The sequence below is a fragment of the Aquarana catesbeiana genome, linkage group LG02 (assembly GCF_042186555.1).
Source record: "Aquarana catesbeiana isolate 2022-GZ linkage group LG02, ASM4218655v1, whole genome shotgun sequence".
NCBI classification, from domain to species: domain Eukaryota; kingdom Metazoa; phylum Chordata; class Amphibia; order Anura; family Ranidae; genus Aquarana; species Aquarana catesbeiana.
Genome location: NC_133325.1, coordinates 531666410 through 531810588, shown reverse-complemented (window position 1 = coordinate 531810588; position 144179 = coordinate 531666410).

Below are 144179 nucleotides of genomic sequence, written 5' to 3'. Positions count from 1 at the left end.
TGATATGAATATGCATAAATTTATTTTTCTACATGGGGATTATGGGTGGAATATTGTTTATAAATATACATAGGATGCTATTTAACCCATTTCTGATACGAATATGCATATAATTATTTTTCTACATAGGGATTATTGGTGGAATACTGTTTTTAAATATACATAGTAACCTATTTAACCCAGTTCTCATAAGAATATGCATATAACTATTTTTTTACATGGGGATTATGAATGGGATATTGTAGTTAAACATACATAGGAATATATTTAACCAATTTCTGATAAGAATATGCATATAAGTATTTTTCTACGTACGGATGATGGTTGAAATATTGTTTATAAATATACATAGGGCCCTTTTTAGCCCATTTCTGATAAGAATATGCATATCATTATTTTTCTACATGGGGATTATGGGTTCAATATTATTTATAAATATACATAGGACCTATTTAACCAATTTTCTATTAAGAATATGCATATAATTATTTTTCTACATGGGGATTATAGTTAGAATATTGTTTATAAATATATATAGGAACCTATTTATGCCATTGCTTACAAAAATACGCATATCATTATTTTTCTACATATGGATTATGGGTGGAATATTGTTTATCAATATACATTGTAACCTATTTAACCCATTTCAGTTAACAAAATGCATATAATTATTTTTTTACATGGGGATTATGGATGGAATATTGTTAATAAATTTACATAGCAACATATTAAACCTATTTCTGATATTAATGTGCATATAATTATACTGGTATATGGGGATTATGGTTTGAATATTGTTTATAAATATACATAGGAACGTATTTAAGCCATTTCTGATAAGAATATGCATATAATTATTTTTCTACATGGGGATTATGGGTGGAATATTGTTTATACATTTACATAGGAACATATTAAACCATTTCTGATATGAATATGCATAACATTATTTTTCTACATGGGGATTATGGGTGGAATATTGTTTATAAATATACATAGTAACCTATTTAACCCATTTCTGATAAGTATATGCATGTCATTATTATTCAGTATGGGGATTATAGGTGGAATATTGTTCATAAATATACATAGGAACCGATTTAACCTGATAAGAATATGCACATAATTATTTCTCTACATGGGGATTATGGGTGGAATAATGTTTGTAAATATACATAGTAACCTATTTAACCCATTTCTCATAAGAATATGCATATAATTATTTTTCTACATGGGGATTATGGATGGAATATTGTTTTTAAACATACATAGGAATATATTTATCCAATTTCTTATAAAAATACGCATATAATTATTTTTCTACATATGGATTATGGGTGGAATATTGTTTATAAATATACATAGGAACGTATTTAAGCCATTTCTGATAAGATTATGCATATAATTTTTTTTCTATATGGGGTTATGGGTGGAATATTGTTTATAAATATACATAGGAAACTAATTAAAGCATTTCTGATAAGAATATGCATATAATTTGTTTTCTACATGGGGATTATTGGTGGAATATTGTTTATATACATACATAGGACCCTATTTAAGCAATTTCTGATAAGAATATGCATATAAGTATGTTTCTACACAGGGATTATGGGTGAAATATTGTTTATAAATATACATAGGAACCTAATTAAAGCATTTCTGATAAAATATGCATATAATATTTTTTCTGCATGGGGATTATAGTGGGAAATTGTTAAAAAAATATACATAGGAACCTATTTAACCCATTTCTGATAAGAATATGCATATAATTATTTTTCTACATAGGGATTATGAATGGAATATTCATTCTAGTTAAACATAGGGATTATGAATGGAATATTCATTCTAGTTAAACATACAAAGGAATATTTTTAACCCATTTCTGATAAGAATACGAATATAATTATTTTTCTACATGGGGATTATGGGTGGAATATTGTTTATAAATATACATAGGCACATAGTTAACCCAATTTCTGATAAGAATATGTATATAAGTATTTTTCTATGGATTATGGGTGAAATAGTGTTTATTAATTTACATAGGAACATATTAAACATATTTCTGATATGAATATGCATAAAATTATTTTTCTACATTGGGATTATGGGTGGAATATTGTTTATAAATTTACATAGCAACATATTAAACCTATTTCTGATATGAATGTGCATATAATTATATCGGTATATGGGGATTATGGGTTGAATATTGTTTATAAATATACATAGGAACGTATTTAAGCCATTTCTGATAAGAATATGCATATAATTATTTTTCTACATGGGGATTATGGGTGGAATATTGTTTATACATTTACATAGGAACATATTAAACCTATTTCTGATATGAATATGCATAACATTATTTTTCTACATGGGGATTATGGGTGGAATATTGTTTATAAATATACATAGTAACCTATTTAACCCATTTCTGATAAGTATATGCATGTCATTATTATTCAGTATGGGGATTATAGGTGGAATATTGTTTATGAATATACATAGGAACTGATTTAACCTGATAAGAATATGCACATAATTATTTCTCTACATGGGGATTATGGGTGGAATAATGTTTGTAAATATACATAGTAACCTATTTAACCCATTTCTCATAAGAATATGCATATAATTATTTTTCTACATGGGGATTATGGATGGAATATTGTTTTTAAACATACATAGGAATAATATATTTATCCAATTTCTTATAAAAATACGCATATAATTATTTTTCTACATATGGATTAAGGGTGGAATATTGTTTATAAATATACATAGGAACGTATTTAAGCCATTTCTGATAAGATTATGCATATAATTTTTTTTCTATATGGGGTTATGGGTGGAATATTGTTTATAAATATACATAGGAACCTAATTAAAGCATTTCTGATAAGAATATGCATATAATTTTTTTTCTACATGGGGATTATTGGTGGAATATTGTTTATATACATACATAGGACCCTATTTAAGCAATTTCTGATAAGAATATGCATATAAGTATTTTTCTACACAGGGATTATGGGTGAAATATTGTTTATAAATATACATAGGAACCTAATTAAAGCATTTCTGATAAGAATATGCATATAATATTTTTTCTGCATGGGGATTATAGTGGGAAATTGTTTAAAAAATATACATAGGAACCTATTTAACCCATTTCTGATAAGAATATGCATATAATTATTCTTCTACATAGGGATTATGAATGGAATATTCATTCTAGTTAAACATAGGGATTATGAATGGAATATTCATTCTAGTTAAACATACAAAGGAATATATTTAACCCATTTCTGATAAGAATACGAATATCATTATTTTTCTACATGAGGATGATGGGTGGAATATTGTTTATAAATATAAATAGGCACATAGTTAACCCAATTTCTGATAAGAATATGTATATAAGTATTTTTCTAGGGATTATGGGTGAAATAGTGTTTATTAATTTACATAGGAACATATTAAACCTATTTCTGATATGAATATGCATAAAATTATTTTTCTACATGGGGATTATGGGTGGAATATTGTTTATAAATTTACATAGCAACATATTAAACCTATTTCTGATATGAATGTGCATATAATTATATTGGTATAAGGGGATTATGGGTTGAATATTGTTTATAAATATACATAGGAACGTATTTAATTCATTTCTGATAAGAATATGCATATAATTATTTTTCTACATGGGGATTATGGATGGAATATTGTTTATACATTTACATAGGAACATATTAAACCTATTTCTGATATGAATATGCATAACATTATTTTTCTACATGGGGATTATGGGTGGAATATTGTTTATAAATATACATAGTAACCTATTTAACCCATTTCTGATAAGTATATGCATTTCATTATTATTCAGTATGGGGATTATAGGTGGAATATTGTTTATAAATATACATAGGAACTGATTTAACCTGATAAGAATATGCACATAATTATTTCTCTACAGGGGGATTATGGGTGGAATAATGTTTGTAAATATACATATTAACCTATTTAACCCATTTCTCATAAGAATATGCATATAATTATTTTTCTACATGGGGATTATGGATGGAATATTGTTTTTAAACATACATAGGAATATATTTATCCAATTTCTTATAAAAATACGCATATAATTATTTTTCTACATATGGATTATGGGTGGAATATTGTTTATAAATATACATAGGAACGTATTTAAGCCATTTCTGATTAGATTATGCATATCATTTTTTTTTCTATATGGGGTTATGGGTGGAATATTGTTTATAAATATACATAGGAACCTAATTAAAGCATTTCTGATAAGAATATGCATATATTTTTTTTTCTACATGGGGATTATTGGTGGAATATTGTTTATATACATACATAGGACCCTATTTAACCAATTTCTGATAAGAATATGCATATAAGTATTTTTCTACACAGGGATTATGGGTGAAATATTGTTTATAAATATACATAGGAACCTAATTAAAGCATTTCTGATAAGAATATGCATATAATATTTTTTCTGCATGGGGATTATAGTGGGAAATTGTTTAAAAAATATACATAGGAACCTATTTAACCCATTTCTGATAAGAATATGCATATAATTATTTTTCTACATAGGGATTATGAATGGAATATTCATTCTAGTTAAACATAGGGATTATGAATGGAATATTCATTCTAGTTAAACATACAAAGGAATATATTTAACCCATTTCTGATAAGAATACGAGTATAATTATTTTTCTACATGGGGATTATGGGTGGAATATTGTTTATAAATATACATAGGCACATAGTTAACCCAATTTCTGATAAGAATATGTATATAAGTATTTTTCTAGGGATTATGGGTGAAATAGTGTTTATTAATTTACATAGGAACATATTAAACATATTTCTGTTATGAATATGCATAAAATTATTTTTCTACATGGGGATTATGGGTGGAATATTGTTTATAAATATACATAGGACGCTATTTAACCCATTTTTGATACAAATATGCATATAATTATTTTTCTACATAGGGATTATTGGTGGAATACTGTTTTTAAATATACATAGTAACCTATTAAACCCATTTCTCATAAGAATATGCATATAACTATTTTTTTACATGGGGATTATGAATGGAATATTGTAGTTAAACATACATAGGAATATATTTAACCAATTTCTGATAAGAATATGCATATAAGTATTTTTCTACGTAGGGATGATGGGTGAAATATTGTTTATAAATATACATAGGGACCTATTTAGCCCATTTCTGATAAGAATATGCATATCATTATTTTTCTACATGGGGATTATGGGTTCAATATTATTTATAAATATACATAGGACCTATTTAACCAATTTTCTATTAAGAATATGCATATAATTATTTTTCTACTTGGGGATTATAGTTAGAATATTGTTTATAAATATATATAGGAACCTATTTATGCCATTGCTTACAAAAATACGCATATCATTATTTTTCTACATATGGATTATGGGTGGAATATTGTTTATCAATATACATTGTAACCTATTTAACCCATTTCTGTTAACAATATGCATATAATTATTTTTATACATGGGGATTATGGATGGAATATTGTTTATAAATTTACATAGCAACATATTAAACCTATTTCTGATATGAATGTGCATCTAATCATATTGCTATATGTGGATTATGGGTTGAATATTGTTTATAAATATACATAGGAACGCGTTTAAGCCATTTCTGATAAGAATATGCATATAATTATTTTTCTACATGGGGATTATGGGTGGAATATTTTTGATACATTTACATAGGAACATATTAAACCTATTTCTGATATGAATATGCATAACATTATTTTTCTACATGGGGATTATGGGTGGAATATTGTTTATAAATATACATAGTAACCTATTTAACCCATTTCTCATAAGAATATGCATATAATTATTTTTCTACATGGGGATTATGGATGGAATATTGTTGTTAAACATACATAGGAATATATTTATCCCATTTATCCCATTTCTTATAAAAATACACATATAATTATTTTTCTACATTTGGATTATGGGTGGAATATTGTTTATAAATATACATAGGAACCTAATTAAAGAATTTCTGATAAGAATATGCATATAATTTATTTCTACATGGGGATTATTGGTGGAATATTGTTTATATACATACATAGGACCCTATTTAACCAATTTGTGATAAGAATATGCATATAAGTATTTTTCTACATAGGGATTATGGGTGAAATATTGTTTATAAATATACATAGGAACCTAATTAGGAATATATTAAACCCATTTCTGATAAGAATATGAATATAATTATTTTTCTACATGTGGATTGTTTGTGGAATATTGTTTATAAATATACATAGGAACGTATTTAAGCCATTTCTGATAAGAATATGCATATAATTATATTTCTACATGGGGATTATGGGTGGAATATTGTTTATACATTTACATAGGAACATATTAAACCTATTTCTGATATGAATATGCATAACATTATTTTTCTACATGGGGATTATGGGTGGAATATTGTTTATAAATATACATAGTAACCTATTTAACCCATTTCTGATAAGTATATGCATATAATTATTTTTCAGTATGGGGATTATAGGTGGAATATTGTTTATAAATATACATAGGAACTGATTTAACCCATTTCTGGTAAGAACATGCATATAATTATTTTCTACATAGGGATTAATGGCGGAATACTGTTTTTAAATATACATAGTAACTTTTTAACCCATTTCTCACAAGAATATACATATAATTATTTTTCTACATGGGGATTATGGATGGAATATTGTTTCTTAAACATACATAGGAATATATTTATCCAATTTCTTATAAAAATACACATATAATTATTTTGCTACATATGGATTATGGGTGGAATATTGTTTATAAATATACATAGGAACGTATTTAAGACATTTCTGATAAGAATATGCATATAATTATTTTTCTACATGGGGATTATGGGTGGAATATTGTTTATACATTTACATAGGAACATATTAAACCTATTTCTGATATGAATATGCATAACATTATTTTTCTACATGGGGATTATGGGTGTAATATTGTTTATAAATATACATAGGAACCTAATTAAAGCATTTCTGATAAGAGTATGCATATAATTTTTTTTCTACATGGGGATTATTGGTGGAATATTGTTTATATACTTACATAGGACCCTATTTAAGCAATTTCTGATAAGAATATGCATATAAGTATTTTTCTACACAGGGATTATGGGTGAAATATTGTTTATAAATATACATAGGAACCTAATTAAAGCATTTCTGATAAGAATATGCATATAATATTTTTTCTGCATGGGGATTATAGTGGGAAATTGTTTAAAAAATATACATAGGAACCTATTTAACCCATTTCTGATAAGAATATGCATATAATTATTCTTCTACATAGGGATTATGAATGGAATATTCATTCTAGTTAAACATAGGGATTATGAATGGAATATTCATTCTAGTTAAACATACAAAGGAATATATTTAACCCATTTCTGATAAGAATACGAATATAATTATTTTTCTACATGAGGATTATGGGTGGAATATTGTTTATAAATATAAATAGGCACATAGTTAACCCAATTTCTGATAAGAATATGTATATAAGTATTTTTCTAGGGATTATGGGTGAAATAGTGTTTATTAATTTACATAGGAACATATTAAACCTATTTCTGATATGAATATGCATAAAATTATTTTTCTACATGGGGATTATGGGTGGAATATTGTTTATAAATTTACATAGCAACATATTAAACCTATTTCTGATATGAATGTGCATATAATTATATTGGTATATGGGGATTATGGGTTGAATATTGTTTATAAATATACATAGGAACGTATTTAAGCCATTTCTGATAAGAATATGCATATAATTATTTTTCTACATGGGGATTATAGATGGAATATTGTTTATACATTTACATAGGAACATATTAAACCTATTTCTGATATGAATATGCATAACATTATTTTTCTACATGGGGATTATGGGTGGAATATTGTTTATAAATATACATAGTAACCTATTTAAACCATTTCTGATAAGTATATGCATGTCATTATTATTCAGTATGGGGATTATAGGTGGAATATTGTTTATAAATATACATAGGAACTGATTTAACCTGATAAGAATATGCACATAGTTATTTCTCTACATGGGGATTATGGGTGGAATAATGTTTGTAAATATACATAGTAACCTATTTAACCCATTTCTCATAAGAATATGCATATAATTATTTTTCTACATGGGGATTATGGATGGAATATTGTTTTTAAACATACATAGGAATATATTTATCCAATTTCTTATAAAAATACGCATATAATTATTTTTCTACATATGGATTATGGGTGGAATATTGTTTATAAATATACATAGGAACGTATTTAAGCCATTTCTGATAAGATTATGCATATCATTTTTTTTCTATATGGGGTAATGGGTGGAATATTGTTTATAAATATACATAGGAACCTAATTAAAGCATTTCTGATAAGAGTATGCATATAATTTTTTTTCTACATGGGGATTATTGGTGGAATATTGTTTATATACATACATAGGACCCTATTTAAGCAATTTCTGATAAGAATATGCATATAAGTATTTTTCTACACAGGGATTATGGGTGAAATATTGTTTATAAATATACATAGGAACCTAATTAAAGCATTTCTGATAAGAATATGCATATAATATTTTTTCTGCATGGGGATTATAGTGGGAAATTGTTTAAAAAATATACATAGGAACCTATTTAACCCATTTCTGATAAGAATATGCATATAATTATTTTTCTACATAGGGATTATGAATGGAATATTCATTCTAGTTAAACATAGGGATTATGAATGGAATATTCATTCTAGTTAAACATACAAAGGAATATATTTAACCCATTTCTGATAAGAATACAAGTATAATTATTTTTCTACATGGGGATTATGGGTGGAATATTGTTTATAAATATACATAGGCACATAGTTAACCCAATTTCTGATAAGAATATGTATATAAGTATTTTTCTAGGGATTATGGGTGAAATAGTGTTTATTAATTTACATAGGAACATATTAAACATATTTCTGTTATGAATATGCATAAAATTATTTTTCTACATGGGGATTATGGGTGGAATATTGTTTATAAATATACATAGGAACGTATTTAAGCCATTTCTGATAAGATTATGCATATCATTTTTTTTCTATATGGGGTAATGGGTGGAATATTGTTTATAAATATACATAGGAACCTAATTAAAGCATTTCTGATAAGAGTATGCATATAATTTTTTTTCTACATGGGGATTATTGGTGGAATATTGTTTATATACATACATAGGACCCTATTTAAGCAATTTCTGATAAGAATATGCATATAAGTATTTTTCTACACAGGGATTATGGGTGAAATATTGTTTATAAATATACATAGGAACCTAATTAAAGCATTTCTGATAAGAATATGCATATAATATTTTTTCTGCATGGGGATTATAGTGGGAAATTGTTTAAAAAATATACATAGGAACCTATTTAACCCATTTCTGATAAGAATATGCATATAATTATTCTTCTACATAGGGATTATGAATGGAATATTCATTCTAGTTAAACATAGGGATTATGAATGGAATATTCATTCTAGTTAAACATACAAAGGAATATATTTAACCCATTTCTGATAAGAATACGAATATAATTATTTTTCTACATGAGGATTATGGGTGGAATATTGTTTATAAATATAAATAGGCACATAGTTAACCCAATTTCTGATAAGAATATGTATATAAGTATTTTTCTAGGGATTATGGGTGAAATAGTGTTTATTAATTTACATAGGAACATATTAAACCTATTTCTGATATGAATATGCATAAAATTATTTTTCTACATGGGGATTATGGGTGGAATATTGTTTATAAATTTACATAGCAACATATTAAACCTATTTCTGATATGAATGTGCATATAATTATATTGGTATATGGGGATTATGGGTTGAATATTGTTTATAAATATACATAGGAACGTATTTAAGCCATTTCTGATAAGAATATGCATATAATTATTTTTCTACATGGGGATTATGGATGGAATATTGTTTATACATTTACATAGGAACATATTAAACCTATTTCTGATATGAATATGCATAACATTATTTTTCTACATGGGGATTATGGGTGGAATATTGTTTATAAATATACATAGTAACCTATTTAACCCATTTCTGATAAGTATATGCATGTCATTATTATTCAGTATGGGGATTATAGGTGGAATATTGTTTATAAATATACATAGGAACTGATTTAACCTGATAAGAATATGCACATAATTATTTCTCTACATGGGGATTATGGGTGGAATAATGTTTGTAAATATACATAGTAACCTATTTAACCCATTTCTCATAAGAATATGCATATAATTATTTTTCTACATGGGGATTATGGATGGAATATTGTTTTTAAACATACATAGGAATATATTTATCCAATTTCTTATAAAAATACGCATATAATTATTTTTCTACATATGGATTATGGGTGGAATATTGTTTATAAATATACATAGGAACGTATTTAAGCCATTTCTGATTAGATTATGCATATCATTTTTTTTTCTATATGGGGTTATGGGTGGAATATTGTTTATAAATATACATAGGAACCTAATTAAAGCATTTCTGATAAGAATATGCATATAATTTTTTTTCTACATGGGGATTATTGGTGGAATATTGTTTATATACATACATAGGACCCTATTTAACCAATTTCTGATAAGAATATGCATATAAGTATTTTTCTACACAGGGATTATGGGTGAAATATTGTTTATAAATATACATAGGAACCTAATTAAAGCATTTCTGATAAGAATATGCATATAATATTTTTTCTGCATGGGGATTATAGTGGGAAATTGTTTAAAAAATATACATAGGAACCTATTTAACCCATTTCTGATAAGAATATGCATATAATTATTTTTCTACATAGGGATTATGAATGGAATATTCATTCTAGTTAAACATAGGGATTATGAATGGAATATTCATTCTAGTTAAACATACAAAGGAATATATTTAACCCATTTCTGATAAGAATACGAGTATAATTATTTTTCTACATGGGGATTATGGGTGGAATATTGTTTATAAATATACATAGGCACATAGTTAACCCAATTTCTGATAAGAATATGTATATAAGTATTTTTCTAGGGATTATGGGTGAAATAGTGTTTATTAATTTACATAGGAACATATTAAACATATTTCTGTTATGAATATGCATAAAATTATTTTTCTACATGGGGATTATGGGTGGAATATTGTTTATAAATATACATAGGACGCTATTTAACCCATTTTTGATACAAATATGCATATAATTATTTTTCTACATAGGGATTATTGGTGGAATACTGTTTTTAAATATACATAGTAACCTATTAAACCCATTTCTCATAAGAATATGCATATAACTATTTTTTTACATGGGGATTATGAATGGAATATTGTAGTTAAACATACATAGGAATATATTTAACCAATTTCTGATAAGAATATGCATATAAGTATTTTTCTACGTAGGGATGATGGGTGAAATATTGTTTATAAATATACATAGGGACCTATTTAGCCCATTTCTGATAAGAATATGCATATCATTATTTTTCTACATGGGGATTATGGGTTCAATATTATTTATAAATATACATAGGACCTATTTAACCAATTTTCTATTAAGAATATGCATATAATTATTTTTCTACATGGGGATTATAGTTAGAATATTGTTTATAAATATATATAGGAACCTATTTATGCCATTGCTTACAAAAATACGCATATCATTATTTTTCTACATATGGATTATGGGTGGAATATTGTTTATCAATATACATTGTAACCTATTTAACCCATTTCTGTTAACAATATGCATATAATTATTTTTATACATGGGGATTATGGATGGAATATTGTTTATAAATTTACATAGCAACATATTAAACCTATTTCTGATATGAATGTGCATCTAATCATATTGCTATATGTGGATTATGGGTTGAATATTGTTTATAAATATACATAGGAACGCGTTTAAGCCATTTCTGATAAGAATATGCATATAATTATTTTTCTACATGGGGATTATGGGTGGAATATTTTTGATACATTTACATAGGAACATATTAAACCTATTTCTGATATGAATATGCATAACATTATTTTTCTACATGGGGATTATGGGTGGAATATTGTTTATAAATATACATAGTAACCTATTTAACCCATTTCTCATAAGAATATGCATATAATTATTTTTCTACATGGGGATTATGGATGGAATATTGTTGTTAAACATACATAGGAATATATTTATCCCATTTATCCCATTTCTTATAAAAATACACATATAATTATTTTTCTACATTTGGATTATGGGTGGAATATTGTTTATAAATATACATAGGAACCTAATTAAAGAATTTCTGATAAGAATATGCATATAATTTATTTCTACATGGGGATTATTGGTTGAATATTGTTTATATACATACATAGGACCCTATTTAACCAATTTGTGATAAGAATATGCATATAAGTATTTTTCTACATAGGGATTATGGGTGAAATATTGTTTATAAATATACATAGGAACCTAATTAGGAATATATTAAACCCATTTCTGATAAGAATATGAATATAATTATTTTTCTACATGTGGATTGTTTGTGGAATATTGTTTATAAATATACATAGGAACGTATTTAAGCCATTTCTGATAAGAATATGCATATAATTATATTTCTACATGGGGATTATGGGTGGAATATTGTTTATACATTTACATAGAAACATATTAAACCTATTTCTGATATGAATATGCATAACATTATTTTTCTACATGGGGATTATGGGTGGAATATTGTTTATAAATATACATAGTAACCTATTTAACCCATTTCTGATAAGTATATGCATATAATTATTTTTCAGTATGGGGAATATAGGTGGAATATTGTTATAAATATACATAGGAACTGATTTAACCCATTTCTGGTAAGAACATGCATATAATTATTTTCTACATAGGGATTAATGGCGGAATACTGTTTTTAAATATACATAGTAACTTTTTAACCCATTTCTCACAAGAATATACATATAATTATTTTTCTACATGGGGATTATGGATGGAATATTGTTTCTTAAACATACATAGGAATATATTTATCCAATTTCTTATAAAAATACACATATAATTATTTTGCTACATATGGATTATGGGTGGAATATTGTTTATAAATATACATAGGAACGTATTTAAGCCATTTCTGATAAGAATATGCATATAATTATTTTTCTACATGGGGATTATGGGTGGAATATTGTTTATACATTTACATAGGAACATATTAAACCTATTTCTGATATGAATATGCATAACATTATTTTTCTACATGGGGATTATGGGTGGAATATTGTTTATAAATATACATAGTAACCTAATTAACCCATTTCTGATAAGAATATGCACACAATTATTTCTCTACATGGGGATTATGGGTGGAATAATGTTTGTAAATATACACAGTAACCTATTTAACCCATTTCTCATAAGAATATGCATATAATTATTTTTCTACATGGGGATTATGGATGGAATATTGTTTTTAAACATACATAGGAATATATTTATCCAATTTCTTATAAAAATACGCATATAATTATTTTTCTACATATGGATTATGGGTGGAATATTGTTTATAAATATACATAGGAACGTATTTAAGCCATTTCTGATAAGATTATGCATATCATTTTTTTTCTATATGGGGTAATGGGTGGAATATTGTTTATAAATATACCTAGGAACCTAATTAAAGCATTTCTGATAAGAGTATGCATATAATTTTTTTTCTACATGGGGATTATTGGTGGAATATTGTTTATATACATACATAGGACCCTATTTAAGCAATTTCTGATAAGAATATGCATATAAGTATTTTTCTACACAGGGATTATGGGTGAAATATTGTTTATAAATATACATAGGAACCTAATTAAAGCATTTCTGATAAGAATATGCATATAATATTTTTTCTGCATGGGGATTATAGTGGGAAATTGTTTAAAAAATATACATAGGAACCTATTTAACCCATTTCTGATAAGAATATGCATATAATTATTCTTCTACATAGGGATTATGAATGGAATATTCAGTCTAGTTAAACATAGGGATTATGAATGGAATATTTATTCTAGTTAAACATACAAAGGAATATATTTAACCCATTTCTGATAAGTATACGAATATAATTATTTTTCTACATGAGGATTATGGGTGGAATATTGTTTATAAATATAAATAGGCACATAGTTAACCCAATTTCTGATAAGAATATGTATATAAGTATTTTTCTAGGGATTATGGGTGAAATAGTGTTTATTAATTTACATAGGAACATATTAAACCTATTTCTGATATGAATATGCATAAAATTATTTTTCTACATGGGGATTATGGGTGGAATATTGTTTATAAATTTACATAGCAACATATTAAACCTATTTCTGATATGAATGTGCATAGAATTATATTGGTATATGGGGATTATGGGTTGAATATTGTTTATAAATATACATAGGAACGTATTTAAGCCATTTCTGATAAGAATATGCATATAATTATTTTTCTACATGGGGATTATGGATGGAATATTGTTTATACATTTACATAGGAACATATTAAACCTATTTCTGATATGAATATGCATAACATTATTTTTCTACATGGGGATTATGGGTGGAATATTGTTTATAAATATACATAGTAACCTATTTAAACCATTTCTGATAAGTATATGCATGTCATTATTATTCAGTATGGGGATTATAGGTGGAATATTGTTTATAAATATACATAGGAACTGATTTAACCTGATAAGAATATGCACATAGTTATTTCTCTACATGGGGATTATGGGTGGAATAATGTTTGTAAATATACATTGTAACCTATTTAACCCATTTCTCATAAGAATATGCATATAATTATTTTTCTACATGGGGATTATGGATGGAATATTGTTTTTAAACATACATAGGAATATATTTATCCAATTTCTTATAAAAATACGCATATAATTATTTTTCTACATATGGATTATGGGTGGAATATTGTTTATAAATATACATAGGAACGTATTTAAGCCATTTCTGATTAGATTATGCATATCATTTTTTTTCTATATGGGGTTTATGGGTGGAATATTGTTTATAAATATACATAGGAACCTAATTAAAGCATTTCTGATAAGAATATGCATATAATTTTTTTTCTACATGGGGATTATTGGTGGAATATTGTTTATATACATACATAGGACCCTATTTAACCAATTTCTAATAAATGCATATAAGTATTTTTCTACACAGGGATTATGGGTGAAATATTGTTTATAAATATACATAGGAACCTAATTAAAGCATTTCTGATAAGAATATGCATATAATATTTTTTCTGCATGGGGATTATAGTGGGAAATTGTTTAAAAAATATACATAGGAACCTATTTAACCCATTTCTGATAAGAATATGCATATAATTATTTTTCTACATAGGGATTATGAATGGAATATTCATTCTAGTTAAACATAGGGATTATGAATGGAATATTCATTCTAGTTAAACATACAAAGGAATATATTTAACCCATTTCTGATAAGAATACGAGTATAATTATTTTTCTACATGGGGATTATGGGTGGAATATTGTTTATAAATATACATAGGCACATAGTTAACCCAATTTCTGATAAGAATATGTATATAAGTATTTTTCTATGGATTATGGGTGAAATAGTGTTTATTAATTTACATAGGAACATATTAAACATATTTCTGTTATGAATATGCATACAATTATTTTTCTACATGGGGATTATGGGTGTAATATTGTTTATAAATATACATAGGACGCTATTTAACCCATTTTTGATACAAATATGCATATAATTATTTTTCTACATAGGGATTATTGGTGGAATACTGTTTTTAAATATACATAGTAACCTATTAAACCCATTTCTCATAAGAATATGCATATAACTATTTTTTTACATGGGGATTATGAATGGAATATTGTAGTTAAACATACATAGGAATATATTTAACCAATTTCTGATAAGAATATGCATATAAGTATTTTTCTACGTAGGGATGATGGGTGAAATATTGTTTATAAATATACATAGGGACCTATTTAGCCCATTTCTGATAAGAATATGCATATCATTATTTTTCTACATGGGGATTATGGGTTCAATATTATTTATAAATATACATAGGACCTATTTAACCAATTTTCTATTAAGAATATGCATATAATTATTTTTCTACATGGGGATTATAGTTAGAATATTGTTTATAAATATATATAGGAACCTATTTATGCCATTGCTTACAAAAATACGCATATCATTATTTTTCTACATATGGATTATGGGTGGAATATTGTTTATCAATATACATTGTAACCTATTTAACCCATTTCTGTTAACAATATGCATATAATTATTTTTATACATGGGGATTATGGATGGAATATTGTTTATAAATTTACATAGCAACATATTAAACCTATTTCTGATATGAATGTGCATCTAATCATATTGCTATATGTGGATTATGGGTTGAATATTGTTTATAAATATACATAGGAACGCGTTTAAGCCATTTCTGATAAGAATATGCATATAATTATTTTTCTACATGGGGATTATGGGTGGAATATTTTTGATACATTTACATAGGAACATATTAAACCTATTTCTGATATGAATATGCATAACATTATTTTTCTACATGGGGATTATGGGTGGAATATTGTTTATAAATATACATAGTAACCTATTTAACCCATTTCTCATAAGAATATGCATATAATTATTTTTCTACATGGGGATTATGGATGGAATATTGTTGTTAAACATACATAGGAATATATTTATCCCATTTATCCCATTTCTTATAAAAATACACATATAATTATTTTTCTACATTTGGATTATGGGTGGAATATTGTTTATAAATATACATAGGAACCTAATTAAAGAATTTCTGATAAGAATATGCATATAATTTATTTCTACATGGGGATTATTGGTGGAATATTGTTTATATACATACATAGGACCCTATTTAACCAATTTGTGATAAGAATATGCATATAAGTATTTTTCTACATAGGGATTATGGGTGAAATATTGTTTATAAATACACATAGGAACCTAATTAGGAATATATTAAACCCATTTCTGATAAGAATATGAATATAATTATTTTTCTACATGTGGATTGTTTGTGGAATATTGTTTATAAATATACATAGGAACGTATTTAAGCCATTTCTGATAAGAATATGCATATAATTATATTTCTACATGGGGATTATGGGTGGAATATTGTTTATACATTTACATAGGAACATATTAAACCTATTTCTGATATGAATATGCATAACATTATTTTTCTACATGGGGATTATGGGTGGAATATTGTTTATAAATATACATAGTAACCTATTTAACCCATTTCTGATAAGTATATGCATATAATTATTTTTCAGTATGGGGATTATAGGTGGAATATTGTTTATAAATATACATAGGAACTGATTTAACCCATTTCTGGTAAGAACATGCATATAATTATTTTCTACATAGGGATTAATGGCGGAATACTGTTTTTAAATATACATAGTAACTTTTTAACCCATTTCTCACAAGAATATACATATAATTATTTTTCTACATGGGGATTATGGATGGAATATTGTTTCTTAAACATACATAGGAATATATTTATCCAATTTCTTATAAAAATACACATATAATTATTTTGCTACATATGGATTATGGGTGGAATATTGTTTATAAATATACATAGGAACGTATTTAAGCCATTTCTGATAAGAATATGCATATAATTATTTTTCGACATGGGGATTATGGGTGGAATATTGTTTATACATTTACATAGGAACATATTAAACCTATTTCTGATATGAATATGCATAACATTATTTTTCTACATGGGGATTATGGGTGGAATATTGTTTATAAATATACATAGTAACCTAATTAACCCATTTCTGATAAGAATATGCACACAATTATTTCTCTACATGGGGATTATGGGTGGAATAATGTTTGTAAATATACACAGTAACCTATTTAACCCATTTCTCATAAGAATATGCATATAATTATTTTTCTACATGGGGATTATGGATGGAATATTGTTTTTAAACATACATAGGAATATATTTATCCAATTTCTTATAAAAATACGCATATAATTATTTTTCTACATATGGATTATGGGTGGAATATTGTTTATAAATATACATAGGAACGTATTTAAGCCATTTCTGATAAGATTATGCATATCATTTTTTTTCTATATGGGGTAATGGGTGGAATATTGTTTATAAATATACCTAGGAACCTAATTAAAGCATTTCTGATAAGAGTATGCATATAATTTTTTTTCTACATGGGGATTATTGGTGGAATATTGTTTATATACATACATAGGACCCTATTTAAGCAATTTCTGATAAGAATATGCATATAAGTATTTTTCTACACAGGGATTATGGGTGAAATATTGTTTATAAATATACATAGGAACCTAATTAAAGCATTTCTGATAAGAATATGCATATAATATTTTTTCTGCATGGGGATTATAGTGGGAAATTGTTTAAAAAATATACATAGGAACCTATTTAACCCATTTCTGATAAGAATATGCATATAATTATTCTTCTACATAGGGATTATGAATGGAATATTCAGTCTAGTTAAACATAGGGATTATGAATGGAATATTTATTCTAGTTAAACATACAAAGGAATATATTTAACCCATTTCTGATAAGTATACGAATATAATTATTTTTCTACATGAGGATTATGGGTGGAATATTGTTTATAAATATAAATAGGCACATAGTTAACCCAATTTCTGATAAGAATATGTATATAAGTATTTTTCTAGGGATTATGGGTGAAATAGTGTTTATTAATTTACATAGGAACATATTAAACCTATTTCTGATATGAATATGCATAAAATTATTTTTCTACATGGGGATTATGGGTGGAATATTGTTTATAAATTTACATAGCAACATATTAAACCTATTTCTGATATGAATGTGCATAGAATTATATTGGTATATGGGGATTATGGGTTGAATATTGTTTATAAATATACATAGGAACGTATTTAAGCCATTTCTGATAAGAATATGCATATAATTATTTTTCTACATGGGGATTATGGATGGAATATTGTTTATACATTTACATAGGAACATATTAAACCTATTTCTGATATGAATATGCATAACATTATTTTTCTACATGGGGATTATGGGTGGAATATTGTTTATAAATATACATAGTAACCTATTTAAACCATTTCTGATAAGTATATGCATGTCATTATTATTCAGTATGGGGATTATAGGTGGAATATTGTTTATAAATATACATAGGAACTGATTTAACCTGATAAGAATATGCACATAGTTATTTCTCTACATGGGGATTATGGGTGGAATAATGTTTGTAAATATACATTGTAACCTATTTAACCCATTTCTCATAAGAATATGCATATAATTATTTTTCTACATGGGGATTATGGATGGAATATTGTTTTTAAACATACATAGGAATATATTTATCCAATTTCTTATAAAAATACGCATATAATTATTTTTCTACATATGGATTATGGGTGGAATATTGTTTATAAATATACATAGGAACGTATTTAAGCCATTTCTGATTAGATTATGCATATCATTTTTTTTCTATATGGGGTTTATGGGTGGAATATTGTTTATAAATATACATAGGAACCTAATTAAAGCATTTCTGATAAGAATATGCATATAATTTTTTTTCTACATGGGGATTATTGGTGGAATATTGTTTATATACATACATAGGACCCTATTTAACCAATTTCTAATAAATGCATATAAGTATTTTTCTACACAGGGATTATGGGTGAAATATTGTTTATAAATATACATAGGAACCTAATTAAAGCATTTCTGATAAGAATATGCATATAATATTTTTTCTGCATGGGGATTATAGTGGGAAATTGTTTAAAAAATATACATAGGAACCTATTTAACCCATTTCTGATAAGAATATGCATATAATTATTTTTCTACATAGGGATTATGAATGGAATATTCATTCTAGTTAAACATAGGGATTATGAATGGAATATTCATTCTAGTTAAACATACAAAGGAATATATTTAACCCATTTCTGATAAGAATACGAGTATAATTATTTTTCTACATGGGGATTATGGGTGGAATATTGTTTATAAATATACATAGGCACATAGTTAACCCAATTTCTGATAAGAATATGTATATAAGTATTTTTCTATGGATTATGGGTGAAATAGTGTTTATTAATTTACATAGGAACATATTAAACATATTTCTGTTATGAATATGCATACAATTATTTTTCTACATGGGGATTATGGGTGTAATATTGTTTATAAATATACATAGGACGCTATTTAACCCATTTTTGATACAAATATGCATATAATTATTTTTCTACATAGGGATTATTGGTGGAATACTGTTTTTAAATATACATAGTAACCTATTAAACCCATTTCTCATAAGAATATGCATATAACTATTTTTTTACATGGGGATTATGAATGGAATATTGTAGTTAAACATACATAGGAATATATTTAACCAATTTCTGATAAGAATATGCATATAAGTATTTTTCTACGTAGGGATGATGGGTGAAATATTGTTTATAAATATACATAGGGACCTATTTAGCCCATTTCTGATAAGAATATGCATATCATTATTTTTCTACATGGGGATTATGGGTTCAATATTATTTATAAATATACATAGGACCTATTTAACCAATTTTCTATTAAGAATATGCATATAATTATTTTTCTACATGGGGATTATAGTTAGAATATTGTTTATAAATATATATAGGAACCTATTTATGCCATTGCTTACAAAAATACGCATATCATTATTTTTCTACATATGGATTATGGGTGGAATATTGTTTATCAATATACATTGTAACCTATTTAACCCATTTCTGTTAACAATATGCATATAATTATTTTTATACATGGGGATTATGGATGGAATATTGTTTATAAATTTACATAGCAACATATTAAACCTATTTCTGATATGAATGTGCATCTAATCATATTGCTATATGTGGATTATGGGTTGAATATTGTTTATAAATATACATAGGAACGCGTTTAAGCCATTTCTGATAAGAATATGCATATAATTATTTTTCTACATGGGGATTATGGGTGGAATATTTTTGATACATTTACATAGGAACATATTAAACCTATTTCTGATATGAATATGCATAACATTATTTTTCTACATGGGGATTATGGGTGGAATATTGTTTATAAATATACATAGTAACCTATTTAACCCATTTCTCATAAGAATATGCATATAATTATTTTTCTACATGGGGATTATGGATGGAATATTGTTGTTAAACATACATAGGAATATATTTATCCCATTTATCCCATTTCTTATAAAAATACACATATAATTATTTTTCTACATTTGGATTATGGGTGGAATATTGTTTATAAATATACATAGGAACCTAATTAAAGAATTTCTGATAAGAATATGCATATAATTTATTTCTACATGGGGATTATTGGTGGAATATTGTTTATATACATACATAGGACCCTATTTAACCAATTTGTGATAAGAATATGCATATAAGTATTTTTCTACATAGGGATTATGGGTGAAATATTGTTTATAAATACACATAGGAACCTAATTAGGAATATATTAAACCCATTTCTGATAAGAATATGAATATAATTATTTTTCTACATGTGGATTGTTTGTGGAATATTGTTTATAAATATACATAGGAACGTATTTAAGCCATTTCTGATAAGAATATGCATATAATTATATTTCTACATGGGGATTATGGGTGGAATATTGTTTATACATTTACATAGGAACATATTAAACCTATTTCTGATATGAATATGCATAACATTATTTTTCTACATGGGGATTATGGGTGGAATATTGTTTATAAATATACATAGTAACCTATTTAACCCATTTCTGATAAGTATATGCATATAATTATTTTTCAGTATGGGGATTATAGGTGGAATATTGTTTATAAATATACATAGGAACTGATTTAACCCATTTCTGGTAAGAACATGCATATAATTATTTTCTACATAGGGATTAATGGCGGAATACTGTTTTTAAATATACATAGTAACTTTTTAACCCATTTCTCACAAGAATATACATATAATTATTTTTCTACATGGGGATTATGGATGGAATATTGTTTCTTAAACATACATAGGAATATATTTATCCAATTTCTTATAAAAATACACATATAATTATTTTGCTACATATGGATTATGGGTGGAATATTGTTTATAAATATACATAGGAACGTATTTAAGCCATTTCTGATAAGAATATGCATATAATTATTTTTCGACATGGGGATTATGGGTGGAATATTGTTTATACATTTACATAGGAACATATTAAACCTATTTCTGATATGAATATGCATAACATTATTTTTCTACATGGGGATTATGGGTGGAATATTGTTTATAAATATACATAGTAACCTAATTAACCCATTTCTGATAAGAATATGCACACAATTATTTCTCTACATGGGGATTATGGGTGGAATAATGTTTGTAAATATACACAGTAACCTATTTAACCCATTTCTCATAAGAATATGCATATAATTATTTTTCTACATGGGGATTATGGATGGAATATTGTTTTTAAACATACATAGGAATATATTTATCCAATTTCTTATAAAAATACGCATATAATTATTTTTCTACATATGGATTATGGGTGGAATATTGTTTATAAATATACATAGGAACGTATTTAAGCCATTTCTGATAAGATTATGCATATCATTTTTTTTCTATATGGGGTAATGGGTGGAATATTGTTTATAAATATACATAGGAACCTAATTAAAGCATTTCTGATAAGAGTATGCATATAATTTTTTTTCTACATGGGGATTATTGGTGGAATATTGTTTATATACATACATAGGACCCTATTTAAGCAATTTCTGATAAGAATATGCATATAAGTATTTTTCTACACAGGGATTATGGGTGAAATATTGTTTATAAATATACATAGGAACCTAATTAAAGCATTTCTGATAAGAATATGCATATAATATTTTTTCTGCATGGGGATTATAGTGGGAAATTGTTTAAAAAATATACATAGTAACCTATTTAACCCATTTCTCATAAGAATATGCATATAATTATTTTTCTACATGGGGATTATGGATGGAATATTGTTTTTAAACATACATAGGAATATATTTATCCAATTTCTTATAAAAATACGCATATAATTATTTTTCTACATATGGATTATGGGTGGAATATTGTTTATAAATATACATAGGAACGTATTTAAGCCATTTCTGATTAGATTATGCATATAATTTTTTTTCTATATGGGGTTATGGGTGGAATATTGTTTATAAATATACATAGGAACCTAATTAAAGCATTTCTGATAAGAATATGCATATAATTTTTTTTCTACATGGGGATTATTGGTGGAATATTGTTTATATACATACATAGGACCCTATTTAACCAATTTCTGATAAGAATATGCATATAAGTATTTTTCTACACAGGGATTATGGGTGAAATATTGTTTATAAATATACATAGGAACCTAATTAAAGCATTTCTGATAAGAATATGCATATAATATTTTTTCTGCATGGGGATTATAGTGGGAAATTGTTTAAAAAATACACATAGGAACCTATTTAACCCATTTCTGATAAGAATATGCATATAATTATTTTTCTACATAGGGATTATGAATGGAATATTCATTCTAGCTAAACATAGGGATTATGAATGGAATATTCATTCTAGTTAAACATACAAAGGAATATATTTAACCCATTTCTGATAAGAATACGAATATAATTATTTTTCTACATGGGGATTATGGGTGGAATATTGTTTATAAATATACATAGGCACATAGTTAACCCAATTTCTGATAAGAATATGTATATAAGTATTTTTCTAGGGATTATGGGTGAAATAGTGTTTATTAATTTACATAGGAACATATTAAACATATTTCTGTTATGAATATGCATAAAATTATTTTTCTACATGGGGATTATGGGTGGAATATTGTTTATAAATATACATAGGACGCTATTTAACCCATTTTTGATACAAATATGCATATAATTATTTTTCTACATAGGGATTATTGGTGGAATACTGTTTTTAAATATACATAGTAACCTATTAAATCCCTTTCTCATAAGAATATGCATATAACTATTTTTTTACATGGGGATTATGAATGGAATATTGTAGTTAAACATACATAGGAATATATTTAACCAATTTCTGATAAGAATATGCATATAAGTATTTTTCTACGTAGGGATGATGGGTGAAATATTGTTTATAAATATACATAGGGACCTATTTAGCCCATTTCTGATAAGACTATGCATATCATTATTTTTCTACATGGGGATTATGGGTTCAATATTGTTTATAAATATACATAGGACCTATTTAACCAATTTTCTATTAAGAATATGCATATAATTATTTTTCTACATGGGGATTATAGTTAGAATATTGTTTATAAATATATATAGGAACCTATTTATGCCATTGCTTACAAAAATACGCATATCATTATTTTTCTACATATGGATTATGGGTGGAATATTGTTTATCATTATACATTGTAACCTATTTAACCCATTTCTGTTAACAATATGCATATAATTATTTTTTTTACATGGGGATTATGGATGGAATATTGTTTATAAATTTACATAGCAACATATTAAACCTATTTCTGATATGAATGTGCATCTAATCATATTGCTATATGTGGATTATGGGTGGAATATTGTTTATAAATATACATAGTAACCTATTTAACCCATTTCTCATAAGAATATGCATATAATTATTTTTCTACATGGGGATTATGGATGGAATATTGTTGTTAAACATACATAGGAATATATTTATCCCATTTATCACATTTCTTATAAAAATAAACATATAATTATTTTTCTACATTTGGATTATGGGTGGAATATTGTTTATAAATATACATAGGAACCTAATTAAAGAATTTCTGATAAGAATATGCATATAATTTATTTCTACATGGGGATTATTGGTGGAATATTGTTTATATACATACATAGGACCCTATTTAACCAATTTGTGATAAGAATATGCATATAAGTATTTTTCTACATAGGGATTATGGGTGAAATATTGTTTATAAATATACATAGGAACCTAATTAGGAATATATTAAACCCATTTCTGATAAGAATATGAATATAATTATTTTTCTACATGTGGATTGTTTGTGGAATATTGTTTATAAATATACATAGGAACGTATTTAAGCCATTTCTGATAAGAATATGCATATGATTATTTTTCTACATGGGGATTATGGATGGAATATTGTTTATACATTTACATAGGAACATATTAAACCTATTTCTGATATGAATATGCATAACATTATTTTTCTACATGGGGATTATGGGTGGAATATTGTTTATAAATATACATAGTAACCTATTTAACCCATTTCTGATAAGTATATGCATGTCATTATTATTCAGTATGGGGATTATAGGTGGAATATTGTTTATAAATATACATAGGAACTGATTTAACCTGATAAGAATACGCACATAGTTATTTCTCTACATGGGGATTTATGGGTGGAATAATGTTTGTAAATATACATAGTAACCTATTTAACCCATTTCTCATAAGAATATGCACATAATTATTTTTCTACATGGGGATTATGGATGGAATATTGTTTTTAAACATACATAGGAATATATTTATCCAATTTCTTATAAAAATACGCATATAATTATTTTTCTACATATGGATTATGGGTGGAATATTGTTTATAAATATACATAGGAACGTATTTAAGCCATTTCTGATAAGATTATGCATATCATTTTTTTTCTATATGGGGTTATGGGTAGAATATTGTTTATAAATATACATAGGAACCTAATTAAAGCATTTCTGATAAGAATATGCATATAATTTTTTTTCTACATGGGGATTATTGGTGGAATATTGTTTATATACATACATAGGACCCTATTTAACCAATTTCTGATAAGAATATGCATATAAGTATTTTTCTACACAGGGATTATGGGTGAAATATTGTTTATAAATATACATAGGAACCTAATTAAAGCATTTCTGATAAGAATATGCATATAATATTTTTTCTGCATGGGGATTATAGTGGGAAATTGTTTAAAAAATATACATAGGAACCTATTTAACCCATTTCTGATAAGAATATGCATATAATTATTTTTCTACATAGGGATTATGAATGGAATATTCATTCTAGTTAAACATAGGGATTATGAATGGAATATTCATTCTAGTTAAACATACAAAGGAATATATTTAACCCATTTCTGATAAGAATACGAATATAATTATTTTTCTACATGGGGATTATGGGTGGAATATTGTTTATAAATATACATAGGCACATAGTTAACCCAATTTCTGATAAGAATATGTATATAAGTATTTTTCTAGGGATTATGGGTGAAATAGTGTTTATTAATTTACATAGGAACATATTAAACATATTTCTGTTATGAATATGCATAAAATTATTTTTCTACATGGGGATTATGGGTGGAATATTGTTTATAAATATACATAGGACGCTATTTAACCCATTTTTGATACAAATATGCATATAATTATTTTTCTACATAGGGATTATTGGTGGAATACTGTTTTTAAATATACATAGTAACCTATTAAATCCCTTTCTCATAAGAATATGCATATAACTATTTTTTTACATGGGGATTATGAATGGAATATTGTAGTTAAACATACATAGGAATATATTTAACCAATTTCTGATAAGAATATGCATATAAGTATTTTTCTACGTAGGGATGATGGGTGAAATATTGTTTATAAATATACATAGGGACCTATTTAGCCCATTTCTGATAAGACTATGCATATCATTATTTTTCTACATGGGGATTATGGGTTCAATATTGTTTATAAATATACATAGGACCTATTTAACCAATTTTCTATTAAGAATATGCATATAATTATTTTTCTACATGGGGATTATAGTTAGAATATTGTTTATAAATATATATAGGAACCTATTTATGCCATTGCTTACAAAAATACGCATATCATTATTTTTCTACATATGGATTATGGGTGGAATATTGTTTATCATTATACATTGTAACCTATTTAACCCATTTCTGTTAACAATATGCATATAATTATTTTTTTTACATGGGGATTATGGATGGAATATTGTTTATAAATTTACATAGCAACATATTAAACCTATTTCTGATATGAATGTGCATCTAATCATATTGCTATATGTGGATTATGGGTGGAATATTGTTTATAAATATACATAGTAACCTATTTAACCCATTTCTCATAAGAATATGCATATAATTATTTTTCTACATGGGGATTATGGATGGAATATTGTTGTTAAACATACATAGGAATATATTTATCCCATTTATCACATTTCTTATAAAAATAAACATATAATTATTTTTCTACATTTGGATTATGGGTGGAATATTGTTTATAAATATACATAGGAACCTAATTAAAGAATTTCTGATAAGAATATGCATATAATTTATTTCTACATGGGGATTATTGGTGGAATATTGTTTATATACATACATAGGACCCTATTTAACCAATTTGTGATAAGAATATGCATATAAGTATTTTTCTACATAGGGATTATGGGTGAAATATTGTTTATAAATATACATAGGAACCTAATTAGGAATATATTAAACCCATTTCTGATAAGAATATGAATATAATTATTTTTCTACATGTGGATTGTTTGTGGAATATTGTTTATAAATATACATAGGAACGTATTTAAGCCATTTCTGATAAGAATATGCATATGATTATTTTTCTACATGGGGATTATGGATGGAATATTGTTTATACATTTACATAGGAACATATTAAACCTATTTCTGATATGAATATGCATAACATTATTTTTCTACATGGGGATTATGGGTGGAATATTGTTTATAAATATACATAGTAACCTATTTAACCCATTTCTGATAAGTATATGCATGTCATTATTATTCAGTATGGGGATTATAGGTGGAATATTGTTTATAAATATACATAGGAACTGATTTAACCTGATAAGAATACGCACATAGTTATTTCTCTACATGGGGATTTATGGGTGGAATAATGTTTGTAAATATACATAGTAACCTATTTAACCCATTTCTCATAAGAATATGCACATAATTATTTTTCTACATGGGGATTATGGATGGAATATTGTTTTTAAACATACATAGGAATATATTTATCCAATTTCTTATAAAAATACGCATATAATTATTTTTCTACATATGGATTATGGGTGGAATATTGTTTATAAATATACATAGGAACGTATTTAAGCCATTTCTGATAAGATTATGCATATCATTTTTTTTCTATATGGGGTTATGGGTAGAATATTGTTTATAAATATACATAGGAACCTAATTAAAGCATTTCTGATAAGAATATGCATATAATTTTTTTTCTACATGGGGATTATTGGTGGAATATTGTTTATATACATACATAGGACCCTATTTAACCAATTTCTGATAAGAATATGCATATAAGTATTTTTCTACACAGGGATTATGGGTGAAATATTGTTTATAAATATACATAGGAACCTAATTAAAGCATTTCTGATAAGAATATGCATATAATATTTTTTCTGCATGGGGATTATAGTGGGAAATTGTTTAAAAAATATACATAGGAACCTATTTAACCCATTTCTGATAAGAATATGCATATAATTATTTTTCTACATAGGGATTATGAATGGAATATTCATTCTAGTTAAACATAGGGATTATGAATGGAATATTCATTCTAGTTAAACATACAAAGGAATATATTTAACCCATTTCTGATAAGAATACGAATATAATTATTTTTCTACATGGGGATTACGGGTGGAATATTGTTTATAAATATACATAGGCACATAGTTAACCCAATTTCTGATAAGAATATGTATATAAGTATTTTTCTAGGGATTATGGGTGAAATAGTGTTTATTAATTTACATAGGAACATATTAAACATATTTCTGTTATGAATATGCATAAAATTATTTTTCTACATGGGGATTATGGGTGGAATATTGTTTATAAATATACATAGGACGCTATTTAACCCATTTTTGATACAAATATGCATATAATTATTTTTCTACATAGGGATTATTGGTGGAATACTGTTTTTAAATATACATAGTAACCTATTAAACCCATTTCTCATAAGAATATGCATATAACTATTTTTTTACATGGGGATTATGAATGGAATATTGTAGTTAAATATACATAGGAATATATTTAACCAATTTCTGATAAGAATATGCATATAAGTATTTTTCTACGTAGGGATGATGGGTGAAATATTGTTTATAAATATACATAGGGACCTATTTAGCCCATTTCTGATAAGAATATGCATATCATTATTTTTCTACATCTGGATTATGGGTTCAATATTGTTTATAAATATACATAGGACCTATTTAACCAATTTTCTATTAAGAATATGCATATAATTATTTTTCTACATGGGGATTATAGTTAGAATATTGTTTATAAATATATATATAGGAACCTATTTATGCCATTGCTTACAAAAATACGCATATCATTATTTTTCTACATATGGATTATGGGTGGAATATTGTTTATCAATATACATTGTAACCTATTTAACCCATTTCTGTTAACAATATGCATATAATTATTTTTTTACATGGGGATTATGGATGGAATATTGTTTATAAATTTACATAGCAACATATTAAACCTATTTCTGATATGAATGTGCATCTAATCATATTGCTATATGTGGATTATGGGTTGAATATTGTTTATAAATATACATAGGAATGTGTTTAAGCCATTTCTGATAAGAATATGCATATAATTATTTTTCTACATGGGGATTATGGGTGGAATATTTTTGATACATTTACATAGGAACATATTAAACTTATTTCTGATATGAATATGCATAACATTATTTTTCTACATGGGGATTATGGGTGGAATATTGTTTATAAATATACATAGTAACCTATTTAACCCATTTCTCATAAGAATATGCATATAATTATTTTTCTACATGGGGATTATGGATGGAATATTGTTGTTAAACATACATAGGAATATATTTATCCCATTTATCCCATTTCTTATAAAAATACACATATAATTATTTTTCTACATTTGGATTATGGGTGGAATATTGTTTATAAATATACATAGGAACCTAATTAAAGAATTTCTGATAAGAATATGCATATAATTTATTTCTACATGGGGATTATTGGTGGAATATTGTTTATATACATACATAGGACCCTATTTAACCAATTTGTGATAAGAATATGCATATAAGTATTTTTCTACATAGGGATTATGGGTGAAATATTGTTTATAAATATACATAGGAACCTAATTAGGAATATATTAAACCCATTTCTGTTAAGAATATGAATATAATTATTTTTCTACATGTGGATTGTTTGTGGAATATTGTTTATAAATATACATAGGAACGTATTTAAGCCATTTCTGATAAGAATATGCATATAATTATATTTCTACATGGGGATTATGGGTGGAATATTGTTTATACATTTACATAGGAACATATTAAACCTATTTCTGATATGAATATGCATAACATTATTTTTCTACATGGGGATTATGGGTGGAATATTGTTTATAAATATACTTAGTAACCTATTTATCCCATTTCTGATAAGTATATGCATATAATTATTTTTCAGTATGGGGATTATAGGTGGAATATTGTTTATAAATATACATAGGAACTGATTTAACCCATTTCTGGTAAGAACATGCATATAATTATTTTCTACATAGGGATTAATGGCGGAATACTGTTTTTAAATATACATAGTAACTTTTTAACCCATTTCTCACAAGAATATACATATAATTATTTTTCTACATGGGGATTATGGATGGAATATTGTTTCTTAAACATACATAGGAATATATTTATCCAATTTCTTATAAAAATACACATATAATTATTTTGCTACATATGGATTATGGGTGGAATATTGTTTATAAATATACATAGGAACGTATTTAAGCCATTTCTGATAAGAATATGCATATAATTATTTTTCTACATGGGGATTATGGGTGGAATATTGTTTATACATTTACATAGGAACATAATAAACCTATTTCTGATATGAATATGCATAACATTATTTTTCTACATGGGGATTATGGGTGGAATATTGTTTATAAATATACATAGTAACCTAATTAACCCATTTCTGATAAGAATATGCACACAATTATTTCTCTACATGGGGATTATGGGTGGAATAATGTTTGTAAATATACACAGTAACCTATTTAACCCATTTCTCATAAGAATATGCATATAATTATTTTTCTACATCGGGATTATGGATGGAATATTGTTTTTAAACATACATAGGAATATATTTATCCAATTTCTTATAAAAATATGCATATAATTATTTTTCTACATATGGATTATGGGTGGAATATTGTTTATAAATATACATAGGAACGTATTTAAGCCATTTCTGATAAGATTATGCATATCATTTTTTTTCTATATGAGGTAATGGGTGGAATATTGTTTATAAATATACATAGGAACCTAATTAAAGCATTTCTGATAAGAGTATGCATATAATTTTTTTTCTACATGGGGATTATTGGTGGAATATTGTTTATATACATACATAGGACCCTATTTAAGCAATTTCTGATAAGAATATGCATATAAGTATTTTTCTACACAGGGATTATGGGTGAAATATTGTTTATAAATATACATAGGAACCTAATTAAAGCATTTCTGATAAGAATATGCATATAATATTTTTTCTGCATGGGGATTATAGTGGGAAATTGTTTAAAAAATATACATAGGAACCTATTTAACCCATTTCTGATAAGAATATGCATATAATTATTTTTCTACATAGGGATTATGAATGGAATATTCATTCTAGTTAAACATAGGGATTATGAATGGAATATTCATTCTAGTTAAACATACAAAGGAATATATTTAACCCATTTCTGATAAGAATACGAGTATAATTATTTTTCTACATGGGGATTATGGGTGGAATATTGTTTATAAATATACATAGGCACATAGTTAACCCAATTTCTGATAAGAATATGTATATAAGTATTTTTCTAGGGATTATGGGTGAAATAGTGTTTATTAATTTACATAGGAACATATTAAACCTATTTCTGATATGAATATGCATAAAATTATTTTTCTACATGGGGATTATGGGTGGAATATTGTTTATAAATTTACATAGCAACATATTAAACCTATTTCTGATATGAATGTGCATATAATTATATTGGTATATGGGGATTATGGGTTGAATATTGTTTATAAATATACATAGGAACGTATTTAAGCCATTTCTGATAAGAATATGCATATAATTATTTTTCTACATGGGGATTATGGATGGAATATTGTTTATACATTTACATAGGAACATATTAAACCTATTTCTGATATGAATATGCATAACATTATTTTTCTACATGGGGATTATGGGTGGAATATTGTTTATAAATATACATAGTAACCTATTTAACCCATTTCTGATAAGTATATGCATGTCATTATTATTCAGTATGGGGATTATAGGTGGAATATTGTTTATAAATATACATAGGAACTGATTTAACCTGATAAGAATATGCACATAATTATTTCTCTACAGGGGGATTATGGGTGGAATAATGTTTGTAAATATACATAGTAACCTATTTAACCCATTTCTCATAAGAATATGCATATAATTATTTTTCTACATGGGGATTATGGATGGAATATTGTTGTTAAACATACATAGGAATATATTTATCCCATTTATCCCATTTCTTATAAAAATACACATATAATTATTTTTCTACATTTGGATTATGGGTGGAATATTGTTTATAAATATACATAGGAACCTAATTAAAGAATTTCTGATAAGAATATGCATATAATTTATTTCTACATGGGGATTATTGGTGGAATATTGTTTATATACATACATAGGACCCTATTTAACCAATTTGTGATAAGAATATGCATATAAGTATTTTTCTACATAGGGATTATGGGTGAAATATTGTTTATAAATATACATAGGAACCTAATTAACCCATTTCTGATAAGAATATGCATATAATATTTTTTCTGCATGGGGATTATAGTGGGAAATTGTTTAAAAAATATACATAGGAACCTATTTAACCCATTTCTGATAAGAATATGCATATAATTATTTTTCTACATAGGGATTATGAATGGAATATTCATTCTAGTTAAACATAGGGATTATGAATGGAATATTCATTCTAGTTAAACATACAAAGGAATATATTTAACCCATTTCTGATAAGAATACGAGTATAATTATTTTTCTACATGGGGATTATGGGTGGAATATTGTTTATAAATATACATAGGCACATAGTTAACCCAATTTCTGATAAGAATATGTATATAAGTATTTTTCTAGGGATTATGGGTGAAATAGTGTTTATTAATTTACATAGGAACATATTAAACCTATTTCTGATATGAATATGCATAAAATTATTTTTCTACATGGGGATTATGGGTGGAATATTGTTTATAAATTTACATAGCAACATATTAAACCTATTTCTGATATGAATGTGCATATAATTATATTGGTATATGGGGATTATGGGTTGAATATTGTTTATAAATATACATAGGAACGTATTTAAGCCATTTCTGATAAGAATATGCATATAATTATTTTTCTACATGGGGATTATGGATGGAATATTGTTTATACATTTACATAGGAACATATTAAACCTATTTCTGATATGAATATGCATAACATTATTTTTCTACATGGGGATTATGGGTGGAATATTGTTTATAAATATACATAGTAACCTATTTAACCCATTTCTGATAAGTATATGCATGTCATTATTATTCAGTATGGGGATTATAGGTGGAATATTGTTTATAAATATACATAGGAACTGATTTAACCTGATAAGAATATGCACATAATTATTTCTCTACAGGGGGATTATGGGTGGAATAATGTTTGTAAATATACATAGTAACCTATTTAACCCATTTCTCATAAGAATATGCATATAATTATTTTTCTACATGGGGATTATGGATGGAATATTGTTGTTAAACATACATAGGAATATATTTATCCCATTTATCCCATTTCTTATAAAAATACACATATAATTATTTTTCTACATTTGGATTATGGGTGGAATATTGTTTATAAATATACATAGGAACCTAATTAAAGAATTTCTGATAAGAATATGCATATAATTTATTTCTACATGGGGATTATTGGTGGAATATTGTTTATATACATACATAGGACCCTATTTAACCAATTTGTGATAAGAATATGCATATAAGTATTTTTCTACATAGGGATTATGGGTGAAATATTGTTTATAAATATACATAGGAACCTAATTAACCCATTTCTGATAAGAATATGCATATAATATTTTTTCTGCATGGGGATTATAGTGGGAAATTGTTTAAAAAATATACATAGGAACCTATTTAACCCATTTCTGATAAGAATATGCATATAATTATTTTTCTACATAGGGATTATGAATGGAATATTCATTCTAGTTAAACATAGGGATTATGAATGGAATATTCATTCTAGTTAAACATACAAAGGAATATATTTAACCCATTTCTGATAAGAATACGAGTATAATTATTTTTCTACATGGGGATTATGGGTGGAATATTGTTTATAAATATACATAGGCACATAGTTAACCCAATTTCTGATAAGAATATGTATATAAGTATTTTTCTAGGGATTATGGGTGAAATAGTGTTTATTAATTTACATAGGAACATATTAAACCTATTTCTGATATGAATATGCATAAAATTATTTTTCTACATGGGGATTATGGGTGGAATATTGTTTATAAATTTACATAGCAACATATTAAACCTATTTCTGATATGAATGTGCATATAATTATATTGGTATATGGGGATTATGGGTTGAATATTGTTTATAAATATACATAGGAACGTATTTAAGCCATTTCTGATAAGAATATGCATATAATTATTTTTCTACATGGGGATTATGGATGGAATATTGTTTATACATTTACATAGGAACATATTAAACCTATTTCTGATATGAATATGCATAACATTATTTTTCTACATGGGGATTATGGGTGGAATATTGTTTATAAATATACATAGTAACCTATTTAACCCATTTCTGATAAGTATATGCATGTCATTATTATTCAGTATGGGGATTATAGGTGGAATATTGTTTATAAATATACATAGGAACTGATTTAACCTGATAAGAATATGCACATAATTATTTCTCTACAGGGGGATTATGGGTGGAATAATGTTTGTAAATATACATAGTAACCTATTTAACCCATTTCTCATAAGAATATGCATATAATTATTTTTCTACATGGGGATTATGGATGGAATATTGTTGTTAAACATACATAGGAATATATTTATCCCATTTATCCCATTTCTTATAAAAATACACATATAATTATTTTTCTACATTTGGATTATGGGTGGAATATTGTTTATAAATATACATAGGAACCTAATTAAAGAATTTCTGATAAGAATATGCATATAATTTATTTCTACATGGGGATTATTGGTGGAATATTGTTTATATACATACATAGGACCCTATTTAACCAATTTGTGATAAGAATATGCATATAAGTATTTTTCTACATAGGGATTATGGGTGAAATATTGTTTATAAATATACATAGGAACCTAATTAGGAATATATTAAACCCATTTCTGATAAGAATATGAATATAATTATTTTTCTACATGTGGATTGTTTGTGGAATATTGTTTATAAATATACATAGGAACGTATTTAAGCCATTTCTGATAAGAATATGGATATAATTATATTTCTACATGGGGATTATGGGTGGAATATTGTTTATACATTTACATAGGAACATATTAAACCTATTTCAGATATGAATATGCATAACATTATTTTTCTACATGGGGATTATGGGTGGAATATTGTTTATAAATATACATAGTAACCTATTTAACCCATTTCTGATAAGTATATGCATATAATTATTTTTCAGTATGGGGATTATAGGTGGAATATTGTTTATAAATATACATAGGAACTGATTTAACCCATTTCTGGTAAGAACATGCATATAATTATTTTCTACATAGGGATTAATGGCGGAATACTGTTTTTAAATATACATAGTAACTTTTTAACCCATTTCTCACAAGAATATACATATAATTATTTTTCTACATGGGGATTATGGATGGAATATTGTTTCTTAAACATACATAGGAATATATTTATCCAATTTCTTATAAAAATACACATATAATTATTTTGCTACATATGGATTATGGGTGGAATATTGTTTATAAATATACATAGGAACGTATTTAAGCCATTTCTGATAAGAATATGCATATAATTATTTTTCTACATGGGGATTATGGGTGGAATATTGTTTATACATTTACATAGGAACATATTAAACCTATTTCTGATATGAATATGCATAACATTATTTTTCTACATGGGGATTATGGGTGGAATATTGTTTATAAATATACATAGTAACCTAATTAACCCATTTCAGATAAGAATATGCACACAATTATTTCTCTACATGGAGATTATGGGTGGAATAATGTTTGTAAATATACACAGTAACCTATTTAACCCATTTCTCATAAGAATATCCATATAATTATTTTTCTACATGGGGATTATGGATGGAATATTGTTTTTAAACATACATAGGAATATATTTATCCAATTTCTTATAAAAATACGCATATAATTATTTTTCTACATATGGATTATGGGTGGAATATTGTTTATAAATATACATAGGAACGTATTTAAGCCATTTCTGATAAGATTATGCATATCATTTTTTTTCTATATGGGGTAATGGGTGGAATATTGTTTATAAATATACATAGGAACCTAATTAAAGCATTTCTGATAAGAGTATGCATATAATTTTTTTTCTACATGGGGATTATTGGTGGAATATTGTTTATATACATACATAGGACCCTATTTAAGCAATTTCTGATAAGAATATGCATATAAGTATTTTTCTACACAGGGATTATGGGTGAAATATTGTTTATAAATATACATAGGAACCTAATTAAAGCATTTCTGATAAGAATATGCATATAATATTTTTTCTGCATGGGGATTATAGTGGGAAATTGTTTAAAAAATATACATAGGAACCTATTTAACCCATTTCTGATAAGAATATGCATATAATTATTCTTCTACATAGGGATTATGAATGGAATATTCATTCTAGTTAAACATAGGGATTATGAATGGAATATTCATTCTAGTTAAACATACAAAGGAATATATTTAACCCATTTCTGATAAGAATACGAATATAATTATTTTTCTACATGAGGATTATGGGTGGAATATTGTTTATAAATATAAATAGGCACATAGTTAACCCAATTTCTGATAAGAATATGTATATAAGTATTTTTCTAGGGATTATGGGTGAAATAGTGTTTATTAATTTACATAGGAACATATTAAACCTATTTCTGATATGAATATGCATAAAATTATTTTTCTACATGGGGATTATGGGTGGAATATTGTTTATAAATTTACATAGCAACATATTAAACCTATTTCTGATATGAATGTGCATATAATTATATTGGTATATGGGGATTATGGGTTGAATATTGTTTATAAATATACATAGAAACGTATTTAAGCCATTTCTGATAAGAATATGCATATAATTATTTTTCTACATGGGGATTATGGATGGAATATTGTTTATACATTTACATAGGAACATATTAAACCTATTTCTGATATGAATATGCATAACATTATTTTTCTACATGGGGATTATGGGTGGAATATTGTTTATAAATATACATAGTAACCTATTTAACCCATTTCTGATAAGTATATGCATGTCATTATTATTCAGTATGGGGATTATAGGTGGAATATTGTTTATAAATATACATAGGAACTGATTTAACCTGATAAGAATATGCACATAATTATTTCTCTACAGGGGGATTATGGGTGGAATAATGTTTGTAAATATACATAGTAACCTATTTAACCCATTTCTCATAAGAATATGCATATAATTATTTTTCTACATGGGGATTATGGATGGAATATTGTTTTTAAACATACATAGGAATATATTTATCCAATTTCTTATAAAAATACACATATAATTATTTTGCTACATATGGATTATGGGTGGAATATTGTTTATAAATATACATAGGAACGTATTTAAGCCATTTCTGATAAGAATATGCATATAATTATTTTTCTACATGGGGATTATGGGTGGAATATTGTTTATACATTTACATAGGAACATATTAAACCTATTTCTGATATGAATATGCATAACATTATTTTTCTACATGGGGATTATGGGTGGAATATTGTTTATAAATATACATAGTAACCTAATTAACCCATTTCTGATAAGAATATGCACACAATTATTTCTCTACATGGGGATTATGGGTGGAATAATGTTTGTAAATATAGACAGTAACCTATTTAACCCATTTCTCATAAGAATATCCATATAATTATTTTTCTACATGGGGATTATGGATGGAATATTGTTTTTAAACATACATAGGAATATATTTATCCAATTTCTTATAAAAATACGCATATAATTATTTTTCTACATATGGATTATGGGTGGAATATTGTTTATAAATATACATAGGAACGTATTTAAGCCATTTCTGATAAGATTATGCATATCATTTTTTTTCTATATGGGGTAATGGGTGGAATATTGTTTATAAATATACATAGGAACCTAATTAAAGCATTTCTGATAAGAGTATGCATATAATTTTTTTTCTACATGGGGATTATTGGTGGAATATTGTTTATATACATACATAGGACCCTATTTAAGCAATTTCTGATAAGAATATGCATATAAGTATTTTTCTACACAGGGATTATGGGTGAAATATTGTTTATAAATATACATAGGAACCTAATTAAAGCATTTCTGATAAGAATATGCATATAATATTTTTTCTGCATGGGGATTATAGTGGGAAATTGTTTAAAAAATATACATAGGAACCTATTTAACCCATTTCTGATAAGAATATGCATATAATTATTCTTCTACATAGGGATTATGAATGGAATATTCATTCTAGTTAAACATAGGGATTATGAATGGAATATTCATTCTAGTTAAACATACAAAGGAATATATTTAACCCATTTCTGATAAGAATACGAATATAATTATTTTTCTACATGAGGATTATGGGTGGAATATTGTTTATAAATATAAATAGGCACATAGTTAACCCAATTTCTGATAAGAATATGTATATAAGTATTTTTCTAGGGATTATGGGTGAAATAGTGTTTATTAATTTACATAGGAACATATTAAACCTATTTCTGATATGAATATGCATAAAATTATTTTTCTACATGGGGATTATGGGTGGAATATTGTTTATAAATTTACATAGCAACATATTAAACCTATTTCTGATATGAATGTGCATATAATTATATTGGTATATGGGGATTATGGGTTGAATATTGTTTATAAATATACATAGGAACGTATTTAAGCCATTTCTGATAAGAATATGCATATAATTATTTTTCTACATGGGGATTATGGATGGAATATTGTTTATACATTTACATAGGAACATATTAAACCTATTTCTGATATGAATATGCATAACATTATTTTTCTACATGGGGATTATGGGTGGAATATTGTTTATAAATATACATAGTAACCTATTTAACCCATTTCTGATAAGTATATGCATGTCATTATTATTCAGTATGGGGATTATAGGTGGAATATTGTTTATAAATATACATAGGAACTGATTTAACCTGATAAGAATATGCACATAATTATTTCTCTACAGGGGGATTATGGGTGGAATAATGTTTGTAAATATACATAGTAACCTATTTAACCCATTTCTCATAAGAATATGCATATAATTATTTTTCTACATGGGGATTATGGATGGAATATTGTTTTTAAACATACATAGGAATATATTTATCCAATTTCTTATAAAAATACGCATATAATTATTTTTCTACATATGGATTATGGGTGGAATATTGTTTATAAATATACATAGGAACGTATTTAAGCCATTTCTGATTAGATTATGCATATCATTTTTTTTTCTATATGGGGTTATGGGTGGAATATTGTTTATAAATATACATAGGAACCTAATTAAAGCATTTCTGATAAGAATATGCATATATTTTTTTTTCTACATGGGGATTATTGGTGGAATATTGTTTATATACATACATAGGACCCTATTTAACCAATTTCTGATAAGAATATGCATATAAGTATTTTTCTACACAGGGATTATGGGTGAAATATTGTTTATAAATATACATAGGAACCTAATTAAAGCATTTCTGATAAGAATATGCATATAATATTTTTTCTGCATGGGGATTATAGTGGGAAATTGTTTAAAAAATATACATAGGAACCTATTTAACCCATTTCTGATAAGAATATGCATATAATTATTTTTCTACATAGGGATTATGAATGGAATATTCATTCTAGTTAAACATAGGGATTATGAATGGAATATTCATTCTAGTTAAACATACAAAGGAATATATTTAACCCATTTCTGATAAGAATACGAGTATAATTATTTTTCTACATGGGGATAATGGGTGGAATATTGTTTATAAATATACATAGGCACATAGTTAACCCAATTTCTGATAAGAATATGTATATAAGTATTTTTCTAGGGATTATGGGTGAAATAGTGTTTATTAATTTACATAGGAACATATTAAACATATTTCTGTTATGAATATGCATAAAATTATTTTTCTACATGGGGATTATGGGTGGAATATTGTTTATAAATATACATAGGACGCTACTTAACCCATTTTTGATACAAATATGCATATAATTATTTTTCTACATAGGGATTATTGGTGGAATACTGTTTTTAAATATACATAGTAACCTATTAAACCCATTTCTCATAAGAATATGCATATAACTATTTTTTTACATGGGGATTATGAATGGAATATTGTAGTTAAACATACATAGGAATATATTTAACCAATTTCTGATAAGAATATGCATATAAGTATTTTTCTACGTAGGGATGATGGGTGAAATATTGTTTATAAATATACATAGGGACCTATTTAGCCCATTTCTGATAAGAATATGCATATCATTATTTTTCTACATGGGGATTATGGGTTCAATATTATTTATAAATATACATAGGACCTATTTAACCAATTTTCTATTAAGAATATGCATATAATTATTTTTCTACATGGGGATTATAGTTAGAATATTGTTTATAAATATATATAGGAACCAAAATACGCTTACAAAAATACGCATATCATTATTTTTCTACATATGGATTATGGGTGGAATATTGTTTATCAATATACATTGTAACCTATTTAACCCATTTCTGTTAACAATATGCATATAATTATTTTTATACATGGGGATTATGGATGGAATATTGTTTATAAATTTACATAGCAACATATTAAACCTATTTCTGATATGAATGTGCATCTAATCATATTGCTATATGTGGATTATGGGTTGAATATTGTTTATAAATATACATAGGAACGCGTTTAAGCCATTTCTGATAAGAATATGCATATAATTATTTTTCTACATGGGGATTATGGGTGGAATATTTTTGATACATTTACATAGGAACATATTAAACCTATTTCTGATATGAATATGCATAACATTATTTTTCTACATGGGGATTATGGGTGGAATATTGTTTATAAATATACATAGTAACCTATTTAACCCATTTCTCATAAGAATATGCATATAATTATTTTTCTACATGGGGATTATGGATGGAATATTGTTGTTAAACATACATAGGAATATATTTATCCCATTTATCCCATTTCTTATAAAAATACACATATAATTATTTTTCTACATTTGGATTATGGGTGGAATATTGTTTATAAATATACATAGGAACCTAATTAAAGAATTTCTGATAAGAATATGCATATAATTTATTTCTACATGGGGATTATTGGTGGAATATTGTTTATATACATACATAGGACCCTATTTAACCAATTTGTGATAAGAATATGCATATAAGTATTTTTCTACATAGGGATTATGGGTGAAATATTGTTTATAAATATACATAGGAACCTAATTAGGAATATATTAAACCCATTTCTGTTAAGAATATGAATATAATTATTTTTCTACATGTGGATTGTTTGTGGAATATTGTTTATAAATATACATAGGAACGTATTTAAGCCATTTCTGATAAGAATATGCATATAATTATATTTCTACATGGGGATTATGGGTGGAATATTGTTTATACATTTACATAGGAACATATTAAACCTATTTCTGATATGAATATGCATAACATTATTTTTCTACATGGGGATTATGGGTGGAATATTGTTTATAAATATACATAGTAACCTATTTATCCCATTTCTGATAAGTATATGCATATAATTATTTTTCAGTATGGGGATTATAGGTGGAATATTGTTTATAAATATACATAGGAACTGATTTAACCCATTTCTGGTAAGAACATGCATATAATTATTTTCTACATAGGGATTAATGGCGGAATACTGTTTTTAAATATACATAGTAACTTTTTAACCCATTTCTCACAAGAATATACATATAATTATTTTTCTACATGGGGATTATGGATGGAATATTGTTTCTTAAACATACATAGGAATATATTTATCCAATTTCTTATAAAAATACACATATAATTATTTTGCTACATATGGATTATGGGTGGAATATTGTTTATAAATATACATAGGAACGTATTTAAGCCATTTCTGATAAGAATATGCATATAATTATTTTTCTACATGGGGATTATGGGTGGAATATTGTTTATACATTTACATAGGAACATAATAAACCTATTTCTGATATGAATATGCATAACATTATTTTTCTACATGGGGATTATGGGTGGAATATTGTTTATAAATATACATAGTAACCTAATTAACCCATTTCTGATAAGAATATGCACACAATTATTTCTCTACATGGGGATTATGGGTGGAATAATGTTTGTAAATATACACAGTAACCTATTTAACCCATTTCTCATAAGAATATGCATATAATTATTTTTCTACATCGGGATTATGGATGGAATATTGTTTTTAAACATACATAGGAATATATTTATCCAATTTCTTATAAAAATATGCATATAATTATTTTTCTACATATGGATTATGGGTGGAATATTGTTTATAAATATATATAGGAACGTATTTAAGCCATTTCTGATAAGATTATGCATATCATTTTTTTTCTATATGAGGTAATGGGTGGAATATTGTTTATAAATATACATAGGAACCTAATTAAAGCATTTCTGATAAGAGTATGCATATAATTTTTTTTCTACATGGGGATTATTGGTGGAATATTGTTTATATACATACATAGGACCCTATTTAAGCAATTTCTGATAAGAATATGCATATAAGTATTTTTCTACACAGGGATTATGGGTGAAATATTGTTTATAAATATACATAGGAACCTAATTAAAGCATTTCTGATAAGAATATGCATATAATATTTTTTCTGCATGGGGATTATAGTGGGAAATTGTTTAAAAAATATACATAGGAACCTATTTAACCCATTTCTGATAAGAATATGCATATAATTATTTTTCTACATAGGGATTATGAATGGAATATTCATTCTAGTTAAACATAGGGATTATGAATGGAATATTCATTCTAGTTAAACATACAAAGGAATATATTTAACCCATTTCTGATAAGAATACGAGTATAATTATTTTTCTACATGGGGATTATGGGTGGAATATTGTTTATAAATATACATAGGCACATAGTTAACCCAATTTCTGATAAGAATATGTATATAAGTATTTTTCTAGGGATTATGGGTGAAATAGTGTTTATTAATTTACATAGGAACATATTAAACCTATTTCTGATATGAATATGCATAAAATTATTTTTCTACATGGGGATTATGGGTGGAATATTGTTTATAAATATACATAGTAACCTATTTATCCCATTTCTGATAAGTATATGCATATAATTATTTTTCAGTATGGGGATTATAGGTGGAATATTGTTTATAAATATACATAGGAACTGATTTAACCCATTTCTGGTAAGAACATGCATATAATTATTTTCTACATAGGGATTAATGGCGGAATACTGTTTTTAAATATACATAGTAACTTTTTAACCCATTTCTCACAAGAATATACATATAATTATTTTTCTACATGGGGATTATGGATGGAATATTGTTTCTTAAACATACATAGGAATATATTTATCCAATTTCTTATAAAAATACACATATAATTATTTTGCTACATATGGATTATGGGTGGAATATTGTTTATAAATATACATAGGAACGTATTTAAGCCATTTCTGATAAGAATATGCATATAATTATTTTTCTACATGGGGATTATGGGTGGAATATTGTTTATACATTTACATAGGAACATAATAAACCTATTTCTGATATGAATATGCATAACATTATTTTTCTACATGGGGATTATGGGTGGAATATTGTTTATAAATATACATAGTAACCTAATTAACCCATTTCTGATAAGAATATGCACACAATTATTTCTCTACATGGGGATTATGGGTGGAATAATGTTTGTAAATATACACAGTAACCTATTTAACCCATTTCTCATAAGAATATGCATATAATTATTTTTCTACATCGGGATTATGGATGGAATATTGTTTTTAAACATACATAGGAATATATTTATCCAATTTCTTATAAAAATATGCATATAATTATTTTTCTACATATGGATTATGGGTGGAATATTGTTTATAAATATATATAGGAACGTATTTAAGCCATTTCTGATAAGATTATGCATATCATTTTTTTTCTATATGAGGTAATGGGTGGAATATTGTTTATAAATATACATAGGAACCTAATTAAAGCATTTCTGATAAGAGTATGCATATAATTTTTTTTCTACATGGGGATTATTGGTGGAATATTGTTTATATACATACATAGGACCCTATTTAAGCAATTTCTGATAAGAATATGCATATAAGTATTTTTCTACACAGGGATTATGGGTGAAATATTGTTTATAAATATACATAGGAACCTAATTAAAGCATTTCTGATAAGAATATGCATATAATATTTTTTCTGCATGGGGATTATAGTGGGAAATTGTTTAAAAAATATACATAGGAACCTATTTAACCCATTTCTGATAAGAATATGCATATAATTATTTTTCTACATAGGGATTATGAATGGAATATTCATTCTAGTTAAACATAGGGATTATGAATGGAATATTCATTCTAGTTAAACATACAAAGGAATATATTTAACCCATTTCTGATAAGAATACGAGTATAATTATTTTTCTACATGGGGATTATGGGTGGAATATTGTTTATAAATATACATAGGCACATAGTTAACCCAATTTCTGATAAGAATATGTATATAAGTATTTTTCTAGGGATTATGGGTGAAATAGTGTTTATTAATTTACATAGGAACATATTAAACCTATTTCTGATATGAATATGCATAAAATTATTTTTCTACATGGGGATTATGGGTGGAATATTGTTTATAAATTTACATAGCAACATATTAAACCTATTTCTGATATGAATGTGCATATAATTATATTGGTATATGGGGATTATGGGTTGAATATTGTTTATAAATATACATAGGAACGTATTTAAGCCATTTCTGATAAGAATATGCATATAATTATTTTTCTACATGGGGATTATGGATGGAATATTGTTTATACATTTACATAGGAACATATTAAACCTATTTCTGATATGAATATGCATAACATTATTTTTCTACATGGGGATTATGGGTGGAATATTGTTTATAAATATACATAGTAACCTATTTAACCCATTTCTGATAAGTATATGCATGTCATTATTATTCAGTATGGGGATTATAGGTGGAATATTGTTTATAAATATACATAGGAACTGATTTAACCTGATAAGAATATGCACATAATTATTTCTCTACAGGGGGATTATGGGTGGAATAATGTTTGTAAATATACATAGTAACCTATTTAACCCATTTCTCATAAGAATATGCATATAATTATTTTTCTACATGGGGATTATGGATGGAATATTGTTGTTAAACATACATAGGAATATATTTATCCCATTTATCCCATTTCTTATAAAAATACACATATAATTATTTTTCTACATTTGGATTATGGGTGGAATATTGTTTATAAATATACATAGGAACCTAATTAAAGAATTTCTGATAAGAATATGCATATAATTTATTTCTACATGGGGATTATTGGTGGAATATTGTTTATATACATACATAGGACCCTATTTAACCAATTTGTGATAAGAATATGCATATAAGTATTTTTCTACATAGGGATTATGGGTGAAATATTGTTTATAAATATACATAGGAACCTAATTAACCCATTTCTGATAAGAATATGCATATAATATTTTTTCTGCATGGGGATTATAGTGGGAAATTGTTTAAAAAATATACATAGGAACCTATTTAACCCATTTCTGATAAGAATATGCATATAATTATTTTTCTACATAGGGATTATGAATGGAATATTCATTCTAGTTAAACATAGGGATTATGAATGGAATATTCATTCTAGTTAAACATACAAAGGAATATATTTAACCCATTTCTGATAAGAATACGAGTATAATTATTTTTCTACATGGGGATTATGGGTGGAATATTGTTTATAAATATACATAGGCACATAGTTAACCCAATTTCTGATAAGAATATGTATATAAGTATTTTTCTAGGGATTATGGGTGAAATAGTGTTTATTAATTTACATAGGAACATATTAAACCTATTTCTGATATGAATATGCATAAAATTATTTTTCTACATGGGGATTATGGGTGGAATATTGTTTATAAATTTACATAGCAACATATTAAACCTATTTCTGATATGAATGTGCATATAATTATATTGGTATATGGGGATTATGGGTTGAATATTGTTTATAAATATACATAGGAACGTATTTAAGCCATTTCTGATAAGAATATGCATATAATTATTTTTCTACATGGGGATTATGGATGGAATATTGTTTATACATTTACATAGGAACATATTAAACCTATTTCTGATATGAATATGCATAACATTATTTTTCTACATGGGGATTATGGGTGGAATATTGTTTATAAATATACATAGTAACCTATTTAACCCATTTCTGATAAGTATATGCATGTCATTATTATTCAGTATGGGGATTATAGGTGGAATATTGTTTATAAATATACATAGGAACTGATTTAACCTGATAAGAATATGCACATAATTATTTCTCTACAGGGGGATTATGGGTGGAATAATGTTTGTAAATATACATAGTAACCTATTTAACCCATTTCTCATAAGAATATGCATATAATTATTTTTCTACATGGGGATTATGGATGGAATATTGTTGTTAAACATACATAGGAATATATTTATCCCATTTATCCCATTTCTTATAAAAATACACATATAATTATTTTTCTACATTTGGATTATGGGTGGAATATTGTTTATAAATATACATAGGAACCTAATTAAAGAATTTCTGATAAGAATATGCATATAATTTATTTCTACATGGGGATTATTGGTGGAATATTGTTTATATACATACATAGGACCCTATTTAACCAATTTGTGATAAGAATATGCATATAAGTATTTTTCTACATAGGGATTATGGGTGAAATATTGTTTATAAATATACATAGGAACCTAATTAACCCATTTCTGATAAGAATATGCATATAATATTTTTTCTGCATGGGGATTATAGTGGGAAATTGTTTAAAAAATATACATAGGAACCTATTTAACCCATTTCTGATAAGAATATGCATATAATTATTTTTCTACATAGGGATTATGAATGGAATATTCATTCTAGTTAAACATAGGGATTATGAATGGAATATTCATTCTAGTTAAACATACAAAGGAATATATTTAACCCATTTCTGATAAGAATACGAGTATAATTATTTTTCTACATGGGGATTATGGGTGGAATATTGTTTATAAATATACATAGGCACATAGTTAACCCAATTTCTGATAAGAATATGTATATAAGTATTTTTCTAGGGATTATGGGTGAAATAGTGTTTATTAATTTACATAGGAACATATTAAACCTATTTCTGATATGAATATGCATAAAATTATTTTTCTACATGGGGATTATGGGTGGAATATTGTTTATAAATTTACATAGCAACATATTAAACCTATTTCTGATATGAATGTGCATATAATTATATTGGTATATGGGGATTATTGGTTGAATATTGTTTATAAATATACATAGGAACGTATTTAAGCCATTTCTGATAAGAATATGCATATAATTATTTTTCTACATGGGGATTATGGATGGAATATTGTTTATACATTTACATAGGAACATATTAAACCTATTTCTGATATGAATATGCATAACATTATTTTTCTACATGGGGATTATGGGTGGAATATTGTTTATAAATATACATAGTAACCTATTTAACCCATTTCTGATAAGTATATGCATGTCATTATTATTCAGTATGGGGATTATAGGTGGAATATTGTTTATAAATATACATAGGAACTGATTTAACCTGATAAGAATATGCACATAATTATTTCTCTACAGGGGGATTATGGGTGGAATAATGTTTGTAAATATACATAGTAACCTATTTAACCCATTTCTCATAAGAATATGCATATAATTATTTTTCTACATGGGGATTATGGATGGAATATTGTTGTTAAACATACATAGGAATATATTTATCCCATTTATCCCATTTCTTATAAAAATACACATATAATTATTTTTCTACATTTGGATTATGGGTGGAATATTGTTTATAAATATACATAGGAACCTAATTAAAGAATTTCTGATAAGAATATGCATATAATTTATTTCTACATGGGGATTATTGGTGGAATATTGTTTATATACATACATAGGACCCTATTTAACCAATTTGTGATAAGAATATGCATATAAGTATTTTTCTACATAGGGATTATGGGTGAAATATTGTTTATAAATATACATAGGAACCTAATTAGGAATATATTAAACCCATTTCTGATAAGAATATGAATATAATTATTTTTCTACATGTGGATTGTTTGTGGAATATTGTTTATAAATATACATAGGAACGTATTTAAGCCATTTCTGATAAGAATATGGATATAATTATATTTCTACATGGGGATTATGGGTGGAATATTGTTTATACATTTACATAGGAACATATTAAACCTATTTCAGATATGAATATGCATAACATTATTTTTCTACATGGGGATTATGGGTGGAATATTGTTTATAAATATACATAGTAACCTATTTAACCCATTTCTGATAAGTATATGCATATAATTATTTTTCAGTATGGGGATTATAGGTGGAATATTGTTTATAAATATACATAGGAACTGATTTAACCCATTTCTGGTAAGAACATGCATATAATTATTTTCTACATAGGGATTAATGGCGGAATACTGTTTTTAAATATACATAGTAACTTTTTAACCCATTTCTCACAAGAATATACATATAATTATTTTTCTACATGGGGATTATGGATGGAATATTGTTTCTTAAACATACATAGGAATATATTTATCCAATTTCTTATAAAAATACACATATAATTATTTTGCTACATATGGATTATGGGTGGAATATTGTTTATAAATATACATAGGAACGTATTTAAGCCATTTCTGATAAGAATATGCATATAATTATTTTTCTACATGGGGATTATGGGTGGAATATTGTTTATACATTTACATAGGAACATATTAAACCTATTTCTGATATGAATATGCATAACATTATTTTTCTACATGGGGATTATGGGTGGAATATTGTTTATAAATATACATAGTAACCTAATTAACCCATTTCAGATAAGATAATGCACTCAATTATTTCTCTACATGGAGATTATGGGTGGAATAATGTTTGTAAATATACACAGTAACCTATTTAACCCATTTCTCATAAGAATATCCATATAATTATTTTTCTACATGGGGATTATGGATGGAATATTGTTTTTAAACATACATAGGAATATATTTATCCAATTTCTTATAAAAATACGCATATAATTATTTTTCTACATATGGATTATGGGTGGAATATTGTTTATAAATATACATAGGAACGTATTTAAGCCATTTCTGATAAGATTATGCATATCATTTTTTTTCTATATGGGGTAATGGGTGGAATATTGTTTATAAATATACATAGGAACCTAATTAAAGCATTTCTGATAAGAGTATGCATATAATTTTTTTTCTACATGGGGATTATTGGTGGAATATTGTTTATATACATACATAGGACCCTATTTAAGCAATTTCTGATAAGAATATGCATATAAGTATTTTTCTACACAGGGATTATGGGTGAAATATTGTTTATAAATATACATAGGAACCTAATTAAAGCATTTCTGATAAGAATATGCATATAATATTTTTTCTGCATGGGGATTATAGTGGGAAATTGTTTAAAAAATATACATAGGAACCTATTTAACCCATTTCTGATAAGAATATGCATATAATTATTCTTCTACATAGGGATTATGAATGGAATATTCATTCTAGTTAAACATAGGGATTATGAATGGAATATTCATTCTAGTTAAACATACAAAGGAATATATTTAACCCATTTCTGATAAGAATACGAATATAATTATTTTTCTACATGAGGATTATGGGTGGAATATTGTTTATAAATATAAATAGGCACATAGTTAACCCAATTTCTGATAAGAATATGTATATAAGTATTTTTCTAGGGATTATGGGTGAAATAGTGTTTATTAATTTACATAGGAACATATTAAACCTATTTCTGATATGAATATGCATAAAATTATTTTTCTACATGGGGATTATGGGTGGAATATTGTTTATAAATTTACATAGCAACATATTAAACCTATTTCTGATATGAATGTGCATATAATTATATTGGTATATGGGGATTATGGGTTGAATATTGTTTATAAATATACATAGAAACGTATTTAAGCCATTTCTGATAAGAATATGCATATAATTATTTTTCTACATGGGGATTATGGATGGAATATTGTTTATACATTTACATAGGAACATATTAAACCTATTTCTGATATGAATATGCATAACATTATTTTTCTACATGGGGATTATGGGTGGAATATTGTTTATAAATATACATAGTAACCTATTTAACCCATTTCTGATAAGTATATGCATGTCATTATTATTCAGTATGGGGATTATAGGTGGAATATTGTTTATAAATATACATAGGAACTGATTTAACCTGATAAGAATATGCACATAATTATTTCTCTACAGGGGGATTATGGGTGGAATAATGTTTGTAAATATACATAGTAACCTATTTAACCCATTTCTCATAAGAATATGCATATAATTATTTTTCTACATGGGGATTATGGATGGAATATTGTTTTTAAACATACATAGGAATATATTTATCCAATTTCTTATAAAAATACACATATAATTATTTTGCTACATATGGATTATGGGTGGAATATTGTTTATAAATATACATAGGAACGTATTTAAGCCATTTCTGATAAGAATATGCATATAATTATTTTTCTACATGGGGATTATGGGTGGAATATTGTTTATACATTTACCTAGGAACATATTAAACCTATTTCTGATATGAATATGCATAACATTATTTTTCTACATGGGGATTATGGGTGGAATATTGTTTATAAATATACATAGTAACCTAATTAACCCATTTCTGATAAGAATATGCACACAATTATTTCTCTACATGGGGATTATGGGTGGAATAATGTTTGTAAATATAGACAGTAACCTATTTAACCCATTTCTCATAAGAATATCCATATAATTATTTTTCTACATGGGGATTATGGATGGAATATTGTTTTTAAACATACATAGGAATATATTTATCCAATTTCTTATAAAAATACGCATATAATTATTTTTCTACATATGGATTATGGGTGGAATATTGTTTATAAATATACATAGGAACGTATTTAAGCCATTTCTGATAAGATTATGCATATCATTTTTTTTCTATATGGGGTAATGGGTGGAATATTGTTTATAAATATACATAGGAACCTAATTAAAGCATTTCTGATAAGAGTATGCATATAATTTTTTTTCTACATGGGGATTATTGGTGGAATATTGTTTATATACATACATAGGACCCTATTTAAGCAATTTCTGATAAGAATATGCATATAAGTATTTTTCTACACAGGGATTATGGGTGAAATATTGTTTATAAATATACATAGGAACCTAATTAAAGCATTTCTGATAAGAATATGCATATAATATTTTTTCTGCATGGGGATTATAGTGGGAAATTGTTTAAAAAATATACATAGGAACCTATTTAACCCATTTCTGATAAGAATATGCATATAATTATTCTTCTACATAGGGATTATGAATGGAATATTCATTCTAGTTAAACATAGGGATTATGAATGGAATATTCATTCTAGTTAAACATACAAAGGAATATATTTAACCCATTTCTGATAAGAATACGAATATAATTATTTTTCTACATGAGGATTATGGGTGGAATATTGTTTATAAATATAAATAGGCACATAGTTAACCCAATTTCTGATAAGAATATGTATATAAGTATTTTTCTAGGGATTATGGGTGAAATAGTGTTTATTAATTTACATAGGAACATATTAAACCTATTTCTGATATGAATATGCATAAAATTATTTTTCTACATGGGGATTATGGGTGGAATATTGTTTATAAATTTACATAGCAACATATTAAACCTATTTCTGATATGAATGTGCATATAATTATATTGGTATATGGGGATTATGGGTTGAATATTGTTTATAAATATACATAGGAACGTATTTAAGCCATTTCTGATAAGAATATGCATATAATTATTTTTCTACATGGGGATTATGGATGGAATATTGTTTATACATTTACATAGGAACATATTAAACCTATTTCTGATATGAATATGCATAACATTATTTTTCTACATGGGGATTATGGGTGGAATATTGTTTATAAATATACATAGTAACCTATTTAACCCATTTCTGATAAGTATATGCATGTCATTATTATTCAGTATGGGGATTATAGGTGGAATATTGTTTATAAATATACATAGGAACTGATTTAACCTGATAAGAATATGCACATAATTATTTCTCTACAGGGGGATTATGGGTGGAATAATGTTTGTAAATATACATAGTAACCTATTTAACCCATTTCTCATAAGAATATGCATATAATTATTTTTCTACATGGGGATTATGGATGGAATATTGTTTTTAAACATACATAGGAATATATTTATCCAATTTCTTATAAAAATACGCATATAATTATTTTTCTACATATGGATTATGGGTGGAATATTGTTTATAAATATACATAGGAACGTATTTAAGCCATTTCTGATTAGATTATGCATATCATTTTTTTTTCTATATGCGGTTATGGGTGGAATATTGTTTATAAATATACATAGGAACCTAATTAAAGCATTTCTGATAAGAATATGCATATATTTTTTTTTCTACATGGGGATTATTGGTGGAATATTGTTTATATACATACATAGGACCCTATTTAACCAATTTCTGATAAGAATATGCATATAAGTATTTTTCTACACAGGGATTATGGGTGAAATATTGTTTATAAATATACATAGGAACCTAATTAAAGCATTTCTGATAAGAATATGCATATAATATTTTTTCTGCATGGGGATTATAGTGGGAAATTGTTTAAAAAATATACATAGGAACCTATTTAACCCATTTCTGATAAGAATATGCATATAATTATTTTTCTACATAGGGATTATGAATGGAATATTCATTCTAGTTAAACATAGGGATTATGAATGGAATATTCATTCTAGTTAAACATACAAAGGAATATATTTAACCCATTTCTGATAAGAATACGAGTATAATTATTTTTCTACATGGGGATAATGGGTGGAATATTGTTTATAAATATACATAGGCACATAGTTAACCCAATTTCTGATAAGAATATGTATATAAGTATTTTTCTAGGGATTATGGGTGAAATAGTGTTTATTAATTTACATAGGAACATATTAAACATATTTCTGTTATGAATATGCATAAAATTATTTTTCTACATGGGGATTATGGGTGGAATATTGTTTATAAATATACATAGGACGCTATTTAACCCATTTTTGATACAAATATGCATATAATTATTTTTCTACATAGGGATTATTGGTGGAATACTGTTTTTAAATATACATAGTAACCTATTAAACACATTTCTCATAAGAATATGCATATAACTATTTTTTTACATGGGGATTATGAATGGAATATTGTAGTTAAACATACATAGGAATATATTTAACCAATTTCTGATAAGAATATGCATATAAGTATTTTTCTACGTAGGGATGATGGGTGAAATATTGTTTATAAATATACATAGGGACCTATTTAGCCCATTTCTGATAAGAATATGCATATCATTATTTTTCTACATGGGGATTATGGGTTCAATATTATTTATAAATATACATAGGACCTATTTAACCAATTTTCTATTAAGAATATGCATATAATTATTTTTCTACATGGGGATTATAGTTAGAATATTGTTTATAAATATATATAGGAACCAAAATACGCTTACAAAAATACGCATATCATTATTTTTCTACATATGGATTATGGGTGGAATATTGTTTATCAATATACATTGTAACCTATTTAACCCATTTCTGTTAACAATATGCATATAATTATTTTTATACATGGGGATTATGGATGGAATATTGTTTATAAATTTACATAGCAACATATTAAACCTATTTCTGATATGAATGTGCATCTAATCATATTGCTATATGTGGATTATGGGTTGAATATTGTTTATAAATATACATAGGAACGCGTTTAAGCCATTTCTGATAAGAATATGCATATAATTATTTTTCTACATGGGGATTATGGGTGGAATATTTTTGATACATTTACATAGGAACATATTAAACCTATTTCTGATATGAATATGCATAACATTATTTTTCTACATGGGGATTATGGGTGGAATATTGTTTATAAATATACATAGTAACCTATTTAACCCATTTCTTATAAGAATATGCATATAATTATTTTTCTACATGGGGATTATGGATGGAATATTGTTGTTAAACATACATAGGAATATATTTATCCCATTTATCCCATTTCTTATAAAAATACACATATAATTATTTTTCTACATTTGGATTATGGGTGGAATATTGTTTATAAATATACATAGGAACCTAATTAAAGAATTTCTGATAAGAATATGCATATAATTTATTTCTACATGGGGATTATTGGTGGAATATTGTTTATATACATACATAGGACCCTATTTAACCAATTTGTGATAAGAATATGCATATAAGTATTTTTCTACATAGGGATTATGGGTGAAATATTGTTTATAAATATACATAGGAACCTAATTAGGAATATATTAAACCCATTTCTGATAAGAATATGAATATAATTATTTTTCTACATGTGGATTGTTTGTGGAATATTGTTTATAAATATACATAGGAACGTATTTAAGCCATTTCTGATAAGAATATTCATATAATTATATTTCTACATGGGGATTATGGGTGGAATATTGTTTATACATTTACATAGGAACATATTAAACCTATTTCTGATATGAATATGCATAACATTATTTTTCTACATGGGGATTATGGGTGGAATATTGTTTATAAATATACATAGTAACCTATTTAACCCATTTCTGATAAGTATATGCATATAATTATTTTTCAGTATGGGGATTATAGGTGGAATATTGTTTATAAATATACATAGGAACTGATTTAACCCATTTCTGGTAAGAACATGCATATAATTATTTTCTACATAGGGATTAATGGCGGAATACTGTTTTTAAATATACATAGTAACTTTTTAACCCATTTCTCACAAGAATATACATATAATTATTTTTCTACATGGGGATTATGGATGGAATATTGTTTCTTAAACATACATAGGAATATATTTATCCAATTTCTTGTAAAAATACACATATAATTATTTTGCTACATATGGATTATGGGTGGAATATTGTTTATAAATATACATAGGTACGTATTTAAGCCATTTCTGATAAGAATATGCATATAATTATTTTTTTACATGGGGATTATGGGTGGAATATTGTTTATACATTTACATAGGAACATATTAAACCTATTTCTGATATGAATATGCATAACATTATTTTTCTACATGGGGATTATGGGTGGAATATTGTTTATAAATATACATAGTAACCTAATTAACCCATTTCTGATAAGAATATGCACACAATTATTTCTCTACATGGGGATTATGGGTGGAATAATGTTTGTAAATATACACAGTAACCTATTTAACCCATTTCTCATAAGAATATGCATATAATTATTTTTCTACATGGGGATTATGGATGGAATATTGTTTTTAAACATACATAGGAATATATTTATCCAATTTCTTATAAAAATACGCATATAATTATTTTTCTACATATGGATTATGGGTGGAATATTGTTTATAAATATACATAGGAACGTATTTAAGCCATTTCTGATAAGATTATGCATATCATTTTTTTTCTATATGGGGTAATGGGTGGAATATTGTTTATAAATATACATAGGAACCTAATTAAAGCATTTCTGATAAGAGTATGCATATAATTTTTTTTCTACATGGGGATTATTGGTGGAATATTGTTTATATACATACATAGGACCCTATTTAAGCAATTTCTGATAAGAATATGCATATAAGTATTTTTCTACACAGGGATTATGGGTGAAATATTGTTTATAAATATACATAGGAACCTAATTAAAGCATTTCTGATAAGAATATGCATATAATATTTTTTCTGCATGGGGATTATAGTGGGAAATTGTTTAAAAAATATACATAGGAACCTATTTAACCCATTTCTGATAAGAATATGCATATAATTATTCTTCTACATAGGGATTATGAATGGAATATTCATTCTAGTTAAACATAGGGATTATGAATGGAATATTCATTCTAGTTAAACATACAAAGGAATATATTTAACCCATTTCTGATAAGAATACGAATATAATTATTTTTCTACATGAGGATTATGGGTGGAATATTGTTTATAAATATAAATAGGCACATAGTTAACCCAATTTCTGATAAGAATATGTATATAAGTATTTTTCTAGGGATTATGGGTGAAATAGTGTTTATTAATTTACATAGGAACATATTAAACCTATTTCTGATATGAATATGCATAAAATTATTTTTCTACATGGGGATTATGGGTGGAATATTGTTTATAAATTTACATAGCAACATATTAAACCTATTTCTGATATGAATGTGCATATAATTATATTGGTATATGGGGATTATGGGTTGAATATTGTTTATAAATATACATAGGAACGTATTTAAGCCATTTCTGATAAGAATATGCATATAATTATTTTTCTACATGGGGATTATGGATGGAATATTGTTTATACATTTACATAGGAACATATTAAACCTATTTCTGATATGAATATGCATAACATTATTTTTCTACATGGGGATTATGGGTGGAATATTGTTTATAAATATACATAGTAACCTATTTAACCCATTTCTGATAAGTATATGCATGTCATTATTATTCAGTATGGGGATTATAGGTGGAATATTGTTTATAAATATACATAGGAACTGATTTAACCTGATAAGAATATGCACATAATTATTTCTCTACAGGGGGATTATGGGTGGAATAATGTTTGTAAATATACATAGTAACCTATTTAACCCATTTCTCATAAGAATATGCATATAATTATTTTTCTACATGGGGATTATGGATGGAATATTGTTTTTAAACATACATAGGAATATATTTATCCAATTTCTTATAAAAATACACATATAATTATTTTGCTACATATGGATTATGGGTGGAATATTGTTTATAAATATACATAGGAACGTATTTAAGCCATTTCTGATAAGAATATGCATATAATTATTTTTCTACATGGGGATTATGGGTGGAATATTGTTTATACATTTACATAGGAACATATTAAACCTATTTCTGATATGAATATGCATAACATTATTTTTCTACATGGGGATTATGGGTGGAATATTGTTTATAAATATACATAGTAACCTAATTAACCCATTTCTGATAAGAATATGCACACAATTATTTCTCTACATGGGGATTATGGGTGGAATAATGTTTGTAAATATACACAGTAACCTATTTAACCCATTTCTCATAAGAATATCCATATAATTATTTTTCTACATGGGGATTATGGATGGAATATTGTTTTTAAACATACATAGGAATATATTTATCCAATTTCTTATAAAAATACGCATATAATTATTTTTCTACATATGGATTATGGGTGGAATATTGTTTATAAATATACATAGGAACGTATTTAAGCCATTTCTGATAAGATTATGCATATCATTTTTTTTCTATATGGGGTAATGGGTGGAATATTGTTTATAAATATACATAGGAACCTAATTAAAGCATTTCTGATAAGAGTATGCATATAATTTTTTTTCTACATGGGGATTATTGGTGGAATATTGTTTATATACATACATAGGACCCTATTTAAGCAATTTCTGATAAGAATATGCATATAAGTATTTTTCTACACAGGGATTATGGGTGAAATATTGTTTATAAATATACATAGGAACCTAATTAAAGCATTTCTGATAAGAATATGCATATAATATTTTTTCTGCATGGGGATTATAGTGGGAAATTGTTTAAAAAATATACATAGGAACCTATTTAACCCATTTCTGATAAGAATATGCATATAATTATTCTTCTACATAGGGATTATGAATGGAATATTCATTCTAGTTAAACATAGGGATTATGAATGGAATATTCATTCTAGTTAAACATACAAAGGAATATATTTAACCCATTTCTGATAAGAATACGAATATAATTATTTTTCTACATGAGGATTATGGGTGGAATATTGTTTATAAATATAAATAGGCACATAGTTAACCCAATTTCTGATAAGAATATGTATATAAGTATTTTTCTAGGGATTATGGGTGAAATAGTGTTTATTAATTTACATAGGAACATATTAAACCTATTTCTGATATGAATATGCATAAAATTATTTTTCTACATGGGGATTATGGGTGGAATATTGTTTATAAATTTACATAGCAACATATTAAACCTATTTCTGATATGAATGTGCATATAATTATATTGGTATATGGGGATTATGGGTTGAATATTGTTTATAAATATACATAGGAACGTATTTAAGCCATTTCTGATAAGAATATGCATATAATTATTTTTCTACATGGGGATTATGGATGGAATATTGTTTATACATTTACATAGGAACATATTAAACCTATTTCTGATATGAATATGCATAACATTATTTTTCTACATGGGGATTATGGGTGGAATATTGTTTATAAATATACATAGTAACCTATTTAACCCATTTCTGATAAGTATATGCATGTCATTATTATTCAGTATGGGGATTATAGGTGGAATATTGTTTATAAATATACATAGGAACTGATTTAACCTGATAAGAATATGCACATAATTATTTCTCTACAGGGGGATTATGGGTGGAATAATGTTTGTAAATATACATAGTAACCTATTTAACCCATTTCTCATAAGAATATGCATATAATTATTTTTCTACATGGGGATTATGGATGGAATATTGTTTTTAAACATACATAGGAATATATTTATCCAATTTCTTATAAAAATACGCATATAATTATTTTTCTACATATGGATTATGGGTGGAATATTGTTTATAAATATACATAGGAACGTATTTAAGCCATTTCTGATTAGATTATGCATATCATTTTTTTTTCTATATGGGGTTATGGGTGGAATATTGTTTATAAATATACATAGGAACCTAATTAAAGCATTTCTGATAAGAATATGCATATATTTTTTTTTCTACATGGGGATTATTGGTGGAATATTGTTTATATACATACATAGGACCCTATTTAACCAATTTCTGATAAGAATATGCATATAAGTATTTTTCTACACAGGGATTATGGGTGAAATATTGTTTATAAATATACATAGGAACCTAATTAAAGCATTTCTGATAAGAATATGCATATAATATTTTTTCTGCATGGGGATTATAGTGGGAAATTGTTTAAAAAATATACATAGGAACCTATTTAACCCATTTCTGATAAGAATATGCATATAATTATTTTTCTACATAGGGATTATGAATGGAATATTCATTCTAGTTAAACATAGGGATTATGAATGGAATATTCATTCTAGTTAAACATACAAAGGAATATATTTAACCCATTTCTGATAAGAATACGAGTATAATTATTTTTCTACATGGGGATAATGGGTGGAATATTGTTTATAAATATACATAGGCACATAGTTAACCCAATTTCTGATAAGAATATGTATATAAGTATTTTTCTAGGGATTATGGGTGAAATAGTGTTTATTAATTTACATAGGAACATATTAAACATATTTCTGTTATGAATATGCATAAAATTATTTTTCTACATGGGGATTATGGGTGGAATATTGTTTATAAATATACATAGGACGCTATTTAACCCATTTTTGATACAAATATGCATATACTTATTTTTCTACATAGGGATTATTGGTGGAATACTGTTTTTAAATATACATAGTAACCTATTAAACCCATTTCTCATAAGAATATGCATATAACTATTTTTTTACATGGGGATTATGAATGGAATATTGTAGTTAAACATACATAGGAATATATTTAACCAATTTCTGATAAGAATATGCATATAAGTATTTTTCTACGTAGGGATGATGGGTGAAATATTGTTTATAAATATACATAGGGACCTATTTAGCCCATTTCTGATAAGAATATGCATATCATTATTTTTCTACATGGGGATTATGGGTTCAATATTATTTATAAATATACATAGGACCTATTTAACCAATTTTCTATTAAGAATATGCATATAATTATTTTTCTACATGGGGATTATAGTTAGAATATTGTTTATAAATATATATAGGAACCTATTTATGCCATTGCTTACAAAAATACGCATATCATTATTTTTCTACATATGGATTATGGGTGGAATATTGTTTATCAATATACATTGTAACCTATTTAACCCATTTCTGTTAACAATATGCATATAATTATTTTTATACATGGGGATTATGGATGGAATATTGTTTATAAATTTACATAGCAACATATTAAACCTATTTCTGATATGAATGTGCATCTAATCATATTGCTATATGTGGATTATGGGTTGAATATTGTTTATAAATATACATAGGAACGCGTTTAAGCCATTTCTGATAAGAATATGCATATAATTATTTTTCTACATGGGGATTATGGGTGGAATATTTTTGATACATTTACATAGGAACATATTAAACCTATTTCTGATATGAATATGCATAACATTATTTTTCTACATGGGGATTATGGGTGGAATATTGTTTATAAATATACATAGTAACCTATTTAACCCATTTCTTATAAGAATATGCATATAATTATTTTTCTACATGGGGATTATGGATGGAATATTGTTGTTAAACATACATAGGAATATATTTATCCCATTTATCCCATTTCTTATAAAAATACACATATAATTATTTTTCTACATTTGGATTATGGGTGGAATATTGTTTATAAATATACATAGGAACCTAATTAAAGAATTTCTGATAAGAATATGCATATAATTTATTTCTACATGGGGATTATTGGTGGAATATTGTTTATATACATACATAGGACCCTATTTAACCAATTTGTGATAAGAATATGCATATAAGTATTTTTCTACATAGGGATTATGGGTGAAATATTGTTTATAAATATACATAGGAACCTAATTAGGAATATATTAAACCCATTTCTGATAAGAATATGAATATAATTATTTTTCTACATGTGGATTGTTTGTGGAATATTGTTTATAAATATACATAGGAACGTATTTAAGCCATTTCTGATAAGAATATTCATATAATTATATTTCTACATGGGGATTATGGGTGGAATATTGTTTATACATTTACATAGGAACATATTAAACCTATTTCTGATATGAATATGCATAACATTATTTTTCTACATGGGGATTATGGGTGGAATATTGTTTATAAATATACATAGTAACCTATTTAACCCATTTCTGATAAGTATATGCATATAATTATTTTTCAGTATGGGGATTATAGGTGGAATATTGTTTATAAATATACATAGGAACTGATTTAACCCATTTCTGGTAAGAACATGCATATAATTATTTTCTACATAGGGATTAATGGCGGAATACTGTTTTTAAATATACATAGTAACTTTTTAACCCATTTCTCACAAGAATATACATATAATTATTTTTCTACATGGGGATTATGGATGGAATATTGTTTCTTAAACATACATAGGAATATATTTATCCAATTTCTTGTAAAAATACACATATAATTATTTTGCTACATATGGATTATGGGTGGAATATTGTTTATAAATATACATAGGTACGTATTTAAGCCATTTCTGATAAGAATATGCATATAATTATTTTTTTACATGGGGATTATGGGTGGAATATTGTTTATACATTTACATAGGAACATATTAAACCTATTTCTGATATGAATATGCATAACATTATTTTTCTACATGGGGATTATGGGTGGAATATTGTTTATAAATATACATAGTAACCTAATTAACCCATTTCTGATAAGAATATGCACACAATTATTTCTCTACATGGGGATTATGGGTGGAATAATGTTTGTAAATATACACAGTAACCTATTTAACCCATTTCTCATAAGAATATGCATATAATTATTTTTCTACATGGGGATTATGGATGGAATATTGTTTTTAAACATACATAGGAATATATTTATCCAATTTCTTATAAAAATACGCATATAATTATTTTTCTACATATGGATTATGGGTGGAATATTGTTTATAAATATACATAGGAACGTATTTAAGCCATTTCTGATAAGATTATGCATATCATTTTTTTTCTATATGGGGTAATGGGTGGAATATTGTTTATAAATATACATAGGAACCTAATTAAAGCATTTCTGATAAGAGTATGCATATAATTTTTTTTCTACATGGGGATTATTGGTGGAATATTGTTTATATACATACATAGGACCCTATTTAAGCAATTTCTGATAAGAATATGCATATAAGTATTTTTCTACACAGGGATTATGGGTGAAATATTGTTTATAAATATACATAGGAACCTAATTAAAGCATTTCTGATAAGAATATGCATATAATATTTTTTCTGCATGGGGATTATAGTGGGAAATTGTTTAAAAAATATACATAGGAACCTATTTAACCCATTTCTGATAAGAATATGCATATAATTATTCTTCTACATAGGGATTATGAATGGAATATTCATTCTAGTTAAACATAGGGATTATGAATGGAATATTCATTCTAGTTAAACATACAAAGGAATATATTTAACCCATTTCTGATAAGAATACGAATATAATTATTTTTCTACATGAGGATTATGGGTGGAATATTGTTTATAAATATAAATAGGCACATAGTTAACCCAATTTCTGATAAGAATATGTATATAAGTATTTTTCTAGGGATTATGGGTGAAATAGTGTTTATTAATTTACATAGGAACATATTAAACCTATTTCTGATATGAATATGCATAAAATTATTTTTCTACATGGGGATTATGGGTGGAATATTGTTTATAAATTTACATAGCAACATATTAAACCTATTTCTGATATGAATGTGCATATAATTATATTGGTATATGGGGATTATGGGTTGAATATTGTTTATAAATATACATAGGAACGTATTTAAGCCATTTCTGATAAGAATATGCATATAATTATTTTTCTACATGGGGATTATGGATGGAATATTGTTTATACATTTACATAGGAACATATTAAACCTATTTCTGATATGAATATGCATAACATTATTTTTCTACATGGGGATTATGGGTGGAATATTGTTTATAAATATACATAGTAACCTATTTAACCCATTTCTGATAAGTATATGCATGTCATTATTATTCAGTATGGGGATTATAGGTGGAATATTGTTTATAAATATACATAGGAACTGATTTAACCTGATAAGAATATGCACATAATTATTTCTCTACAGGGGGATTATGGGTGGAATAATGTTTGTAAATATACATAGTAACCTATTTAACCCATTTCTCATAAGAATATGCATATAATTATTTTTCTACATGGGGATTATGGATGGAATATTGTTTTTAAACATACATAGGAATATATTTATCCAATTTCTTATAAAAATACACATATAATTATTTTGCTACATATGGATTATGGGTGGAATATTGTTTATAAATATACATAGGAACGTATTTAAGCCATTTCTGATAAGAATATGCATATAATTATTTTTCTACATGGGGATTATGGGTGGAATATTGTTTATACATTTACATAGGAACATATTAAACCTATTTCTGATATGAATATGCATAACATTATTTTTCTACATGGGGATTATGGGTGGAATATTGTTTATAAATATACATAGTAACCTAATTAACCCATTTCTGATAAGAATATGCACACAATTATTTCTCTACATGGGGATTATGGGTGGAATAATGTTTGTAAATATACACAGTAACCTATTTAACCCATTTCTCATAAGAATATCCATATAATTATTTTTCTACATGGGGATTATGGATGGAATATTGTTTTTAAACATACATAGGAATATATTTATCCAATTTCTTATAAAAATACGCATATAATTATTTTTCTACATATGGATTATGGGTGGAATATTGTTTATAAATATACATAGGAACGTATTTAAGCCATTTCTGATAAGATTATGCATATCATTTTTTTTCTATATGGGGTAATGGGTGGAATATTGTTTATAAATATACATAGGAACCTAATTAAAGCATTTCTGATAAGAGTATGCATATAATTTTTTTTCTACATGGGGATTATTGGTGGAATATTGTTTATATACATACATAGGACCCTATTTAAGCAATTTCTGATAAGAATATGCATATAAGTATTTTTCTACACAGGGATTATGGGTGAAATATTGTTTATAAATATACATAGGAACCTAATTAAAGCATTTCTGATAAGAATATGCATATAATATTTTTTCTGCATGGGGATTATAGTGGGAAATTGTTTAAAAAATATACATAGGAACCTATTTAACCCATTTCTGATAAGAATATGCATATAATTATTCTTCTACATAGGGATTATGAATGGAATATTCATTCTAGTTAAACATAGGGATTATGAATGGAATATTCATTCTAGTTAAACATACAAAGGAATATATTTAACCCATTTCTGATAAGAATACGAATATAATTATTTTTCTACATGAGGATTATGGGTGGAATATTGTTTATAAATATAAATAGGCACATAGTTAACCCAATTTCTGATAAGAATATGTATATAAGTATTTTTCTAGGGATTATGGGTGAAATAGTGTTTATTAATTTACATAGGAACATATTAAACCTATTTCTGATATGAATATGCATAAAATTATTTTTCTACATGGGGATTATGGGTGGAATATTGTTTATAAATTTACATAGCAACATATTAAACCTATTTCTGATATGAATGTGCATATAATTATATTGGTATATGGGGATTATGGGTTGAATATTGTTTATAAATATACATAGGAACGTATTTAAGCCATTTCTGATAAGAATATGCATATAATTATTTTTCTACATGGGGATTATGGATGGAATATTGTTTATACATTTACATAGGAACATATTAAACCTATTTCTGATATGAATATGCATAACATTATTTTTCTACATGGGGATTATGGGTGGAATATTGTTTATAAATATACATAGTAACCTATTTAACCCATTTCTGATAAGTATATGCATGTCATTATTATTCAGTATGGGGATTATAGGTGGAATATTGTTTATAAATATACATAGGAACTGATTTAACCTGATAAGAATATGCACATAATTATTTCTCTACAGGGGGATTATGGGTGGAATAATGTTTGTAAATATACATAGTAACCTATTTAACCCATTTCTCATAAGAATATGCATATAATTATTTTTCTACATGGGGATTATGGATGGAATATTGTTTTTAAACATACATAGGAATATATTTATCCAATTTCTTATAAAAATACGCATATAATTATTTTTCTACATATGGATTATGGGTGGAATATTGTTTATAAATATACATAGGAACGTATTTAAGCCATTTCTGATTAGATTATGCATATCATTTTTTTTTCTATATGGGGTTATGGGTGGAATATTGTTTATAAATATACATAGGAACCTAATTAAAGCATTTCTGATAAGAATATGCATATATTTTTTTTTCTACATGGGGATTATTGGTGGAATATTGTTTATATACATACATAGGACCCTATTTAACCAATTTCTGATAAGAATATGCATATAAGTATTTTTCTACACAGGGATTATGGGTGAAATATTGTTTATAAATATACATAGGAACCTAATTAAAGCATTTCTGATAAGAATATGCATATAATATTTTTTCTGCATGGGGATTATAGTGGGAAATTGTTTAAAAAATATACATAGGAACCTATTTAACCCATTTCTGATAAGAATATGCATATAATTATTTTTCTACATAGGGATTATGAATGGAATATTCATTCTAGTTAAACATAGGGATTATGAATGGAATATTCATTCTAGTTAAACATACAAAGGAATATATTTAACCCATTTCTGATAAGAATACGAGTATAATTATTTTTCTACATGGGGATAATGGGTGGAATATTGTTTATAAATATACATAGGCACATAGTTAACCCAATTTCTGATAAGAATATGTATATAAGTATTTTTCTAGGGATTATGGGTGAAATAGTGTTTATTAATTTACATAGGAACATATTAAACATATTTCTGTTATGAATATGCATAAAATTATTTTTCTACATGGGGATTATGGGTGGAATATTGTTTATAAATATACATAGGACGCTATTTAACCCATTTTTGATACAAATATGCATATACTTATTTTTCTACATAGGGATTATTGGTGGAATACTGTTTTTAAATATACATAGTAACCTATTAAACCCATTTCTCATAAGAATATGCATATAACTATTTTTTTACATGGGGATTATGAATGGAATATTGTAGTTAAACATACATAGGAATATATTTAACCAATTTCTGATAAGAATATGCATATAAGTATTTTTCTACGTAGGGATGATGGGTGAAATATTGTTTATAAATATACATAGGGACCTATTTAGCCCATTTCTGATAAGAATATGCATATCATTATTTTTCTACATGGGGATTATGGGTTCAATATTATTTATAAATATACATAGGACCTATTTAACCAATTTTCTATTAAGAATATGCATATAATTATTTTTCTACATGGGGATTATAGTTAGAATATTGTTTATAAATATATATAGGAACCTATTTATGCCATTGCTTACAAAAATACGCATATCATTATTTTTCTACATATGGATTATGGGTGGAATATTGTTTATCAATATACATTGTAACCTATTTAACCCATTTCTGTTAACAATATGCATATAATTATTTTTATACATGGGGATTATGGATGGAATATTGTTTATAAATTTACATAGCAACATATTAAACCTATTTCTGATATGAATGTGCATCTAATCATATTGCTATATGTGGATTATGGGTTGAATATTGTTTATAAATATACATAGGAACGCGTTTAAGCCATTTCTGATAAGAATATGCATATAATTATTTTTCTACATGGGGATTATGGGTGGAATATTTTTGATACATTTACATAGGAACATATTAAACCTATTTCTGATATGAATATGCATAACATTATTTTTCTACATGGGGATTATGGGTGGAATATTGTTTATAAATATACATAGTAACCTATTTAACCCATTTCTCATAAGAATATGCATATAATTATTTTTCTACATGGGGATTATGGATGGAATATTGTTGTTAAACATACATAGGAATATATTTATCCCATTTATCCCATTTCTTATAAAAATACACATATAATTATTTTTCTACATTTGGATTATGGGTGGAATATTGTTTATAAATATACATAGGAACATAATTAAAGAATTTCTGATAAGAATATGCATATAATTTATTTCTACATGGGGATTATTGGTGGAATATTGTTTATATACATACATAGGACCCTATTTAACCAATTTGTGATAAGAATATGCATATAAGTATTTTTCTACATAGGGATTATGGGTGAAATATTGTTTATAAATATACATAGGAACCTAATTAGGAATATATTAAACCCATTTCTGATAAGAATATGAATATAATTATTTTTCTACATGTGGATTGTTTGTGGAATATTGTTTATAAATATACATAGGAACGTATTTAAGCCATTTCTGATAAGAATATTCATATAATTATATTTCTACATGGGGATTATGGGTGGAATATTGTTTATACATTTACATAGGAACATATTAAACCTATTTCTGATATGAATATGCATAACATTATTTTTCTACATGGGGATTATGGGTGGAATATTGTTTATAAATATACATAGTAACCTATTTAACCCATTTCTGATAAGTATATGCATATAATTATTTTTCAGTATGGGGATTATAGGTGGAATATTGTTTATAAATATACATAGGAACTGATTTAACCCATTTCTGGTAAGAACATGCATATAATTATTTTCTACATAGGGATTAATGGCGGAATACTGTTTTTAAATATACATAGTAACTTTTTAACCCATTTCTCACAAGAATATACATATAATTATTTTTCTACATGGGGATTATGGATGGAATATTGTTTCTTAAACATACATAGGAATATATTTATCCAATTTCTTATAAAAATACACATATAATTATTTTGCTACATATGGATTATGGGTGGAATATTGTTTATAAATATACATAGGTACGTATTTAAGCCATTTCTGATAAGAATATGCATATAATTATTTTTTTACATGGGGATTATGGGTGGAATATTGTTTATACATTTACATAGGAACATATTAAACCTATTTCTGATATGAATATGCATAACATTATTTTTCTACATGGGGATTATGGGTGGAATATTGTTTATAAATATACATAGTAACCTAATTAACCCATTTCTGATAAGAATATGCACACAATTATTTCTCTACATGGGGATTATGGGTGGAATAATGTTTGTAAATATACACAGTAACCTATTTAACCCATTTCTCATAAGAATATGCATATAATTATTTTTCTACATGGGGATTATGGATGGAATATTGTTTTTAAACATACATAGGAATATATTTATCCAATTTCTTATAAAAATACGCATATAATTATTTTTCTACATATGGATTATGGGTGGAATATTGTTTATAAATATACATAGGAACGTATTTAAGCCATTTCTGATAAGATTATGCATATCATTTTTTTTCTATATGGGGTAATGGGTGGAATATTGTTTATAAATATACATAGGAACCTAATTAAAGCATTTCTGATAAGAGTATGCATATAATTTTTTTTCTACATGGGGATTATTGGTGGAATATTGTTTATATACATACATAGGACCCTATTTAAGCAATTTCTGATAAGAATATGCATATAAGTATTTTTCTACACAGGGATTATGGGTGAAATATTGTTTATAAATATACATAGGAACCTAATTAAAGCATTTCTGATAAGAATATGCATATAATATTTTTTCTGCATGGGGATTATAGTTTGAAATTGTTTAAAAAATATACATAGGAACCTATTTAACCCATTTCTGATAAGAATATGCATATAATTATTCTTACACATAGGGATTATGAATGGAATATTCATTCTAGTTAAACATAGGGATTATGAATGGAATATTCATTCTAGTTAAACATACAAAGGAATATATTTAACCCATTTCTGATAAGAATACGAATATAATTATTTTTCTACATGAGGATTATGGGTGGAATATTGTTTATAAATATAAATAGGCACATAGTTAACCCAATTTCTGATAAGAATATGTATATAAGTATTTTTCTAGGGATTATGGGTGAAATAGTGTTTATTAATTTACATAGGAACATATTAAACCTATTTCTGATATGAATATGCATAAAATTATTTTTCTACATGGGGATTATGGGTGGAATATTGTTTATAAATTTACATAGCAACATATTAAACCTATTTCTGATATGAATGTGCATATAATTATATTGGTATATGGGGATTATGGGTTGAATATTGTTTATAAATATACATAGGAACGTATTTAAGCCATTTCTGATAAGAATATGCATATAATTATTTTTCTACATGGGGATTATGGATGGAATATTGTTTATACATTTACATAGGAACATATTAAACCTATTTCTGATATGAATATGCATAACATTATTTTTCTACATGGGGATTATGGGTGGAATATTGTTTATAAATATACATAGTAACCTATTTAACCCATTTCTGATAAGTATATGCATGTCATTATTATTCAGTATGGGGATTATAGGTGGAATATTGTTTATAAATATACATAGGAACTGATTTAACCTGATAAGAATATGCACATAGTTATTTCTCTACATGGGGATTATGGGTGGAATAATGTTTGTAAATATACATAGTAACCTATTTAACCCATTTCTCATAAGAATATGCATATAATTATTTTTCTACATGGGGATTATGGATGGAATATTGTTTTTAAACATACATAGGAATATATTTATCCAATTTCTTATAAAAATACGCATATAATTATTTTTCTACATATGGATTATGGGTGGAATATTGTTTATAAATATACATAGGAACGTATTTAAGCCATTTCTGATTAGATTATGCATATAATTTTTTTTCTATATGGGGTTATGGGTGGAATATTGTTTATAAATATACATAGGAACCTAATTAAAGCATTTCTGATAAGAATATGCATATAATTTTTTTTCTACATGGGGATTATTGGTGGAATATTGTTTATATACATACATAGGACCCTATTTAACCAATTTCTGATAAGAATATGCATATAAGTATTTTTCTACACAGGGATTATGGGTGAAATATTGTTTATAAATATACATAGGAACCTAATTAAAGCATTTCTGATAAGAATATGCATATAATATTTTTTCTGCATGGGGATTATAGTGGGAAATTGTTTAAAAAATATACATAGGAACCTATTTAACCCATTTCTGATAAGAATATGCATATCATTATTTTTCTACATAGGGATTATGAATGGAATATTCATTCTAGTTAAACATAGGGATTATGAATGGAATATTCATTCTAGTTAAACATACAAAGGAATATATTTAACCCATTTCTGATAAGAATACGAATATAATTATTTTTCTACATGGGGATTATGGGTGGAATATTGTTTATAAATATACATAGGCACATAGTTAACCCAATTTCTGATAAGAATATGTATATAAGTATTTTTCTAGGGATTATGGGTGAAATAGTGTTTATTAATTTACATAGGAACATATTAAACATATTTCTGTTATGAATATGCATAAAATTATTTTTCTACATGGGGATTATGGGTGGAATATTGTTTATAAATATACATAGGACGCTATTTAACCCATTTTTGATACAAATATGCATATAATTATTTTTCTACATAGGGATTATTGGTGGAATACTGTTTTTAAATATACATAGTAACCTATTAAATCCCTTTCTCATAAGAATATGCATATAACTATTTTTTTACATGGGGATTATGAATGGAATATTGTAGTTAAACATACATAGGAATATATTTAACCAATTTCTGATAAGAATATGCATATAAGTATTTTTCTACGTAGGGATGATGGGTGAAATATTGTTTATAAATATACATAGGGACCTATTTAGCCCATTTCTGATAAGACTATGCATATCATTATTTTTCTACATGGGGATTATGGGTTCAATATTGTTTATAAATATACATAGGACCTATTTAACCAATTTTCTATTAAGAATATGCATATAATTATTTTTCTACATGGGGATTATAGTTAGAATATTGTTTATAAATATATATAGGAACCTATTTATGCCATTGCTTACAAAAATACGCATATCATTATTTTTCTACATATGGATTATGGGTGGAATATTGTTTATCATTATACATTGTAACCTATTTAACCCATTTCTGTTAACAATATGCATATAATTATTTTTTTTACATGGGGATTATGGATGGAATATTGTTTATAAATTTACATAGCAACATATTAAACCTATTTCTGATATGAATGTGCATCTAATCATATTGCTATATGTGGATTATGGGTGGAATATTGTTTATAAATATACATAGTAACCTATTTAACCCATTTCTCATAAGAATATGCATATAATTATTTTTCTACATGGGGATTATGGATGGAATATTGTTGTTAAACATACATAGGAATATATTTATCCCATTTATCACATTTCTTATAAAAATAAACATATAATTATTTTTCTACACTTGGATTATGGGTGGAATATTGTTTATAAATATACATAGGAACCTAATTAAAGAATTTCTGATAAGAATATGCATATAATTTATTTCTACATGGGGATTATTGGTGGAATATTGTTTATATACATACATAGGACCCTATTTAACCAATTTGTGATAAGAATATGCATATAAGTATTTTTCTACATAGGGATTATGGGTGAAATATTGTTTATAAATATACATAGGAACCTAATTAGGAATATATTAAACCCATTTCTGATAAGAATATGAATATAATTATTTTTCTACATGTGGATTGTTTGTGGAATATTGTTTATAAATATACATAGGAACGTATTTAAGCCATTTCTGATAAGAATATGCATATGATTATTTTTCTACATGGGGATTATGGATGGAATATTGTTTATACATTTACATAGGAACATATTAAACCTATTTCTGATATGAATATGCATAACATTATTTTTCTACATGGGGATTATGGGTGGAATATTGTTTATAAATATACATAGTAACCTATTTAACCCATTTCTGATAAGTATATGCATGTCATTATTATTCAGTATGGGGATTATAGGTGGAATATTGTTTATAAATATACATAGGAACTGATTTAACCTGATAAGAATATGCACATAGTTATTTCTCTACATGGGGATTTATGGGTGGAATAATGTTTGTAAATATACATAGTAACCTATTTAACCCATTTCTCATAAGAATATGCACATAATTATTTTTCTACATGGGGATTATGGATGGAATATTGTTTTTAAACATACATAGGAATATATTTATCCAATTTCTTATAAAAATACGCATATAATTATTTTTCTACATATGGATTATGGGTGGAATATTGTTTATAAATATACATAGGAACGTATTTAAGCCATTTCTGATTAGATTATGCATATCATTTTTTTTTCTATATGGGGTTATGGGTGGAATATTGTTTATAAATATACATAGGAACCTAATTAAAGCATTTCTGATAAGAATATGCATATATTTTTTTTTCTACATGGGGATTATTGGTGGAATATTGTTTATATACATACATAGGACCCTATTTAACCAATTTCTGATAAGAATATGCATATAAGTATTTTTCTACACAGGGATTATGGGTGAAATATTGTTTATAAATATACATAGGAACCTAATTAAAGCATTTCTGATAAGAATATGCATATAATATTTTTTCTGCATGGGGATTATAGTGGGAAATTGTTTAAAAAATATACATAGGAACCTATTTAACCCATTTCTGATAAGAATATGCATATAATTATTTTTCTACATAGGGATTATGAATGGAATATTCATTCTAGTTAAACATAGGGATTATGAATGGAATATTCATTCTAGTTAAACATACAAAGGAATATATTTAACCCATTTCTGATAAGAATACGAGTATAATTATTTTTCTACATGGGGATTATGGGTGGAATATTGTTTATAAATATACATAGGCACATAGTTAACCCAATTTCTGATAAGAATATGTATATAAGTATTTTTCTAGGGATGATGGGTGAAATAGTGTTTATTAATTTACATAGGAACATATTAAACATATTTCTGTTATGAATATGCATAAAATTATTTTTCTACATGGGGATTATGGGTGGAATATTGTTTATAAATATACATAGGATGCTATTTAACCCATTTTTGATACAAATATGCATATAATTATTTTTCTACATAGGGATTATTGGTGGAATACTGTTTTTAAATATACATAGTAACCTATTAAACCCATTTCTCATAAGAATATGCATATAACTATTTTTTTACATGGGGATTATGAATGGAATATTGTAGTTAAACATACATAGGAATATATTTAACCAATTTCTGATAAGAATATGCATATAAGTATTTTTCTACGTAGGGATGATGGGTGAAATATTGTTTATAAATATACATAGGGACTTATTTAGCCCATTTCTGATAAGAATATGCATATCATTATTTTTCTACATGGGGATTATGGGTTCAATATTATTTATAAATATACATAGGACCTATTTAACCAATTTTCTATTAAGAATATGCATATAATTATTTTTCTACATGGGGATTATAGTTAGAATATTGTTTATAAATATATATAGGAACCTATTTATGCCATTGCTTACAAAAATACGCATATCATTATTTTTCTACATATGGATTATGGGTGGAATATTGTTTATCAATATACATTGTAACCTATTTAACCCATTTCTGTTAACAATATGCATATAATTATTTTTATACATGGGGATTATGGATGGAATATTGTTTATAAATTTACATAGCAACATATTAAACCTATTTCTGATATGAATGTGCATCTAATCATATTGCTATATGTGGATTATGGGTTGAATATTGTTTATAAATATACATAGGAACGCGTTTAAGCCATTTCTGATAAGAATATGCATATAATTATTTTTCTACATGGGGATTATGGGTGGAATATTTTTGATACATTTACATAGGAACATATTAAACCTATTTCTGATATGAATATGCATAACATTATTTTTCTACATGGGGATTATGGGTGGAATATTGTTTATAAATATATATAGTAACCTATTTAACCCATTTCTCATAAGAATATGCATATAATTATTTTTCTACATGGGGATTATGGATGGAATATTGTTGTTAAACATACATAGGAATATATTTATCCCATTTATCCCATTTCTTATAAAAATACACATATAATTATTTTTCTACATTTGGATTATGGGTGGAATATTGTTTATAAATATACATAGGAACCTAATTAAAGAATTTCTGATAAGAATATGCATATAATTTATTTCTACATGGGGATTATTGGTGGAATATTGTTTATATACATACATAGGACCCTATTTAACCAATTTGTGATAAGAATATGCATATAAGTATTTTTCTACATAGGGATTATGGGTGAAATATTGTTTATAAATATACATAGGAACCTAATTAGGAATATATTAAACCCATTTCTGATAAGAATATGAATATAATTATTTTTCTACATGTGGATTGTTTGTGGAATATTGTTTATAAATATACATAGGAACGTATTTAAGCCATTTCTGATAAGAATATTCATATAATTATATTTCTACATGGGGATTATGGGTGGAATATTGTTTATACATTTACATAGGAACATATTAAACCTATTTCTGATATGAATATGCATAACATTATTTTTCTACATGGGGATTATGGGTGGAATATTGTTTATAAATATACATAGTAACCTATTTAACCCATTTCTGATAAGTATATGCATATAATTATTTTTCAGTATGGGGATTATAGGTGGAATATTGTTTATAAATATACATAGGAACTGATTTAACCCATTTCTGGTAAGAACATGCATATAATTATTTTCTACATAGGGATTAATGGCGGAATACTGTTTTTAAATATACATAGTAACTTTTTAACCCATTTCTCACAAGAATATACATATAATTATTTTTCTACATGGGGATTATGGATGGAATATTGTTTCTTAAACATACATAGGAATATATTTATCCAATTTCTTATAAAAATACACATATAATTATTTTGCTACATATGGATTATGGGTGGAATATTGTTTATAAATATACATAGGAACGTATTTAAGCCATTTCTGATAAGAATATGCATATAATTATTTTTCTACATGGGGATTATGGGTGGAATATTGTTTATACATTTACATAGGAACATATTAAACCTATTTCTGATATGAATATGCATAACATTATTTTTCTACATGGGGATTATGGGTGGAATATTGTTTATAAATATACATAGTAACCTAATTAACCCATTTCTGATAAGAATATGCACACAATTATTTCTCTACATGGGGATTATGGGTGGAATAATGTTTGTAAATATACACAGTAACCTATTTAACCCATTTCTCATAAGAATATCCATATAATTATTTTTCTACATGGGGATTATGTATGGAATATTGTTTTTAAACATACATAGGAATATATTTATCCAATTTCTTATAAAAATACGCATATAATTATTTTTCTACATATGGATTATGGGTGGAATATTGTTTATAAATATACATAGGAACGTATTTAAGCCATTTCTGATAAGATTATGCATATCATTTTTTTTCTATATGGGGTAATGGGTGGAATATTGTTTATAAATATACATAGGAACCTAATTAAAGCATTTCTGATAAGAGTATGCATATAATTTTTTTTCTACATGGGGATTATTGGTGGAATATTGTTTATATACATACATAGGACCCTATTTAAGCAATTTCTGATAAGAATATGCATATAAGTATTTTTCTACACAGGGATTATGGGTGAAATATTGTTTATAAATATACATAGGAACCTAATTAAAGCATTTCTGATAAGAATATGCATATAATATTTTTTCTGCATGGGAATTATAGTGGGAAATTGTTTAAAAAATATACATAGGAACCTATTTAACCCATTTCTGATAAGAATATGCATATAATTATTCTTCTACATAGGGATTATGAATGGAATATTCATTCTAGTTAAACATAGGGATTATGAATGGAATATTCATTCTAGTTAAACATACAAAGGAATATATTTAACCCATTTCTGATAAGAATACGAATATAATTATTTTTCTACATGAGGATTATGGGTGGAATATTGTTTATAAATATAAATAGGCACATAGTTAACCCAATTTCTGATAAGAATATGTATATAAGTATTTTTCTAGGGATTATGGGTGAAATAGTGTTTATTAATTTACATAGGAACATATTAAACCTATTTCTGATATGAATATGCATAAAATTATTTTTCTACATGGGGATTATGGGTGGAATATTGTTTATAAATTTACATAGCAACATATTAAACCTATTTCTGATATGAATGTGCATATAATTATATTGGTATATGGGGATTATGGGTTGAATATTGTTTATAAATATACATAGGAACGTATTTAAGCCATTTCTGATAAGAATATGCATATAATTATTTTTCTACATGGGGATTATGGATGGAATACTGTTTATACATTTACATAGGAACATATTAAACCTATTTCTGATATGAATATGCATAACATTATTTTTCTACATGGGGATTATGGGTGGAATATTGTTTATAAATATACATAGTAACCTATTTAACCCATTTCTGATAAGTATATGCATGTCATTATTATTCAGTATGGGGATTATAGGTGGAATATTGTTTATAAATATACATAGGAACTGATTTAACCTGATAAGAATATGCACATAATTATTTCTCTACAGGGGGATTATGGGTGGAATAATGTTTGTAAATATACATAGTAACCTATTTAACCCATTTCTCATAAGAATATGCATATAATTATTTTTCTACATGGGGATTATGGATGGAATATTGTTTTTAAACATACATAGGAATATATTTATCCAATTTCTTATAAAAATACGCATATAATTATTTTTCTACATATGGATTATGGGTGGAATATTGTTTATAAATATACATAGGAACGTATTTAAGCCATTTCTGATTAGATTATGCATATCATTTTTTTTTCTATATGGGGTTATGGGTGGAATATTGTTTATAAATATACATAGGAACCTAATTAAAGCATTTCTGATAAGAATATGCATATATTTTTTTTTCTACATGGGGATTATTGGTGGAATATTGTTTATATACATACATAGGACCCTATTTAACCAATTTCTGATAAGAATATGCATATAAGTATTTTTCTACACAGGGATTATGGGTGAAATATTGTTTATAAATATACATAGGAACCTAATTAAAGCATTTCTGATAAGAATATGCATATAATATTTTTTCTGCATGGGGATTATAGTGGGAAATTGTTTAAAAAATATACATAGGAACCTATTTAACCCATTTCTGATAAGAATATGCATATAATTATTTTTCTACATAGGGATTATGAATGGAATATTCATTCTAGTTAAACATAGGGATTATGAATGGAATATTCATTCTAGTTAAACATACAAAGGAATATATTTAACCCATTTCTGATAAGAATACGAGTATAATTATTTTTCTACATGGGGATTATGGGTGGAATATTGTTTATAAATATACATAGGCACATAGTTAACCCAATTTCTGATAAGAATATGTATATAAGTATTTTTCTAGGGATTATGGGTGAAATAGTGTTTATTAATTTACATAGGAACATATTAAACATATTTCTGTTATGAATATGCATAAAATTATTTTTCTACATGGGGATTATGGGTGGAATATTGTTTATAAATATACATAGGACGCTATTTAACCCATTTTTGATACAAATATGCATATAATTATTTTTCTACATAGGGATTATTGGTGGAATACTGTTTTTAAATATACATAGTAACCTATTAAACCCATTTCTCATAAGAATATGCATATAACTATTTTTTTACATGGGGATTATGAATGGAATATTGTAGTTAAACATACATAGGAATATATTTAACCAATTTCTGATAAGAATATGCATATAAGTATTTTTCTACGTAGGGAAGATGGGTGAAATATTGTTTATAAATATACATAGGGACCTATTTAGCCCATTTCTGATAAGAATATGCATATCATTATTTTTCTACATGGGGATTATGGGTTCAATATTATTTATAAATATACATAGGACCTATTTAACCAATTTTCTATTAAGAATATGCATATAATTATTTTTCTACATGGGGATTATAGTTAGAATATTGTTTATAAATATATATAGGAACCTATTTATGCCATTGCTTACAAAAATACGCATATCATTATTTTTCTACATATGGATTATGGGTGGAATATTGTTTATCAATATACATTGTAACCTATTTAACCCATTTCTGTTAACAATATGCATATAATTATTTTTATACATGGGGATTATGGATGGAATATTGTTTATAAATTTACATAGCAACATATTAAACCTATTTCTGATATGAATGTGCATCTAATCATATTGCTATATGTGGATTATGGGTTGAATATTGTTTATAAATATACATAGGAACGCGTTTAAGCCATTTCTGATAAGAATATGCATATAATTATTTTTCTACATGGGGATTATGGGTGGAATATTTTTGATACATTTACATAGGAACATATTAAACCTATTTCTGATATGAATATGCATAACATTATTTTTCTACATGGGGATTATGGGTGGAATATTGTTTATAAATATACATAGTAACCTATTTAACCCATTTCTCATAAGAATATGCATATAATTATTTTTCTACATGGGGATTATGGATGGAATATTGTTGTTAAACATACATAGGAATATATTTATCCCATTTATCCCATTTCTTATAAAAATACACATATAATTATTTTTCTACATTTGGATTGTGGGTGGAATATTGTTTATAAATATACATAGGAACCTAATTAAAGAATTTCTGATAAGAATATGCATATAATTTATTTCTACATGGGGATTATTGGTGGAATATTGTTTATATACATACATAGGACCCTATTTAACCAATTTGTGATAAGAATATGCATATAAGTATTTTTCTACATAGGGATTATGGGTGAAATATTGTTTATAAATATACATAGGAACCTAATTAGGAATATATTAAACCCATTTCTGATAAGAATATGAATATAATTATTTTTCTACATGTGGATTGTTTGTGGAATATTGTTTATAAATATACATAGGAACGTATTTAAGCCATTTCTGATAAGAATATGCATATAATTATATTTCTACATGGGGATTATGGGTGGAATATTGTTTATACATTTACATAGGAACATATTAAACCTATTTCTGATATGAATATGCATAACATTATTTTTCTACATGGGGATTATGGGTGGAATATTGTTTATAAATATACATAGTAACCTATTTAACCCATTTCTGATAAGTATATGCATATAATTATTTTTCAGTATGGGGATTATAGGTGGAATATTGTTTATAAATATACATAGGAACTGATTTAACCCATTTCTGGTAAGAACATGCATATAATTATTTTCTACATAGGGATTAATGGCGGAATACTGTTTTTAAATATACATAGTAACTTTTTAACCCATTTCTCACAAGAATATACATATAATTATTTTTCTACATGGGGATTATGGATGGAATATTGTTTCTTAAACATACATAGGAATATATTTATCCAATTTCTTATAAAAATACACATATAATTATTTTGCTACATATGGATTATGGGTGGAATATTGTTTATAAATATACATAGGAACGTATTTAAGACATTTCTGATAAGAATATGCATATAATTATTTTTCTACATGGGGATTATGGGTGGAATATTGTTTATACATTTACATAGGAACATATTAAACCTATTTCTGATATGAATATGCATAACATTATTTTTCTACATGGGGATTATGGGTGTAATATTGTTTATAAATATACATAGTAACCTAATTAACCCATTTCTGATAAGAATATGCACACAATTATTTCTCTACATGGGGATTATGGGTGGAATAATGTTTGTAAATATACACAGTAACCTATTTAACCCATTTCTCATAAGAATATGCATATAATTATTTTTCTACATGGGGATTATGGATGGAATATTGTTTTTAAACATACATAGGAATATATTTATCCAATTTCTTATAAAAATACGCATATAATTATTTTTCTACATATGGATTATGGGTGGAATATTGTTTATAAATATACATAGGAACGTATTTAAGCCATTTCTGATAAGATTATGCATATCATTTTTTTTCTATATGGGGTAATGGGTGGAATATTGTTTATAAATATACATAGGAACCTAATTAAAGCATTTCTGATAAGAGTATGCATATAATTTTTTTTCTACATGGGGATTATTGGTGGAATATTGTTTATATACATACATAGGACCCTATTTAAGCAATTTCTGATAAGAATATGCATATAAGTATTTTTCTACACAGGGATTATGGGTGAAATATTGTTTATAAATATACATAGGAACCTAATTAAAGCATTTCTGATAAGAATATGCATATAATATTTTTTCTGCATGGGGATTATAGTGGGAAATTGTTTAAAAAATATACATAGGAACCTATTTAACCCATTTCTGATAAGAATATGCATATAATTATTCTTCTACATAGGGATTATGAATGGAATATTCATTCTAGTTAAACATAGGGATTATGAATGGAATATTCATTCTAGTTAAACATACAAAGGAATATATTTAACCCATTTCTGATAAGAATACGAATATAATTATTTTTCTACATGAGGATTATGGGTGGAATATTGTTTATAAATATAAATAGGCACATAGTTAACCCAATTTCTGATAAGAATATGTATATAAGTATTTTTCTAGGGATTATGGGTGAAATAGTGTTTATTAATTTACATAGGAACATATTAAACCTATTTCTGATATGAATATGCATAAAATTATTTTTCTACATGGGGATTATGGGTGGAATATTGTTTATAAATTTACATAGCAACATATTAAACCTATTTCTGATATGAATGTGCATATAATTATATTGGTATATGGGGATTATGGGTTGAATATTGTTTATAAATATACATAGGAACGTATTTAAGCCATTTCTGATAAGAATATGCATATAATTATTTTTCTACATGGGGATTATGGATGGAATATTGTTTATACATTTACATAGGAACATATTAAACCTATTTCTGATATGAATATGCATAACATTATTTTTCTACATGGGGATTATGGGTGGAATATTGTTTATAAATATACATAGTAACCTATTTAAACCATTTCTGATAAGTATATGCATGTCATTATTATTCAGTATGGGGATTATAGGTGGAATATTGTTTATAAATATACATAGGAACTGATTTAACCTGATAAGAATATGCACATAGTTATTTCTCTACATGGGGATTATGGGTGGAATAATGTTTGTAAATATACATAGTAACCTATTTAACCCATTTCTCATAAGAATATGCATATAATTATTTTTCTACATGGGGATTATGGATGGAATATTGTTTTTAAACATACATAGGAATATATTTATCCAATTTCTTATAAAAATACGCATATAATTATTTTTCTACATATGGATTATGGGTGGAATATTGTTTATAAATATACATAGGAACGTATTTAAGCCATTTCTGATTAGATTATGCATATCATTTTTTTTTCTATATGGGGTTATGGGTGGAATATTGTTTATAAATATACATAGGAACCTAATTAAAGCATTTCTGATAAGAATATGCATATAATTTTTTTTCTACATGGGGATTATTGGTGGAATATTGTTTATATACATACATAGGACCCTATTTAACCAATTTCTGATAAGAATATGCATATAAGTATTTTTCTACACAGGGATTATGGGTGAAATATTGTTTATAAATATACATAGGAACCTAATTAAAGCATTTCTGATAAGAATATGCATATAATATTTTTTCTGCATGGGGATTATAGTGGGAAATTGTTTAAAAAATATACATAGGAACCTATTTAACCCATTTCTGATAAGAATATGCATATAATTATTTTTCTACATAGGGATTATGAATGGAATATTCATTCTAGTTAAACATAGGGATTATGAATGGAATATTCATTCTAGTTAAACATACAAAGGAATATATTTAACCCATTTCTGATAAGAATACGAATATAATTATTTTTCTACATGGGGATTATGGGTGGAATATTGTTTATAAATATACATAGGCACATAGTTAACCCAATTTCTGATAAGAATATGTATATAAGTATTTTTCTAGGGATTATGGGTGAAATAGTGTTTATTAATTTACATAGGAACATATTAAACATATTTCTGTTATGAATATGCATAAAATTATTTTTCTACATGGGGATTATGGGTGGAATATTGTTTATAAATATACATAGGACGCTATTTAACCCATTTTTGATACAAATATGCATATAATTATTTTTCTACATAGGGATTATTGGTGGAATACTGTTTTTAAATATACATAGTAACCTATTAAACCCATTTCTCATAAGAATATGCATATAACTATTTTTTTACATGGGGATTATGAATGGAATATTGTAGTTAAACATACATAGGAATATATTTAACCAATTTCTGATAAGAATATGCATATAAGTATTTTTCTACGTAGGGATGATGGGTGAAATATTGTTTATAAATATACATAGGGACCTATTTAGCCCATTTCTGATAAGACTATGCATATCATTATTTTTCTACATGGGGATTATGGGTTCAATATTGTTTATAAATATACATAGGACCTATTTAACCAATTTTCTATTAAGAATATGCATATAATTATTTTTCTACATGGGGATTATAGTTAGAATATTGTTTATAAATATATATAGGAACCTATTTATGCCATTGCTTACAAAAATACGCATATCATTATTTTTCTACATATGGATTATGGGTGGAATATTGTTTATCAATATACATTGTAACCTATTTAACCCATTTCTGTTAACAATATGCATATAATTATTTTTTTTACATGGGGATTATGGATGGAATATTGTTTATAAATTTACATAGCAACATATTAAACCTATTTCTGATATGAATGTGCATCTAATCATATTGCTATATGTGGATTATGGGTTGAATATTGTTTATAAATATACATAGGAACGCGTTTAAGCCATTTCTGATAAGAATATGCATATAATTATTTTTCTACATGGGGATTATGGGTGGAATATTTTTGATACATTTACATAGGAACATATTAAACCTATTTCTGATATGAATATGCATAACATTATTTTTCGACATGGGGATTATGGGTGGAATATTGTTTATAAATATACATAGTAACCTATTTAACCCATTTCTCATAAGAATATGCATATAATTATTTTTCTACATGGGGATTATGGATGGAATATTGTTGTTAAACATACATAGGAATATATTTATCCCATTTATCACATTTCTTATAAAAATAAACATATAATTATTTTTCTACATTTGGATTATGGGTGGAATATTGTTTATAAATATACATAGGAACCTAATTAAAGAATTTCTGATAAGAATATGCATATAATTTATTTCTACATGGGGATTATTGGTGGAATATTGTTTATATACATACATAGGACCCTATTTAACCAATTTGTGATAAGAATATGCATATAAGTATTTTTCTACATAGGGATTATGGGTGAAATATTGTTTATAAATATACATAGGAACCTAATTAGGAATATATTAAACCCATTTCTGATAAGAATATGAATATAATTATTTTTCTACATGTGGATTGTTTGTGGAATATTGTTTATAAATATACATAGGAACGTATTTAAGCCATTTCTGATAAGAATATGCATATAATTATATTTCTACATGGGGATTATGGGTGGAATATTGTTTATACATTTACATAGGAACATATTAAACCTATTTCTGATATGAATATGCATAACATTATTTTTCTACATGGGGATTATGGGTGGAATATTGTTGATAAATATACATAGTAACCTATTTAACCCATTTCTGATAAGTATATGCATATAATTATTTTTCAGTATGGGGATTATAGGTGGAATATTGTTTATAAATATACATAGGAACTGATTTAACCCATTTCTGGTAAGAACATGCATATAATTATTTTCTACATAGGGATTAATGGCGGAATACTGTTTTTAAATATACATAGTAACTTTTTAACCCATTTCTCATAAGAATATACATATAATTCTTTTTCTACATGGGGATTATGGATGGAATATTGTTTCTTAAACATACATAGGAATATATTTATCCAATTTCTTATAAAAATACACATATAATTATTTTGCTACATATGGATTATGGGTGGAATATTGCTTATAAATATACATAGGAACGTATTTAAGCCATTTCTGATAAGAATATGCATATAATTATTTTTCTACATGGGGATTATGGGTGGAATATTGTTTATACATTTACATAGGAACATATTAAACCTATTTCTGATATGAATATGCATAACATTATTTTTCTACATGGGGATTATGGATGGAATATTGTTTATAAATATACATAGTAACCTTTTTAACCCATTTCTGATAAGAATATGCACACAATTATTTCTCTACATGGGGATTATGGGTGGAATATTGTTTATAAATATACATAGTAACCTATTTAACCCATTTCTGATAAGTATATGCATATAATTATTTTTCAGTATGGGGATTATAGGTGGAATATTGTTTATAAATATACATAGGAACTGATTTAACCCATTTCTGGTAAGAACATGCATATAATTATTTTCTACATAGGGATTAATGGCGGAATACTGTTTTTAAATATACATAGTAACTTTTTAACCCATTTCTCACAAGAATATACATATAATTATTTTTCTACATGGGGATTATGGATGGAATATTGTTTCTTAAACATACATAGGAATATATTTATCCAATTTCTTATAAAAATACGCATATAATTATTTTTCTACATATGGATCATGGGTGGAATATTGTTTATAAATATACATAGGAACGTATTTAAGCCATTTCTGATAAGATTATGCATATAATTTCTTTTCTATATGGGGTTATGGGTGGAATATTGTTTATAAATATACATAGGAACCTAATTAAAGCCTTTCTGATAAGAATATGCATATAATTTTTTTTCTACATGGGGATTATTGGTGGAATATTGTTTATATACATACATAGGACCCTATTTAAGCAATTTCTGATAAGAATATGCATATAAGTATTTTTCTACACAGGGATTATGGGTGAAATATTGTTTATAAATATACATAGGAACCTAATTAAAGCATTTCTGATAAGAATATGCATATAATATTTTTTCTGCATGGGGATTATAGTGGGAAATTGTTTAAAAAATATACATAGGAACCTATTTAACCCATTTCTGATAAGAATATGCATATAATTATTTTTCTACATAGGGATTATGAATGGAATATTCATTCTAGTTAAACATAGGGATTATGAATGGAATATTCATTCTAGTTAAACATACAAAGGAATATATTTAACCCATTTCTGATAAGAATACGAATATAATTATTTTTCTACATGGGGATTATGGGTGGAATATTGTTTATAAATATACATAGGCACATAGTTCACCCAATTTCTGATAAGAATATGTATATAAGTATTTTTTCTAGGGATTATGGGTGAAATAGTGTTTATTAATTTACATAGGAACATATTAAACATATTTCTGATATGAATATGCATAAAATTATTTTTCTACATGGGGATTATGGGTGGAATATTGTTTATAAATATACATAGGACGCTATTTAACCCATTTCTGATACGAATATGCATATAATTATTTTTCTACATAGGGATTATTGGTGGAATACTGTTTTTAAATATACATAGTAACCTATTTAACCCAGTTCTCATAAGAATATGCATATAACTATTTTTTTACATGGGGATTATGAATGGGATATTGTAGTTAAACATACATAGGAATATATTTAACCAATTTCTGATAAGAATATGCATATAAGTATTTTTCTACGTACGGATGATGGTTGAAATATTGTTTAGAAATATACATAGGGCCCTTTTTAGCCCATTTCTGATAAGAATATGCATATCATTATTTTTCTACATGGGGATTATGGGTTCAATATTATTTATAAATATACATAGGACCTATTTAACCAATTTTCTATTAAGAATATGCATATAATTATTTTTCTACATGGGGATTATAGTTAGAATATTGTTTATAAATATATATAGGAACCTATTTATGCCATTGCTTACAAAAATACGCATATCATTATTTTTCTACATATGGATTATGGGTGGAATATTGTTTATCAATATACATTGTAACCTATTTAACCCATTTCAGTTAACAAAATGCATATAATTATTTTTTTACATGGGGATTATGGATGGAATATTGTTAATAAATTTACATAGCAACATATTAAACCTATTTCTGATATTAATGTGCATATAATTATACTGGTATATGGGGATTATGGTTTGAATATTGTTTATAAATATACATAGGAACGTATTTAAGCCATTTCTGATAAGAATATGCATATAATTATTTTTCTACATGGGGATTATGGGTGGAATATTGTTTATAAATATACATAGTAACCTATTTAACCCATTTCTGATAAGTATATGCATGTCATTATTATTCAGTATGGGGATTATAGGTGGAATATTGTTCATAAATATACATAGGAACTGATTTAACCTGATAAGAATATGCACATAATTATTTCTCTACATGGGGATTATGGGTGGAATAATGTTTGTAAATATACATAGTAACCTATTTAACCCATTTCTCATAAGAATATGCATATAATTATTTTTCTACATGGGGATTATGGATGGAATATTGTTTTTAAACATACATAGGAATATATTTATCCAATTTCTTATAAAAATACGCATATAATTATTTTTCTACATATGGATCATGGGTGGAATATTGTTTATAAATATACATAGGAACGTATTTAAGCCATTTCTGATAAGATTATGCATATAATTTTTTTTCTATATGGGGTTATGGGTGGAATATTGTTTATAAATATACATAGGAACCTAATTAAAGCCTTTCTGATAAGAATATGCATATAATTTGTTTTCTACATGGGGATTATTGGTGGAATATTGTTTATATACATACATAGGACCCTATTTAAGCAATTTCTGATAAGAATATGCATATAAGTATGTTTCTACACAGGGATTATGGGTGAAATATTGTTTATAAATATACATAGGAACCTAATTAAAGCATTTCTGATAAGAATATGCATATAATATTTTTTCTGCATGGGGATTATAGTGGGAAATTGTTAAAAAAATATACATAGGAACCTATTTAACCCATTTCTGATAAGAATATGCATATAATTATTTTTCTACATAGGGATTATGAATGGAATATTCATTCTAGTTAAACATAGGGATTATGAATGGAATATTCATTCTAGTTAAACATACAAAGGAATATTTTTAACCCATTTCTGATAAGAATACGAATATAATTATTTTTCTACATGGGGATTATGGGTGGAATATTGTTTATAAATATACATAGGCACATAGTTAACCCAATTTCTGATAAGAATATGTATATAAGTATTTTTCTATGGATTATGGGTGAAATAGTGTTTATTAATTTACATAGGAACATATTAAACATATTTCTGATATGAATATGCATAAAATTATTTTTCTACATTGGGATTATGGGTGGAATATTGTTTATAAATTTACATAGCAACATATTAAACCTATTTCTGATATGAATGTGCATATAATTATATCGGTATATGGGGATTATGGGTTGAATATTGTTTATAAATATACATAGGAACGTATTTAAGCCATTTCTGATAAGAATATGCATATAATTATTTTTCTACATGGGGATTATGGGTGGAATATTGTTTATACATTTACATAGGAACATATTAAACCTATTTCTGATATGAATATGCATAACATTATTTTTCTACATGGGGATTATGGGTGGAATATTGTTTATAAATATACATAGTAACCTATTTAACCCATTTCTGATAAGTATATGCATGTCATTATTATTCAGTATGGGGATTATAGGTGGAATATTGTTTATGAATATACATAGGAACTGATTTAACCTGATAAGAATATGCACATAATTATTTCTCTACATGGGGATTATGGGTGGAATAATGTTTGTAAATATACATAGTAACCTATTTAACCCATTTCTCATAAGAATATGCATATAATTATTTTTCTACATGGGGATTATGGATGGAATATTGTTTTTAAACATACATAGGAATAATATATTTATCCAATTTCTTATAAAAATACGCATATAATTATTTTTCTACATATGGATTAAGGGTGGAATATTGTTTATAAATATACATAGGAACGTATTTAAGCCATTTCTGATAAGATTATGCATATAATTTTTTTTCTATATGGGGTTATGGGTGGAATATTGTTTATAAATATACATAGGAACCTAATTAAAGCCTTTCTGATAAGAATATGCATATAATTTGTTTTCTACATGGGGATTATTGGTGGAATATTGTTTATATACATACATAGGACCCTATTTAAGCAATTTCTGATAAGAATATGCATATAAGTATTTTTCTACACAGGGATTATGGGTGAAATATTGTTTATAAATATACATAGGAACCTAATTAAAGCATTTCTGATAAGAATATGCATATAATATTTTTTCTGCATGGGGATTATAGTGGGAAATTGTTAAAAAAATATACATAGGAACCTATTTAACCCATTTCTGATAAGAATATGCATATAATTATTTTTCTACATAGGGATTATGAATGGAATATTCATTCTAGTTAAACATAGGGATTATGAATGGAATATTCATTCTAGTTAAACATACAAAGGAATATATTTAACCCATTTCTGATAAGAATACGAGTATAATTATTTTTCTACATGGGGATTATGGGTGGAATATTGTTTATAAATATACATAGGCACATAGTTAACCCAATTTCTGATAAGAATATGTATATAAGTATTTTTCTAGGGATGATGGGTGAAATAGTGTTTATTAATTTACATAGGAACATATTAAACATATTTCTGTTATGAATATGCATAAAATTATTTTTCTACATGGGGATTATGGGTGGAATATTGTTTATAAATATACATAGGATGCTATTTAACCCATTTTTGATACAAATATGCATATAATTATTTTTCTACATAGGGATTATTGGTGGAATACTGTTTTTAAATATACATAGTAACCTATTAAACCCATTTCTCATAAGAATATGCATATAACTATTTTTTTACATGGGGATTATGAATGGAATATTGTAGTTAAACATACATAGGAATATATTTAACCAATTTCTGATAAGAATATGCATATAAGTATTTTTCTACGTAGGGATGATGGGTGAAATATTGTTTATAAATATACATAGGGACTTATTTAGCCCATTTCTGATAAGAATATGCATATCATTATTTTTCTACATGGGGATTATGGGTTCAATATTATTTATAAATATACATAGGACCTATTTAACCAATTTTCTATTAAGAATATGCATATAATTATTTTTCTACATGGGGATTATAGTTAGAATATTGTTTATAAATATATATAGGAACCTATTTATGCCATTGCTTACAAAAATACGCATATCATTATTTTTCTACATATGGATTATGGGTGGAATATTGTTTATCAATATACATTGTAACCTATTTAACCCATTTCTGTTAACAATATGCATATAATTATTTTTATACATGGGGATTATGGATGGAATATTGTTTATAAATTTACATAGCAACATATTAAACCTATTTCTGATATGAATGTGCATCTAATCATAATGCTATATGTGGATTATGGGTTGAATATTGTTTATAAATATACATAGGAACGCGTTTAAGCCATTTCTGATAAGAATATGCATATAATTATTTTTCTACATGGGGATTATGGGTGGAATATTTTTGATACATTTACATAGGAACATATTAAACCTATTTCTGATATGAATATGCATAACATTATTTTTCTACATGGGGATTATGGGTGGAATATTGTTTATAAATATACATAGTAACCTATTTAACCCATTTCTCATAAGAATATGCATATAATTATTTTTCTACATGGGGATTATGGATGGAATATTGTTGTTAAACATACATAGGAATATATTTATCCCATTTATCCCATTTCTTATAAAAATACACATATAATTATTTTTCTACATTTGGATTATGGGTGGAATATTGTTTATAAATATACATAGGAACCTAATTAAAGAATTTCTGATAAGAATATGCATATAATTTATTTCTACATGGGGATTATTGGTGGAATATTGTTTATATACATACATAGGACCCTATTTAACCAATTTGTGATAAGAATATGCATATAAGTATTTTTCTACATAGGGATTATGGGTGAAATATTGTTTATAAATATACATAGGAACCTAATTAGGAATATATTAAACCCATTTCTGATAAGAATATGAATATAATTATTTTTCTACATGTGGATTGTTTGTGGAATATTGTTTATAAATATACATAGGAACGTATTTAAGCCATTTCTGATAAGAATATGGATATAATTATATTTCTACATGGGGATTATGGGTGGAATATTGTTTATACATTTACATAGGAACATATTAAACCTATTTCTGATATGAATATGCATAACATTATTTTTCTACATGGGGATTATGGGTGGAATATTGTTTATAAATATACATAGTAACCTATTTAACCCATTTCTGATAAGTATATGCATATAATTATTTTTCAGTATGGGGATTATAGGTGGAATATTGTTTATAAATATACATAGGAACTGATTTAACCCATTTCTGGTAAGAACATGCATATAATTATTTTCTACATAGGGATTAATGGCGGAATACTGTTTTTAAATATACATAGTAACTTTTTAACCCATTTCTCACAAGAATATACATATAATTATTTTTCTACATGGGGATTATGGATGGAATATTGTTTCTTAAACATACATAGGAATATATTTATCCAATTTCTTATAAAAATACACATATAATTATTTTGCTACATATGGATTATGGGTGGAATATTGTTTATAAATATACATAGGAACGTATTTAAGCCATTTCTGATAAGAATATGCATATAATTATTTTTCTACATGGGGATTATGGGTGGAATATTGTTTATACATTTACATAGGAACATATTAAACCTATTTCTGATATGAATATGCATAACATTATTTTTCTACATGGGGATTATGGGTGGAATATTGTTTATAAATATACATAGTAACCTAATTAACCCATTTCTGATAAGAATATGCACACAATTATTTCTCTACATGGGGATTATGGGTGGAATAATGTTTGTAAATATACACAGTAACCTATTTAACCCATTTCTCATAAGAATATGCATATAATTATTTTTCTACATGGGGATTATGGATGGAATATTGTTTTTAAACATACATAGGAATATATTTATCCAATTTCTTATAAAAATACGCATATAATTATTTTTCTACATATGGATTATGGGTGGAATATTGTTTATAAATATACATAGGAACGTATTTAAGCCATTTCTGATAAGATTATGCATATCATTTTTTTTCTATATGGGGTTATGGGTGGAATATTGTTTATAAATATACATAGGAACCTAATTAAAGCATTTCTGATAAGAGTATGCATATAATTTTTTTTCTACATGGGGATTATTGGTGGAATATTGTTTATATACATACATAGGACCCTATTTAACCAATTTCTGATAAGAATATGCATATAAGTATTTTTCTACACAGGGATTATGGGTGAAATATTGTTTATAAATATACATAGGAACCTAATTAAAGCATTTCTGATAAGAATATGCATATAATATTTTTTCTGCATGGGGATTATAGTGGGAAATTGTTTAAAAAATATACATAGGAACCTATTTAACCCATTTCTGATAAGAATATGCATATAATTATTTTTCTACATAGGGATTATGAATGGAATATTCATTCTAGTTAAACATAGGGATTATGAATGGAATATTCATTCTAGTTAAACATACAAAGGAATATATTTAACCCATTTCTGATAAGAATACGAATATAATTATTTTTCTACATGGGGATTACGGGTGGAATATTGTTTATAAATATACATAGGCACATAGTTAACCCAATTTCTGATAAGAATATGTATATAAGTATTTTTCTAGGGATTATGGGTGAAATAGTGTTTATTAATTTACATAGGAACATATTAAACATATTTCTGTTATGAATATGCATAAAATTATTTTTCTACATGGGGATTATGGGTGGAATATTGTTTATAAATATACATAGGACGCTATTTAACCCATTTTTGATACAAATATGCATATAATTATTTTTCTACATAGGGATTATTGGTGGAATACTGTTTTTAAATATACATAGTAACCTATTAAACCCATTTCTCATAAGAATATGCATATAACTATTTTTTTACATGGGGATTATGAATGGAATATTGTAGTTAAACATACATAGGAATATATTTAACCAATTTCTGATAAGAATATGCATATAAGTATTTTTCTACGTAGGGATGATGGGTGAAATATTGTTTATAAATATACATAGGGACCTATTTAGCCCATTTCTGATAAGAATATGCATATCATTATTTTTCTACATCTGGATTATGGGTTCAATATTGTTTATAAATATACATAGGACCTATTTAACCAATTTTCTATTAAGAATATGCATATAATTATTTTTCTACATGGGGATTATAGTTAGAATATTGTTTATAAATATATATAGGAACCTATTTATGCCATTGCTTACAAAAATACGCATATCATTATTTTTCTACATATGGATTATGGGTGGAATATTGTTTATCAATATACATTGTAACCTATTTAACCCATTTCTGTTAACAATATGCATATAATTATTTTTTTACATGGGGATTATGGATGGAATATTGTTTATAAATTTACATAGCAACATATTAAACCTATTTCTGATATGAATGTGCATCTAATCATATTGCTATATGTGGATTATGGGTTGAATATTGTTTATAAATATACATAGGAACGTGTTTAAGCCATTTCTGATAAGAATATGCATATAATTATTTTTCTACATGGGGATTATGGGTGGAATATTTTTGATACATTTACATAGGAACATATTAAACCTATTTCTGATATGAATATGCATAACATTATTTTTCTACATGGGGATTATGGGTGGAATATTGTTTATAAATATACATAGTAACCTATTTAACCCATTTCTCATAAGAATATGCATATAATTATTTTTCTACATGGGGATTATGGATGGAATATTGTTGTTAAACATACATAGGAATATATTTATCCCATTTATCCCATTTCTTATAAAAATACACATATAATTATTTTTCTACATTTGGATTATGGGTGGAATATTGTTTATAAATATACATAGGAACCTAATTAAAGAATTTCTGATAAGAATATGCATATAATTTATTTCTACATGGGGATTATTGGTGGAATATTGTTTATATACATACATAGGACCCTATTTAACCAATTTGTGATAAGAATATGCATATAAGTATTTTTCTACATAGGGATTATGGGTGAAATATTGTTTATAAATATACATAGGAACCTAATTAGGAATATATTAAACCCATTTCTGATAAGAATATGAATATAATTATTTTTCTACATGTGGATTGTTTGTGGAATATTGTTTATAAATATACATAGGAACGTATTTAAGCCATTTCTGATAAGAATATGGATATAATTATATTTCTACATGGGGATTATGGGTGGAATATTGTTTATACATTTACATAGGAACATATTAAACCTATTTCTGATATGAATATGCATAACATTATTTTTCTACATGGGGATTATGGGTGGAATATTGTTTATAAATATACATAGTAACCTATTTAACCCATTTCTGATAAGTATATGCATATAATTATTTTTCAGTATGGGGATTATAGGTGGAATATTGTTTATAAATATACATAGGAACTGATTTAACCCATTTCTGGTAAGAACATGCATATAATTATTTTCTACATAGGGATTAATGGCGGAATACTGTTTTTAAATATACATAGTAACTTTTTAACCCATTTCTCACAAGAATATACATATAATTATTTTTCTACATGGGGATTATGGATGGAATATTGTTTCTTAAACATACATAGGAATATATTTATCCAATTTCTTATAAAAATACACATATAATTATTTTGCTACATATGGATTATGGGTGGAATATTGTTTATAAATATACATAGGAACGTATTTAAGCCATTTCTGATAAGAATATGCATATAATTATTTTTCTACATGGGGATTATGGGTGGAATATTGTTTATACATTTACATAGGAACATATTAAACCTATTTCTGATATGAATATGCATAACATTATTTTTCTACATGGGGATTATGGGTGGAATATTGTTTATAAATATACATAGTAACCTAATTAACCCATTTCTGATAAGAATATGCACACAATTATTTCTCTACATGGGGATTATGGGTGGAATAATGTTTGTAAATATACACAGTAACCTATTTAACCCATTTCTCATAAGAATATGCATATAATTATTTTTCTACATGGGGATTATGGATGGAATATTGTTTTTAAACATACATAGGAATATATTTATCCAATTTCTTATAAAAATACGCATATAATTATTTTTCTACATATGGATTATGGGTGGAATATTGTTTATAAATATACATAGGAACGTATTTAAGCCATTTCTGATAAGATTATGCATATCATTTTTTTTCTATATGGGGTTATGGGTGGAATATTGTTTATAAATATACATAGGAACCTAATTAAAGCATTTCTGATAAGAGTATGCATATAATTTTTTTTCTACATGGGGATTATTGGTGGAATATTGTTTATATACATACATAGGACCCTATTTAACCAATTTCTGATAAGAATATGCATATAAGTATTTTTCTACACAGGGATTATGGGTGAAATATTGTTTATAAATATACATAGGAACCTAATTAAAGCATTTCTGATAAGAATATGCATATAATATTTTTTCTGCATGGGGATTATAGTGGGAAATTGTTTAAAAAATATACATAGGAACCTATTTAACCCATTTCTGATAAGAATATGCATATAATTATTTTTCTACATAGGGATTATGAATGGAATATTCATTCTAGTTAAACATAGGGATTATGAATGGAATATTCATTCTAGTTAAACATACAAAGGAATATATTTAACCCATTTCTGATAAGAATACGAATATAATTATTTTTCTACATGGGGATTACGGGTGGAATATTGTTTATAAATATACATAGGCACATAGTTAACCCAATTTCTGATAAGAATATGTATATAAGTATTTTTCTAGGGATTATGGGTGAAATAGTGTTTATTAATTTACATAGGAACATATTAAACATATTTCTGTTATGAATATGCATAAAATTATTTTTCTACATGGGGATTATGGGTGGAATATTGTTTATAAATATACATAGGACGCTATTTAACCCATTTTTGATACAAATATGCATATAATTATTTTTCTACATAGGGATTATTGGTGGAATACTGTTTTTAAATATACATAGTAACCTATTAAACCCATTTCTCATAAGAATATGCATATAACTATTTTTTTACATGGGGATTATGAATGGAATATTGTAGTTAAACATACATAGGAATATATTTAACCAATTTCTGATAAGAATATGCATATAAGTATTTTTCTACGTAGGGATGATGGGTGAAATATTGTTTATAAATATACATAGGGACCTATTTAGCCCATTTCTGATAAGAATATGCATATCATTATTTTTCTACATCTGGATTATGGGTTCAATATTGTTTATAAATATACATAGGACCTATTTAACCAATTTTCTATTAAGAATATGCATATAATTATTTTTCTACATGGGGATTATAGTTAGAATATTGTTTATAAATATATATAGGAACCTATTTATGCCATTGCTTACAAAAATACGCATATCATTATTTTTCTACATATGGATTATGGGTGGAATATTGTTTATCAATATACATTGTAACCTATTTAACCCATTTCTGTTAACAATATGCATATAATTATTTTTTTACATGGGGATTATGGATGGAATATTGTTTATAAATTTACATAGCAACATATTAAACCTATTTCTGATATGAATGTGCATCTAATCATATTGCTATATGTGGATTATGGGTTGAATATTGTTTATAAATATACATAGGAACGTGTTTAAGCCATTTCTGATAAGAATATGCATATAATTATTTTTCTACATGGGGATTATGGGTGGAATATTTTTGATACATTTACATAGGAACATATTAAACCTATTTCTGATATGAATATGCATAACATTATTTTTCTACATGGGGATTATGGGTGGAATATTGTTTATAAATATACATAGTAACCTATTTAACCCATTTCTCATAAGAATATGCATATAATTATTTTTCTACATGGGGATTATGGATGGAATATTGTTGTTAAACATACATAGGAATATATTTATCCCATTTATCCCATTTCTTATAAAAATACACATATAATTATTTTTCTACATTTGGATTATGGGTGGAATATTGTTTATAAATATACATAGGAACCTAATTAAAGAATTTCTGATAAGAATATGCATATAATTTATTTCTACATGGGGATTATTGATGGAATATTGTTTATATACATACATAGGACCCTATTTAACCAATTTGTGATAAGAATATGCATATAAGTATTTTTCTACATAGGGATTATGGGTGAAATATTGTTTATAAATATACATAGGAACCTAATTAGGAATATATTAAACCCATTTCTGATAAGAATATGAATATAATTATTTTTCTACATGTGGATTGTTTGTGGAATATTGTTTATAAATATACATAGGAACGTATTTAAGCCATTTCTGATAAGAATATGCATATAATTATATTTCTACATGGGGATTATGGGTGGAATATTGTTTATACATTTACATAGGAACATATTAAACCTATTTCTGATATGAATATGCATAACATTATTTTTCTACATGGGGATTATGGGTGGAATATTGTTTATAAATATACATAGTAACCTATTTAACCCATTTCTGATAAGTATATGCATATAATTATTTTTCAGTATGGGGATTATAGGTGGAATATTGTTTATAAATATACATAGGAACTGATTTAACCCATTTCTGGTAAGAACATGCATATAATTATTTTCTACATAGGGATTAATGGCGGAATACTGTTTTTAAATATACATAGTAACTTTTTAACCCATTTCTCACAAGAATATACATATAATTATTTTTCTACATGGGGATTATGGATGGAATATTGTTTCTTAAACATACATAGGAATATATTTATCCAATTTCTTATAAAAATACACATATAATTATTTTGCTACATATGGATTATGGGTGGAATATTGTTTATAAATATACATAGGAACGTATTTAAGCCATTTCTGATAAGAATATGCATATAATTATATTTCTACATGGGGATTATGGGTGGAATATTGTTTATACCTTTACATAGGAACATATTAAACCTATTTCTGATATGAATATGCATAACATTATTTTTCTACATGGGGATTATGGGAGGAATATTGTTTATAAATATACATAGTAACCTAATTAACCCATTTCTGATAAGAATATGCACACAATTATTCCTCTACATGGGGATTATGGGTGGAATAATGTTTGTAAATATACACAGTAACCTATTTAACCCATTTCTCATAAGAATATGCATATAATTATTTTTCTACATGGGGATTATGGATGGAATATTGTTTTTAAACATACATAGGAATATATTTATCCAATTTCTTATAAAAATACGCATATAATTATTTTTCTACATATGGATTATGGGTGGAATATTGTTTATAAATATACATAGGAACGTATTTAAGCCATTTCTGATAAGATTATGCATATCATTTTTTTTCTATATGGGGTAATGGGTGGAATATTGTTTATAAATATACATAGGAACCTAATTAAAGCATTTCTGATAAGAGTATGCATATAATTTTTTTTCTACATGGGGATTATTGGTGGAATATTGTTTATATACATACATAGGACCCTATTTAAGCAATTTCTGATAAGAATATGCATATAAGTATTTTTCTACACAGGGATTATGGGTGAAATATTGTTTATAAATATACATAGGAACCTAATTAAAGCATTTCTGATAAGAATATGCATATAATATTTTTTCTGCATGGGGATTATAGTGGGAAATTGTTTAAAAAATATACATAGGAACCTATTTAACCCATTTCTGATAAGAATATGCATATAATTATTTTTCTACATAGGGATTATGAATGGAATATTCATTCTAGTTAAACATAGGGATTATGAATGGAATATTCATTCTAGTTAAACATACAAAGGAATATATTTAACCCATTTCTGATAAGAATACAAGTATAATTATTTTTCTACATGGGGATTATGGGTGGAATATTGTTTATAAATATACATAGGCACATAGTTAACCCAATTTCTGATAAGAATATGTATATAAGTATTTTTCTAGGGATTATGGGTGAAATAGTGTTTATTAATTTACATAGGAACATATTAAACATATTTCTGTTATGAATATGCATAAAATTATTTTTCTACATGGGGATTATGGGTGGAATATTGTTTATAAATATACATAGGATGCTATTTAACCCATTTTTGATACAAATATGCATATAATTATTTTTCTACATAGGGATTATTGGTGGAATACTGTTTTTAAATATACATAGTAACCTATTAAACCCATTTCTCATAAGAATATGCATATAACTATTTTTTTACATGGGGATTATGAATGGAATATTGTAGTTAAACATACATAGGAATATATTTAACCAATTTCTGATAAGAATATGCATATAAGTATTTTTCTACGTAGGGATGATGGGTGAAATATTGTTTATAAATATACATAGGGACCTATTTAGCCCATTTCTGATAAGAATATGCATATCATTATTTTTCTACATGGGGATTATGGGTTCAATATTATTTATAAATATACATAGGACCTATTTAACCAATTTTCTATTAAGAATATGCATATAATTATTTTTCTATATGGGGATTATAGTTAGAATATTGTTTATAAATATATATAGGAACCTATTTATGCCATTGCTTACAAAAATACGCATATCATTATTTTTCTACATATGGATTATGGGTGGAATATTGTTTATCAATATACATTGTAACCTATTTAACCCATTTCAGTTAACAAAATGCATATAATTATTTTTTTACATGGGGATTATGGATGGAATATTGTTAATAAATTTACATAGCAACATATTAAACCTATTTCTGATATTAATGTGCATATAATTATACTGGTATATGGGGATTATGGTTTGAATATTGTTTATAAATATACATAGGAACGTATTTAAGCCATTTCTGATAAGAATATGCATATAATTATTTTTCTACATGGGGATTATGGGTGGAATATTGTTTATACATTTACATAGGAACATATTAAACCATTTCTGATATGAATATGCATAACATTATTTTTCTACATGGGGATTATGGGTGGAATATTGTTTATAAATATACATAGTAACCTATTTAACCCATTTCTGATAAGTATATGCATGTCATTATTATTTAGTATGGGGATTATAGGTGGAATATTGTTCATAAATATACATAGGAACTGATTTAACCTGATAAGAATATGCACATATTTATTTCTCTACATGGGGATTATGGGTGGAATAATGTTTGTAAATATACATAGTAACCTATTTAACCCATTTCTCATAAGAATATGCATATAATTATTTTTCTACATGGGGATTATGGATGGAATATTGTTTTTAAACATACATAGGAATATATTTATCCAATTTCTTATAAAAATACGCATATAATTATTTTTCTACATATGGATCATGGGTGGAATATTGTTTATAAATATACATAGGAACGTATTTAAGCCATTTCTGATAAGATTATGCATATAATTTTTTTTCTATATGGGGTTATGGGTGGAATATTGTTTATAAATATACATAGGAACCTAATTAAAGCCTTTCTGATAAGAATATGCATATAATTTGTTTTCTACATGGGGATTATTGGTGGAATATTGTTTATATACATACATAGGACCCTATTTAAGCAATTTCTGATAAGAATATGCATATAAGTATGTTTCTACACAGGAATTATGGGTGAAATATTGTTTATAAATATACATAGGAACCTAATTAAAGCATTTCTGATAAGAATATGCATATAATATTTTTTCTGCATGGGGATTATAGTGGGAAATTGTTAAAAAAATATACATAGGAACCTATTTAACCCATTTCTGATAAGAATATGCATATAATTATTTTTCTACATAGGGATTATGAATGGAATATTCATTCTAGTTAAACATAGGGATTATGAATGGAATATTCATTCTAGTTAAACATACAAAGGAATATTTTTAACCCATTTCTGATAAGAATACGAATATAATTATTTTTCTACATGGGGATTATGGGTGGAATATTGTTTATAAATATACATAGGCACATAGTTAACCCAATTTCTGATAAGAATATGTATATAAGTATTTTTCTATGGATTATGGGTGAAATAGTGTTTATTAATTTACATAGGAACATATTAAACATATTTCTGATATGAATATGCATAAAATTATTTTTCTACATTGGGATTATGGGTGGAATATTGTTTATAAATTTACATAGCAACATATTAAACCTATTTCTGATATGAATGTGCATATAATTATATCGGTATATGGGGATTATGGGTTGAATATTGTTTATAAATATACATAGGAACATATTTAAGCCATTTCTGATAAGAATATGCATATAATTATTTTTCTACATGGGGATTATGGGTGGAATATTGTTTATACATTTACATAGGAACATATTAAACCTATTTCTGATATGAATATGCATAACATTATTTTTCTACATGGGGATTATGGGTGGAATATTGTTTATAAATATACATAGTAACCTATTTAACCCATTTCTGATAAGTATATGCATGTCATTATTATTCAGTATGGGGATTATAGGTGGAATATTGTTTATGAATATACATAGGAACTGATTTAACCTGATAAGAATATGCACATAATTATTTCTCTACATGGGGATTATGGGTGGAATAATGTTTGTAAATATACATAGTAACCTATTTAACCCATTTCTCATAAGAATATGCATATAATTATTTTTCTACATGGGGATTATGGATGGAATATTGTTTTTAAACATACATAGGAATAATATATTTATCCAATTTCTTATAAAAATACGCATATAATTATTTTTCTACATATGGATTAAGGGTGGAATATTGTTTATAAATATACATAGGAACGTATTTAAGCCATTTCTGATAAGATTATGCATATAATTTTTTTTCTATATGGGGTTATGGGTGGAATATTGTTTATAAATATACATAGGAACCTAATTAAAGCATTTCTGATAAGAATATGCATATAATTTTTTTTCTACATGGGGATTATTGGTGGAATATTGTTTATATACATACATAGGACCCTATTTAAGCAATTTCTGATAAGAATATGCATATAAGTATTTTTCTACACAGGGATTATGGGTGAAATATTGTTTATAAATATACATAGGAACCTAATTAAAGCATTTCTGATAAGAATATGCATATAATATTTTTTCTGCATGGGGATTATAGTGGGAAATTGTTTAAAAAATATACATAGGAACCTATTTAACCCATTTCTGATAAGAATATGCATATAATTATTTTTCTACATAGGGATTATGAATGGAATATTCATTCTAGTTAAACATAGGGATTATGAATGGAATATTCATTCTAGTTAAACATACAAAGGAATATATTTAACCCATTTCTGATAAGAATACGAGTATAATTATTTTTCTACATGGGGATTATGGGTGGAATATTGTTTATAAATATACATAGGCACATAGTTAACCCAATTTCTGATAAGAATATGTATATAAGTATTTTTCTAGGGATGATGGGTGAAATAGTGTTTATTAATTTACATAGGAACATATTAAACATATTTCTGTTATGAATATGCATAAAATTATTTTTCTACATGGGGATTATGGGTGGAATATTGTTTATAAATATACATAGGATGCTATTTAACCCATTTTTGATACAAATATGCATATAATTATTTTTCTACATAGGGATTATTGGTGGAATACTGTTTTTAAATATACATAGTAACCTATTAAACCCATTTCTCATAAGAATATGCATATAACTATTTTTTTACATGGGGATTATGAATGGAATATTGTAGTTAAACATACATAGGAATATATTTAACCAATTTCTGATAAGAATATGCATATAAGTATTTTTCTACGTAGGGATGATGGGTGAAATATTGTTTATAAATATACATAGGGACTTATTTAGCCCATTTCTGATAAGAATATGCATATCATTATTTTTCTACATGGGGATTATGGGTTCAATATTATTTATAAATATACATAGGACCTATTTAACCAATTTTCTATTAAGAATATGCATATAATTATTTTTCTACATGGGGATTATAGTTAGAATATTGTTTATAAATATATATAGGAACCTATTTATGCCATTGCTTACAAAAATACGCATATCATTATTTTTCTACATATGGATTATGGGTGGAATATTGTTTATCAATATACATTGTAACCTATTTAACCCATTTCTGTTAACAATATGCATATAATTATTTTTATACATGGGGATTATGGATGGAATATTGTTTATAAATTTACATAGCAACATATTAAACCTATTTCTGATATGAATGTGCATCTAATCATATTGCTATATGTGGATTATGGGTTGAATATTGTTTATAAATATACATAGGAACGCGTTTAAGCCATTTCTGATAAGAATATGCATATAATTATTTTTCTACATGGGGATTATGGGTGGAATATTTTTGATACATTTACATAGGAACATATTAAACCTATTTCTGATATGAATATGCATAACATTATTTTTCTACATGGGGATTATGGGTGGAATATTGTTTATAAATATACATAGTAACCTATTTAACCCATTTCTCATAAGAATATGCATATAATTATTTTTCTACATGGGGATTATGGATGGAATATTGTTGTTAAACATACATAGGAATATATCTATCCCATTTATCCCATTTCTTATAAAAATACACATATAATTATTTTTCTACATTTGGATTATGGGTGGAATATTGTTTATAAATATACATAGGAACCTAATTAAAGAATTTCTGATAAGAATATGCATATAATTTATTTCTACATGGGGATTATTGGTGGAATATTGTTTATATACATACATAGGACCCTATTTAACCAATTTGTGATAAGAATATGCATATAAGTATTTTTCTACATAGGGATTATGGGTGAAATATTGTTTATAAATATACATAGGAACCTAATTAGGAATATATTAAACCCATTTCTGATAAGAATATGAATATAATTATTTTTCTACATGTGGATTGTTTGTGGAATATTGTTTATAAATATACATAGGAACGTATTTAAGCCATTTCTGATAAGAATATGGATATAATTATATTTCTACATGGGGATTATGGGTGGAATATTGTTTATACATTTACATAGGAACATATTAAACCTATTTCTGATATGAATATGCATAACATTATTTTTCTACATGGGGATTATGGGTGGAATATTGTTTATAAATATACATAGTAACCTATTTAACCCATTTCTGATAAGTATATGCATATAATTATTTTTCAGTATGGGGATTATAGGTGGAATATTGTTTATAAATATACATAGGAACTGATTTAACCCATTTCTGGTAAGAACATGCATATAATTATTTTCTACATAGGGATTAATGGCGGAATACTGTTTTTAAATATACATAGTAACTTTTTAACCCATTTCTCACAAGAATATACATATAATTATTTTTCTACATGGGGATTATGGATGGAATATTGTTTCTTAAACATACATAGGAATATATTTATCCAATTTCTTATAAAAATACACATATAATTATTTTGCTACATATGGATTATGGGTGGAATATTGTTTATAAATATACATAGGAAAGTATTTAAGCCATTTCTGATAAGAATATGCATATAATTATTTTTCTACATGGGGATTATGGGTGGAATATTGTTTATACATTTACATAGGAACATATTAAACCTATTTCTGATATGAATATGCATAACATTATTTTTCTACATGGGGATTATGGGTGGAATATTGTTTATAAATATACATAGTAACCTAATTAACCCATTTCTGATAAGAATATGCACACAATTATTTCTCTACATGGGGATTATGGGTGGAATAATGTTTGTAAATATACACAGTAACCTATTTAACCCATTTCTCATAAGAATATGCATATAATTATTTTTCTACATGGGGATTATGGATGGAATATTGTTTTTAAACATACATAGGAATATATTTATCCAATTTCTTATAAAAATACGCATATAATTATTTTTCTACATATGGATTATGGGTGGAATATTGTTTATAAATATACATAGGAACGTATTTAAGCCATTTCTGATAAGATTATGCATATCATTTTTTTTCTATATGGGGTAATGGGTGGAATATTGTTTATAAATATACATAGGAACCTAATTAAAGCATTTCTGATAAGAGTATGCATATAATTTTTTTTCTACATGGGGATTATTGGTGGAATATTGTTTATATACATACATAGGACCCTATTTAAGCAATTTCTGATAAGAATATGCATATAAGTATTTTTCTACACAGGGATTATGGGTGAAATATTGTTTATAAATATACATAGGAACCTAATTAAAGCATTTCTGATAAGAATATGCATATAATATTTTTTCTGCATGGGGATTATAGTGGGAAATTGTTTAAAAAATATACATAGGAACCTATTTAACCCATTTCTGATAAGAATATGCATATAATTATTCTTCTACATAGGGATTATGAATGGAATATTCATTCTAGTTAAACATAGGGATTATGAATGGAATATTCATTCTAGTTAAACATACAAAGGAATATATTTAACCCATTTCTGATAAGAATACGAATATAATTATTTTTCTACATGAGGATTATGGGTGGAATATTGTTTATAAATATAAATAGGCACATAGTTAACCCAATTTCTGATAAGAATATGTATATAGGTATTTTTCTAGGGATTATGGGTGAAATAGTGTTTATTAATTTACATAGGAACATATTAAACCTATTTCTGATATGAATATGCATAAAATTATTTTTCTACATGGGGATTATGGGTGGAATATTGTTTATAAATTTACATAGCAACATATTAAACCTATTTCTGATATGAATGTGCATATAATTATATTGGTATATGGGGATTATGGGTTGAATATTGTTTATAAATATACATAGGAACGTATTTAAGCCATTTCTGATAAGAATATGCATATAATTATTTTTCTACATGGGGATTATGGATGGAATATTGTTTATACATTTACATAGGAACATATTAAACCTATTTCTGATATGAATATGCATAACATTATTTTTCTACATGGGGATTATGGGTGGAATATTGTTTATAAATATACATAGTAACCTATTTAACCCATTTCTGATAAGTATATGCATGTCATTATTATTCAGTATGGGGATTATAGGTGGAATATTGTTTATAAATATACATAGGAACTGATTTAACCTGATAAGAATATGCACATAATTATTTCTCTACAGGGGGATTATGGGTGGAATAATGTTTGTAAATATACATATTAACCTATTTAACCCATTTCTCATAAGAATATGCATATAATTATTTTTCTACATGGGGATTATGGATGGAATATTGTTTTTAAACATACATAGGAATATATTTATCCAATTTCTTATAAAAATACGCATATAATTATTTTTCTACATATGGATTATGGGTGGAATATTGTTTATAAATATACATAGGAACGTATTTAAGCCATTTCTGATTAGATTATGCATATCATTTTTTTTTCTATATGGGGTTATGGGTGGAATATTGTTTATAAATATACATAGGAACCTAATTAAAGCATTTCTGATAAGAATATGCATATATTTTTTTTTCTACATGGGGATTATTGGTGGAATATTGTTTATATACATACATAGGACCCTATTTAACCAATTTCTGATAAGAATATGCATATAAGTATTTTTCTACACAGGGATTATGGGTGAAATATTGTTTATAAATATACATAGGAACCTAATTAAAGCATTTCTGATAAGAATATGCATATAATATTTTTTCTGCATGGGGATTATAGTGGGAAATTGTTTAAAAAATATACATAGGAACCTATTTAACCCATTTCTGATAAGAATATGCATATAATTATTTTTCTACATAGGGATTATGAATGGAATATTCATTCTAGTTAAACATAGGGATTATGAATGGAATATTCATTCTAGTTAAACATACAAAGGAATATATTTAACCCATTTCTGATAAGAATACGAGTATAATTATTTTTCTACATGGGGATTATGGGTGGAATATTGTTTATAAATATACATAGGCACATAGTTAACCCAATTTCTGATAAGAATATGTATATAAGTATTTTTCTAGGGATTATGGGTGAAATAGTGTTTATTAATTTACATAGGAACATATTAAACATATTTCTGTTATGAATATGCATAAAATTATTTTTCTACATGGGGATTATGGGTGGAATATTGTTTATAAATATACATAGGACGCTATTTAACCCATTTTTGATACAAATATGCATATAATTATTTTTCTACATAGGGATTATTGGTGGAATACTGTTTTTAAATATACATAGTAACCTATTAAACCCATTTCTCATAAGAATATGCATATAACTATTTTTTTACATGGGGATTATGAATGGAATATTGTAGTTAAACATACATAGGAATATATTTAACCAATTTCTGATAAGAATATGCATATAAGTATTTTTCTACGTAGGGATGATGGGTGAAATATTGTTTATAAATATACATAGGGACCTATTTAGCCCATTTCTGATAAGAATATGCATATCATTATTTTTCTACATGGGGATTATGGGTTCAATATTATTTATAAATATACATAGGACCTATTTAACCAATTTTCTATTAAGAATATGCATATAATTATTTTTCTACATGGGGATTATAGTTAGAATATTGTTTATAAATATATATAGGAACCTATTTATGCCATTGCTTACAAAAATACGCATATCATTATTTTTCTACATATGGATTATGGGTGGAATATTGTTTATCAATATACATTGTAACCTATTTAACCCATTTCTGTTAACAATATGCATATAATTATTTTTATACATGGGGATTATGGATGGAATATTGTTTATAAATTTACATAGCAACATATTAAACCTATTTCTGATATGAATGTGCATCTAATCATATTGCTATATGTGGATTATGGGTTGAATATTGTTTATAAATATACATAGGAACGCGTTTAAGCCATTTCTGATAAGAATATGCATATAATTATTTTTCTACATGGGGATTATGGGTGGAATATTTTTGATACATTTACATAGGAACATATTAAACCTATTTCTGATATGAATATGCATAACATTATTTTTCTACATGGGGATTATGGGTGGAATATTGTTTATAAATATACATAGTAACCTATTTAACCCATTTCTCATAAGAATATGCATATAATTATTTTTCTACATGGGGATTATGGATGGAATATTGTTGTTAAACATACATAGGAATATATTTATCCCATTTATCCCATTTCTTATAAAAATACACATATAATTATTTTTCTACATTTGGATTATGGGTGGAATATTGTTTATAAATATACATAGGAACCTAATTAAAGAATTTCTGATAAGAATATGCATATAATTTATTTCTACATGGGGATTATTGGTGGAATATTGTTTATATACATACATAGAACCCTATTTAACCAATTTGTGATAAGAATATGCATATAAGTATTTTTCTACATAGGGATTATGGGTGAAATATTGTTTATAAATATACATAGGAACCTAATTAGGAATATATTAAACCCATTTCTGATAAGAATATGAATATAATTATTTTTCTACATGTGGATTGTTTGTGGAATATTGTTTATAAATATACATAGGAACGTATTTAAGCCATTTCTGATAAGAATATGCATATAATTATATTTCTACATGGGGATTATGGGTGGAATATTTTTGATACATTTACATAGGAACATATTAAACCTATTTCTGATATGAATATGCATAACATTATTTTTCTACATGGGGATTATGGGTGGAATATTGTTGATAAATATACATAGTAACCTATTTAACCCATTTCTGATAAGTATATGCATATAATTATTTTTCAGTATGGGGATTATAGGTGGAATATTGTTTATAAATATACATAGGAACTGATTTAACCCATTTCTGGTAAGAACATGCATATAATTATTTTCTACATAGGGATTAATGGCGGAATACTGTTTTTAAATATACATAGTAACTTTTTAACCCATTTCTCATAAGAATATACATATAATTCTTTTTCTACATGGGGATTATGGATGGAATATTGTTTCTTAAACATACATAGGAATATATTTATCCAATTTCTTATAAAAATACACATATAATTATTTTGCTACATGTGGATTATGGGTGGAATATTGCTTATAAATATACATAGGAACGTATTTAAGCCATTTCTGATAAGAATATGCATATAATTATTTTTCTACATGGGGATTATGGGTGGAATATTGTTTATACATTTACATAGGAACATATTAAACCTATTTCTGATATGAATATGCATAACATTATTTTTCTACATGGGGATTATGGATGGAATATTGTTTATAAATATACATAGTAACCTTTTTAACCCATTTCTGATAAGAATATGCACACAATTATTTCTCTACATGGGGATTATGGGTGGAATAATGTTTGTAAATATACATAGTAACCTATTTAACCCATTTCTCATAAGAATATGCATATAATTATTTTTCTACATGGGGATTATGGATGGAATATTGTTTTTAAACATACATAGGAATATATTTATCCAATTTCTTATAAAAATACGCATATAATTATTTTTCTACATATGGATCATGGGTGGAATATTGTTTATAAATATACATAGGAACGTATTTAAGCCATTTCTGATAAGATTATGCATATAATTTCTTTTCTATATGGGGTTATGGGTGGAATATTGTTTATAAATATACATAGGAACCTAATTAAAGCCTTTCTGATAAGAATATGCATATAATTTTTTTTCTACATGGGGATTATTGGTGGAATATTGTTTATATACATACATAGGACCCTATTTAAGCAATTTCTGATAAGAATATGCATATAAGTATTTTTCTACACAGGGATTATGGGTGAAATATTGTTTATAAATATACATAGGAACCTAATTAAAGCATTTCTGATAAGAATATGCATATAATATTTTTTCTGCATGGGGATTATAGTGGGAAATTGTTTAAAAAATATACATAGGAACCTATTTAACCCATTTCTGATAAGAATATGCATATAATTATTTTTCTACATAGGGATTATGAATGGAATATTCATTCTAGTTAAACATAGGGATTATGAATGGAATATTCATTCTAGTTAAACATACAAAGGAATATATTTAACCCATTTCTGATAAGAATACGAATATAATTATTTTTCTACATGGGGATTATGGGTGGAATATTGTTTATAAATATACATAGGCACATAGTTCACCCAATTTCTGATAAGAATATGTATATAAGTATTTTTTCTAGGGATTATGGGTGAAATAGTGTTTATTAATTTACATAGGAACATATTAAACATATTTCTGATATGAATATGCATAAAATTATTTTTCTACATGGGGATTATGGGTGGAATATTGTTTATAAATATACATAGGACGCTATTTAACCCATTTCTGATACGAATATGCATATAATTATTTTTCTACATAGGGATTATTGGTGGAATACTGTTTTTAAATATACATAGTAACCTATTTAACCCAGTTCTCATAAGAATATGCATATAACTATTTTTTTACATGGGGATTATGAATGGGATATTGTAGTTAAACATACATAGGAATATATTTAACCAATTTCTGATAAGAATATGCATATAAGTATTTTTCTACGTACGGATGATGGTTGAAATATTGTTTAGAAATATACATAGGGCCCTTTTTAGCCCATTTCTGATAAGAATATGCATATCATTATTTTTCTACATGGGGATTATGGGTTCAATATTATTTATAAATATACATAGGACCTATTTAACCAATTTTCTATTAAGAATATGCATATAATTATTTTTCTACATGGGGATTATAGTTAGAATATTGTTTATAAATATATATAGGAACCTATTTATGCCATTGCTTACAAAAATACGCATATCATTATTTTTCTACATATGGATTATGGGTGGAATATTGTTTATCAATATACATTGTAACCTATTTAACCCATTTCAGTTAACAAAATGCATATAATTATTTTTTTACATGGGGATTATGGATGGAATATTGTTAATAAATTTACATAGCAACATATTAAACCTATTTCTGATATTAATGTGCATATAATTATACTGGTATATGGGGATTATGGTTTGAATATTGTTTATAAATATACATAGGAACGTATTTAAGCCATTTCTGATAAGAATATGCATATAATTATTTTTCTACATGGGGATTATGGGTGGAATATTGTTTATACATTTACATAGGAACATATTAAACCATTTCTGATATGAATATGCATAACATTATTTTTCTACATGGGGATTATGGGTGGAATATTGTTTATAAATATACATAGTAACCTATTTAACCCATTTCTGATAAGTATATGCATGTCATTATTATTCAGTATGGGGATTATAGGTGGAATATTGTTCATAAATATACATAGGAACTGATTTAACCTGATAAGAATATGCACATAATTATTTCTCTACATGGGGATTATGGGTGGAATAATGTTTGTAAATATACATAGTAACCTATTTAACCCATTTCTCTTAAGAATATGCATATAATTATTTTTCTACATGGGGATTATGGATGGAATATTGTTTTTAAACATACATAGGAATATATTTATCCAATTTCTTATAAAAATACGCATATAATTATTTTTCTACATATGGATTATGGGTGGAATATTGTTTATAAATATACATAGGAACGTATTTAAGCCATTTCTGATAAGATTATGCATATATTTTTTTTTCTATATGGGGTTATGGGTGGAATATTGTTTATAAATATACATAGGAACCTAATTAAAGCATTTCTGATAAGAATATGCATATAATTTGTTTTCTACATGGGGATTATTGGTGGAATATTGTTTATATACATACATAGGTCCCTATTTAAGCAATTTCTGATAAGAATATGCATATAAGTATTTTTCTACACAGGGATTATGGGTGAAATATTGTTTATAAATATACATAGGAACCTAATTAAAGCATTTCTGATAAAATATGCATATAATATTTTTTCTGCATGGGGATTATAGTGGGAAATTGTTAAAAAAATATACATAGGAACCTATTTAACCCATTTCTGATAAGAATATGCATATAATTATTTTTCTACATAGGGATTATGAATGGAATATTCATTCTAGTTAAACATAGGGATTATGAATGGAATATTCATTCTAGTTAAACATACAAAGGAATATTTTTAACCCATTTCTGATAAGAATACGAATATAATTATTTTTCTACATGGGGCTTATGGGTGGAATATTGTTTATAAATATACATAGGCACATAGTTAACCCAATTTCTGATAAGAATATGTATATAAGTATTTTTCTATGGATTATGGGTGAAATAGTGTTTATTAATTTACATAGGAACATATTAAACATATTTCTGATATGAATATGCATAAAATTATTTTTCTACATTGGGATTATGGGTGGAATATTGTTTATAAATTTACATAGCAACATATTAAACCTATTTCTGATATGAATGTGCATATAATTATATCGGTATATGGGGATTATGGGTTGAATATTGTTTATAAATATACATAGGAACGTATTTAAGCCATTTCTGATAAGAATATGCATATAATTATTTTTCTACATGGGGATTATGGGTGGAATATTGTTTATACATTTACATAGGAACATATTAAACCTATTTCTGATATGAATATGCATAACATTATTTTTCTACATGGGGATTATGGGTGGAATATTGTTTATAAATATACATAGTAACCTATTTAACCCATTTCTGATAAGTATATGCATGTCATTATTATTCAGTATGGGGATTATAGGTGGAATATTGTTTATGAATATACATAGGAACTGATTTAACCTGATAAGAATATGCACATAATTATTTCTCTACATGGGGATTATGGGTGGAATAATGTTTGTAAATATACATAGTAACCTATTTAACCCATTTCTCATAAGAATATGCATATAATTATTTTTCTACATGGGGATTATGGATGGAATATTGTTTTTAAACATACATAGGAATAATATATTTATCCAATTTCTTATAAAAATACGCATATAATTATTTTTCTACATATGGATTAAGGGTGGAATATTGTTTATAAATATACATAGGAACGTATTTAAGCCATTTCTGATAAGATTATGCATATAATTTTTTTTCTATATGGGGTTATGGGTGGAATATTGTTTATAAATATACATAGGAACCTAATTAAAGCATTTCTGATAAGAATATGCATATAATTTTTTTTCTACATGGGGATTATTGGTGGAATATTGTTTATATACATACATAGGACCCTATTTAAGCAATTTCTGATAAGAATATGCATATAAGTATTTTTCTACACAGGGATTATGGGTGAAATATTGTTTATAAATATACATAGGAACCTAATTAAAGCATTTCTGATAAGAATATGCATATAATATTTTTTCTGCATGGGGATTATAGTGGGAAATTGTTTAAAAAATATACATAGGAACCTATTTAACCCATTTCTGATAAGAATATGCATATAATTATTCTTCTACATAGGGATTATGAATGGAATATTCATTCTAGTTAAACATAGGGATTATGAATGGAATATTCATTCTAGTTAAACATACAAAGGAATATATTTAACCCATTTCTGATAAGAATACGAATATCATTATTTTTCTACATGAGGATGATGGGTGGAATATTGTTTATAAATATAAATAGGCACATAGTTAACCCAATTTCTGATAAGAATATGTATATAAGTATTTTTCTAGGGATTATGGGTGAAATAGTGTTTATTAATTTACATAGGAACATATTAAACCTATTTCTGATATGAATATGCATAAAATTATTTTTCTACATGGGGATTATGGGTGGAATATTGTTTATAAATTTACATAGCAACATATTAAACCTATTTCTGATATGAATGTGCATATAATTATATTGGTATATGGGGATTATGGGTTGAATATTGTTTATAAATATACATAGGAACGTATTTAAGCCATTTCTGATAAGAATATGCATATAATTATTTTTCTACATGGGGATTATGGATGGAATATTGTTTATACATTTACATAGGAACATATTAAACCTATTTCTGATATGAATATGCATAACATTATTTTTCTACATGGGGATTATGGGTGGAATATTGTTTATAAATATACATAGTAACCTATTTAACCCATTTCTGATAAGTATATGCATGTCATTATTATTCAGTATGGGGATTATAGGTGGAATATTGTTTATAAATATACATAGGAACTGATTTAACCTGATAAGAATATGCACATAATTATTTCTCTACATGGGGATTATGGGTGGAATAATGTTTGTAAATATACATAGTAACCTATTTAACCCATTTCTCATAAGAATATGCATATAATTATTTTTCTACATGGGGATTATGGATGGAATATTGTTTTTAAACATACATAGGAATATATTTATCCAATTTCTTATAAAAATACGTATATAATTATTTTTCTACATATGGATTATGGGTGGAATATTGTTTATAAATATACATAGGAACGTATTTAAGCCATTTCTGATAAGATTATGCATATCATTTTTTTTCTATATGGGGTTATGGGTGGAATATTGTTTATAAATATACATAGGAACCTGATTAAAGCATTTCTGATAAGAATATGCATATAATTTTTTTTCTACATGGGGATTATTGGTGGAATATTGTTTATATACATACATAGGACCCTATTTAACCAATTTCTGATAAGAATATGCATATAAGTATTTTTCTACACAGGGATTATGGGTGAAATATTGTTTATAAATATACATAGGAACCTAATTAAAGCATTTCTGATAAGAATATGCATATAATATTTTTTCTGCATGGGGATTATAGTGGGAAATTGTTTAAAAAATATACATAGGAACCTATTTAACCCATTTCTGATAAGAATATGCATATAATTATTTTTCTACATAGGGATTATGAATGGAATATTCATTCTAGTTAAACATAGGGATTATGAATGGAATATTCATTCTAGTTAAACATACAAAGGAATATATTTAACCCATTTCTGATAAGAATACGAATATAATTATTTTTCTACATGGGGATTACGGGTGGAATATTGTTTATAAATATACATAGGCACATAGTTAACCCAATTTCTGATAAGAATATGTATATAAGTATTTTTCTAGGGATTATGGGTGAAATAGTGTTTATTAATTTACATAGGAACATATTAAACATATTTCTGTTATGAATATGCATAAAATTATTTTTCTACATGGGGATTATGGGTGGAATATTGTTTATAAATATACATAGGACGCTATTTAACCCATTTTTGATACAAATATGCATATAATTATTTTTCTACATAGGGATTATTGGTGGAATACTGTTTTTAAATATACATAGTAACCTATTAAACCCATTTCTCATAAGAATATGCATATAACTATTTTTTTACATGGGGATTATGAATGGAATATTGTAGTTAAACATACATAGGAATATATTTAACCAATTTCTGATAAGAATATGCATATAAGTATTTTTCTACGTAGGGATGATGGGTGAAATATTGTTTATAAATATACATAGGGACCTATTTAGCCCATTTCTGATAAGAATATGCATATCATTATTTTTCTACATCTGGATTATGGGTTCAATATTGTTTATAAATATACATAGGACCTATTTAACCAATTTTCTATTAAGAATATGCATATAATTATTTTTCTACATGGGGATTATAGTTAGAATATTGTTTATAAATATATATAGGAACCTATTTATGCCATTGCTTACAAAAATACGCATATCATTATTTTTCTACATATGGATTATGGGTGGAATATTGTTTATCAATATACATTGTAACCTATTTAACCCATTTCTGTTAACAATATGCATATAATTATTTTTTTACATGGGGATTATGGATGGAATATTGTTTATAAATTTACATAGCAACATATTAAACCTATTTCTGATATGAATGTGCATCTAATCATATTGCTATATGTGGATTATGGGTTGAATATTGTTTATAAATATACATAGGAACGTGTTTAAGCCATTTCTGATAAGAATATGCATATAATTATTTTTCTACATGGGGATTATGGGTGGAATATTTTTGATACATTTACATAGGAACATATTAAACCTATTTCTGATATGAATATGCATAACATTATTTTTCTACATGGGGATTATGGGTGGAATATTGTTTATAAATATACATAGTAACCTATTTAACCCATTTCTCATAAGAATATGCATATAATTATTTTTCTACATGGGGATTATGGATGGAATATTGTTGTTAAACATACATAGGAATATATTTATCCCATTTATCCCATTTCTTATAAAAATACACATATAATTATTTTTCTACATTTGGATTATGGGTGGAATATTGTTTATAAATATACATAGGAACCTAATTAAAGAATTTCTGATAAGAATATGCATATAATTTATTTCTACATGGGGATTATTGATGGAATATTGTTTATATACATACATAGGACCCTATTTAACCAATTTGTGATAAGAATATGCATATAAGTATTTTTCTACATAGGGATTATGGGTGAAATATTGTTTATAAATATACATAGGAACCTAATTAGGAATATATTAAACCCATTTCTGATAAGAATATGAATATAATTATTTTTCTACATGTGGATTGTTTGTGGAATATTGTTTATAAATATACATAGGAACGTATTTAAGCCATTTCTGATAAGAATATGCATATAATTATATTTCTACATGGGGATTATGGGTGGAATATTGTTTATACATTTACATAGGAACATATTAAACCTATTTCTGATATGAATATGCATAACATTATTTTTCTACATGGGGATTATGGGTGGAATATTGTTTATAAATATACATAGTAACCTATTTAACCCATTTCTGATAAGTATATGCATATAATTATTTTTCAGTATGGGGATTATAGGTGGAATATTGTTTATAAATATACATAGGAACTGATTTAACCCATTTCTGGTAAGAACATGCATATAATTATTTTCTACATAGGGATTAATGGCGGAATACTGTTTTTAAATATACATAGTAACTTTTTAACCCATTTCTCACAAGAATATACATATAATTATTTTTCTACATGGGGATTATGGATGGAATATTGTTTCTTAAACATACATAGGAATATATTTATCCAATTTCTTATAAAAATACACATATAATTATTTTGCTACATATGGATTATGGGTGGAATATTGTTTATAAATATACATAGGAACGTATTTAAGCCATTTCTGATAAGAATATGCATATAATTATTTTTCTACATGGGGATTATGGGTGGAATATTGTTTATACATTTACATAGGAACATAATACAGGGGGTCCCCTACTTACAAACATCCGACTTACAAACGACTCCTACTTACAAACGGAGGGAGACAACAGGAAGTGAGAGGAAATCTACCCCTAGGAAGGGAAATTCACTCCTGTAAGAGTTATTATGGGAAAAAGGTGTCTCCACTGATGCTTCATCACCTATCCTTATTTCCCTAATAACCCCAAATGTTCAAAATCCAATTGTCATTGGGACAGAAAGTGAGGTGAAATCTTCTGAACAGGGGCACAGACAGCAAAACAAATGTTACAGGGGTGATAACCCTTCCCTATGCTATCTACAAAACTTAAAAATAGATTTTTTGGCTGGAACTACACTTAAAAAATTTACCTGTTCCGACTTACAAACAGATTCAACTTAAGAACAAACCTAAAGTCCCTATCTTGTTTGTAACCCGGGGACCCCCTGTAAACCTATTTCTGATATGAATATGCATAACATTATTTTTCTACATGGGGATTATGGGTGGAATATTGTTTATAAATATACACAGTAACCTAATTAACCCATTTCTGATAAGAATATGCACACAATTATTTCTCTACATGGGGATTATGGGTGGAATAATGTTTGTAAATATACACAGTAACCTATTTAACCCATTTCTCATAAGAATATGCATATAATTATTTTTCTACATGGGGATTATGGATGGAATATTGTTTTTAAACATACATAGGAATATATTTATCCAATTTCTTATAAAAATATGCATATAATTATTTTTCTACATATGGATTATGGGTGGAATATTGTTTATAAATATACATAGGAACATATTTAAGCCATTTCTGATAAGATTATGCATATCATTTTTTTTCTATATGAGGTAATGGGTGGAATATTGTTTATAAATATAAATAGGAACCTAATTAAAGCATTTCTGATAAGAGTATGCATATAATTTTTTTTCTACATGGGGATTATTGGTGGAATATTGTTTATATACATACATAGGACCCTATTTAAGCAATTTCTGATAAGAATATGCATATAAGTATTTTTCTACACAGGGATTATGGGTGAAATATTGTTTATAAATATACATAGGAACCTAATTAAAGCATTTCTGATAAGAATATGCATATAATATTTTTTCTGCATGGGGATTATAGTGGGAAATTGTTTAAAAAATATACATAGGAACCTATTTAACCCATTTCTGATAAGAATATGCATATAATTATTTTTCTACATAGGGATTATGAATGGAATATTCATTCTAGTTAAACATAGGGATTATGAATGGAATATTCATTCTAGTTAAACATACAAAGGAATATATTTAACCCATTTCTGATAAGAATACGAGTATAATTATTTTTCTACATGGGGATTATGGGTGGAATATTGTTTATAAATATACATAGGCACATAGTTAACCCAATTTCTGATAAGAATATGTATATAAGTATTTTTCTAGGGATGATGGGTGAAATAGTGTTTATTAATTTACATAGGAACATATTAAACATATTTCTGTTATGAATATGCATAAAATTATTTTTCTACATGGGGATTATGGGTGGAATATTGTTTATAAATATACATAGGATGCTATTTAACCCATTTTTGATACAAATATGCATATAATTATTTTTCTACATAGGGATTATTGGTGGAATACTGTTTTTAAATATACATAGTAACCTATTAAACCCATTTCTCATAAGAATATGCATATAACTATTTTTTTACATGGGGATTATGAATGGAATATTGTAGTTAAACATACATAGGAATATATTTAACCAATTTCTGATAAGAATATGCATATAAGTATTTTTCTACGTAGGGATGATGGGTGAAATATTGTTTATAAATATACATAGGGACTTATTTAGCCCATTTCTGATAAGAATATGCATATCATTATTTTTCTACATGGGGATTATGGGTTCAATATTATTTATAAATATACATAGGACCTATTTAACCAATTTTCTATTAAGAATATGCATATAATTATTTTTCTACATGGGGATTATAGTTAGAATATTGTTTATAAATATATATAGGAACCTATTTATGCCATTGCTTACAAAAATACGCATATCATTATTTTTCTACATATGGATTATGGGTGGAATATTGTTTATCAATATACATTGTAACCTATTTAACCCATTTCTGTTAACAATATGCATATAATTATTTTTATACATGGGGATTATGGATGGAATATTGTTTATAAATTTACATAGCAACATATTAAACCTATTTCTGATATGAATGTGCATCTAATCATATTGCTATATGTGGATTATGGGTTGAATATTGTTTATAAATATACATAGGAACGCGTTTAAGCCATTTCTGATAAGAATATGCATATAATTATTTTTCTACATGGGGATTATGGGTGGAATATTTTTGATACATTTACATAGGAACATATTAAACCTATTTCTGATATGAATATGCATAACATTATTTTTCTACATGGGGATTATGGGTGGAATATTGTTTATAAATATACATAGTAACCTATTTAACCCATTTCTCATAAGAATATGCATATAATTATTTTTCTACATGGGGATTATGGATGGAATATTGTTGTTAAACATACATAGGAATATATTTATCCCATTTATCCCATTTCTTATAAAAATACACATATAATTATTTTTCTACATTTGGATTATGGGTGGAATATTGTTTATAAATATACATAGGAACCTAATTAAAGAATTTCTGATAAGAATATGCATATAATTTATTTCTACATGGGGATTATTGGTGGAATATTGTTTATATACATACATAGGACCCTATTTAACCAATTTGTGATAAGAATATGCATATAAGTATTTTTCTACATAGGGATTATGGGTGAAATATTGTTTATAAATATACATAGGAACCTAATTAGGAATATATTAAACCCATTTCTGATAAGAATATGAATATAATTATTTTTCTACATGTGGATTGTTTGTGGAATATTGTTTATAAATATACATAGGAACGTATTTAAGCCATTTCTGATAAGAATATGGATATAATTATATTTCTACATGGGGATTATGGGTGGAATATTGTTTATACATTTACATAGGAACATATTAAACCTATTTCTGATATGAATATGCATAACATTATTTTTCTACATGGGGATTATGGGTGGAATATTGTTTATAAATATACATAGTAACCTATTTAACCCATTTCTGATAAGTATATGCATATAATTATTTTTCAGTATGGGGATTATAGGTGGAATATTGTTTATAAATATACATAGGAACTGATTTAACCCATTTCTGGTAAGAACATGCATATAATTATTTTCTACATAGGGATTAATGGCGGAATACTGTTTTTAAATATACATAGTAACTTTTTAACCCATTTCTCACAAGAATATACATATAATTATTTTTCTACATGGGGATTATGGATGGAATATTGTTTCTTAAACATACATAGGAATATATTTATCCAATTTCTTATAAAAATACACATATAATTATTTTGCTATATATGGATTATGGGTGGAATATTGTTTATAAATATACATAGGAACGTATTTAAGCCATTTCTGATAAGAATATGCATATAATTATTTTTCTACATGGGGATTATGGGTGGAATATTGTTTATACATTTACATAGGAACATATTAAACCTATTTCTGATATGAATATGCATAACATTATTTTTCTACATGGGGATTATGGGTGGAATATTGTTTATAAATATACATAGTAACCTAATTAACCCATTTCTGATAAGAATATGCACACAATTATTTCTCTACATGGGGATTATGGGTGGAATAATGTTTGTAAATATACACAGTAACCTATTTAACCCATTTCTCATAAGAATATCCATATAATTATTTTTCTACATGGGGATTATGTATGGAATATTGTTTTTAAACATACATAGGAATATATTTATCCAATTTCTTATAAAAATACGCATATAATTATTTTTCTACATATGGATTATGGGTGGAATATTGTTTATAAATATACATAGGAACGTATTTAAGCCATTTCTGATAAGATTATGCATATCATTTTTTTTCTATATGGGGTAATGGGTGGAATATTGTTTATAAATATACATAGGAACCTAATTAAAGCATTTCTGATAAGAGTATGCATATAATTTTTTTTCTACATGGGGATTATTGGTGGAATATTGTTTATATACATACATAGGACCCTATTTAAGCAATTTCTGATAAGAATATGCATATAAGTATTTTTCTACACAGGGATTATGGGTGAAATATTGTTTATAAATATACATAGGAACCTAATTAAAGCATTTCTGATAAGAATATGCATATAATATTTTTTCTGCATGGGGATTATAGTGGGAAATTGTTTAAAAAATATACATAGGAACCTATTTAACCCATTTCTGATAAGAATATGCATATAATTATTCTTCTACATAGGGATTATGAATGGAATATTCATTCTAGTTAAACATAGGGATTATGAATGGAATATTCATTCTAGTTAAACATACAAAGGAATATATTTAACCCATTTCTGATAAGAATACGAATATAATTATTTTTCTACATGAGGATTATGGGTGGAATATTGTTTATAAATATAAATAGGCACATAGTTAACCCAATTTCTGATAAGAATATGTATATAAGTATTTTTCTAGGGATTATGGGTGAAATAGTGTTTATTAATTTACATAGGAACATATTAAACCTATTTCTGATATGAATATGCATAAAATTATTTTTCTACATGGGGATTATGGGTGGAATATTGTTTATAAATTTACATAGCAACATATTAAACCTATTTCTGATATGAATGTGCATATAATTATATTGGTATATGGGGATTATGGGTTGAATATTGTTTATAAATATACATAGGAACGTATTTAAGCCATTTCTGATAAGAATATGCATATAATTATTTTTCTACATGGGGATTATGGATGGAATACTGTTTATACATTTACATAGGAACATATTAAACCTATTTCTGATATGAATATGCATAACATTATTTTTCTACATGGGGATTATGGGTGGAATATTGTTTATAAATATACATAGTAACCTATTTAACCCATTTCTGATAAGTATATGCATGTCATTATTATTCAGTATGGGGATTATAGGTGGAATATTGTTTATAAATATACATAGGAACTGATTTAACCTGATAAGAATATGCACATAATTATTTCTCTACAGGGGGATTATGGGTGGAATAATGTTTGTAAATATACATAGTAACCTATTTAACCCATTTCTCATAAGAATATGCATATAATTATTTTTCTACATGGGGATTATGGATGGAATATTGTTTTTAAACATACATAGGAATATATTTATCCAATTTCTTATAAAAATACGCATATAATTATTTTTCTACATATGGATTATGGGTGGAATATTGTTTATAAATATACATAGGAACGTATTTAAGCCATTTCTGATTAGATTATGCATATCATTTTTTTTTCTATATGGGGTTATGGGTGGAATATTGTTTATAAATATACATAGGAACCTAATTAAAGCATTTCTGATAAGAATATGCATATATTTTTTTTTCTACATGGGGATTATTGGTGGAATATTGTTTATATACATACATAGGACCCTATTTAACCAATTTCTGATAAGAATATGCATATAAGTATTTTTCTACACAGGGATTATGGGTGAAATATTGTTTATAAATATACATAGGAACCTAATTAAAGCATTTCTGATAAGAATATGCATATAATATTTTTTCTGCATGGGGATTATAGTGGGAAATTGTTTAAAAAATATACATAGGAACCTATTTAACCCATTTCTGATAAGAATATGCATATAATTATTTTTCTACATAGGGATTATGAATGGAATATTCATTCTAGTTAAACATAGGGATTATGAATGGAATATTCATTCTAGTTAAACATACAAAGGAATATATTTAACCCATTTCTGATAAGAATACGAGTATAATTATTTTTCTACATGGGGATTATGGGTGGAATATTGTTTATAAATATACATAGGCACATAGTTAACCCAATTTCTGATAAGAATATGTATATAAGTATTTTTCTAGGGATTATGGGTGAAATAGTGTTTATTAATTTACATAGGAACATATTAAACATATTTCTGTTATGAATATGCATAAAATTATTTTTCTACATGGGGATTATGGGTGGAATATTGTTTATAAATATACATAGGACGCTATTTAACCCATTTTTGATACAAATATGCATATAATTATTTTTCTACATAGGGATTATTGGTGGAATACTGTTTTTAAATATACATAGTAACCTATTAAACCCATTTCTCATAAGAATATGCATATAACTATTTTTTTACATGGGGATTATGAATGGAATATTGTAGTTAAACATACATAGGAATATATTTAACCAATTTCTGATAAGAATATGCATATAAGTATTTTTCTACGTAGGGAAGATGGGTGAAATATTGTTTATAAATATACATAGGGACCTATTTAGCCCATTTCTGATAAGAATATGCATATCATTATTTTTCTACATGGGGATTATGGGTTCAATATTATTTATAAATATACATAGGACCTATTTAACCAATTTTCTATTAAGAATATGCATATAATTATTTTTCTACATGGGGATTATAGTTAGAATATTGTTTATAAATATATATAGGAACCTATTTATGCCATTGCTTACAAAAATACGCATATCATTATTTTTCTACATATGGATTATGGGTGGAATATTGTTTATCAATATACATTGTAACCTATTTAACCCATTTCTGTTAACAATATGCATATAATTATTTTTATACATGGGGATTATGGATGGAATATTGTTTATAAATTTACATAGCAACATATTAAACCTATTTCTGATATGAATGTGCATCTAATCATATTGCTATATGTGGATTATGGGTTGAATATTGTTTATAAATATACATAGGAACGCGTTTAAGCCATTTCTGATAAGAATATGCATATAATTATTTTTCTACATGGGGATTATGGGTGGAATATTTTTGATACATTTACATAGGAACATATTAAACCTATTTCTGATATGAATATGCATAACATTATTTTTCTACATGGGGATTATGGGTGGAATATTGTTTATAAATATACATAGTAACCTATTTAACCCATTTCTCATAAGAATATGCATATAATTATTTTTCTACATGGGGATTATGGATGGAATATTGTTGTTAAACATACATAGGAATATATTTATCCCATTTATCCCATTTCTTATAAAAATACACATATAATTATTTTTCTACATTTGGATTGTGGGTGGAATATTGTTTATAAATATACATAGGAACCTAATTAAAGAATTTCTGATAAGAATATGCATATAATTTATTTCTACATGGGGATTATTGGTGGAATATTGTTTATATACATACATAGGACCCTATTTAACCAATTTGTGATAAGAATATGCATATAAGTATTTTTCTACATAGGGATTATGGGTGAAATATTGTTTATAAATATACATAGGAACCTAATTAGGAATATATTAAACCCATTTCTGATAAGAATATGAATATAATTATTTTTCTACATGTGGATTGTTTGTGGAATATTGTTTATAAATATACATAGGAACGTATTTAAGCCATTTCTGATAAGAATATGCATATAATTATATTTCTACATGGGGATTATGGGTGGAATATTGTTTATACATTTACATAGGAACATATTAAACCTATTTCTGATATGAATATGCATAACATTATTTTTCTACATGGGGATTATGGGTGGAATATTGTTTATAAATATACATAGTAACCTATTTAACCCATTTCTGATAAGTATATGCATATAATTATTTTTCAGTATGGGGATTATAGGTGGAATATTGTTTATAAATATACATAGGAACTGATTTAACCCATTTCTGGTAAGAACATGCATATAATTATTTTCTACATAGGGATTAATGGCGGAATACTGTTTTTAAATATACATAGTAACTTTTTAACCCATTTCTCACAAGAATATACATATAATTATTTTTCTACATGGGGATTATGGATGGAATATTGTTTCTTAAACATACATAGGAATATATTTATCCAATTTCTTATAAAAATACACATATAATTATTTTGCTACATATGGATTATGGGTGGAATATTGTTTATAAATATACATAGGAACGTATTTAAGACATTTCTGATAAGAATATGCATATAATTATTTTTCTACATGGGGATTATGGGTGGAATATTGTTTATACATTTACATAGGAACATATTAAACCTATTTCTGATATGAATATGCATAACATTATTTTTCTACATGGGGATTATGGGTGTAATATTGTTTATAAATATACATAGTAACCTAATTAACCCATTTCTGATAAGAATATGCACACAATTATTTCTCTACATGGGGATTATGGGTGGAATAATGTTTGTAAATATACACAGTAACCTATTTAACCCATTTCTCATAAGAATATGCATATAATTATTTTTCTACATGGGGATTATGGATGGAATATTGTTTTTAAACATACATAGGAATATATTTATCCAATTTCTTATAAAAATACGCATATAATTATTTTTCTACATATGGATTATGGGTGGAATATTGTTTATAAATATACATAGGAACGTATTTAAGCCATTTCTGATAAGATTATGCATATCATTTTTTTTCTATATGGGGTAATGGGTGGAATATTGTTTATAAATATACATAGGAACCTAATTAAAGCATTTCTGATAAGAGTATGCATATAATTTTTTTTCTACATGGGGATTATTGGTGGAATATTGTTTATATACATACATAGGACCCTATTTAAGCAATTTCTGATAAGAATATGCATATAAGTATTTTTCTACACAGGGATTATGGGTGAAATATTGTTTATAAATATACATAGGAACCTAATTAAAGCATTTCTGATAAGAATATGCATATAATATTTTTTCTGCATGGGGATTATAGTGGGAAATTGTTTAAAAAATATACATAGGAACCTATTTAACCCATTTCTGATAAGAATATGCATATAATTATTCTTCTACATAGGGATTATGAATGGAATATTCATTCTAGTTAAACATAGGGATTATGAATGGAATATTCATTCTAGTTAAACATACAAAGGAATATATTTAACCCATTTCTGATAAGAATACGAATATAATTATTTTTCTACATGAGGATTATGGGTGGAATATTGTTTATAAATATAAATAGGCACATAGTTAACCCAATTTCTGATAAGAATATGTATATAAGTATTTTTCTAGGGATTATGGGTGAAATAGTGTTTATTAATTTACATAGGAACATATTAAACCTATTTCTGATATGAATATGCATAAAATTATTTTTCTACATGGGGATTATGGGTGGAATATTGTTTATAAATTTACATAGCAACATATTAAACCTATTTCTGATATGAATGTGCATATAATTATATTGGTATATGGGGATTATGGGTTGAATATTGTTTATAAATATACATAGGAACGTATTTAAGCCATTTCTGATAAGAATATGTATATAATTATTTTTCTACATGGGGATTATGGATGGAATATTGTTTATACATTTACATAGGAACATATTAAACCTATTTCTGATATGAATATGCATAACATTATTTTTCTACATGGGGATTATGGGTGGAATATTGTTTATAAATATACATAGTAACCTATTTAAACCATTTCTGATAAGTATATGCATGTCATTATTATTCAGTATGGGGATTATAGGTGGAATATTGTTTATAAATATACATAGGAACTGATTTAACCTGATAAGAATATGCACATAGTTATTTCTCTACATGGGGATTATGGGTGGAATAATGTTTGTAAATATACATAGTAACCTATTTAACCCATTTCTCATAAGAATATGCATATAATTATTTTTCTACATGGGGATTATGGATGGAATATTGTTTTTAAACATACATAGGAATATATTTATCCAATTTCTTATAAAAATACGCATATAATTATTTTTCTACATATGGATTATGGGTGGAATATTGTTTATAAATATACATAGGAACGTATTTAAGCCATTTCTGATTAGATTATGCATATCATTTTTTTTTCTATATGGGGTTATGGGTGGAATATTGTTTATAAATATACATAGGAACCTAATTAAAGCATTTCTGATAAGAATATGCATATAATTTTTTTTCTACATGGGGATTATTGGTGGAATATTGTTTATATACATACATAGGACCCTATTTAACCAATTTCTGATAAGAATATGCATATAAGTATTTTTCTACACAGGGATTATGGGTGAAATATTGTTTATAAATATACATAGGAACCTAATTAAAGCATTTCTGATAAGAATATGCATATAATATTTTTTCTGCATGGGGATTATAGTGGGAAATTGTTTAAAAAATATACATAGGAACCTATTTAACCCATTTCTGATAAGAATATGCATATAATTATTTTTCTACATAGGGATTATGAATGGAATATTCATTCTAGTTAAACATAGGGATTATGAATGGAATATTCATTCTAGTTAAACATACAAAGGAATATATTTAACCCATTTCTGATAAGAATACGAATATAATTATTTTTCTACATGGGGATTATGGGTGGAATATTGTTTATAAATATACATAGGCACATAGTTAACCCAATTTCTGATAAGAATATGTATATAAGTATTTTTCTAGGGATTATGGGTGAAATAGTGTTTATTAATTTACATAGGAACATATTAAACATATTTCTGTTATGAATATGCATAAAATTATTTTTCTACATGGGGATTATGGGTGGAATATTGTTTATAAATATACATAGGACGCTATTTAACCCATTTTTGATACAAATATGCATATAATTATTTTTCTACATAGGGATTATTGGTGGAATACTGTTTTTAAATATACATAGTAACCTATTAAACCCATTTCTCATAAGAATATGCATATAACTATTTTTTTACATGGGGATTATGAATGGAATATTGTAGTTAAACATACATAGGAATATATTTAACCAATTTCTGATAAGAATATGCATATAAGTATTTTTCTACGTAGGGATGATGGGTGAAATATTGTTTATAAATATACATAGGGACCTATTTAGCCCATTTCTGATAAGACTATGCATATCATTATTTTTCTACATGGGGATTATGGGTTCAATATTGTTTATAAATATACATAGGACCTATTTAACCAATTTTCTATTAAGAATATGCATATAATTATTTTTCTACATGGGGATTATAGTTAGAATATTGTTTATAAATATATATAGGAACCTATTTATGCCATTGCTTACAAAAATACGCATATCATTATTTTTCTACATATGGATTATGGGTGGAATATTGTTTATCAATATACATTGTAACCTATTTAACCCATTTCTGTTAACAATATGCATATAATTATTTTTTTTACATGGGGATTATGGATGGAATATTGTTTATAAATTTACATAGCAACATATTAAACCTATTTCTGATATGAATGTGCATCTAATCATATTGCTATATGTGGATTATGGGTTGAATATTGTTTATAAATATACATAGGAACGCGTTTAAGCCATTTCTGATAAGAATATGCATATAATTATTTTTCTACATGGGGATTATGGGTGGAATATTTTTGATACATTTACATAGGAACATATTAAACCTATTTCTGATATGAATATGCATAACATTATTTTTCGACATGGGGATTATGGGTGGAATATTGTTTATAAATATACATAGTAACCTATTTAACCCATTTCTCATAAGAATATGCATATAATTATTTTTCTACATGGGGATTATGGATGGAATATTGTTGTTAAACATACATAGGAATATATTTATCCCATTTATCACATTTCTTATAAAAATAAACATATAATTATTTTTCTACATTTGGATTATGGGTGGAATATTGTTTATAAATATACATAGGAACCTAATTAAAGAATTTCTGATAAGAATATGCATATAATTTATTTCTACATGGGGATTATTGGTGGAATATTGTTTATATACATACATAGGACCCTATTTAACCAATTTGTGATAAGAATATGCATATAAGTATTTTTCTACATAGGGATTATGGGTGAAATATTGTTTATAAATATACATAGGAACCTAATTAGGAATATATTAAACCCATTTCTGATAAGAATATGAATATAATTATTTTTCTACATGTGGATTGTTTGTGGAATATTGTTTATAAATATACATAGGAACGTATTTAAGCCATTTCTGATAAGAATATGCATATAATTATATTTCTACATGGGGATTATGGGTGGAATATTGTTTATACATTTACATAGGAACATATTAAACCTATTTCTGATATGAATATGCATAACATTATTTTTCTACATGGGGATTATGGGTGGAATATTGTTGATAAATATACATAGTAACCTATTTAACCCATTTCTGATAAGTATATGCATATAATTATTTTTCAGTATGGGGATTATAGGTGGAATATTGTTTATAAATATACATAGGAACTGATTTAACCCATTTCTGGTAAGAACATGCATATAATTATTTTCTACATAGGGATTAATGGCGGAATACTGTTTTTAAATATACATAGTAACTTTTTAACCCATTTCTCATAAGAATATACATATAATTCTTTTTCTACATGGGGATTATGGATGGAATATTGTTTCTTAAACATACATAGGAATATATTTATCCAATTTCTTATAAAAATACACATATAATTATTTTGCTACATATGGATTATGGGTGGAATATTGCTTATAAATATACATAGGAACGTATTTAAGCCATTTCTGATAAGAATATGCATATAATTATTTTTCTACATGGGGATTATGGGTGGAATATTGTTTATACATTTACATAGGAACATATTAAACCTATTTCTGATATGAATATGCATAACATTATTTTTCTACATGGGGATTATGGATGGAATATTGTTTATAAATATACATAGTAACCTTTTTAACCCATTTCTGATAAGAATATGCACACAATTATTTCTCTACATGGGGATTATGGGTGGAATATTGTTTATAAATATACATAGTAACCTATTTAACCCATTTCTGATAAGTATATGCATATAATTATTTTTCAGTATGGGGATTATAGGTGGAATATTGTTTATAAATATACATAGGAACTGATTTAACCCATTTCTGGTAAGAACATGCATATAATTATTTTCTACATAGGGATTAATGGCGGAATACTGTTTTTAAATATACATAGTAACTTTTTAACCCATTTCTCACAAGAATATACATATAATTATTTTTCTACATGGGGATTATGGATGGAATATTGTTTCTTAAACATACATAGGAATATATTTATCCAATTTCTTATAAAAATACGCATATAATTATTTTTCTACATATGGATCATGGGTGGAATATTGTTTATAAATATACATAGGAACGTATTTAAGCCATTTCTGATAAGATTATGCATATAATTTCTTTTCTATATGGGGTTATGGGTGGAATATTGTTTATAAATATACATAGGAACCTAATTAAAGCCTTTCTGATAAGAATATGCATATAATTTTTTTTCTACATGGGGATTATTGGTGGAATATTGTTTATATACATACATAGGACCCTATTTAAGCAATTTCTGATAAGAATATGCATATAAGTATTTTTCTACACAGGGATTATGGGTGAAATATTGTTTATAAATATACATAGGAACCTAATTAAAGCATTTCTGATAAGAATATGCATATAATATTTTTTCTGCATGGGGATTATAGTGGGAAATTGTTTAAAAAATATACATAGGAACCTATTTAACCCATTTCTGATAAGAATATGCATATAATTATTTTTCTACATAGGGATTATGAATGGAATATTCATTCTAGTTAAACATAGGGATTATGAATGGAATATTCATTCTAGTTAAACATACAAAGGAATATATTTAACCCATTTCTGATAAGAATACGAATATAATTATTTTTCTACATGGGGATTATGGGTGGAATATTGTTTATAAATATACATAGGCACATAGTTCACCCAATTTCTGATAAGAATATGTATATAAGTATTTTTTCTAGGGATTATGGGTGAAATAGTGTTTATTAATTTACATAGGAACATATTAAACATATTTCTGATATGAATATGCATAAAATTATTTTTCTACATGGGGATTATGGGTGGAATATTGTTTATAAATATACATAGGACGCTATTTAACCCATTTCTGATACGAATATGCATATAATTATTTTTCTACATAGGGATTATTGGTGGAATACTGTTTTTAAATATACATAGTAACCTATTTAACCCAGTTCTCATAAGAATATGCATATAACTATTTTTTTACATGGGGATTATGAATGGGATATTGTAGTTAAACATACATAGGAATATATTTAACCAATTTCTGATAAGAATATGCATATAAGTATTTTTCTACGTACGGATGATGGTTGAAATATTGTTTAGAAATATACATAGGGCCCTTTTTAGCCCATTTCTGATAAGAATATGCATATCATTATTTTTCTACATGGGGATTATGGGTTCAATATTATTTATAAATATACATAGGACCTATTTAACCAATTTTCTATTAAGAATATGCATATAATTATTTTTCTACATGGGGATTATAGTTAGAATATTGTTTATAAATATATATAGGAACCTATTTATGCCATTGCTTACAAAAATACGCATATCATTATTTTTCTACATATGGATTATGGGTGGAATATTGTTTATCAATATACATTGTAACCTATTTAACCCATTTCAGTTAACAAAATGCATATAATTATTTTTTTACATGGGGATTATGGATGGAATATTGTTAATAAATTTACATAGCAACATATTAAACCTATTTCTGATATTAATGTGCATATAATTATACTGGTATATGGGGATTATGGTTTGAATATTGTTTATAAATATACATAGGAACGTATTTAAGCCATTTCTGATAAGAATATGCATATAATTATTTTTCTACATGGGGATTATGGGTGGAATATTGTTTATACATTTACATAGGAATATATTAAACCATTTCTGATATGAATATGCATAACATTATTTTTCTACATGGGGATTATGGGTGGAATATTGTTTATAAATATACATAGTAACCTATTTAACCCATTTCTGATAAGTATATGCATGTCATTATTATTCAGTATGGGGATTATAGGTGGAATATTGTTCATAAATATACATAGGAACTGATTTAACCTGATAAGAATATGCACATAATTATTTCTCTACATGGGGATTATGGGTGGAATAATGTTTGTAAATATACATAGTAACCTATTTAACCCATTTCTCATAAGAATATGCATATAATTATTTTTCTACATGGGGATTATGGATGGAATATTGTTTTTAAACATACATAGGAATATATTTATCCAATTTCTTATAAAAATACGCATATAATTATTTTTCTACATATGGATCATGGGTGGAATATTGTTTATAAATATACATAGGAACGTATTTAAGCCATTTCTGATAAGATTATGCATATAATTTTTTTTCTATATGGGGTTATGGGTGGAATATTGTTTATAAATATACATAGGAACCTAATTAAAGCCTTTCTGATAAGAATATGCATATAATTTGTTTTCTACATGGGGATTATTGGTGGAATATTGTTTATATACATACATAGGACCCTATTTAAGCAATTTCTGATAAGAATATGCATATAAGTATGTTTCTACACAGGGATTATGGGTGAAATATTGTTTATAAATATACATAGGAACCTAATTAAAGCATTTCTGATAAGAATATGCATATAATATTTTTTCTGCATGGGGATTATAGTGGGAAATTGTTAAAAAAATATACATAGGAACCTATTTAACCCATTTCTGATAAGAATATGCATATAATTATTTTTCTACATAGGGATTATGAATGGAATATTCATTCTAGTTAAACATAGGGATTATGAATGGAATATTCATTCTAGTTAAACATACAAAGGAATATTTTTAACCCATTTCTGATAAGAATACGAATATAATTATTTTTCTACATGGGGATTATGGGTGGAATATTGTTTATAAATATACATAGGCACATAGTTAACCCAATTTCTGATAAGAATATGTATATAAGTATTTTTCTATGGATTATGGGTGAAATAGTGTTTATTAATTTACATAGGAACATATTAAACATATTTCTGATATGAATATGCATAAAATTATTTTTCTACATTGGGATTATGGGTGGAATATTGTTTATAAATTTACATAGCAACATATTAAACCTATTTCTGATATGAATGTGCATATAATTATATCGGTATATGGGGATTATGGGTTGAATATTGTTTATAAATATACATAGGAACGTATTTAAGCCATTTCTGATAAGAATATGCATATAATTATTTTTCTACATGGGGATTATGGGTGGAATATTGTTTATACATTTACATAGGAACATATTAAACCTATTTCTGATATGAATATGCATAACATTATTTTTCTACATGGGGATTATGGGTGGAATATTGTTTATAAATATACATAGTAACCTATTTAACCCATTTCTGATAAGTATATGCATGTCATTATTATTCAGTATGGGGATTATAGGTGGAATATTGTTTATGAATATACATAGGAACTGATTTAACCTGATAAGAATATGCACATAATTATTTCTCTACATGGGGATTATGGGTGGAATAATGTTTGTAAATATACATAGTAACCTATTTAACCCATTTCTCATAAGAATATGCATATAATTATTTTTCTACATGGGGATTATGGATGGAATATTGTTTTTAAACATACATAGGAATAATATATTTATCCAATTTCTTATAAAAATACGCATATAATTATTTTTCTACATATGGATTAAGGGTGGAATATTGTTTATAAATATACATAGGAACGTATTTAAGCCATTTCTGATAAGATTATGCATATAATTTTTTTTCTATATGGGGTTATGGGTGGAATATTGTTCATAAATATACATAGGAACCTAATTAAAGCATTTCTGATAAGAATATGCATATAATTTTTTTTCTACATGGGGATTATTGGTGGAATATTGTTTATATACATACATAGGACCCTATTTAAGCAATTTCTGATAAGAATATGCATATAAGTATTTTTCTACACAGGGATTATGGGTGAAATATTGTTTATAAATATACATAGGAACCTAATTAAAGCATTTCTGATAAGAATATGCATATAATATTTTTTCTGCATGGGGATTATAGTGGGAAATTGTTAAAAAAATATACATAGGAACCTATTTAACCCATTTCTGATAAGAATATGCATATAATTATTTTTCTACATAGGGATTATGAATGGAATATTCATTCTAGTTAAACATAGGGATTATGAATGGAATATTCATTCTAGTTAAACATACAAAGGAATATATTTAACCCATTTCTGATAAGAATACGAGTATAATTATTTTTCTACATGGGGATTATGGGTGGAATATTGTTTATAAATATACATAGGCACATAGTTAACCCAATTTCTGATAAGAATATGTATATAAGTATTTTTCTAGGGATGATGGGTGAAATAGTGTTTATTAATTTACATAGGAACATATTAAACATATTTCTGTTATGAATATGCATAAAATTATTTTTCTACATGGGGATTATGGGTGGAATATTGTTTATAAATATACATAGGATGCTATTTAACCCATTTTTGATACAAATATGCATATAATTATTTTTCTACATAGGGATTATTGGTGGAATACTGTTTTTAAATATACATAGTAACCTATTAAACCCATTTCTCATAAGAATATGCATATAACTATTTTTTTACATGGGGATTATGAATGGAATATTGTAGTTAAACATACATAGGAATATATTTAACCAATTTCTGATAAGAATATGCATATAAGTATTTTTCTACGTAGGGATGATGGGTGAAATATTGTTTATAAATATACATAGGGACTTATTTAGCCCATTTCTGATAAGAATATGCATATCATTATTTTTCTACATGGGGATTATGGGTTCAATATTATTTATAAATATACATAGGACCTATTTAACCAATTTTCTATTAAGAATATGCATATAATTATTTTTCTACATGGGGATTATAGTTAGAATATTGTTTATAAATATATATAGGAACCTATTTATGCCATTGCTTACAAAAATACGCATATCATTATTTTTCTACATATGGATTATGGGTGGAATATTGTTTATCAATATACATTGTAACCTATTTAACCCATTTCTGTTAACAATATGCATATAATTATTTTTATACATGGGGATTATGGATGGAATATTGTTTATAAATTTACATAGCAACATATTAAACCTATTTCTGATATGAATGTGCATCTAATCATAATGCTATATGTGGATTATGGGTTGAATATTGTTTATAAATATACATAGGAACGCGTTTAAGCCATTTCTGATAAGAATATGCATATAATTATTTTTCTACATGGGGATTATGGGTGGAATATTTTTGATACATTTACATAGGAACATATTAAACCTATTTCTGATATGAATATGCATAACATTATTTTTCTACATGGGGATTATGGGTGGAATATTGTTTATAAATATACATAGTAACCTATTTAACCCATTTCTCATAAGAATATGCATATAATTATTTTTCTACATGGGGATTATGGATGGAATATTGTTGTTAAACATACATAGGAATATATTTATCCCATTTATCCCATTTCTTATAAAAATACACATATAATTATTTTTCTACATTTGGATTATGGGTGGAATATTGTTTATAAATATACATAGGAACCTAATTAAAGAATTTCTGATAAGAATATGCATATAATTTATTTCTACATGGGGATTATTGGTGGAATATTGTTTATATACATACATAGGACCCTATTTAACCAATTTGTGATAAGAATATGCATATAAGTATTTTTCTACATAGGGATTATGGGTGAAATATTGTTTATAAATATACATAGGAACCTAATTAGGAATATATTAAACCCATTTCTGATAAGAATATGAATATAATTATTTTTCTACATGTGGATTGTTTGTGGAATATTGTTTATAAATATACATAGGAACGTATTTAAGCCATTTCTGATAAGAATATGGATATAATTATATTTCTACATGGGGATTATGGGTGGAATATTGTTTATACATTTACATAGGAACATATTAAACCTATTTCTGATATGAATATGCATAACATTATTTTTCTACATGGGGATTATGGGTGGAATATTGTTTATAAATATACATAGTAACCTATTTAACCCATTTCTGATAAGTATATGCATATAATTATTTTTCAGTATGGGGATTATAGGTGGAATATTGTTTATAAATATACATAGGAACTGATTTAACCCATTTCTGGTAAGAACATGCATATAATTATTTTCTACATAGGGATTAATGGCGGAATACTGTTTTTAAATATACATAGTAACTTTTTAACCCATTTCTCACAAGAATATACATATAATTATTTTTCTACATGGGGATTATGGATGGAATATTGTTTCTTAAACATACATAGGAATATATTTATCCAATTTCTTATAAAAATACACATATAATTATTTTGCTACATATGGATTATGGGTGGAATATTGTTTATAAATATACATAGGAACGTATTTAAGCCATTTCTGATAAGAATATGCATATAATTATTTTTCTACATGGGGATTATGGGTGGAATATTGTTTATACATTTACATAGGAACATATTAAACCTATTTCTGATATGAATATGCATAACATTATTTTTCTACATGGGGATTATGGGTGGAATATTGTTTATAAATATACATAGTAACCTAATTAACCCATTTCTGATAAGAATATGCACACAATTATTTCTCTACATGGGGATTATGGGTGGAATAATGTTTGTAAATATACACAGTAACCTATTTAACCCATTTCTCATAAGAATATGCATATAATTATTTTTCTACATGGGGATTATGGATGGAATATTGTTTTTAAACATACATAGGAATATATTTATCCAATTTCTTATAAAAATACGCATATAATTATTTTTCTACATATGGATTATGGGTGGAATATTGTTTATAAATATACATAGGAACGTATTGAAGCCATTTCTGATAAGATTATGCATATCATTTTTTTTCTATATGGGGTTATGGGTGGAATATTGTTTATAAATATACATAGGAACCTAATTAAAGCATTTCTGATAAGAGTATGCATATAATTTTTTTTCTACATGGGGATTATTGGTGGAATATTGTTTATATACATACATAGGACCCTATTTAACCAATTTCTGATAAGAATATGCATATAAGTATTTTTCTACACAGGGATTATGGGTGAAATATTGTTTATAAATATACATAGGAACCTAATTAAAGCATTTCTGATAAGAATATGCATATAATATTTTTTCTGCATGGGGATTATAGTGGGAAATTGTTTAAAAAATATACATAGGAACCTATTTAACCCATTTCTGATAAGAATATGCATATAATTATTTTTCTACATAGGGATTATGAATGGAATATTCATTCTAGTTAAACATAGGGATTATGAATGGAATATTCATTCTAGTTAAACATACAAAGGAATATATTTAACCCATTTCTGATAAGAATACGAATATAATTATTTTTCTACATGGGGATTACGGGTGGAATATTGTTTATAAATATACATAGGCACATAGTTAACCCAATTTCTGATAAGAATATGTATATAAGTATTTTTCTAGGGATTATGGGTGAAATAGTGTTTATTAATTTACATAGGAACATATTAAACATATTTCTGTTATGAATATGCATAAAATTATTTTTCTACATGGGGATTATGGGTGGAATATTGTTTATAAATATACACAGGACGCTATTTAACCCATTTTTGATACAAATATGCATATAATTATTTTTCTACATAGGGATTATTGGTGGAATACTGTTTTTAAATATACATAGTAACCTATTAAACCCATTTCTCATAAGAATATGCATATAACTATTTTTTTACATGGGGATTATGAATGGAATATTGTAGTTAAACATACATAGGAATATATTTAACCAATTTCTGATAAGAATATGCATATAAGTATTTTTCTACGTAGGGATGATGGGTGAAATATTGTTTATAAATATACATAGGGACCTATTTAGCCCATTTCTGATAAGAATATGCATATCATTATTTTTCTACATCTGGATTATGGGTTCAATATTGTTTATAAATATACATAGGACCTATTTAACCAATTTTCTATTAAGAATATGCATATAATTATTTTTCTACATGGGGATTATAGTTAGAATATTGTTTATAAATATATATAGGAACCTATTTATGCCATTGCTTACAAAAATACGCATATCATTATTTTTCTACATATGGATTATGGGTGGAATATTGTTTATCAATATACATTGTAACCTATTTAACCCATTTCAGTTAACAAAATGCATATAATTATTTTTTTACATGGGGATTATGGATGGAATATTGTTAATAAATTTACATAGCAACATATTAAACCTATTTCTGATATTAATGTGCATATAATTATACTGGTATATGGGGATTATGGTTTGAATATTGTTTATAAATATACATAGGAACGTATTTAAGCCATTTCTGATAAGAATATGCATATAATTATTTTTCTACATGGGGATTATGGGTGGAATATTGTTTATACATTTACATAGGAACATATTAAACCATTTCTGATATGAATATGCATAACATTATTTTTCTACATGGGGATTATGGGTGGAATATTGTTTATAAATATACATAGTAACCTATTTAACCCATTTCTGATAAGTATATGCATGTCATTATTATTTAGTATGGGGATTATAGGTGGAATATTGTTCATAAATATACATAGGAACTGATTTAACCTGATAAGAATATGCACATATTTATTTCTCTACATGGGGATTATGGGTGGAATAATGTTTGTAAATATACATAGTAACCTATTTAACCCATTTCTCATAAGAATATGCATATAATTATTTTTCTACATGGGGATTATGGATGGAATATTGGTTTTAAACATACATAGGAATATATTTATCCAATTTCTTATAAAAATACGCATATAATTATTTTTCTACATATGGATCATGGGTGGAATATTGTTTATAAATATACATAGGAACGTATTTAAGCCATTTCTGATAAGATTATGCATATAATTTTTTTTCTATATGGGGTTATGGGTGGAATATTGTTTATAAATATACATAGGAACCTAATTAAAGCCTTTCTGATAAGAATATGCATATAATTTGTTTTCTACATGGGGATTATTGGTGGAATATTGTTTATATACATACATAGGACCCTATTTAAGCAATTTCTGATAAGAATATGCATATAAGTATGTTTCTACACAGGGATTATGGGTGAAATATTGTTTATAAATATACATAGGAACCTAATTAAAGCATTTCTGATAAGAATATGCATATAATATTTTTTCTGCATGGGGATTATAGTGGGAAATTGTTAAAAAAATATACATAGGAACCTATTTAACCCATTTCTGATAAGAATATGCATATAATTATTTTTCTACATAGGGATTATGAATGGAATATTCATTCTAGTTAAACATAGGGATTATGAATGGAATATTCATTCTAGTTAAACATACAAAGGAATATTTTTAACCCATTTCTGATAAGAATACGAATATAATTATTTTTCTACATGGGGATTATGGGTGGAATATTGTTTATAAATATACATAGGCACATAGTTAACCCAATTTCTGATAAGAATATGTATATAAGTATTTTTCTATGGATTATGGGTGAAATAGTGTTTATTAATTTACATAGGAACATATTAAACATATTTCTGATATGAATATGCATAAAATTATTTTTCTACATTGGGATTATGGGTGGAATATTGTTTATAAATTTACATAGCAACATATTAAACCTATTTCTGATATGAATGTGCATATAATTATATCGGTATATGGGGATTATGGGTTGAATATTGTTTATAAATATACATAGGAACATATTTAAGCCATTTCTGATAAGAATATGCATATAATTATTTTTCTACATGGGGATTATGGGTGGAATATTGTTTATACATTTACATAGGAACATATTAAACCTATTTCTGATATGAATATGCATAACATTATTTTTCTACATGGGGATTATGGGTGGAATATTGTTTATAAATATACATAGTAACCTATTTAACCCATTTCTGATAAGTATATGCATGTCATTATTATTCAGTATGGGGATTATAGGTGGAATATTGTTTATGAATATACATAGGAACTGATTTAACCTGATAAGAATATGCACATAATTATTTCTCTACATGGGGATTATGGGTGGAATAATGTTTGTAAATATACATAGTAACCTATTTAACCCATTTCTCATAAGAATATGCATATAATTATTTTTCTACATGGGGATTATGGATGGAATATTGTTTTTAAACATACATAGGAATAATATATTTATCCAATTTCTTATAAAAAATACGCATATAATTATTTTTCTACATATGGATTAAGGGTGGAATATTGTTTATAAATATACATAGGAACGTATTTAAGCCATTTCTGATAAGATTATGCATATAATTTTTTTTCTATATGGGGTTATGGGTGGAATATTGTTTACAAATATACATAGGAACCTAATTAAAGCATTTCTGATAAGAATATGCATATAATTTTTTTTCTACATGGGGATTATTGGTGGAATATTGTTTATATACATACATAGGACCCTATTTAAGCAATTTCTGATAAGAATATGCATATAAGTATTTTTCTACACAGGGATTATGGGTGAAATATTGTTTATAAATATACATAGGAACCTAATTAAAGCATTTCTGATAAGAATATGCATATAATATTTTTTCTGCATGGGGATTATAGTGGGAAATTGTTTAAAAAATATACATAGGAACCTATTTAACCCATTTCTGATAAGAATATGCATATAATTATTTTTCTACATAGGGATTATGAATGGAATATTCATTCTAGTTAAACATAGGGATTATGAATGGAATATTCATTCTAGTTAAACATACAAAGGAATATATTTAACCCATTTCTGATAAGAATACGAGTATAATTATTTTTCTACATGGGGATTATGGGTGGAATATTGTTTATAAATATACATAGGCACATAGTTAACCCAATTTCTGATAAGAATATGTATATAAGTATTTTTCTAGGGATGATGGGTGAAATAGTGTTTATTAATTTACATAGGAACATATTAAACATATTTCTGTTATGAATATGCATAAAATTATTTTTCTACATGGGGATTATGGGTGGAATATTGTTTATAAATATACATAGGATGCTATTTAACCCATTTTTGATACAAATATGCATATAATTATTTTTCTACATA